At 46.9% G+C, this 144,179-nt stretch overlaps 2 protein-coding genes and 1 pseudogene across 2 annotated transcripts; all 3 read right to left on the bottom strand.

Annotated features, from left to right (window-relative positions):
• Positions 1-16,341: 16,341 nt before the first annotated feature.
• Positions 16,342-45,016, bottom strand: LOC149337367 (uncharacterized). The gene is made up of 4 exons (XM_089554407.1): positions 44,980-45,016; positions 42,592-42,770; positions 30,891-31,107; positions 16,342-16,556 (listed from the first exon to the last, which is right to left on the bottom strand). Exons 1-4 carry the CDS (start codon positions 45,014-45,016, stop codon positions 16,342-16,344), a joined length of 648 nt encoding a protein of 215 aa, XP_089410533.1.
• Positions 45,017-45,102: 86 nt separating this feature from the next.
• Positions 45,103-61,960, bottom strand: LOC149337368 (kelch domain-containing protein 3-like). Its single transcript, XM_089554408.1, has 2 exons — positions 61,578-61,960; positions 45,103-45,124 (listed from the first exon to the last, which is right to left on the bottom strand). Exons 1-2 carry the CDS (start codon positions 61,958-61,960, stop codon positions 45,103-45,105), a joined length of 405 nt encoding a protein of 134 aa, XP_089410534.1.
• A 48,391-nt stretch (positions 61,961-110,351) lies between these two features.
• LOC149337369 (uncharacterized) lies at positions 110,352-111,739 on the bottom strand (annotated as a pseudogene).
• Between the last annotated feature and the right edge of the window lie 32,440 nt (positions 111,740-144,179).

The raw sequence follows: 144,179 nt of genomic DNA on the forward strand, positions 1-144,179 counted from the left end.
GAGCGTCGTCGATGCGGGGAAGAGGGTAACTGTCCTTGTGGGTAATTTGGTTGAGGCGGCGGTAATCGACATAAAATCGAATTGAATTATCTTTCTTCCTGACAAGTACCACCAGCTCGACGGACGGATGACACCACGGTGCAGCATGTCCTCAACTTGTTCGCTAATCAGGCGGCACTCTGCCGCCGACACACGATATGGCCGCTGTAGAAAAGGCGGGTGAGAGCCGGTCTCAATGCGATGAGCGAGGGGGGAAGTCCGGCCTAGAGGAGTGTGGGCGACGTCGAAAGCGGAGCGAAACGTGTGTAGAAGAGGTAAGAGCTGCGTCCGGTAGGCGGAAGGAAGAGCGTCGTCGATGTCGGCTTGGAAGAAGGCGTCGGGCAACGAATCAGGTGCCGAATCACGATGAAGAGCATTGATGAAAGAACTGCGGGAGGTCACAGGGGCATCCTGGTTAGAGAGAAGGTGGGCAGGTTGAACTGAACCAGGAGACTCGCCACGTAGCAGGGTAAGCGGGCAGGAAGACGGACTGTAGACAATCATCGTCCCGAGACCACCGTGAACATCGAGAACAGCAGACGTCAGCGGCAGGTTTTTGAAATGGACGAAGGAAGACGACGGCGTAAATAAATCGGTGACGGCGGGTGTGGCAGGACACAAGAGGGATACAAGCGCTGAAGCCTCCGGAGCGATGTCGACGTCTTCAATTACGGTGATCTTCTGCGGACACAGGGAATGGTGGTCATCGGCCGGTTCGTCACACAATGAAGAAAATTCTACCTTAGTGCGGTCGCAATCTATCACGGCGTTATTTTTTGACAGGAAGTCCCACCCGAGGATCACGTCGTGGGAACAAGACGGCAGGACCACAAACTCAACACTGTACAAAATTTCGGCAATGACGACCCGCGCTATGCATGCGGCCAAAGGTGCGATCCTCTCTTCGGTAGCCGTCCGAAGCGACAAACCAGAAAATGATGTCGTCACTTTTTGTAACCGACGGCACAGTCTCTCATGAATCACTGACACAGCAACACCCGTATTGACAAGCGCGTACACAGACAAACCATCGACTGAAACCAATAGAATGTTCGCAGGAGAAAGTTGAAGCCTTGAGCTGTTCGAAGAGCACGCAGTTCTTGCCTCGGGAATTGCGGAATTTAGTTTCCTTCGTCAGTAGATGTAGGGCGACGGCGCATAGGTGAAAGTGAACGGGTACCTGAGGACGGGGATCGACGGGTCGTATAGGGACGATCGTCAGTGGCGCAGGCTTCCGGAGCTGGAACAGAATGGAGCAGCTGAGGTAAGCAGGCAGGAGGCGCAACCGTTGTAGGGGCGACCATGCGGCGACGACAGCGGCGGGCCACATGTCCGAGGAAGCCACATGAAAAGCATATAGGACGATTGTCCGATGTGCGCCAAGGGTTGTAATGTGGCGAAGGGGGAGGATGAAGCGGAGCCGCTGGTGGGGCCGGTGCCGGGCGCAGTACAGGCTGACGAGGTGGTAACGCCGCAAGCCGTGCAGCCACGGCGGCGTACGTCAAGGGCGCCGCCACAGGATTGGATTGGCGATAATGTGCTGCGGCGCCGCCGGACGTCAAATCAGGGACGGAAGGAACTTCTGGTAGAGGAGGAAGAGCTTCGGCCACTTGTTCGCCGATGACGCGGTGCAGCGAAGACACAAAAGAAGAGGAGGCGGCAGTACTCGGGTGGACGAGAGACAGCTGACGAGGAACTTCTTCGCGAATATACTGCTGGATCTGTGGCAGCAGTAGCGACTGATCGGAGTCAGATGTCAAAGCGGTCAGAGGCTCCGGCGGAGAGCGAGTGAGAAGACGGCGCTTAAGGAGTTCGTCGTAGCTCTCGCATTGTGCTATGACATCGACGACGGTGGCTGGATTTTTGGCGAGAAGCATCTGGAATGCGTCGTCGTCAATGCCCTTCAGGATGTGGTCGATCTTGGCGCGCTCGGGCATCGAAGCGTCCACACGTTTGCACAAATCCACCACGTCCTGAATATAACTGGTGAAATTTTCACCGAGCAGCTGCGCCCGAGCACGCAGGCGTTGCTCAGCACGCAGCTTGCGCACCGCAGGCCGGTCGAAGACGTCAGCGAAATTCCGCTTAAAGGCGGACCACGATGTGATGTCAGCCTCGTGGTTGCGGTACCAAAGATTCGCAACGTCCGTCAGATGGAAAATGACATTGTTCAGTTTTAGTGGATCGTCCCATTTGTTGTGGGTACTGACCCGATCGTACGAGGCTAACCAGTCCTCGACGTCGTGGTCTCCGGTACCGCTGAAGACAGCGGGATCGCGCTGGCGCAAACCTCTAGCGTAGACGAATGTCGGCGGCTGTGGGGCAGGAGTGTGTGGCATAAAGATTGGCGGCTGTTCAGAATCTTCAGGTATGGTGAAATTCGTAAGCGGACGGCCTTGAAGCGCCAAGAAGGCAGTAAATCTGCACCTGCACCAAGTCAAGGCGGCTTTCTGCACAAATGGTACAGGGCGTGGTGTTCACGGCGGGCGACACAAAACGGCGCGCAGAACGGCGGGCAGCGCAGGAGACGGCCAGTCCAACCCAAGCGATCTCGTGCAGCGCGGCGGCACTTCGTCTTTCATTGACGCTTCGAACTCGCCAGCGTTCCGGCAGCGTTCGGCCTAGGCGGTATCAGGCGCGGCCGTGTGGTTCGCTACAGATATTATATGCTCCAAAAGTGCTTCTTTCGTGCTGATAATCACGAAACTTTGTTGCGATTTTCGGCAGTGGTTAAAAGGTGGCCACCAAATTGGCCGCACCCTTTTCGATTGGCTGAACGTACAGTTCGAACTTGATTCTTTTGTACTTGGGAAACGGATCTAAAATATAATGTCTGTCAGTATTGTCATTTTTTCGGTTGAGAAAAGACTACAAAAGAAAAGCAGTACAAGCGACTGAAAGCTAAGAAGGATCAAGCTAGGGGTGAAATTTTTTTTTCCGCCCAAAAGTATCCTGCAGTTGAGTGCTGCTATTCAAACTGCTGATACTGGCAGCGAAAAAGCTAGCAAAAAAAAACCTCCCGACGATCACCATAGCCAAAAATATGAGGAAAAGAGAACCGGAGGGTGGGGGGCGGGGGTGGAAAGGGATAGGCGCAGGGGTGCACAGGAGAACTTTTCATAATTAGGTCATAGGGCTTCGGCATTTGGACACTGAACTGCTCATAGAACAGGAATGGGCTGAGGATTAAGCTCCCCCACGGTCTTCCCCAGAGTACAAAAAAACCGTTTGTTTTAAGGTCGTTAAAAGGCTCCCGTCTGCATCATGTACGTGTAACGCAGGCTGCCCTGCCAAGTGAACGAATGCATACAATCTTTCGTTGCATGTGTGCGAGGCGTGTTTCTGATTTGTGGGGCCCAATTTTCGGCACTGGCGAGTGAACTGGGCGTGTGAATGAGATTATGTTTTCTCTTCACATTTTCAATATTGTAAGAAAATTTTTTTCTTTTTGCTTGCTCCTATTTCAGGAAATATGCCCCACTGATATCTGGACAGCATAAGGAATCCCTTGAAACGAATGGATTTCTTTTAAAAACTTCGATGTAGGGTTTTTCCTCAGCAACCTTCCTTTCAGAAGGGCATGGACAGCAAAATGGCTCAGAAGTTAGCTGTACACCTATTCTTCCGCGAACAACGTTTCCTCGACCAAATACGCATCAGACTACAGGAGAATATCTAGGTGTAGTTTAGCGCACTCACTATGCCTATGCAGGTCTCCGCCCGCACAGTCCTCAAGCGAGGACACCGCGCTGAATACTCAGTCCTCCGTCATACAGAGAATATGTGCTTCACAGACAACGTACCGCAATGTCCATAAGTCAGTCATACGTACCCACTCTGGCTAGACGAAGCCAGCCCTGCTCTTAACTTTGCCCCAAAGTAAGCTGATGAGGCTGTTGTAAAGTGCCTGATAACGTTCACTCCTATTCGGATCCTTTTCCCGCTGGAAAAGCCTGTATTTTGTGCCCATTCCAGCCATTTTCCTTTGCGTGAGGAACACTCGAGGTTTCAAAAATATTCTCGATTTCACACGCAGCTAGAAGTATTCATAGTCGTCGCTTGGCTCTAAGGTGTCCATGCATACTCATAGACCCGTAATTGTCAAGGAAAAACTTATTGTTTCTTGAACACTTTTCAAAAACGTGTCTAAGCATTTTAGCTGCTGACGCTGAACAGGCACTTATCGCCTCAGCAGGAAGTGCGGAAACACACATGTGTAACATTGGTTCCAGAAAGATTCGTGATAAGCGAACACTTTATTCGAGCATCCAAACAGAAAATTGTCCAAAGAGACTGAATGAGCCCCGGGCGGCTCACCATGAATGGTTTGGTGAATGGTTGTGAGCGTGAGTGAGTGCTTGTCAGTGAAAGTGAGTGGTTGTGAGTGTGAGTGTCAGTGGTAATAAGTGTGAGTGAGTGGTTATGAATGCGAGTGATCATGAGTGTGAATGGTCATAAGTGTGAATGAGTGGTTGTCAGTGCGAGTGGACATTAGTGTGAATGTGAGTGAGTGGTTGCGGGTGTGAGCGGTCGTGAGTTGAGTTTGAGTGAGTGGTTGAGAGTGGAGCGACATGGGTGCGAGTGTGAGTGAGTGCTTGTGAGTGCGAGTGTTCATGAATGGGAATGTTAGTGAGTGGTTGTAAATGTGAGTGGACATCAGTGTAAGTGCGAGTGGCCGTGAATTTGAGAGTGATTGAGCCAACCCTCATGGCGCCGAGATATGCCCTCGCCGCTGTGTGCCAACAAATTTTGGATACATCGCGCGAAAATGTATGCGCTTTCGAGAAGCTTGCAGGAAAAGAAACCTCTCCAGTGCACGTCACTCGTTGAAATGGTCACAATTTATTGGGCCACTAAAGTGAAAGTAACCACGTTTTCTCAATTCTAAAAAGTAATATGGATATAAATTACGGTGGGTTACACGCTTCTCGAAAAATAGGAAGCCTAACAGTAATAGTGAAAAAGTTAAGTATTAAATATCAGTTAACCGTCCTGCTGTTAGCACGCCTGTGTTCTGATGTACTACACCGCTGGTAATGCATGGCAGAGAAAGCGCTCTGGTAACTCAAAAAGCTTTTTTTTTTAACAGCTGCATTTCCGTACCGTCGAAAGCCTGCATGCCCTGGTAGTCAATACACTAGATCAGTGAAAACCTTGTAAAATAATCAAAGCTATGACCCGTAAGAATTTTATTTAATAATACTACTGGGATCTTTCGCTCACAGCCAACGCCACCGACGACGACGCCGACACCGGCTTTTCTGCGACACGGGGCCCCTAACGCTATCGCGTTAAAATGGTGTACAGTCTAAGGTGACACACCCTGTATACTGAGGCCTTCTCCAAAAGTGTCTTTGAGGGAGCGACGTCAGCAGATTTCAGGCAAGCGTGGAAGCGGTTCACATGTTGGCGTATAACTTCTAGATTCTTAATTGGTTGGATGCCTGAGTAGGCGGGTAGGAACTGAAATCGGAGGTCTGCACATCCCTGGGTGACGTGCATGCCGCAGCCGTCAATGTATTGCTGTGCCTCGGTGCAGTGAGAAAATAAATCCATTTTCAGGAGCTTGTGTGGCAAAAAATTGCTAGTGTATAGTTGTTGCCGTTGCAGTCTGTTTCTACTGTGGGATTCAGTACACTCCACATGTCCTCAAAATATTAATCAATAACCAAATGCTAGCGCCATATCTAAACGATACAGAGCTGCTCTCAGGAAATGTTTACTCCAAGTGCACAAAGGACAGCAGACACACTAGGCCACTGATGTGAGCTATTGGCCACAGTGCAACAGATATATTACAGAAAACCATCTTTTCACTATGTCCATGACATAGTTTTATGTGAATACTGGCTTCACTTACATTAAGGCTTTTGATGTTATATGCTCCAGAAATGCTTGTTTCGTGCTGATGGTCACGAAACGTTGAGGCGATTTTCGGCAGTCGTTACAAGGCGGCCACCAAATTCGCCACACCCTTTTAGACTGGTTGAACGCACTGTTCGAACTTTCTTCTGTAGCTCATGAAAACTCGATACGGTTAGTGTAAACTCTCATATATAGTTGCCGATGTCCCATCCAGCGAAATGAGAAACCATTTAGTACGGGTAAAGCTCACGCTTGAAAAGACAAGCTACCCTAGGGTCGTTTACAAAATCCCCTGAAAAGAATGCGGTGCAGAGTACATAGGCGAAACAGGGGGCTTCAAGAGACGTTTTAAAGAACACCACCATGACGTCAGGAACGAAGAAGTGACTTCTAGCACTCCCGCTGAACACCAGAAAAACACGGGCCGCTTGATTGATTGGGATGCCGCGGGCATACTCGAAAAAGAAGTCTATCTTCTCACCTGCACAAGGGATCCCTTCACATACAAATGACAAGCCAAGCGATTAAAATGACACGGTGCAATCTACCAGTGATATACATCCGCACGAAACCGAACGCTTTTCTTACTAATGCAGCAGCCCTTCTCATTTTCATCCTGTTGTGAAGAAGGAACCCGTATTTGTCCCGTATTTGAACCCGTATAGAGCGGTTCCGGCAGCTGTGGCTACCACTTCTGCTAAATCGCTGTCTTCACTTGTTGCAGGCATGTGATAAAAAGCGGTCGTCTGCAGCAGCCCGATCATCAGGAGCTATGCGCATGCGCATCGGACACCATCGCAACGGAAGGTGTCATTGTGCTGCGGCAGTTCAGCGACCGGGGGCGTCATCTTCGCCAATATAAAGGGACTGAGCGCCAGTCAAGGGACATTCAGAGCGGTTCCGGCAGCTGTGGCTACCACTTCTGCTAAATCGCTGTCTTCACTTGTTGCAGGCATGTGATAAAAAGCGGTCGTCTGCAGCAGCCCGATCATCAGGAGCTATGCGCATGCGCATCGGACACCATCGCAACGGAAGGTGTCATTGTGCTGCGGCAGTTCAGCGACCGGGGGCGTCATCTTCGCCAATATAAAGGGACTGAGCGCCAGTCAAGGGACATTCAGAGCGGTTCCGGCAGCTGTGGCTACCACTTCTGCTAAATCGCTGTCTTCACTTGTTGCAGGCATGTGATAAAAAGCGGTCGTCTGCAGCAGCCCGATCATCAGGAGCTATGCGCATGCGCATCGGACACCATCGCAACGGAAGGTGTCATTGTGCTGCGGCAGTTCAGCGACCGGGGGCGTCATCTTCGCCAATATAAAGGGACTGAGCGCCAGTCAAGGGACATTCAGAGCGGTTCCGGCAGCTGTGGCTACCACTTCTGCTAAATCGCTGTCTTCACTTGTTGCAGGTGGGCTCACAAATCTATTATCTGTTATGTTTCTGTGGCTGCCGGGCTGCTCTGAAATTCCAAGTGTTATCGTCATTGTTTGAATTGGCCGTGAGTGATACACCCTGTTATAATGGAAGGCAAAAGCGATCCTTTAGCTGAATTTGCAAACACTTTCGCTGAAAAAACACCGAACAGTATAAAAGAAATAGTCGGAGTTCTAACAGATATGACTTCTAGGTTCGTGGAAGTCATGACTGAACTAAAGGATGAAGTAAAACAGTTGCAGTCATCAAATACTGCCATTCAAGCGGAACTTACCTCGGTCAGAACAGGGATGGACTTCATGAATGAAAACTTCGAAGAATTCAAAACTGAAGTTCAGACTCTCCGTAAAGAACTTGACGATGCGAAAAAACTGGGCCTTGAGTGTCAGAAAGAGAACCGGATTCTAAGTAAGGAACTTGCTGAAACCAAGAAGCAACTAATTGAACTAAAGCAGTACAGTAGGAAAAACAACCTCGAACTGAAGGGCATACCTGTTGCTGAAAGTGAGGACCTCAACAAGGTTGTTGAAACAGTCGCTTCATGCTTGTCTACAGAACTACCCAGCCATGCCATAGAGGTTGCACATCGTGTAGCTACTAAGGCTAAAGGACCACCAAATGTGATTGTACGGTTTGCCGCAAGGACCAACCGAGACAAATTCCTTGCTGCTGCAAAAAAGACACGACTAAACGCATCAATGCTTGGGTTTGAAGGAACTGATCCTATATTCGTCAATGAACACTTGTGTCCAGAAAATAAGATACTGCTGGGGAAAGCAATCCAAACCAAACGCGATGTCGGCTGGAAGTTTGCTTGGGTGTCTGAAGGGAAAATATTGATGAGGAAAGCAGAAAAATCGAAGGTGGTTCATGTGACCTGCGAAGCAGATCTAGAAAGAATAACTCGGGCCCATGGGACACAAGCACAAAGTGATAATCACCCTGACTTGAGCTCATAATGGCTTCCAGAGCAAACATATCTATACTTCATAGTAATGTTCGCAGTCTCAACAAAAACCTGAGCCCCCTACTTTCGTTTATCGTTGAACAGGGGGAGTCTTTTGAAATCATAGCGACTACGGAAACGTGGCTGAAAAAGAACGAAAACATAACAATTCCTGGTTACACGACATTATCACAGCCACGGAACTCGCAGTTTCGTGGTGGCGGTGTGGCGATGTTTGTTGCTGATAGCCTGCATTACACTATCTTATCATCACTTTCATCTTGTTCGCCTGAACTTGAAGCACTATTTCTGAAACTTGAATGGGGACTAGTAGTGGGCGTAGTTTACCGACCCCCGAGCTCAAGTCTTTCCATGTTTTTTGACAAATTGGAAATTATCTTGTCATCTTTAGCCAAGAACTACAAAAATGAAGTTATAATCGTTGGAGATGTTAATATTGACACACTTTCTACGAACACCATGGATTATACATATCTACTTCAGTCATACAACTTTCGCAATTTGATTAATTCTCCGACGCGCATAACCACTTTTTCGGCAACATCTATCGATCATGCACTGACAAATATTGACACAGGCGCACAAGCAGGCGTATATCAAACCCCAATTTCGGATCACTTGCCGATTTTCGTTAACGTAGACACACCACCTGCAATAAAAGAGAATAAATCGCGAACTGACGCAAAGCTAGATTATGAATCATTCCGCAAAAAGTTGTTATTCCTCAATACTGACCTAATCTATCATGAAGATGTTAATATAGAGTTCTCTAACCTGATTACCACCCTTGTGGATCTAATAAAAAACAGTAGCCGAAGTACAACAGCCACGAGGCGTTACAAGCCAATTTGTCCGTGGATGACAGAAGAAATTTTGAACGTGTTAAAGAAGAAGGACTATTGGTATCACAAATGGCTACATCATAGAACTAACCAGTATTACTTGTACCAGTTCAAATGCGAACGTAATAAATCAGTGTCGTTAATGAGAGCCCGCAAAAAGGAATATTTTGCACGCCGAATTAAAGCCGCCACTGGGAATTCAAAGGAAATGTGGCAAATTGTAAATGAGGTGACACATAACTTTAAAAAACGTTCCATACTTCCCTCCAATGTGACTGAGCAGACAGTTGAAGAATTTAATACATTTTTCACCAAGGTTGGCCCTGATCTAGCATCGAAACTTCCTGATATAAGTACTAGCAGTGATCTTCCGCGGCCAGTTTTAAATTCTTTCGTTCTGCACGAAGTTGAATTAAATGAAGTGATGTGTGTCGTTATGGATTTAGCAACAAACAAGGCGGCAGGCTACGATGGCATTCCTGTGAAGCTAATTAAAGAAAATATTGATGTTCTAGGACCCATATTATGCCATTTATTCAACCATTCAATACTCAACAGCACATACCCATCATCCCTAAAGATAGCACGTGTTACTCCTGTATTCAAGGACGGCGACTCCTCTGACCCTTCTAGTTACAGACCTATCTCTGTACTTAGTGTTATTAATACCATATTCGAAAAAATTCTTTACAAACGTATTCATCAGTTTCTTGAGAAATATAACATTATATGCCCAGAGCAGCACGGATTTCGCCCACAGTACTCCACCAGCTCAGCAGTCATCACTCTTACCCAGGCAATTAATGATGCTTTACACAATAACAGACTCGCAGCAATTATCTTTCTGGACATTAAGAAAGCCTTCGACACAGTTAACCATGACATTATGCTAAATAAACTAAAAACATATGGATTTCGCGATAAGGTGCTTGACTTTTTCTCTAGCTACCTCACAAACCGCCAACAAATTGTTTCAATGAAATCTTTCTCGTCATCCCTTCAGCGCCTACACACAGGGGTTCCCCAGGGGTCTACTCTTGGTCCGCTGCTCTTTTTACTGTACGTAAATGATCTGCCCAAGGTATTAGCTTCATCCAAAGCCATCATGTATGCTGATGACACTGCCATTGTAGTTACTGCTCATCATACGGTCGAACTTGAAAGCATAGCAAATATAGAACTGGAAAAAATCTCTGACTGGTTTCTCACAAACAAATTAACAATCAATGCTAAGAAAACTAAATACATACTGTTCCACTCAAAGAAAAAATCAATTCTTTCAACTGATATTACATTAACTATTAACCAGTCCCAGCTTGAGTCAACAAATAATTTTACATATCTTGGAGTCACACTGGATAAACATCTACACTGGCAACATCATATTGAGGCGACTTGCACTAAGATGGCTTCCGGTTGTTATGCTCTTCTCCAGACGCGCGAATACTTTGATATCAATATCCTCCGTGTCCTATACTTCACATTAATACATACTCACCTTTCATATTGCATCGAGTCGTGGGGCTGGACGTATAGCACATACCTAGAGCCTATTAAAAAGTTACAGAAGCGAGCACTTAGAATAATTTCATTTTCTAGTTACACTGTACGCAGTAAGGCACTATTTACTAAACTACGCGTATTACCCCTCAATTTACTTCGTGAGAAAAGAACTGCTGAATGTGTCCATAAAATAATAACAAACAACCTCCCGTTTGACATATCAATATTTAACATCCCGCCACTTCCAACACGGAGCCGCACGTACGGCAATTTTAACTTGCCAGTGAAAAGAAATGTATATGGAGAGCGTCTCCTAGAGTTTACGGGCGTAAAAGTTTGGAATAATCTACCACATGACCTAAAGACTGCCTACAACTTCTCCATTAGAATAAAAAATTATTACCTTAAAAAGAATGACACACTTTGAGTTCATACTTTCATTTTTTAATAGTCGTCTTAGATATTTGCCAGATATTATTTGCATGTAGCCGAATCCTGATACCTTGATTTATTTACAGATTTGTACATTTGCGTCTATTCTAAGGATGTTTGTGATTAAAAAGTGTGCACTGAAATCATTTTATCCTGTTCTTGTGTGTTGTACCCTTGTGATGCTTTGTAAATACTTAACAGCTATTTTCCCTTCGCTTTTTGTGATGCCTTAATTTTTGTATAAGTTCTACGCGTTTTGTTTGATCTAAGTTTTTAGTTTATATAATCTGTAATATATGTATTTCTTTTGTTGATGCTCTTACAAGTGTTGAGAGTGATGTATAGCATTCTTTATACTAACTTACTGTCTTTATTTTGGTACATTGTTGCCTGCATGTTTGTATACCTTTTTTTCCATTGGACCCGTTACTAGCCGTTGGCTATGGGTCCGGGCAGTGTTTGCGTACATTTTTTTATGCAACAAAGACCAATAAATAAATGAATGAATGAATGAATGAATGAATGAATGAAACGTGAATACTTTTATGTTTCTTTTCTTCTTTTATGACTTCGGCCAGTGTTTGCGTCTTGATAGGCCAAACTCTCATGTAGTTTTGAGTTCCCAGAGATTTGAAAGCACAAGCAATGACGCAGAAGTAGCTGGTAATTTTGCAGTCAGCGGCAAACCTTTGTCCCGGTCTAAACGTTTGCTTCGCTTTTGGCAGGCTCTGCAAGCCAGGGGACAGTATCAGCCGGAAAGCGGCTCGTATCTTCAACGGCTATCACCTTCGCAACTGCTTCGGGTGACTGATCTGCGCATGCGGCTCAAGAAAGCTGTTGTTTCGACATCGCAAGCCATCCTTGCCTTCATTCGCTCTGGACCTGCCAAAGATGTCCCCCTGGCGCCGATCACCGACTATTTAAAGACCGTCAACTTCGTGGACCGTTGCAGTCAGCGGCAAACCTTTGTCCCGGTCTAAACGTTTGCTTCGCTTTTGGCAGGTGAGTGTTGGTTACACCTGTTGTAATTCATCACTTTTCGTGTTTTGCCGCTGACTGCACCATGTCTTCTTTGTGTACTTCTTGCTCAAAAGCCATACCGAAAGATGGGAAATTTATGACTTGCTGTGCCTGTGAGGGCGAATTTCACTTGGGGAAAAACTGCTCGTCAGTTACTGATAACGCCTACAAGAAGATGAGTACGGTAACACGTGAAACATGGAAGTGTCCTTCATGCAAGGATGATTCGGTGGCGCAACTTGACGTAGCATCCAACCCCGATGGTGGTTCGTTCTCGCAGCAACTGTCTGCTCTGAATGTGAAGCTGGATACTTTGACTACCACTGTATCAGCACTGATGGTGAAAATGGAAGAACTGTTGTTGGTCAAGGAAGCTAGTGAAAAGGTTGCTTCAGCAGTCGAGGACATACAGTCAGCTATTGACTTCCTTTCGTCACGGTATGACTCTGTGCTTGCTGGAGTGACCACTAATCAGGCTGAGCTTGCAGATCTTCGGTCACAAGTTCAATCACTGTCTTCAACAGTAGTTTCCCAGACAGAAGTGATTGACAGGATGAGTGGAGAGATAAATGATCTCGAACAATACAGCAGACGATGTAACTTCGAGATTCACGGCCTTCCGGTCAAATCTGATGAAAACTTGCACACTTTCTTAAGTACCTTAGCAGGCAAACTAAACATTACCGATTTTCAACCAGCAGATATCTCAGCAGTCCATCGGCTACCGTCCAGAGGCGACTATATCCCACCGATCCTAGTACAGACTCAGTCGGTTTCTGTTAAGCAGAAATGGCTCGGAGCTCGGAAGGGCCTTCCTGATTTGGTGCAAGACGACCAGTCTCCTCGGCTGTTTTTTAACGATAACCTGTCTCGGGTTAATCGCGAGCTGTTCCGACTAGCAAGGTCTCGGGGCAAACAAAAGGGTTTTGAGTTCGTCTGGACCAAAAATGGGAAGGTCCTTGCAAAGCGGTCCGAAGGCGCACCTCTCATTCGCATCAACAAGTTTTCGGATCTTGAGAAACTAACATAACCATGTCTGATACAGGTTTCGTGAAGTGTTCCGATTTTTCTGAAGTCCGGAAGTTCTTTCAGTATCAAACAGGCAATTCATTTCAGTTTACTCATGTTAATATTCGCAGTATACGGAAACACTGGGACCATTTTTGTGCGTTAATTCACCCTTCTCACTTAAGTTTTGACGTCATTGCTCTCACGGAAGTGAACGCTTCGTCAGACGTGTTACTACAGTTCTCGCTGCCAGGCTACCAGTTATATTCTTACACTCGTTTACAAAGAATGGGAGGAGGAATCGCAGTTTTTGTTAAGGATTCTTGGTCCGTTTCTGAAATTAGTGTTCCTTTCACTCAAGCAGAAGTAGTTGCGCTCCGCCTAAGTACACCTTGGTTGTCGCTGGTTCTTCTCACAATTTACCGCCCTCCGTGTTGTAACGGTCGAATCTTTTTAGCTGAGCTAGATTTTGCAATATCATCGTTCTCCCGCGAAGAACACGTGTGCATTATCGGTGATATGAATATCGATATTTTACGCCCCACTGTGTCAACGGTCGCAGATTATCTGGACACTTTATCAAAGTGGGGGCTAGCGACTACAATCCACAGCCCTACACGTGAGGAATACTTAGCTGGGCAGCTGGTCGCGTCTTGCATCGACCACATCAACGTGCGTTCTCAAAACCTGTCGGTGCGGTCTGCTGTGGTTGAGGTCAAGCTTGCAGACCACTATTTCATTTGTTGCTCGTTAACAGATAGTTCCAGCCATCCTGCATCTATGCACAGCCAGCAAAAGGTCTCAGTACTTGATTATAAGCGTCTTGACGAAAGAATAGCAAAGCATGATTGGGATTCTTTTATACACAGTGTGTCCCCTGCGGACCTATATGATAGGTTCGTCGATGTTTTTCGTTCACACAAAGCAGAATCTTCCCGCATGGTGAATGTTAAACAACGAAATTTAGACAATAAGTGGATGTCTCCCGCAATATTGGCAGCCATTAAAGAGAAGGATCTGCTCTGGGCTCGATCAAGACGTGCCCCAAACTGTTCTCAGCTACGACTGCAGTTTAAACATGAACGAAACCGTGTCAACGCCATGATCCGTCTGGCCAAGCGCAACCACTTTAGGTCTCAGTTTAATGACGCACGTTTTAACAGCAAGAAAACATGGTCATTGGTGAATAGTCTGAAAGGAGGGAGTGCTGCTATCTACAATGATACATATTTCATCTCGCATTTTCATAAAGATGGACAGAGCATTGCGAATGACTTCAACAATTTTTTTTCTCTGGTCTCTGGTGCATCTCGAACCCCTCCTACCGACTGTCCTATGCCTCTCAGTGTGATGGAATCTGCTTTCCTTCCTGATATTACTGAAAGTGATTTAAGGTGTATACTTTTCAGTCTTAAACGTAGCAAATCTCCTGGTCATGACGGCCTCACGATTTCTGAATTGTGCAGAAATTTTGAAGTGATTAAAGGTGTTCTACTAGTTATCCTTAACACTATCATTTCTACTGGTATAATACCTGCTTCAATGAAAACTGCTAAAGTTATACCTTTGTACAAGGGTGGCTCCAGAAACATTATGAGTAATTACCGACCTATCTCTATTCTACCATGCATTGGCCAAATTTTTGAGAAGCACCTATTACTCACCATGACGAATTTTTTGAATACGCACAGTGTTCTATCACCTTGTCAGTACGGCTTTATAGCAGGAAAAGGAACAATGGTTCTTCTTGAAGAATTCTCTGACGTGCTAAATTCAGCTTTTGATAAGAATCAAGTCGCATGTTCTCTTTTTCTGGACGTAAGCAAGGCTTTTGATAGCATCTGCCACGTTCTTTTGCTTGATAAACTTTCTGCGCTGGGATTTCGAGGTTCGTTTTTGGAACTGCTTACTAACTTTTTACAAGATAGGCGCCAATATGTGTCGATTTCAAGATTCCATAGCAATTTCACGGCAATTGCCTCTGGAGTCCCGCAGGGTTCTATATTAAGTCCTTTATTATTCAATCTATACGGTAACGACCTTGCTAACAGTGTGCCACCTTTGCTGTTTCAGTATGCTGATGACACTGTTATTGTTGCATGTGCAAAGAAATACACTGATGCTGTTACAGCATTACAGATAGCAGCTATTAAAGCCATGGACTGGTTTAAGTTTAATCTTATTAATGTTAATACTTCTAAAACAAAACTGATCTGTTTTCATAACCCATTAAAACAAGTTGAATTAACTGACCTTGTTTATTTGCATACTTCCTCTTGTCTTAATTGCAACTGTGTACCAGTAGAATATGCGCATTCGGTCAAATATCTTGGCCTGACCTTCGACAGTGATCTCTCTTGGAAATCGCACCTTTCTTTTGTTTGCCAAAGGCTTCGTGCTGTATCGTGTGTCCTGTATAACATTAGATATTTTATGCCTTTTTCTGTCCGTAAATGTGTTGCACATGCTCTAGCCTATAGTGTACTTAGGTACGGAATTACTGTTTATGGTCACTGCACGGTTCGCTGGCAACACAGGGTGAATTCGCTTTTGCGTTTGCTTCTAAAGAATATTGCTTACGACCTGTCCATTGGTAATGACATTGATATTTTTAGAAGACTAAAGCTTCCAAGTTTTAACTCTTTATTAACAGAAACTATTGTGCTAAAACACTTCTGGTACAGTCAGTTCACCGTTCCATATGTCCCTGCTCGGGATTTAAGACCAAAATACCGCTACTGCATTCCTCGCTCCTCAACCCGGTACGGAAAGCGCACACGTCATTGCTATGTACCTGCCTGTTTCAATAGCTTGCCTCCTACTGTACTCCGCATGAAAACTAAATACACCCTGAAAAAAACTTTGCGGTATGTCTCCGTGTTGCTTCCTGCCCCGTAGTTATTTCAGCTATTTACTGTATTAATTTCAAATCACTGTAATCTTTCTTGATGTTGTAATAGTTATATATTTGTTTCACTCTGTTTGGTGACCATTTTCTTTTTTTGCAAAGTTCATTGCAACGTCTCTATTTTCCTTTGTTTTGCCAATGTTAGCTGTCTGCCAGGCGCTGCCACTCAAGCCCTTTGAGGCTTTGGTAGGCCTGATTTATGTTGTCTGGCAATTGACGTGAATAAAAGTTCTATCTATCTATCTATCTATCTATCTTATTGAACTGTGTCTCTGATTAGCAGTTATTGTAAAATATAGTCAGTTTTATAATCGCCTCATGGCTTAGCCAGTGATGTCAGTTGGTTTGATTGCGGATGTCTTGTCAGCTAATGCTCCCTTGTAGGTTGCATTGAGGGCGCGAGCGATTTCTATCACTGTTTGGGAGACAACGTTTTCCTCAAACTGCTTGATAACGTCGCTGGCGAGATCTATAGACGGGCGGAGAGGCTTCAGCTTTGCTGTCACGTCGAACAGTAATATGGCGTCCAGCTTCGTATCTGCGTTGAAGACATGTGGAGGCACGAGTCAGAGAAAAAAGTGTACGCACGTTTTATTTTGCTTTACTCGCTGCGTAGATAACTTGTAACAGAGTCTGAAGATGGGCACGCCAAAAAAAAACACCAAAAACGGCAAGGCCGTTGTTCATTTTCTGGGGAAGGAGTATGACTCTTAGCACACATCTTCTTAGCGCTGAAGGCATTGTTCTCGCCATACATGATCTCAAGAAAGATTGAAGCAGACGTTGTTCCTCTGCATGACTTGTGCGTGCAAGAGGTAGTTGTTCGAAATTACTGTTCAGAACAGTCTAAACAGAGAGATGAAAAACCGGAGTAGCTTAGGCACATAGCACGTTATAAAGTTCCTAGGGTTTACACCTGCTATGGCAAAAGGACATGGCAGTTCCATATACCCTACTAATTAAACAAACTACTTGCAAAGGTGTTTGGTTGTTGTTCTCTGAGGGGTGTGAAATCTGGACTGAAAGCGTGGATTGAAAGTTACAGTGAAAGAAAACACTGAGTTGCCTTGTAATTTGTATCCTGTTATTGAACTTTGTATTCCGTTTATTGACTGTAGACTTCCTTTCCTCTATTTTATTATCAATCGGTAGTGTGATGGCTGAACTATATGCACTGTATCGGCTTTGTGAACTGTGTGCTTTCAGTGCTTTGTGTCGACCGCGCATTGTTGTGACTGACGTACCCGCCCACAAGCGCTAGCGCTTCTGCGGGCACACGCTATTTACTGCGGATATATCTTGCAATAATTTCCCTGTGTGTGTTTGTTTGTACGTGCGTGTCTGCGTGTGTGCGTGTGGTGTGTAGGAAACTCTGGTGCCCCGGTTGAGGCCTGTTTCTTGAGCACATCTTGCAAGGCTGGAAAGCCGGGAAAACGAGGATTGTTATTTGGCTTCGCTACTGTATTGCTGAAAACATGGATGTTGCCCTTGCATCAGCAGCTGTACCGCGATATTCTCCTATGCGTGCAGCTGAAATCATTTTAATAGTGCACTTTTTACTTTTTCAATTAACTTCGCATAATTGTTAGGCTGATATAGAAACTATGAGAGCATTTCATCGATTTTGGCCATGGGAAGTGTCGTATTGCTATTGCTGAATCTACGTTCCATGCCCAAATTGCTGAACGCTACTCCATTGATGTCCTAGCCAACTCTATTGCAGAAATGTATTCGATCTGAGTAGGGCTCTGTCACTGATGCAGCTGTTCTGCTCTCGCTGCATGAAGGTACTGTAAATGGTCTTTAGGGGCTGCCGAGTGATGACGCGAAGGTAATGGAGAATACTATAGCAATTTTGATTTTTGCTGCTAAATCCCCACAAGGAACAGGTTGCAGAGCATGTTCGAGGAATTAAACGAAACAAGAAGAGCGGTGGGTCTCAATGGGTACATAATACCTCTTGGGTATTGTCCAACAGCATGGGATAGGAATAGATGTTTACAGTAGGGAGCGATTCATTGGATGTGGTAAGGAAACATGTGCTGACGACAAGTAGTCATCGCAGATGATTGTTATTTAACGGGTGCAATAGCTAGGACCATACAAAGGGGACAGAATGCATTTGGCGTGTACTGTCTTTTACAGTAGCGGCAGCATATAGAGAGCACGACGGATACTGCAGATTACTTTTCGCAGGTTGTTGGATAAGCGAGACCTGGTCTGCCGGAGCACCACCAATCGTCGCTGGTTCATCGGAGCCATCAACTTGGGAAGCAGCGGAGCCGCCAGCGCTCGACACCTTGCCAGGACAACTAACTGGACCATGCGCCTGCTATACAAGCCAGTGCAGCCGTCGATCCTTGCACTGGCAGCAGCGGCAGCATAGAGAGCACGACAGATCACCGCAGATTACTTTTCGCAGGTTGGTTCATATCGTTCCTAGCACTTTCACTTGCTGCCGCTGCTGCCCAGCATTTACCCACTATGACCTGTGATGCCTTCTGTGTGTTTTGCATGCAAAAAGCCGTGCACGCAGGGAGATATTACCATTAGTTGCAACGTATGCACCAACAGTTACCACGCAGGGACTCGTTGCGGTGGTAGTGAAAGAGCTGTGAGAACTAAAAAGAAGGCGGTCTGAAAAATAGGACATGCGCGAGCTGTCGCGAGGACTCGCAATCCTGCACACACACTGGAGAAGGCAGTCAATGGATGGATGCGACCATAGCTGGAAGCCTTGTCATGATAAATGAAAAGCTAGAGCAGCTTCTGCCTTTAATTAAAGGTTACCGTGAATGACAGAACAGTCAGTGAAGCACATGCTCCAAGAATCTGACGAAGTCATGAAACGGTTGGACGAACAAGAAAAAGACATAAAATCTCACACGAAGAGGGTAGATAAGATCGACAAGGAGGAAGGTACTGAAAAACAAGAGCAACTGCAGGAGGATTCGCACCACATTCAATAGCGCAGCAGATGCCTTAATCTTGAATTTCATGGAATTCCAGATACGTCTGGAGAAGACCTACAGCAGGTAAATGAACTTGCCCCAGTTTTAGACGTGCCGTTCCTCATGCAGAATGATATATCAGCTATACACCGACTTCCAGCAAGACAAGATAAGGTAGCTGGAATAATTGTTCGCTATCTCCGCCGGGCAGATACAGACATGTGGCTGGCCAAGCGAAAGAAACTGAAGGAAAGAAACAGCCAGGCGTTCATTCTCGAGAACATGACGAAGTACAACCATGACTTTTATTGATGTGTGAAAGACTAGGCGAAGGCAAACTGCTACCGCTTTGTGTGGCATTCAAATGACAAAATCCTTCTTCGGAAAGGTGCTGGAGATACTGCCATCGTTATAAAATCGTTCGGCCAGCTGATCGAACTTGAAGCCTAGTTGATGCCATGAAAGAAGCTCTGAGAACGCGAAATGGTTGTGATACTGGAAGCTTTTGCCCAGATCTCTGATGTGCAAAAAACACAACTTTCCTTTCTACATTTGAATTGTCGGTCTGCTAGGTCAAAAGCGGATGAGTTGAATCTCATTGGGCATACCCTAAACTTCGATTTTTAAGTGCTTATGCTTACAGAAGCTTGGTATGACCGAAATTCAGAAATGTTCATGAGGCCATCTTTTTCTCATGTTTTTGTTACACATGCGAGCAAACGTGGTGGAGGCGTGTCTGTTTTTGTGCGCAGGACATACGAGTGTTATATTGAACGCCAGTTTACTGCTGTCCCGGATAATTATGAAACCATAGCGATCCGCCATGGTATGCACATGTTTGTGGGATTGTATAGACCACCAAACGGCTGTTTAAATACCCTGTGTGCATTTCTTGAACACATGTTTAATTTCGTGATCGAAAATATGAAATTTGTTGCACGGGGTGATTTCAATGTCAGTCTGCTCGGAACCGGTGCAAAAGAATATCAGCTTTATTCACTTGTTAGTTTAAACTGTTTCGATATGATATGCACTAGTGTTGCAAGGATAACAGAAGCATCTGTCAAACTTCTAGATGTTTTGGCAACAAACCGCCAACTATCGCTTATTAAGGCCGACACCATAGCCATTGATATAAGTGACCACTTACCGGTCTATATGCTTGTTAGCGGAATAAATCAAAACAGAAAAGAAAAACGTGTTTAGGGAGACTATTCAAAACTTTCATGGGACCAAGTTTATCATGCGTGCAACCCCGATGAAGCAAATGAAAAGTTCGTAGACGTCATTTACCAAATTATAGCACTCCTACCAAAACTGCGCAGAGGACGTGATGAAGTCGTAAGCCCCAGGACGAGCAAGGAAATATTAGAAAAGATTACCCTAAAAAATCGCCTGTATCAAACGTTCATTGAAACTAAAGACTAAGATGTTTTTCACAATTTAAAGGTATGCGAAACAAACATGTCACTATACTATACTTATACTACTACTATACTAATTACACCCTTCGCGGTTCCATGATAGCACACGAATCTTCATATTGTAGGGATGGGGGATGGGAGCTTCACACCTAAGGATAGTCGTCGTCTTTCACTACCACAGTTCATCACAGTGAGAGAGCGCGGCTGCTACACCACAATTACCTCCCGGCGAAAAAGGAGGCGTCCTGCCGACTTAGGGCACACACACGGTAGGCGGGTCGTAGCACGGCTTGAGACGGTAAACGTGCACTGTTTCACGGCCACGACGGCGCGCATCTGGAGGCGGCGAACGCGGTTCAGTAATGTAGTTGACTGGAGAGGACTGGCAGACGACACGGTACAGGCCGTGGTACTTTGAGATGAGTTTAGTGGAGAGACCGGGACTGGTTGAGGGAACCCAAAGCCACACGAGCGAGTCTGGGGTATAGGACAGAAGCGGACTGGTAGGGGCGCGAAGGTACTGCTGGCGATTCTGATCTTGCGTTGTAAAAGAGCGGGCAAGCTGGCGGCATTCTTCAGCGTAGGTCGCTGCTTGAGAAAGGGTAAGAGACTCGGAAACAGCAGGACGATACGGAAGCACGGTATCCATGGTACAGGTAGGCTAGAGGCCGTAAAGAAGGAAGAATGGAGAGAAGCCAGTTGTGTTCTGTGTGGCAGTGTTGTAGGCATATGTCACGAATGGGAATTCCAGGCGAGCAACATTTCAAACGCGTCATCTGAGATGCCCTTCAAGATGTTACTAATTTTCTCGGCCTCCGGCATGGATGGATTGATGCGTTGGCACAGACCTAGAACATCTTCTATGTAACTGGTGAAGGTTTCAGTGGCGTGCTGAGCGTGAGCGCGGAGGCATTGTTCGGCGCGCAGTTTGCGCACAGCTGGGCGGCCGAATACCTACGAGAAGCTGGTCTTAAAGGACGACCAGGTAGGTAAGTCGGCCTCGTGGTTGCGGAACCACAAGTTGGCAACGTCGCTGAGATAGAATAGCACGTTACCAAGCTTGGTGGCATCGGCCCACTTGTTGTGGGCGCTGACGCGCTCGTAAGTCGCCAACCAGTCGTCAACATCGTGGTCGTCGGCACCGCTGAAGACGCGGGGATCTCGCTGCCGGAGCCCGCCAGAACAGAGGATGGTAGGCGACGGGATGGGGGCTGTCTGGCTGGTGGCTTCAGGTATAACGGACGGCAAAGGTAAGGCGCGGCTACGGAGCTCCGGGGTGAGGAAGAGAGGGGGACCTTACAGCAGCCTCCACCAAATGTAGGATGGGAGTTGTGACTCAGCAGAACCTAGGTCGCTCTGCAACGTTCAGCAAAGGTTCAGCCAAACGTTCGGGCTGCGAGCGAGCTTCACAACTAAGGATCGTCGTCGTCTTTCACTACCACAGTTCATCACAGTGAGAGAGCGCGACTTCTACACTACAATATAAATATTTAGATATTAGCCTGACACAAGATTTATCTTGCACCACCCACATAATTAACATAATCAACGAAGCTAACCGTGTTCTTGGTTATCTAGAGCGTAACTTGCGTTTGGCACCTGCTTACGTAAAACTTTCCGCCTATTCAACTCTTGACCGTCCTAAATTTCAATATTCATGATCAATTTGGGACCCCCAACAAATTTACATAGCCAAACCCTTGAGTCCATCCAAAGGCGCGAGATAAAATTCGTATATTCTCATTATTCATATCATACGAGCGTAAAAGCATTGAAAATAAAAGCTAACCTCCCCAGCCTTGAATCCCGTCGAAAAATAGCCAAACCCTGCCTTTTCCACGGGTTTTATCATTCGCATTTGAGTCATTCCGTTATCACCCCTGCACACCGCCTTTCACTTCGCATCAGTCATCCGAAAGCTGTTCATACACCTCGAGCATCCACTTCTGCGCACCTGAAATCATTCTTCGCCCAGACCGCAAGAGATTGGAACGAACTCCCCGCTGAAGCTTTCATCCATCCTGGCCTGGAATACTTCAAATCATTCATCACTGAATTTTTTCAATGATATGTATGCCCACCCCTCATGTAATGCCTCTAGTGGGCCTTTGAGGTACTAATAAATAAATAAATACTGAGGAAGGCAAGAACAGCATATTGCCATGATCTATTTTGTCGTAATATAAAGCGATCGAATATAATATGGAAAAACCTTAACTCTGTAGTTAGTCACGGACGAGAAAAAAGCGAAATGCATACAATTTCTCATGAGGTAAATTGGTAAATTGGTTTTTGAGGAAATGAAATGGCGCAGTATCTGTCTCACGTATATCGGCAGACACCTGAACCGCGCTGTAAGGGAAGGGAGGAAGGTAGGAGAGAAAGAAGGAAGAGCTAAAGAGGTGCCGCAGTGGAGGTCTCCGCAATAATTTCGACTACCTGGGGATCTTTAACGGGCACTGACATCGCACAGTACACGGGCGCCTCCTGCGTTTCGCCTCCACCGAAACGCGGCCGCCGCGATCGGGTTCGAACCCGGGTACTCCGGCTCGGTAGACGAGCGCCTTACCACTGAGCCACCGCGGCGGGTGAAAACGAGGGCGAAACGTTTTCCGGAGCTCGGCTGGCAAACCCCTTCAGTCACTTTTATATTGTTACGGGACGGCGGGCCCGCGCAGAGAAACGTAGGAGACCCAGACACAACCGGCCGCGGCAATTCTCTTTCGGTCTCTGTCTCGCGCTAGCACCGCGCTCTCCCCTCGCCCCACGCCTCTTTATTCCTATAGCGCAGCGCGCTCTTGGTCAGCGTAGGTCGTATGCCGTAACAATATAAATCAATTACCAGCTGTGCAGGAAACCAATCGTTCGAATGAGCCGCGAGTATTGACGAAAGCAAGCTCTCTCTTTTTATCTCCTGTTCACGAACACAAAATAGAGACCGCCCTTTTGAACTTGAACAATAGTAAAGCTTGCGACGCAGAAAACCTAAAGGTCAAACTAATAAAGTATGTCGCTGACCTTACAGCATCACCTTTGAAATGTATATTTTTAACTCGGCTTTATCAATGGGAATATTTCCAGAAAGGATGAAAGTCGCTGAAGTGACACTAATATATAAAGGTGGCGACAAAATTTGTTAAAAAACTACAGGCCCATTTCTATCCTCCTAGTCTTTTCTAAGCCGCTTGAAAAACTTATACACAATAGACTGACCAATTTTTTGTCGAAATATTCATTAGTAAATAGTTTCCGGCACAGTTTCCGGGGAAATTGTTCAACTGAATCCGCGCTATTAATTCAAAAAGAATGAATTCTCGACAGTTTTTCACAGAATTTCTTACCTTTAGGAATTTACATATATCTATCCAACTATCGAAAGGATTTGTTACTCTCTGCTAGACTACGTTGATCAAAAAACTTTTTTTATTACGACGTACGAGGCGTTGCACACGATCCATTCAAATTTCATTATTGCGTTAGCAATACTACTGTAGGATTCGCCTCGTCGCTTAGCCCTGGTCGGTAGGGACGGACAACCTTGAACAGCCGCTGCGCCGAGCAGGTGGTACGCCGTTGCTTCAGCTGCTCTCCGCCAGATGGCAGCGCCGTCGCCGCGCGGCATTTAAGTAAGCTAAGGTATTTAAATATTTATACACAAAGAGCGTTGACTCACAGTGGCGGAAAAAAACTAGAAAACTAACCAGTAAGTATGCAGGTCATGAGGACGAAGAAAGAAAGAGCATTAAACGACAGGTTAAAAACGCGGAAGTTAAAAATTGGATGAATTCAATGGAAAAGAAACATAGTGTAGAACTATATCGACACTGGAAAAGGCAGATCAGGAAAGAATTTTTTTATGATAACTCAAGAGGCGGTGCCCTACTTTTTGAAGCTAGGTCAGGGTGTCTTAGAACGCGCAGCTACAAAACTAATTTAACGAAGAAGATGACACATGTGCAGTGTGTGGTAGATCTGTGGAAACAATTGAACACCTCATAATAAAATGTGGTGGTATCCATCGGGATGTCGATGCAGGCGCAGCCACTTTTCCTGAGGCCCTAGGGTTTAAAGATAACAATGGTCATGTAAATAAATCTGCAGTGGAAGTTAGCAAAAAGCGATTGGAGGATTGGAGGCAATTGCCACCACCCCGTTTCAAAGGGGGCGCTCGTATCCACCCATCCATCCATCCATCCATCCATCCATCGGCAGTGGCGAGAGCATTTTGCTCTGTCTACGACAGAGGCGCCGCTTTAGTTTTCCACTTCTGGCCTTCGTAGCCGGCGTTACCATCATTGGCGCGAAATGCGAAACGCTGCTGCGCACCTTGTGTACGAACGTCAAGTGACTCTTAAACAACCCAGCTGTAACTAGCCTAATTTCTAGTCAGACCACATAAAAAAAACACCGAGTAGGAAATTGGTCGAGTTGGGAAATCGAACCAGGGCCTCCCTGACGATCACGCTAACCACTCTGCCATGCCAGCTTTTTTTATGCGAAGCATACTAAAATAGCCCAACCCAGCTCCTCGAACGCGGTGGTGTCGTTACCATTGACCTTTCGTGACCTCCATGTCATACCACGTGATGCGTGACGTCACAGCAGATGAAAAACGGGGGCCCAACTCGCGCCGTCGCGCGAGGCGTCGTGACCAAGGATGACCACGTGGTGCGTGACGTCACAGCAGATGAGCAACAAGGCCCCAGCTCGCGCCGTCGCGCGAGGCGTCGCGACCAATGTGTTTCCTGCTTCTGCCGCTAGGTGCGCTGTAGTGAACACGTGATGCTGGATTGGCGGTATACAAGGGGGTGCGATTGCCTCTGCTAGGCGTACACGGGATAGAGATGCCTCCTGGAGACAGGGCTGCTCGTTGGAATGAGAAGCAAAAGTTGCGGCGTGCTACAGAGACTGATGAAGAGCGTGAAGAACGTCTAGCCAAGCGGCGTGCTCGATATGCAACTCGGCGACAATATGCTTCGCATCTGACTAGGCTTAACCTAAGCTAAGCCTCAGCCATTTTTTTCTTAATTCCCTGGCTTTGACACATTGCATTCAACAAAACAAACAATCAACAAAACACACTAAACGCTATGTACCCCCTTTGCCAAAAGTAACCCAGCAATAGGTTTTTGCTTCTCAACCGTATAACGGAGCCTTCAAGGCACCCCTAAAGACCGAGAGGTGTCAGAACATGAGGGCAAGGGCTCATCATACTTTACAGAGAATCAGCGCTTAAGGGCTGCCATGAGTGCTTCGCTACGCGGCTGAGAAACGAACCACCTGTGCCGAGTTACTTTTGCAAAGACTGTACATACACACGGCACTGTCGTGGTGAGCCAGCATGAATCTGGCTTCGTGAGATTAAAATTCACGCAAATTGCACAGCGGCTCTATTCTCGAGAGCCGCCGCGGAGGCTCCGCAGCGGCTTTCTAGATGGCCAGAAACCAGTCCATGCTTTCCCGAAAGTAAGTTCGGGCAGGCCTTGCGTCTTTGTCACTATGGTAGCCTGCCATTCTGGAGCGCCGAATACAGTGGAGGCCCATCAGCATTATTAAGTCAAATGGTACCCCATCCTTATTTTCTACAGATAAGTACCGGATGCCATACGGGTGTAGCGGTAATTATTTCTTTACGGTTCGTTGCAGTACATCGCAAAAATAAACCGCTTCCCAACAGTGTAAAAAACGTGGTCTGATGTTTCCGCTTTCTGCAAATAAAACTATGAGATTCCAGGGCAAAAATAATTCCAATGTAATCTAATCTAATCTAATCTATTTTAATCTAATCTAATCTAGTCTAATCCAATCCAATCCAATCCAGTCCAGTCCAATCTAATTTAATCCAATCTAATGCAATCAAGGTCAAATGAAGGTCAATGGTGGTCACCGCCGCGGCACGATGGTGGTCACCGCCGCGGCACGGCAAAGGCGTGAAAGTGCAAGTAGTATTGTTTTCGCAATAAAAACGATTGACCAGCTGCAGCTAAAACAAAAGGCCCAGTCCCAACCCACCGTCCTGTACCCGTCTGAATAGGTTGGTCCGGCTGCAGCGCTCCCATTCAAACGACCAAACGAAGACTGCGAAATTCCTGTGGAGCTTTTGAATGTTTACCCTTGAACAGTGCAACACCGTCATTCTGTACTAGAGCCTGCTGATAAAGAACAAGTTGCGAACAGTGGTTCTGGCAAAACTCGACAAGGTTGTTCCTTTCCACTTATCCGCTCTCTCCCGTATCTCTTTGACCTGTCCTTTCCAATACTCTTCACTGTCTCGGTAAGAATCATGCTTAACGCCCAAGTACTTATCTGGTGTCGTCGTCCATGGCAGACTGGCGAACCGTTCAGGCGTGGATGGCCACCTTCCATGCCAAAGCCCGAGGCACTTCGACCTATTAACCCCGCTGCCGGTGGCTTGGCTGAATTCGCGCACACATTTAACAGCCTCGCTTATGTCTCCCTCGTCAACGGCAAACACAGCAATGTCATCTGCGCACGCCAAGAGCTTTACTTGGGCTGCTTGCAAACTGAATCCATTGATATTCCCGTTTTTCAGTATTTTCTAACAAAGGCTCTCGTCGTAAATACAAAATAAAAGGGGGCTGAGGGGACAGCCCTGGGGTTCCGAACGCTGCACGCGAATGGTGGCCCCCAAACTCTTGTTAACAATCAATCTCGTCATGCAGTTCAGGTATGCCAGGGCCACACCCTCACGGATAACAGAACCTACATAAACGTGGCCTAATACAGCAAACAAAAGTTCATGGGCGACGCGGTCACATCCCTTTTCAAGATCAATTTGCAGAATAGCATCCGTGCCATCACAGCATTCTTAGACACTGCGCGCTACGTGAATATTGGTAAAAATGGCCGACATTTAATCCCGCAGGTCTGATGGGGCCAACTAAGTAATGAATGACAGTCTGCAGCCTTCGCGCCAAAATCTCTATGAAAGTTTTGTACTCGACGTTTGTGAGCGCTATCGGTCGGTATGCTGTAACCATTCGTAATCTACCTATGCCTTCTGTTTTGGGAACCGCAACTGTATGGGACGACCCATAAGACGGAAGCAGTGCTTTTACTTCAAAGGCTTCATTAAAGATCACTTTCATGACCGGGGAAATAACATGTTTGAATTTTTTATGGAAAGCCGCACTGAACCCGTCCGGTACAGGCGATTTGCCGGGTTTTAAACTGTCTATTGCTTGCTCCACTTCCCCTTGCGTTATTACCAGCTCTAATCTGTCTTTTATTCGCCGTCAAGACGCGGTATGTGGGCTAGAAACACCTCCTTAAATGTGCTAGCATCAACCGGATGCGATGCGAAGAGCGCGCCATAATGCTCGAAGAAGGCTGCTTTGATGTGATCGATGTCCGTTGTTAAAACACCTTTCCATTCTATTTTGTTAATGTGGTTTCTTTCGGCACGATCTTTTTCTAACCCAAGTGCTCGTTTCGTTGGCGCTTCCCCTGCAGCTTTGTCTTCTGCCCTTGCCCTCACCAGCGCTCCCCGATAACGTTTTTCTTCAATTAGCTCTAGCTTTTGTTTGGTTGTTCTCATGTCTTCTATCAATTTACCAGGCGCTCGGCATTCCTGTTTTAGCATCTTCTCAAGCTGTGCCTTTGGCTCCGTTTCCTGTTGTTTCGCCTCATGATTTATACAGGTAGTTCTTTCTATTGCTTTCAATTTTGAAGTTGCTTTATTGAGCTCCCACTGCTGTCATATCCTCATGTTTCTACTTGGTTCTATTTTTGATACTTCCTTTACAGTTCGGTTATAAAATTTGTCCTGAAGTAGCGTGTCATTTAACTTCCACATTTCCCACGAAAAACTATCCCCCTTCCTAGTGATCTCTATGCTGCATTGAACCAAACAATGGTTAGAAAATGATACCGGCACTATTCCACAACTATTGCATTTAGGCACGGTTGCCACAGATGCATAAATGCGATCTAGCCGTGCATGACTTGAGCAAAATTTTTGTATGGGATAGTCGGTGGTTCATCTTAAGGAAGGTAATAGCAGCGCAAAAATACAGGGACACAAAAGAGACACAACCACAACAGGACTAACGCGCCTGTTGTGGTTGTGTCTCTTTTGTGCCCCATTTTTTTTTGCGCTGCTATTACCTTCCTTAAGAAGACTTGAGCCCTCGAATCGTGTGTACTTTGCAGCACGCGCTCCTTCGAGACACTCCGCCACATCCTCTAGGTTGCAGTTCTCGATCATTCGCCACAACACTTCAGTGTTTTTATCTCGAAAACCGTGTACGCTTGTCTTATCGCTCGCGCTAAGGACACAGTTGTAATCTCCAATACCAATGAGCTGTCTGTCCGTGCGAAGCCGTTTTTCGACATTTCCAAAACACGTGGCTGTGCCATCAACAGCATTAGGCGCGTACAAGCAAACAATGCGCCAGTCAGTGTTGCTCAGCGAAAAATTGATTGACACGTATTGACCCGACATGCACAAATCATGACCGTGTACCTCTAGCCCCGGCAACTTCTTAACAGAAACAACACAACAAGCCGATGTGCCGAAAACATAGCTATCGACGGCAAAATAACTAGACGCGAAGCGTGGCACCATGCTACCGGTCTCTTCTTCACCGTCAACTTTAGTCACCTTAACAGCCAGTACATCAATATCTTGCTCCGTTATAAGTCGGTACAGCTGGCTTCGTTTTGTTTTACCTGCCAGACCTCTGAAGTTTAGGGTGGCGACTCTGAACGGAGATGCAGAAGTCATTTTTACATAGGAAGAAGAGACCTAAATCACGGTGTTTACCTCCCGCGTCTTGCATGTCGCTAGACGTTGCCGTCGGCGCCGGTGTCATCCGGCGCGAGCACTTTCGTAACGAGCACTGGCACGTTCCTATACCTCGCAACAACTGCTCTCTACAGTCCTTGACATATACACTTCCATCAATACTAAATAATTTTGAATTGAAGAAAATCGATATTACCATTATGTCGAAGAAAGGCGTCATAAATATTTTGTTTGAATATAATTATGTTAGAAGTGCATGTTTCCTTTTGGCTTCATGATGATTTTTTTCCTTATGCTAAACATAATGAAGAGTTCCTTTCTCAAATATTTTATATGTGATGATTCCAATTTGTCTGCTTATATCTCTCTATATACGAGTGCTAAATCTTCATTTAATTTCTGTTAAACAATGTGTATAAGGCAACTTATATGAATTTTATGCACATGATTCTTCGAGCTGCACGTCGATGTATGTACAGCTGCTGCCATCACCTACAGGGGCAGCCATCGCGTCAAGCCACCGAGGACGCTAGAATTTTGTGGCTGCTCCCTCATTGTGATAAGGGAAATAAAATTGAATTGAACTGAATTTTAGAAGAGCAGTTTCTCAGAATTCGTCTAATCGAAAGTGCGTAATAGTTGTATCCTGGAAGTTCTTACCTGTGCGGCAGAAACTTGCAGGCTAACAAAAAAGGATTGTAATTAAATTGAAAGGCCAGCGAGATATTTTAAGCGGAACAGTAGATGTAACACTTGGAGGCAGGAAGAGAGCAGAATGGGACAGAGAAGAAAGGCTAGCAAATGACATCCTAGTCGATATCAAGAAGACAAAATGGGCATGCGATGCGATGGAAAGAAAAATTGTTATCCGTTGGTTCTTTGGGGTAATGGAGCGGACTCAAAGAGAAGGGGACATTTAGGAATAGGCGGCAGAGTGTCGGATGAGGGAACGAGCTTAGCAAGTTTGCTGTAGTAATGGAGCCGCAGATGCCAGAGGACAAGGTTAATCGTGGAGCTATAAGAAGATCTTTGTATCGGAGGGGTCGTAGGGAGGCTGATAATGATGATGTTTGCTCGTCCTTCAGCTCACGAAGGCAGTATCGGAAACTGTTCGTATTCTGCAAACCTGGTAATTAAAAATTGCGGTTTAGCTCGCGGCGACAGTAAGTGAGAGCTTGAAATGATCTTGAAGCTCAGCGTATAACATTCTTTTGTATGCTCTTAGCTACACCGGGCTGCTCGCTCGTGCTGGCTAAGGCTGCCTGAAGCAGCTCAACCTCATGAGTCAAGCTCCACCGGAAGACGACGTCCAACTCGCGTTGCGGTCCGTATTTTGGAGACCGTTGACTACTCTTGAATCATCAATAAATATGAACATATTTTAACAAGGATATCAGCCTGAAAGTATTGATATTAACCTTTCGAACAGACCACTGCTGCTTTCGCGTATTGTGTATTTGTAGAAACATGCATGTACACGCAAAATATACACGCCCTTCTCGTCATATTTTATAGCAATATTTATATCGTGGCTGGCTTGGTAAAATTTAAAATCGCATTAGACTTCGAAGAGGCGCTGTAAATGTGGAAAAGAAAACAAAACCGGATAAAAAAAGAGAAGTCTGTGCTAGAGCCCAGTCTTCGTAACGAGTATTCATACTCGATATACCGGTGAAATGCAAGCAAATATTCATACTATAGCATAGGACATGTATGCATGGATAACGTACCTTCTCCAGGGTTACCAGGATAGACAAAGAATGAGTAGAATATGTCACCCTTTTCGACGAGTACTTCAGCTACCGTGCGTGTGGACCGGCCATTGGCGATCACCTCGACGTCGTACCTAGCGACCAAGCCGTGGTGGCTTAAGTCGCAGGTCGTTAAAACAGAGCGAATTTCGGGACGATCGTGTCCATAGACGTCGCAGTCGCCTTTTCGCCGCACCTGAACAAAGAAAAGGTGATGCACATAAGAATTGTGCACATTAGAAGGCTACAAACGTTTATTAAATAAATAATTCTCAAAAATAAAAATTTTTTTAAACTCAGGTTTGTACATGGACCCGTCAACATGAATGCTGCTTAAAAGTTAGCGGCTTTAGCACTGCCATAGCAGCCAATACTTTTTTTCTTGCAAAACAAAACATTTTTTTTTCATTTCACACACTTCCTGCGTGTTATACGAGACAAAAACTCACAGGTATGTTGTTTATTCAAAAACTTTTGGACACGTTTTCCTCAAGTATACCGTAAACTTTGGACAGTACAAACTGAAATATATTGCTGAAGCCTGGCATAAAGGCTTTCGTGCCATCCCCTAGAAATACGTCACTCTCAGTGTTTATGCTCCCCCTTAACTGAAGCAACAACAGGTGTTCCCGGCATGCCATTTTTTCTTGGCCATTAGCAGTTACCTTCATTGTTGGCCGGTGACAGCGAAAAGAACGTAACTTAAATGTGATATTTTAAACTTGCGCTTTTCTGAAAACTACCCCGCAGGGGCGTCTGATTCATGCAGACGATGGTGAGTTGCGACACCAGGGGTACCTGAGCATCCGCAGGGACATCCCCGCAGGGGGATGATGGTGAGCAGTGCGCCACCACGGACCCGAGCACCCGCGCTTAGCCGTGCGTGGCATCGCCGTGTCCGGGGAAAAGGGGATCCTGGTGGTTGAGCCAATGCCGAGCGTTTGGACCCTTAAGGCCCCTCGGCGGAGGCAACACACCACTTTGGCCCCAGCTTCCTGTAGACGGCACCTCCGGCCTGACCCGACCGGGGGAAATCGGCAGTCGCCTTTTCCTATTCTCCCCTCCATCTTTCACTTTCCTATCTCTTTCTTACAACTCTCCTGTCTTCTGTTCACTTCTTAGTTTTTCCTCTTTTTCCTGGCGGCTAGGGTTAACCTTGTGTGGCCAACTACCCTGAGTTGCGTCATATTTGGTTATAGTTGAGGCGTACAGCTGGCGTGGCAGGACTTGCTTGCAAGTTCCTGTTCCGTCCCCTCGTTGGGCTCCATGGTGGGTGGCTGGCACCATGACTGAAAAACCTGAATTTTTTATGGCTCCCCCCCCTTTCAAAACCTGATCGCTCTCTGAAAAGAGGGCGGACCGATGCAGGAGACCTTTTCCAGAAAACAAAGATAACTTTCCCGAAATTCCATGTTGTACATAGCAATGCAGAATAAAAACAAGCAAGACTGATATCCCCGTTCCTTGTAGCAAAGAGCTTGACAGATACCTTGGGCCTTGGGTACAAGGTATCAAAAATGGCCAGTGGTGACTTACTGCTCGAATTGCATGACACCGTCCAGCACTCTAAACTCCCAAACCTCGTGACCATAGGGGAGATTCCTGTCTTCGTTACTTCACATCGATCTCTGAACACTGTCCGAGGTGTCATATCTCAAATCGCCTTTGTCCACCTCTCTGAAAAAGAAATGCTTCAGGGCCTTACCGATCAAGATGTCATAAATGTTCAGCGAATAAAGATCAGGAAGGACAACAAAGAAATTGACACGAAACACCTCATCCTCACTTTCAACACCAGTATACTGCCTGAAAGCATAGAAGTCGGATATCTGAAAATAAATGGAAGACCGTATATTCCCAACCCACGCAGATGTTTCAACTGCCAGAGATTTGGCCACGGCTCACAGAGTTGTGGCGACCGCAAAACAAGCGCAAAATGCTCTTCGAAGGACCACCAATCCGAAGAATGTGTTGCTAACCCACGGTGTGCAAACTGTGAAGGAGACCATGCTGCCTAGTCCAGAGCTTGTCCTTCTTGGAAAAAAGAAAAAAGAAAAAGAAATAATTACTCTCAAGACTACACAAAACATTTCTTTCAAAGAAGCAAGAAGGCAATACTCTCAGAGAAACAAATTCTCCTTCACTGCAAAAACAAACTTCGCCGATGTGGTGCGTGGGCGCGGCGAACCACACCAGGCTACGGCACCTGTCCAGGCCACACGCAGTGAGCCTGTGGCGGGGCCACCCGCGCCCCTGTGTGGAGTAGCTAGCGCTACTCCGCAAACCCCAAAGGAGGCAACGCAGACCCCCGGGTCCGCGGGCCTCAAGACCTCTTCCCATAGGTCGAGGTCAAACTCAAAAATCAACATGCCTCCTGCACGGTCGTCCAGCGCCTCCGCAGAGGCTATCGACACGACCCAGGACAGCCCCGTGCCGTCCACGTCGGACGGTCGGCGGAGCTCCCTGGATCGGTCAAAAAAAGACAGGCCCCGAGTCACGGGGCCATCGACAACTTGATCTACCTTTTCACTCTTTAGAAACACAAAATTAAGATGGCCTTCATAATACAATGGAACTGTAGAGGACTTCTAAACAACTACAGTGACATAAAAGACATACTAGGAGCGCACGCTCCTGTTGCCTTATGTCTACAAGAGACAAATTTAGGTCCCCAAAAAAATAACTTTCTTAAGAATTATACTGTTTTCCGCCGCGATCGAGAGCAGGCGAGCAGGCTGTCGGGAGGCGTAGCCATCATAGTGAAAAACGGTGTCCCAGCTCGAGAGCTTAAACTAAAAACAAGACTCGAAGCTGTCGCAGCCACTCTGCTTTCATATAAAACCATTGCAGTATGCTCTCTGTATATCGATCCACACCTTAAGGTAACACTTCATGATTTAGAGGTTCTTGTAGACCAGCTACCAGACACATACCTGATAGTTGGAGACTTTAATGCGCATTCATGCTTATGGGGAAGCGAAAAAACTGACGTTAAAGGCCATCTTATTGAGGATTTTATTCTATGCAGTAGCATCTGTTTACTTAACTCGGGTAAACCCACGTACTGCTCCCCAACCTCAGGGAAAATGAGTGTTTTAGATTTCTCTTTTAGTTCGCCGTCTGTTTTTAGCGATTTTAACTGGAGTGTTTTAGACAATCCATACGGAAGCGATCATCTCCCTGTCATAATAAGTCTCTCATCGTCACCAACAGTCGTTCCCACGAAACCACGGCGTTGGAAGCTACATTTAGCTAACTGGGAATTGTTTAGGAAAATGTCCAATTTGGAGGATATAATTTTAGAAAATCATACCGTAGATGAAATAAATGAAATGGTCACAACATGCATTCTTTCTTCCGCGCACCTATCAATTCCGAAATCCTCAGGAGTGGTCCGCCAGAACCACAAATTGTGGTACACACGAGAATGCAAAGAGGCTAAAAAACAACAAAATAAAGCATGGGGAGTATTTCGCAGATATTCCACACACGAGAACCTTATGATTTTCAAAAAGGCAAGAGCGGAAGCGCGGTGTATTCGGCGCAAGGCCGAGAATACATCATGGCAAGCTTATGTCTCTTCTATAAACAGCTCAACCGCATCAAAACAAATGTGGGAGCAGGTGCGAAAACTAAGCGGCAGGTACTCACCCTTCACAATCCCCCATTTAACAACACCTGGTACACAAACAAGTATAGATGAAAAGGCTGACATACTAGGACAACATTACTTTGACGTTTCAAGCTCTTCACACTACACACAGTCATTCTTAAAACACAAAAACACAACTGAAAAGCAGAAACCTCAAACGACTGGCAGTACAAATGAAACATACAATACATTATTTACGCCGCCGCGGTGGCTCAGTGGCTATGGTGCTCGGCTGCTGACCCAAAAGACGCGGGTTCGATCCCGGCCGCGGCGGCTAGAATTTCTTTGGAGGAGAAATTCTAGAGGCCCGTGTACTGTGCGATGTCAGTGCACGTTAAAGAACCCCAGGTGGTCGAAATTTCCGGAGCCCTTCACTACGGCGTCTCTCATAGCCTTAGTCGCTTTGGGACGTTAAACCCCACAAAACCAAAACCAAACCAAATACATTATTTACAATTCAGGAGATCCAAAACATACTGTCCTCCGGTAAACAGACAGCACCTGGCCCGGATGATGTACATTATGAAATGCTTTCCCACCTGTCGGAAGCTGCAGTAGGGGCACTTTCGCAATTTTTCAACGAAATATGGATGTCCGGAAAGATGCCGAAAGCTTGGAAAAAAGCAGTTATCGTACCGTTCTTAAAACCTGGAAAGCCGTCCACCTCCCCTAATAGTTATAGGCCCATAGCTCTTACAATTTATTTAGCAAAATCATTTGAAAGTGTGCTCAACGTCAGGCTAATGTTCATTCTTGAATCACGTGAACTCCTTGACATCCACCAGTGCGGATTTAAAAAAGGATGTTCGACAACTGACCATCTCGTCCGCTTAGAAAACACAGTCCTAGAGGCGTTCATACACCAACAACATTGTCTGTCAGTCTTCTTTGACATGGAGAAGGCGTACGATACTACACGGAGATATGGGATTCTACGCGACTTAGCAGATCTTGGCATCCGGGGAAGGATGTTGAACTGCCTGAAGGATTTCCTGTCAGACCGGATTTTTCAGGCGCGCTTGGGTGCAACCCTTTCGAAGAGCTTTGTCCAGGAGAATGGGGTACCGCAGGGCTGTATCCTAAGTACTACTCTTTTTGTCGTGAAAATGAATTCTATAGCGAAAATAATTCCCAGCTCCATTATATATTCCGTGTATGTCGACTACCTTCAGATTGCTTGCACGTGCTCCAGCCTGTCAACGTGTGAGAGGCAGGTACAACTCACATTAAACAAGCTAGCAATCTGGGCCGACAAAAATGGGTTCAAGTTCTCTCCACAGAAAACAGTAGCTGTTGCTTTTTCGCTTAAAAGAGGATTGCAGATCAATCCGAACTTACACCTAAATGTAGCCACACTACCGGTAAAACAAGAACATAAATTTTTAGGAATAACATTTGACAAAAAACTTACATTTCTGCCGCACATAAACAACTTGAAAGTAAAGGCCTCCCGTGCAATGAATATCCTTAAAGTACTCTCAAGGAAACGCTCGGGATCTGACAGAGCATGCCTTCTTCATATCTACCGTTCTCTAGCGCGCTCATGTCTAGATTATCGGAGGATAGTATACGGCTCCGCAAGGCCTTCATATCTAAAAAGATTAGATCCAGTTCATAATCTAGGTATTCGCCTTTCTTGTGGAGGATACAGAACGTCTCCGGTAATGAACCTTCATGTTGAAGCAAATGAGCCATCACTAGAAGATAGAAGAAAAGCACTTACATGCTCAAACTTTCTTAGAATTAGGTCGCGAACAAAACACGTGTGTTATTCAATCGTCACAACATGTCCTTCTCGAATAATATTTACAAATAAGCCCCAAGCAACCAGGCCTTTGCTAATTTGGTTTGAGGAGATCTGCCGAGAACTTGACTTATCAGAAACATTACCAAATGTTGCAGAAAGTTGCGACGCATTTCCCCCTTGGTACAGTTTTCCATTGGTCTGTGATATAAGTATTACACAGTTCAACAAGAGAAAAACTCCACCAGAACACACCATACAAGAGTTCCTTACACTACAGGAAAAATATGATAGCTACACCGCGTTCTACACAGACGGATCGAAAACTACAGGTTATGTTGGAAGTGCAGTAGTGGAAGGGAACTCGGAAAAAATAGTAAGGCTTCCTCAGTGTGCATCAGTTTTTACAGCCGAGTGTTATGCTGTGTTTCTTGTTACGGAGAAAATAATAAGCAACAACATCGAAAACAGTGTTATCTACACAGACACCCTCAGTGTACTGAAAGCACGACAGTCGAGAAATGCAGTCATGCCATCAATAGGTAAGGTGTTACATAACATAACAAGGATCGTAACACAAGGGCATAACATAAAATTATGTTGGGTTCCAAGCCATGTTGGAATTGATGGTAACGAGAGAGCGGACGCATGCGTTGCTCAAGCCCACAACAAGAAAATACAGAAAATAAGCATGCCACATAATGATTGCATGAAGCTAGTTCAGAGCAGACTGAGGAAAAAATGGCAGAGCACATGGAATAGTCAGATAAATAACAAGCTACACTTAATAAAACCAATATGAAACGAATGGAAATCATGCATACATCAGGAACGCTTTTTTCAAGTTCTTTTATGTCGTTTATGTATTGGACACACGCACCTTACCCACAAATTTCTACTAACAAAACAAGACAAACGTACCTGTGAAAAATGCGGAGATGAACTCACAGTAACTCATATTGTAATCTCATGCATAGAACTTGAAACACTCAGAAACAAGTTTTTTACCCCGTTTTACAACCAACACATCCCTTTTCATCCGTCATTGATTTTAGGTGAAGAAGCTCTTATTGATAAGTCAAGTGTTTTTAACTTTTTAAAAGAAGCCAATGTACTAGAAAAATTCTTAATTTTTACCCTGTGCTTTACAATTTATTGACGCACCTCAGCCACCCTCCCGTCGCGAGAAGACGGCTGAGGTCACTATTACGTCGGTTGGGGACCTCAAGATCCTTGCACAGCCAAGGATGGCTGCTGAGGTTGCCAACCCTTTTTAAAGCATTAACCATAAGTCTCTTCTAAAATTTTGTCATAGTTTTACTAGCTTGCACGAATTAAATTTTTAGGCCCTTTACACCGCCGTTCATTTAGACTTTTGTATGACATCTATCTAGAAGAAGTTTCTATACCCGGAGCTTGGCGCATGATAGCCTTAGTCGCTTATGCGCCAATAAACTCAACTCAACTCAACTTTTCTGAAAACTACAGCGCATGGAACGATTCTGCGCGAACACGGTGACTGTCACTGCCGACTCTTGCTCCCCGCTGCAAGATTTCAATGCTATAAAATTGGAGGGGTTACGTAAGCTTAGGGTATGAGGCGATAGCGTTAATGTGTTAACGCCCACCTATGCGGAATTGGTCATTCTTGACGCGCATACATGTCGGGGATTCCCCGAGTACCCCTGGCACAGTGGTGCAGCGGTTAAGCGGTGCGCCACTGACCTGCGATGGCAGATGTGGTGCGCTACCTACGTTGCACTTGCGGAGCACCATTTAGCGACCAATCATTAATTTAACTGACACCTGCCACGGTGGGCAGTTTGCCCAGATTACAGTGGGCAGGTTGTAATCTCGCAACAAAATTCACGTTCCCTAGGTTGCCCGCCTGCCCCTTAGGTGGCTGGTTCTGATCTGCGATTTTCAAATTTCAAATTTTTCGGTGATTTTTCACTCACAGTCAACGGGGTCGATGCCAACAGCAGACGGGTCAGACCAAAGTTAACATCGCTCCATCTGGTACATTTTCATACCCCCTTCAGGCAGAAGCAGCGCAGGGCATGCTGTTAGAGTGGCAAATAGCCCAACCGTAAACTGCATGACGTTGGTGTCCGGAAGAGTGTACGTATCCCTGTACAAAAACTGAGTGCGTGAGGAGTGACAAGAGTAGTACCAGACGGCTCGGTAATTGTACCAATCTCTTCAAAAAAAAAGACGAAAAAATTGCACCGTTAAGGGCACAGCATTGCTTACAGAATCATTCCTCACCCTTAATTTCACTTTTTTGGACTGTTTTACAGCCGTGTGTTTTTTAGGGTGAACATGTGCAAGATTCTTCCCTCGCCACGGAATGTCAGGATGCGTAAGGGCGCACAGGTGCTTCAAGGCGTTCCAGGCAGGTTTTCAGTTGTACATCAACTTCACATCCAACATAATGTGAGATGTTAGACCTTCCCATTATACATAATTAAAGTTTTATGCGTGGAGCAACAGCAGATACTTGCATTGAAATTCGAAATTGACTAAATTTCCATAGCACAACAGCGAAGAACCACTAACTCGTGGCGAGTGGTCTAAATTGGGTGTATAAATGAGGACAATGTCGGCGCGCAATACGCAGCTAAGGGGAGTACGGCTCTGGCGTGTCTGCCTGTTGATATCGATCGGGGGGGAAATCTGACTATGCTGCCTGCTCGTGCCCCCCCCCCCCCCCCCCCCCCGCGCTACCGGATACGGGCCGGTGTAGTTTCGGCTACTAGACTTTGTTCCGGTGCAACGCCAGCAGTGGGGATGGGACGGCCGGGACCCATCCTCTGGGGATGCAAAACCCCATGGGAGTGGCAGCCACTCCCAGGCGGCTGTGAGGGCCAGGCGCCCGCGTGAGGTCCGATGCCTGAGCGGAGGCAGGCCTGGGTTTATACTCAGGTTGGACCCACGAAATCTGGCCCGGAAGGCATGTCCAAAGAACGAAAGGTTTTCAAATACATGCTACTTCCCTTCACACGCGGAGGCGTGCAAGTCTGGCTACCGGCGCGTCGGTTTCTGGTTACGGAGAAACCAGGTCAGCGCGGGGGTTTATAGTAGCCAGGCTCTGAAACGGCGCCTCGGGGAAGCGACCTTACGGCCGGCCGCAGGGCTGTAATGGCCGTTGCGGGACGCCGGGGGATGGGGGCCTAGTACGACCTCGAAAGAGTCTGGTAAAAACCGTCGATGTTGTGGAGTACCGGTGGAGTAGGCCCTGGTTATCTCACGCTAGGCCATGTTCTTGGTTAGTTGCCCGGTCGCCCGGCCTTGAACACTCCCTCCTCAGTAGAAGAAGAGCAAACTAGAGGAGGAAATAAGTGCATGGTTGGTTGGTGGGCAGCACAGATGGGTCCCCGCGGAGGTGTTAAGTCACGACGCTGAGGGCCTGGGGGCCGTTAGGCTGACGACCTAAGCCTCTACTGGCTTAAAACCGCGAAAAGCACTCGACGGTAAGTAGCCGGCTGGTTGGAAAAGTCCCATAGTGGCGTGGAGGGGCCTCAGATAGCTGCTCACCCCGTGTTAGGTTTTCCTGTCTCCGACGGTCGGAGCCCGCTGTGTAAGGTGGGTGGTCAGACATCCCGTGAGTGGGGCCGCACCATTGGGCAATCTCGATGCTCTCCCTGCCCTGGCCAGGCAGGCCAGCAATGGAGTCGAGATATTCGAAGGATCTGAACAAAAACCTCCCTGTCTCCATTCCTAGCCTTTGTCTCCACCCACTCCCTACAACCATTCTTCCCATCCATTTGTCCATCCCTTCCGCTACTTCCCAGGGGAGATCAGGGGAGTCTCCCCGGGCCCGCTCCCCCGGCTGTGGGTCGCTATAGTAGCTTTTCCCTTTTCTTTTACTTTTCCACTTACGGCTGGTGAAATTACAAAATGCCTACAGGCCTATTCTTTTATTTTCGAATTGGGTTAAGCCTGTTGTACGTGTAAAGAAATAAAACAGCGCAAGGGAAGAGACGAAACACGAAACAACACGAAACAGACGAAACAACCTCTGCCCGTATACCCTGTGGGAAGAGATACATTGGCCAAACAGGCAGGTGCCTCAACATTAGGCTTCAAGAGCACAGGAACAATGAAGACAGTATTGCAATTTCTGGGCACCTTGGAAAGCACTGCAAAAAGTGCAAACGTAAGGATGTTGTTAAGAAGAACTTCTTGTTGGGCGAGTTGGTGCAAACTGTTGTAGGTACGAATTGCGCAGATCGGAACTCTGGCGTCAAGTGCGCAGGTTCCAAGATCTTTTGGGAACGATTTGCTATGCCCTAGACCAGGCCTGGCTAGCTAAAATCAAGCTATGTGCTGCCAGAAGATGTGCTGCTCAGTTGATTGAATTTAGGTGGGCTCAGTGCCTGCACCAGGTCCGGGCTTATGACAGAACTTCGTCCAAGTCAATCCAGGGAAGAGGTCTTCAAGTCCTGGGAGACGTTGTGATACCTGAAGAAGTTGCATGTTTGCGCTCTTTCAGTCTCCCTCGTGTTTTTCCTGTGTGTGTCTTTTGTGCGCAATTCGTACCTACAACAGCATGCACCAACTCGCCCAACAAGAAGTTCTTCTTAACTACCTGTCTAGTACAGGGGGCCCTTTCATGAATGTTCCTCCTTCACCCCTGCAAGTCAACACCTGTGTGAACCTCATCGTCAGCTCAACTTGCCGCGCCAGGTAACTTGCCTTTTGCCTGCGCAAGGGACTCATACACGAAGATGTAAGTTCTATGTTCGGCATCCTAAAACCGCGAGCGAGCCTTTTAAAACGCATATGCAGGTACCTCAGATCGGAACTCTGGCGTCAAGTGCGCAGGTTCCAAGATCTTTTGGGAACGATTTGCTATGCCCTAGACCAGGCCTGGCTAGCTGAAATCAAGCTATGTGCTGCCAGAAGATTTGCTGCTCAGTTGATTGAATTTAGTTGGGCTCAGTGCCTGCACCAGGTCCAGGCTTATGATAGATCTTCGTCCAAGTCAATCCAGGGAAGAGGTCTTCAAGTCCTGGGAGACGTTGCGATACCTGAAGAAGTTTCATGTTTGCGCTCTTTCAGTCTCCCTCGTGTTTTTCCTGTGTGTGTATTTTGTGCGCAATTCGTACCTACAACAGTAAGGATGTTGATCCGGACAAAACCTGTTCTCCAGATTTAAATCGCTGCACAATTCTTGCTAGAGGACGGGATAGGATATCCAGGGTAATCGCAGAAGCGTTCGAAATCCACAACGCAAAGGAACAATGTGTGAATACACCCTCCCTGTGCTTGTCGCAAAAAGAATTGGATTTTCTTAGAGGCAGGGTAAATGTTTAATCCTTTTCTTAAATGCCCCTCTCTGTCTTTTTTGTTAATCACCTTGTGCCGCGATTTTAGTTCCGTTTTTTCACCGTTTTTTTGCCTTTTGGCTATGTGTATATCTGTTTTCATCGGTTTCACTTTCCGTCCCGGCCTCTTACACCGTGATTTTTTTATCGCTTTTTGTCTTTTTCGGCCTTTCATCGTTTTTACCCTTGGACGGGACTACACTGTTTCGGTGATTGTGCAGGATCGCCTTGGACACACCCCCCTCTTTGTACCTTACATATGTGTCCTGCATCGTAATAAAATTTCAGTTGTCAGTCAGCGCCCGTGTCTGTGTTTTGCTCCTTCGTGTTTCGTCTCGTCCCTTGCGCTGTTTTATTTCGTTAGGCAATACCAACTAGCCCGGCATCTTGCACTTCTGTTGTACGTATGTGGTGCAGGCAGGGCGTATTATTTTTATTTCCTTTTCGGTTGCCACAACCTATTCTTTGTTGATCTCGATCGCTTCAGAATTGTTGTACCAGTTATTTCAACGATGACTTTAGCTGTTTTATCTGGCTTCTATGGCGCATCTAATTTCGTGTGCTGTGCGAGAGCGTTTCGAGGAGGTTGGTTTCCAAGCAGGAAATTTTCTTCATTTTTGCAGAAGGTAGCCCGAAAAACGCTCTTTGAACATATTTCTACTGGTTATTATTACCGGGAATCGGAACATTTACTCACGGCATTTCCAGCTTCCCTTTCGTAGTGGGCGCATCACAAAATTAGCAGGGTATTAAACAGAAGTCACTACTAGTGCAGTTGTAAGCAAACAAGACCTGCGACACTGTGAACTAATCGGCACGAAGGTGTCATTGCCATCGTCCTATCCCATCGTTCGGGCGTTGTGAAAACACTCTACAGGGTGCGAATTTGTCCACGATGTACACCATGTAGCGGAGGAATTTTTTAAACCTAGTGCACGTGGGGTAAGTACGCACCCTTCGGTGCAAATTGAGCAGGGTTCCTTTTTCCGGGTAAAACTCTACGTATCCAGAGAAGGCGCCCGCATGCTGCACGTTGAACGAGATGTCGTGCAGCGGAATTTGGTCCAAGCCGACGCTGGGCAACAACCGGTCCACGTCGAAGTTGGCGCGCCAGACACTGGCCCAGGCACAAACTGACACACAAAAGAAAGGAGTTATAGGGGTGTGAAAGGACGTAAAGTGGGGTGCTAGGGAAAATAAACTTCATGTTAGGTCGTCTTGTAGTAGTGTTCAACGTCACAACGAACACGTACTCTGTCATGTAGCAAGTTCCTCATACAAAGATAGAACGAAGTGAGCAGATGTGGCCAATGTCTAGCTCCCCGTTAAGCAGTCGGTTGGTTCCGCTGTTTGGACTACGCAAGTTATTCTGCGCAAAACGTTTGAAAATGGAATCAAAGCTGCGTGATCATTGAGTCAGGAATGTCCTCTATCCCCACGGCTGCCTCTATACTTACGCGAAGTAATCCCAGTAGCTGTATTTGAAGATAATTCCTCCAGCGGATTTTGCATCCACAAGCGCTGAAGTTCGCTTCCTTACGCATAGCTCCTCAAGTATAGCGTTTCGTTTTTCGCTCAGATTAAGGCAGCACTTTTTAAAGTCGTAAAAGCACGGAAGGTAGTGATTGCGCAATGCACTGGGCTTCGGTGCCACTGGAGCTTTGGGGCACTTATTGGCCGAGTGTCCCGATGCCTTTCACCAGCATACCGTCGGCACCCCAGCTAACTAGGCATACTTCTTTAATTTATTGTAAGATCGAGCCCACAAGGCGGAGTTAAGCTGCTTAGTTGCGCGAGAAATGTAGATTTGATAAGCTCAAACTTTCTCGTTTTGTTCTCGGCAAAGTGCGTACGCAACGGAAGTTTTTAATTGTCTCCTTTTGAATGCGTGAAACGGCTGACGTGTTTTTCGGATGTTCCTATCGTTGGCGCTCCAGCTGGACCCAACGGTCTCAGCGAGTGCGCGACGGGAGATTTAGTTTGTTTATTTCTTTTTGACGGCTACTGATTAGCAGTTTTCTCTCATATTAAAGTATCAATGACCTGTTTCTATCTACTCGTATTCCGATGGTGTTAAGTAGAGCCTGTATTTTTCATTACTTCGGACTGCACCCAAACAAATACTTGGGTATGCTGCAAACAAGATGTGCTCTCTTGCGAAGTTCGGTGAACGTGATTTTGCGGTGATTGCTGCAGCGAAGAGAATGAAAAAAAGGACTTAGAAAGACTAAGATTACTTGTTCTCAGGCTAATTAGTGGGTAGTCAGGCTTGTTTCTACCAGTGCCGCTGTTCATGCAGTAGTTCAGTAAATTGACAACAGTACTGAAGGATCAATACTCTGAACGGTAAGCGCTTGCTGCAGTTTTCCGTTCGCAGCGTACGTAGCCTTCCTCACGCTCACACCAGGCGTCACTTGAGTAATTTTTGACTTTTAGCACCTCGTGGTACCTGAAGGAAACTGCAGACTGTCTGTTCGTCGGGAGTGAAGCATGAAATACTTTACAGGACTGTACTATTGCATTGTAAGGTGGCTGGATGGCGCTAGCGAAACTTTTCAAGTGGACCTCGGCCAGTTCGTTTGGGCGCTGCACAAGCCACTCTGTTGCCCACCGTTCTTCTCCAAGCTGTGCACCGTGCTCGGTGCCCGTGTCTGCTTATTTCGACCCCTTGTTTTTGACCGCATAAAGCTACCATTGCTCACGTAAGCCATGCTTTGTTTCCACGTCCGATCCCCATCGTGTTGCCTGTCTGTACAAAAGGCGCTTCTTGCCGTAAACTCATCTGCTTGTGTTATTGGGAAATACCTCTACGCGGGAATTTTGCTTTGTGAGTGCCGTAGGCTAGGCAGACTGCTATTACACAGCATTTACTGCGCACGCAGATTGGAGCCATATGAATCAAGTGGTGTCGTACAGTTTAGTTGGTAGTGGGCGGCTAGAATGGCAATTCAGTTCAAAGCAGTTGTTCAATGATAGACTTCTTTCATGCCTTGTTGTGTTACACGGCAGCATATATTACTAGAAGACACCGATAACTTCGTTCACTTTACTAATCAGTTCTATAGACTCATTCACAGCGGCCCAGACAGCTAGTGCTGTTTTGCTGTTACATTCATGCATATATTTCACAGGGCACCCGCGTTTCCACCAAACAATAGCCTTATGCATCACATGACCCATTCATGTATGTTTGACTGGTGTGAAGTTAATGGCGCTCGTAACATCCTGGCCAGCGTTTTGACAGGAAAAGAATGTTGCGTATCTCTAAACGCAGCTTTTGTTTAAGCCTGTTTCTGTATATTAGCATCTATTGACTGCATGCCATGTAGAACTGAAACTTACCTGCAAGTAGCAGCACGGCTGCTACATGTAAGAACATTCTTGCTGTCTGAAATAACTAGAATAAGGATTTCCTTCAGTGATGACATTATATACCTAGTTGGCTGCATTACGCTCAGAAATCACCTAGCGAAGAACAAGCGTCATCCTGCAGACAGTGTAAAACAAAAACTGCGTCATATGGGGCGAGCTACTCTCCAGATCCATGGGGATCCATCCCCAACGTATGGGGCGTTCACTCCAGCGCCATGCGATGCGATCCGTCCAGCGATTGGTTAGTTATTCTAATATTTTTCATTCGCCACCGCAGCTCAGTGTTCACTACAACGCTCGTAGCGAACGCAATGAGGTATATAACATCACCGCCTCTTATCATGCAGTAGGGTTTTATTTATTTATTTATTTATGTCCTCAAAGCTCTCGGTTGAGACATTACATGAGGGAGTGGACGGTATCTGGCAAACAATGGTAAAAAAATGTTAAGATGAAAGGTTGGCGATGCTCCGCTTGAATTCTTGTGGGTTACTTTGGGGCAAAGACGATTTAATAGAACCGAAAGAAGACCATTAGACATTTCCGAAATACAGGATATATACAGCATAATTTTTTTTTGAACAGTTAGTGCGTTCTTCCTTAATCTACTTACAACCGAACAATATACGATATGAGAAGTTGACTGGCACTATAGGAACACCGCGCCCACAGCTTCTGGCTTCCATCTCGGTACGGTTGAGCTTGTCAAGCTTGTGCATCGTTTTCTATGCGTACTTTCTTGATACCGGTATAGCTGCCATGAATCTTGAGAGTGGGATTTCAAAAGGCGAGCTTCAGCTGCTGCGTTGCTTGCACTGCTCATCTTGTATCAATGTAGATACTTTCAGTAAGCGCCAGCTTACTTCTGCCGCGTCATCAGCTTCGCTGGAAGTCTGGTGCTGATGATAGCAAGAATCGGCGCTTAAAAATTGGTAGGAAAGTCGAACACTGTTTCGTTGTCGTTTTAGCGCGCGCATTAAACCACCGGTTCAAGCATCGTGCATTATCATGGCTATTTTATTTTCAGGCGGACGCGAATTCATCTGGTAGGGTAGGGAGCGATTATTTCGCGCTGAGTGCACAGATGTGTTGACAAACTTCTGTGTCAATGCGAATTTTCGTTCGCGCCGATGCCAAGAGCTTTGTGCATTTCAGTACAATTGCACAAGACCCTCGATCAGCTGCGCAATGGTATTCCTTTACTGCAATGTGCAATGTACATCCGCGGTTTTCAACGAACACTGTTTGAGAGCCCGGCGCCGGTTGATTTTCGCCACAATTCGTTCAAACCGCGGCTTGCTTAAGACGCAGTCGAAGCCAGTATTTGCAATGTTATCAGTCGGTATTAACAAGAGGAAATTAGGCACACGTAATTGACAATATTGTAAGCGAAGACGCAGTTTCTTTTTTTTTCGTACTTGCGATATTGAATCCAACTATATCCTTATTTTGCGAGAAGATGTTGCGAGAAAAGCCAGGAAAACAGTTGCGTAAAGAAGAAATGACGATCTCTCAACCGGTCTAAATAACAGCACTGAAGGTAGCGCGGATCTTTATTCCCCGCTGCCATGAAGCGCGCGCTTGATTATGTGGTTTGGTTTATGGGATTAACGTTCCAAAGCGACTCAGGCTATGAGGGTCGCCTTTATGAAAGGCTCCCTAAATTTCGACCGCCTGGGGTTCTTTAACGTGCTCTGGCATCACACAGTACACGGCCATCCGACACTTAATTGTCGGTGGAGTCGGTTGCTTCCGACACTTAATTCGCTTGCTCTCAAAGCTGGACAAATGGCTTTGCTGCGAAGCAAGCTGTTGGAGCTTGACTCAACAATAATAAGATCAGACGGCCTGAAGCGTTTTCAGAACACTGTCGCACGTACTTACTGGTTTGGAAAGACGTCCGTCCTTCACAATAAAGTTGCTCATTATCCAATTTTTTTTTTCGCAGACTTTCATCGCCGCAGATCTCCAATGTAGGAATCTTCAAAAAATAAAGCATTAGCACCTCATTTTTATACGTACGGTGTATTGCTTCACAAAGCCGAATAAACGTACACAGGATATGAGCGGGCGCGATCGCACAACATAAACAGTGCTTGGGATCTTGTAACAACTGCATCATCCAGAGAGCTTGCTAGCCCTTCTATAACTAATTGAACACAGGAAAAACTTAAAGGCCTACTTGACCGAAAGTTTACTTCGGCTAATTTTGTGCCTGATATAGTGCGCATGTTATAAACAATATTTATATTGAATATTAGGGCTGTGAAGCGTCTAGAATTGCAGTTAAAAGCGCTCAAATACCTCTGTAGCAGACGACGCAGTCCCCTAGCGGTGTGCTGGACAACTAAAAAACATGACCGGAAATGACGCACAATTGAGACACCGGCATCGTCGGCTCGCCAGTTTCAGGTGTTCTGAAGTGAATGCGCACCCCTTGTAAGCTCCTTCTGGCGCGTTTCTGGCTGTTTTCAGCCCGACGCTCGATGGTCTCCGAGAAAAATTAACTTAACAATACTGCAGATTGGGCGAGTTGGTTAACATACATCTTGAAAAATTTAGCGCGACACACAAGGACAGAAGAAGTAGACGACACGAGCGCTGACTAACAACTGGAAGTTTATTCGAAAACACGTAGAATTATAAAGGAAGAAAGTGCGATAAAATCGTTGGTCAAAAACCAAAAGAAGAAAACTAAACACAACAGTCACCGCCAGCTCCTGCTATCAAGACGCAAAGCACTTGTCCAGATAAGCTACCTCTTTTTCCCGTATAGTAACGGACGGTTTGGCCACGCACGTGTTAAGAGCCTTGGCGATACTATATGCCTCGTAAATTTCCCTACACAACACGTTGTCATTCTTGTACACAATCGTAGTGTTGTCAAGGTTCGGCGAGCACTTGCTGGTCCCGAGATCCTTGCACTCACGGCAGTGCAAAACAAGGTTCGAAGACACTTTCTTCCTTTATAATTCTACGTGTTTTCGAATAAACTTCCAGTTGTTAGTCAGCGCTCGTGTCGTCTACTTCTTCTGTCCTTGTGTGTCGCGCTAAATTTTTCAAGAAAAATTAACTGCTGGCATCATGTCGACGAAGTGCGTGGCCGCGGAAAGGAATACGAGGAATGCAGAAAGCACCATGTACGAGGGGGTACCCAAAAGAAACCGGACTTATTTTTGTTTGAACTTATTTGTTCACATTTTAAGCACAGACCTTCAATCTCCTTCAAAGTATTCCCCACTTGCAATGATACGCTTGTCGAATCTTTCATTCCATTTTTCAAAACATTGTTTAAATTCTTCTTTTGTGATGCTTGACAGTGCCTCCGTCGTTTTTTTCTTCACCTCAGCAACATCAGCGAAACGCTTTTCATTCACCTATTTTTTCATTCCAGAAAACAAAGAAAGTAGCACGGGGCAAGATCGGGAGAGTATGAGGGTTGAGGAATAGGGGTCGTGCCATTTTTGGTCCAAAATTGTCGTAGAGACAGGACTGTGTGAGCAGGGCCATTGCCACGATGGAAAAACCAGTCACCCGACTGCTGCAAATCTGGCAGCTTCCACCGCACACTGTTGCCCAATCATTTCAAAACATCCAAGTAGAAAGCCTGGCTAACTGTCTCACCCTGCGGAACAAATTCTCAATGGACGACTCCTCTCACGTCGACAAAACAAATCAGCATTGTTTCGAGGTTTGGTTTCACCTGACGAGCTTTCTTGAGGCGAGGTGAATTTGAAGTTTTCCATTGGCATGATTGTTGCTTTGATTCAGGATTCGATACAGGAACACTTGAGTTGTCCCCATAGCATCGTCCTTGTACGTCTTTCTTAATATTTCAGGAGTTTCCATTCAACTTTTTCCGAGCAAAAATCAAAATTTCACCGGCGCACGCTGTTCACGAAAATCAGCCATTGCAAAAACGACATTCACACAAAACAGTCGTCACTCTAAAACTCTGCCTAAACTGGTCTGACCTCCTTCAATGACGGCACTCGGCTTACTGACTCTGGAATGTTCGTTCTATGCGCTCCTAGTGGCAAAACGCGGTACCCTAGAAGCTTTGCCGACCAAAAAATTTAGTCCGGTTTCTTTTGGGTACCCCCTCGTATACCTCTCGGCCACTGCCCTTCATCCCCGATCTCGAAAGATGGTGTCAGCTGTCTGGAGCTCAGGCTTTAACTTGAATTCCCCTCTCTTCTTCAAGTAAGATAATGGTGGGTGACTGACGCTCCTGCCTCGCGCTAACCCCTTTTGTGGGTTGGGCTTTCCCGGTCTACATCATGCAGCAAAGCACGTACGCGTTTCTGGCCCTGTCGGCAAAGCAGGCTACGAACCGCGAGGGTTATAATTCGGAGAACGCTTCGAGGCGTTTCTAATGGGGAGAATAAAAAGGACGGGGGACCACTCGCACAAGCTAGCTTAGCCGGTTCGGAAGCTAAAGTGGACGGCTTTGCACATCGGGCAACGCCCTTTTGACGGCACGTTGTTTACACCAGGCAGAAGTCTAAGGAGGTCTGCTCGTCTGAAAAGGAATCCACATATGCACGCGTTTATTGCAGGTACAACTCTGCCCAGTGCGCAATAATGCCGTCGTTCGCCGAGTGTATCTGCTGCCTCGAAGATTCGCAGGCCGGGCTGAGAATCCTGGAAGGCCACATGAGCGTTACTGAAAACGTCGAATTTCTTACTGCCTCACGCCATTCATACTTGAGGTCGATTACAGGAAGCTTCAACGCTACCATTCAAGGCGCGTCTGCAAGACCTCATAAAAATGAACGCATGTTATTTTAATGATAATATTTTCAAAGGAAGACAACACGTTTTTGATTATATGTTCTGCGTTCTTACTCAGTCGATACAGACACACTGCCTACGGTAATTTGCGTGGTGGGCGTATACGGTCGACCGGGGTCCGGCAACCACGCCGTTCTGCCCAGCTGTGTGGTTTGAAAAGATTAGAAAAAACTTTTCCGCCGTACTTTTGCGCACTACACGGGCTTTAAGTGGTTCTAGGTAAATACAGTAATGAACCCACCGCATAATTTTTGTTAATTTGAATCGGCATGTATTTCGCAACGCGCAGTGGCTTGCCCGACCGAGGCGCGCAAAACAGCCCACCATCGGCACCGCATTGATGCCACGGTCCTAGAAGAAAAAAAAAATATATATGTATTTATTTTGCAGCACAAATTTTGCTTCTCGCCCATTCTTGCGCTTATCGCAACGCTTAATTTTCCTGAGCTCTCTTTGTAGACGTCCAGCTGTTTTTATTGATTTACCTCGCGTTCACGGCACTTGTTCCAAATTTCTATACACAGGCAGGAATACCTTTCGACGGGGGAGGAAAATGAGAAAGAAAAGGAGAAGGCAGGTCATTTTTTTTTATCAAGACAACAACCGTATTGCACGCAGAGCAGAGCGCACATGTGCTGTTGGCACGCGCGTGCCCGCTCAAAAAAGCCGACTTGATAATACAAGCACATCTACTTGGCCTCCATTTGAATGTGCTTCCTTCCTCCGCTATGTCCGAACTTTGCACAAGCTCTAATCGAATACTGCCAGGCAAAAAACGCTCATTAGCATTGGGGCGCGATCAACTTCGCTGAGGTTGAGCCAGGAGTTTTCTAGTCTACTACAGCAAATAAAACACGTTTAAAACTTTTTCTACGGCGCTTCATCTGTTTTAAGCTGTGTGTTTTCACATATAACCAGTATTTATTGCACAAAGCGCTGCACACGCTACCGGTACCAGCGCTTTGCTCGAGCCGCAACTAGCAGACGGTCCGAACCTATCCGGACTCTAGCCTCAAACACGCGTCACTTCCGGCGGGCGGCAATGGCGCCCGTTTTTCCAGTTTTGGTATTCAAAACTCCGATTTTTGCGTGCCTTTGGCACCGTAACTGCTTGGAACTGGAGCGTAATGTTTTGTGGGTAGCATAATAGGGGGGGTGTATTATGAAAAACAACCTTTTTACGGTTTGAAAAATTTCGGTCAAGTAGGCCTTTAACTGAACACGTAGCAAACTAAGCAGTAATCGGCGTGTGGTTCTTCGAGTGCACTTCGCCACGGCACGAGATACCGAGGTTTGTAGATGGAGCGTACGGCCCGTGACCACGATTCCACGTTTTGCCTGCACATTAAAGAACGCGCTTTTTCGCGACTGGAATACACGCTTGATGATAGGCCTGCTAAAAAGTTTGTTTTTCGATTACGTTGTTCAAGTATGCGCCTATATAAATTCTCGTCCGACCGACCATGCGCCATCGGAGAGTTAATAAAAGCACGAAATCGGCTTCTAATTTTGATCAGAGACAACAAAGGCTGTGGTCCCTATTTTAATTTAAATGCAGATCACCTAGAAAGCTTTCTGAAAAACCAGCTCAGAAAGCGAAACCTGTGCACCGATCGGCGTGCTGACTCACGATACCTCGATCGCATGGCATTTGGTGAACTTGAGGACCGAGTAAAAAAAATAGAAAAGCAGCTGGAACGCACCTGGTTCTGGAACGCATCGCAGTCTTTGCATAGTGGACCGCGTAGCGCAAGAGTGCATCGGCATTTAACTTTTGAAACGAAGAGCAGCCGCTTTAACCCAGCCCTGGGCCACGGTTTCATTTTCTGTCCCGAACCAACATGGAGGACTTGGTTCCCGGAGCGCCGAGAGATGCCGCTTCGCATTTCGCATATCGTCTATTGCTTGCGCAAGGCAAGCCCCTGGAAGGCGGCCTGCTCGTGTTATCCACCACACTCATCCCCTTCAGTTGTAGGTACGAATTGCGCACAAAAGACACACACAGGAAAAAAACACACGAGGGAGGCCCGCCGCGGTGGCTCAGTGGTAAGGCGCTCGTCTACCGAGCCGGAGTACCCGGGTTCGAACCCGACCGCGGCGGCCGCGTTTCGATGGAGGCGAAACGCAAGAGGCGCCCGTGTGCTGTGCGATGTCAGTGCACGTTAAAGATGCCCAGGTGGTCGAAATCATTCCGGAGACCTCCACTACGGCACCTCTTTCTCTCTTCTTTCACTCCTACCTTCCTCCCTTCCCTCACGGCGCGGTCCAGGTGTCCGCCGATATATGCGAGACAGACACTGCGCCATTTCCTTTCCTCAAAAAACCAATTTACAAATTTACAATTTACAATTACTGAAAGAGCGCAATTTTGCGCTCTTTCAGCCTCCCTCGTGTGTTTTTTTTTCCTGTGTGTGTCTTTTGTGCGCAATTCGTACCTACAACAGTAGGCATCAACTCCCCCAGCAAGAAGTTCTTCTTAATCATCCCCTTCATTCCGTCGTTGTTTACACAGATGCTCCACGAGCTAAGGTCGGATTAGCTGCTTACTCCTTTGCGTGTGACAGCCTGACTGTGACATATGCCCTCTGTCCTTACATTGACCCGCCACCTAAAGCTACCCTATAGACCCTCCCGATAATTCCCAGTATTAAAGACGTCTTCCCGCCAGCGCGGTGGCTCAGTGGTTATGGTGTTTGGCTGCTGCTTGACTGCTGAAGACCCGGGTTTGATTACGGCCTCCGCGGTCGCATTTCGATGGAAGCTAAATGCTGGAGACCCGTGGGCTGTGCGATGTTAGTGCACGTTAAAGAACCCCAGGTGATCGAAATTATCCGGAGCTCTTCATTACGGCGTCCCTCATAGCCTGAGTCGCTTCGGGACGTCAAACCCCATAAAACCAGAAGCAATGAAGATATGTTCCAAGCATCCCTCAACCCGTCCGTCTTAACGATATACATCGATTCGATGCAAGGTATACGCGTAAATTACATGGTGACGGCCGCTTTTGATGGCCTCTGAGTTGTGCTGGAATGTTACCCAAACTTCATCCCCGCAAAGTCACATTTAGCTCGATTCCTGGTCACACTGGGATCCCAGGCCACGAGGCGGTGCATTGGCTCACCTGCAAACTTCAACACCGGGACCTGGGATCCCTCGGCCTTTCGCACCAATGTGGGACACCACTCTCTATTGCAAACATGAAATAAATTTTCACTGTGACAACATAAGAGCTCTTGCTAGTCTCCAGTTCCTGACAAGTTTCACCCCACCCCTTAACCACCAGTTTTTTGTAGCATTAACTAAATTACACTCCTCGCTCCTGTCCGTTCTTTCCTTCACAGTCTCTGACCCTCCGCTGCATGCCCAAGTCGCTCCGAACTCTAAGTGAATCTGTAACCTTCCCCGTTGTCCTGTCCCATTGCCGTTGAATCCAACATGGCGGGCCTGGCTACCATTGGACCAGCTAATGCATCAGCTGGTCTTGGTGACTGCGGCAAAATACGTTCTCGACGCATAATTCTTTGCCGAAAAATGTGGTAGGGCTTTAACACAGTTAAACCAAGCACGCGGGCGAAAGCATCCCTTAATTCTTCGCCTCTTTTTTTTTCCTCCCGCTGGCTACAGCTGGCCCTACGCTCCTCCGAACTTTCCCGAGCTTCCTCTCATTGGGTACAGCTTCCGCAACGCTAACTCGAGCTTAACCCTTCTTCTCCTCAAATTGGCTACAGCTGTCGCGATGCTCCTCCAAACTTTCCTAGCTTCCTCTCATTGGCTGCACATTCGCAACGCCCCTCCGAACTAACTCGAGCTTCCTCCCATTGTCTACAGCTGGCACGACGTTCCTCCGAACTTTCCAGAGCTTCCTCCCATTGGCTAAAGCTGGTGCGGCGCTCCTCCGAACTTTCCCGAGCTTCCTCCCATTGGCTACAGCTGGCGCGACGCTGCTCCGAACTTTCCCGAGCTTCCTCCTATCGGCTACAGCTGGCGCGACGTTCCTCCGAACTTTTCCGAGCTTCCTCTCATTGGCTACAGCTGGCGCGACGCTGCTCCGAACTAACCCGAGCTTCCTCCCATTCGCTACAGCTGGCGCGACATCCCTCTGAACTTTTCCGGGCTTGTCTGAGTGACTCCATCACACAAGACATGATTCTCACTCGGGTTTAGTACGTCTGCAGTAGTGCTTTCGCGCTATAAAGCTTTTTCTCCGTGTCCCTCATTTTCATTTACCTTTGTAGTACTTATGAACTCCGCCTGATTATCCGTTAGTCTCATTACATTCCGAGAAATATCTTATGCAATCTCAGGCTCACAGAACTGAGGTTTAAAAGGAAGTTATGTGCAAAAAATGTGCACGCCATACTTATTTCCTTGATTACAAACACTTTGAGAGCAGATTCTCTTATAAAAGCGTGTATTCTACACAAGAAAAGAATGAGCGGCCGTTATATCATAGATTAATGCATGGATTTATCAGCATTGCTTGTGAGTGAGGGCGATAGCAGTTGTCACCTTGTCTTTTAAATTTAACTGCTGCTGAATTACGCACTCAACGCCAACGTGCACGGGGCACGCTAGACAACACGGGAGACTCTATCCGATCCCGAGTCATTTTTGCTACTTGTAGAGGGATGTGCTCTGTGAATAAGGGAAAGTCAGAAGCTGGATGAGTCATGTCTTTAATGCCTCAGTGTTCGGTGCAAACTCGACTTCGCAAAATGAAACTCTGAGCCTAAATGCTGATAAGAGTGTGCGGTTGGTTTAGAGTGTTTATATGCTGTAACCATCCACTGTGAATCATACCCCAGAGAAGCTCTCGCACTGAAAACTGCAGTATGATAGCGTTCATTTCATAGAACTGGCTTTCATTAGTACATTGCAAACTGCCCCTCAACGCTGTGCGGGCAAATGCGCTTAGGGCAGGAAGCTTGGGTACAAGTGCGTGAATTCTGAAAAAGATATGCATTGTCAGGCTGTTTTATCCCATTTCTACAAACTGTTTGATACAGTTAATCGCTAGAAAAAAAAATAAGCTGAATACGCACAAGGGAGATTTAGAACCACTCGTAAAATTGTTAACAAAGCCAGGTGCAGTGCAATCAATATAAAGGCCATGCAATATGCTTACGAAAGCGATAAATTCAGTGGCACCTTACCTGATGGTTACGGTAGACTGGCAGAGCGGCATTCACTGGCAGCTTGCTTACTCTAGGCACTTATATTTGGCCCTAGAGACTGGTATCCACTGGTACTGAGACGCCCACAATGCGTTCAGGAGACGTCACCAAGCTGATAGCATTAGCGTTGTGTGTGTCTACTCGTTCTTGGTCCCTTGTCGCGTTTGCGCTATTGCTCCGAAGCATTATATTTGGTACCCGTACAAATATGGCAACGGGTGACTGAAAATAACTTTATTAGCACTGTTAAGCGATTTATGTGCGCTCCGCCTCTGGAGGACCTATTGTGCCCAGTGATGTGTGATCGGGCCTGATTTCTTGCAGCTCGGAGAAAAAACTGACCCATATTGATAGCGGCGTTTGAGCGTTTTTTTCTTGTCATTGTCGCAATACACGGCGTTATCAGACATCCGTTCCCGGGAAAAATAACGAACTTGCAGGTTTATTAATGTTCAGAAAAGGTATCTTTCTCAAATCAGATTGATTTTTGTCACATTGCCCATAGAATTTTCCGGGTTGTACGTGCTAACCATTGGTCTGCCCTGTGAGCAATAGTGCAATGAATTTTTCGGGCTAAAAGCATTGCACTCGGTGAAGGAAGAGCTATATTGTCAGCGACAATATAGCTATAGTCCGGTGTACTAGGTGCCATTGTTTCATTCGCTGAACTTGCTATGCCTTCAGGCGATGTCACCACAGAGTATCCGGGATTCAAGTTTAGCCGCCCCTAAAGCAAAAAAAGGTTTTCGCTGCTCGCATCTCTTGCCTGAAGGTAGTGGCGAAAGTGGCCCGGTAGTGAAGTAGCGTCAAAGCTGGACTGGTGCACTCCCCTTTTGGCGCCGACGGCACACATCAGCTGTGGGCTTCAGCTATAAAAAATGCGTAAGTTGTGATTATCCATCTGTTCCTACAAGCAATAACCAACTAAAAGCCCTCTGTACCCGGCGAAAGATGGCGAGGATAGAATTTTTGCACTTCTAAATTAATGGAAAGCTCAACATCTACACAGCACCTTATGTCACACCACCATTAACTGGCAAAATACGACACGCATAACTCTATAGCTTGACTTCTCACTTTCACAGAAATAAACTCCCACTAAATCAAATTTTTTTTCCAAACACAGTCTGTCACTGGACCATACTGCCTGAAGAATTTTTCCCGTGTCAAAGCTTCAAACATAGCATTAGAGCTACTTTTTATTTGGTTTATTGTTTTCATTTTGACAGTACACAGACTGAAAATCGAGGGTGAGCAAGGTAAAGGCGTCTAAAAGCGCCTGACAGAGGCCTGCGCTCCCAATGTAAAATAAAAGAAACTTGCACTTTGCAATGGAACTAAACTTTTTTAAGTAATACAAAGTACAATGCAGCGGACATAGGGAATAAGAAACGATGAGATCAATCATTCATATTGCAAAGCACCACACAACTAAGCTGGATTAGGTGGAGAAGACACCACAATTATCTATAACAAAAATATTCGGTGGCAGTTTTCCTATATCTGGCCTATTTTGTAGCGACAATTCAGTTAAATAAGGTTAGGTGTTTAGTGTATTAGGAATTACGTTATTTTTTGGGTCAGTAGTTTGTACTAGATTTCGAAGCATGGTATGGAGGGTACCCAAGACTGCATGCTGTTTGGGCAATTAAATATGTGGTTTCCAAAGTCGGTCTGTTTTCATTCATGGCGTTTCTGGAATAAATATCAAGTTTATTAGGGTAAGCGGCTATGATGGCAAGCAATCTATGATTGAGAAAGGATGGTCCCGTGGCCTCACTGTAATGTAAATTATCAATCAACTTTAATTCAATGTAATTCTTTCTTAATACACCACAACCCGCGAGAATCCACCTTAGTCCTACGTAATCCACCATTAATCCATTGCAAGCCGCCAGAATGCGCAAATAATCCACCACAATCTACCGTAATCCAACAGATTCCTATTTAATCCACCGTTTTTCTACAGAAATACAGCATAATACACTGTAATCTAACTTTAGTTTCATGATAGTGTATTCATTGCCGATGATGGCACCCTCTGTTTGCATTATCTCCGTACACATAGAGACGCCACCGTCTTTGCTCGTAGTGGGGCAAGGAAGGCATTAAAAAGGAACGAAAAAAACTTAAAGCTCAGTTTCGGCAAAACTATACATGCGAAGCGCAATTAGAGCAGACAGACAAATTTTATTAGCTGAGTGGGAGGGGCGGATCACTTGATAACGCACCCGGTCAAATCCGCCCTGATGCCCATGAGCTTACACGCACCTCGTCAACGGAGTCAGCCTTTCGGACAAGCCAAGTCTGAAGCCTGGGCCACGAGATCCGCAGTGCGGTTTCCCTCTGCTCTTCGGTAGTGATTAAGCCGAAGGGGACGTTAAGGCAGCCCACGTGGTGTGCACAGGGATAGGGTAGCATGCCCAGCGCAAAATCTGCAGTTTAAAGAAGAGAAACAAGGCCTCGCCACTGCAATGCGTCGTATCTTATCACTCCGCGACCCTAGACTTGGTGCAACGGCACGGCAAGAGGGCATGGCAAAGCTGAAGCACCTTGCCATGAAAGTAGTTTTTCGCGGTGCGATGCACGCACGTCGAGCTCCCGAAACGGCGCACGGAGACCCGCGAACATCCACGTGCCTTCGTTAGCAGCGAGTACCAGCGGCAAAACCGAGGAACGCTGCACATTAGAGTTGGATGCATAGATAGAAGCAGAAAAACTTTACTTGCCACTTATTTCAGATCTTCGTGACCCTTACAGGTCACTGGAGCCGTGGTCGACTCTTGGTGCAGGATACCGCATTTGTGTGGTGTCATCGTGGCTCGGCGTGCGAAAAATCGTTGCCCTTCTTCGTCCTCGCTGGCCAGCAAGTGCACCCAATGCGTCCCACTTTGGTTGTCTACGCTTGGGTCTAAGTCTGCCTATTGCTGGTCCATGTAGCATGCTCTAAGGTCGGTTTACCCTTACACCACGGACATTCGTCCAATTATTGTGTAGGGACAATCTGTAGAGCTCATCAGGCGTGTTACAAGACAGCGCGAGAGCGAAGGAGAAAGCATTCGTAACAGGAGGCGCACGAGCCACTCTCGCAGCGAGCGCCCGACGCAGATGGCAGCGCCACGGTGCAGAAAAGCAGCCGCTCGGCGCTTTAAAACGATAGGCCATGTATTTTAGAGCGAAAGCCTTTAATGGTTGGCGTCCGTCCGTTAACAAAGCGTGTCACACGCGTCTAACTCGGGAACTGAAAAGATAGAAGAAAACCAATGGTTGCTTCAGATAGAGGAAAAGATGAACCTAGAAGCCAAGTTTGATGACTGTAAAGTAATTAGTTAATTATAGGCAAAAATCTCAAATAGCGCGGACGTCGATATAGCCACGGGAGGGATGTGACGTCGCATCCACCTGAAGTTATCACGGCGTAGTGAATATTGTCACAGAATATCCGGAAAAACGTAGGATTTGTGGCAAATTAGATGGAAAATTAGCATTTAAGAGTAAAAAACACTTAAGATCCCAGAATGATGTATAATTTGTGTATCGATATAGCCACGGGAACGGTGTGACGTCACATCCACCGGAAGTCGTCAAGGCATAGTGTCCTCGGCTTTCGCCTCTGAACACTTTAGTTGTCAAAGTGTCCTCGCAATGTTTTGAAAATGACTACGTCCGTACGTATGCCTGAATTCGGAAAATGCGCCTAGAAGTGCTACTGCGCAAAAAAAAAAGGAATTGCTCTGAACTTACGCCAACCGAGAAGATTTGAACGTAGGGATTGCACACGTTCCAGCTCGTATCACCCCCACCGCTCAGGGAATATCACATGTGTGCACATCTTTACATAATGCGCACTCAAGAAGCGCCGTGCAGTGCGTTGCCACTGTGCCACACACACTGGACGCTAGCCGCCCGGCTGCTTCCCTGCGGATCGACCTGACACGGCACGGCTACCGTGGGACGAGCAAACTGGAGTTCAAGCTCGTCTGCTCGGTGCAGGCTCCTTGTTGTTTGTTCCCAGGAGGGCGCACTGCTACACGCCGAAAGAAACACCGTAGGGTAGTCCGGGATAAGCTTCATCCGCAAGTATGCGTACAGTATGTCGCGACACCGCTTGGTAAAACTAGTGGAGGGAACTAAATAGTGTTGTGATGTCTCAACTAGAGAGCAATAACTACTTTCGTTTGACGAGTTGGTTCATTTTGCATTAAAGGATTACACTTATGCAAAACAAAGGCAGGGAGAAAAAGACGTAACGACAGGACAGAGTACTAACATCCATATTGTTTTATTTCTTAAACAGCTGGTTTTATCTCCAAGAAAAATCATCGTCATTGATGGTATCCGGAATACATGCGTGCCTACTCAGTCAGCAAAACCGCCGCCTATTAAGAAATGAAAGGGCCACGTTTCAACTTATGTAAGAAGATAAAAACAAAGGTTTCTTACGGCTCTCAAGAAGGTCGCAGGTGAGGATGATGCACTTACGAAGTGATGTGCAGCAAGCGTGCATATCACTGAGTGAAAGTGAGACGTTACGTTGTCACTAGTCAGCCCTAGTCAACGGCCCAATGATACGTCGTCTGAATCCATCTTTACCGCTCTCCACCGGTGTGCATGCGTAGACAGTACCGACGCGGTATACGTGTCCCTACAGGTGGCTGACAGGGTCCGTCTGGCGCCCTCAGAGCCAATTGTCCAAATATAGTGCAAAAGTTATTTACCTATCAATTTATTTATTTGTATGTTCAGTCATTTATTTATTGTTTACGGTTAATGGGGCTTGACGTTCCAAAGCGACTCAGGCTAAGAGGGACGCCGTAGTGGAGGGCTGCGGATAATTTCGACCACCTGGAGTTCTTTCATGTGCAGCGAAATCGCAAAGTACACGAGCCTCTAGCACTAAGCCTCCATCGAAACCGCGTATTTCGGGTCAGCATCCGAGCACCATAAAAGCTGAGCCACCGCACCGGCTGGTGGGCTGGGTGTGATGACGCCACAAGGTTACGTGACCTAGGTGGCTCACCTAAGTTTCTTCTCCGGCGGACGGCCACCTCTGCCACCCTACGCCACCGGACTTTGCACGCGCAACGTCGACTTTCTTTGTAACGCTGGGTTTAACGCTGTCGCGTTAAAAGTATCTCTGTGAATGCAACTGAATATCCTAGGCAGAAGCCGCGTCAATCATAAAAACATGCACAATCATGGTGCGCAATACATGCAAGAATTAAAAGCAGCAGATCGTGCATGTCCAACTAAAAGGGTTAATTATTTGTTCAGGCAAGCACACGATTTTTCGCTTGTCTTAAGCCCGTAACGGCACGGCACAACTCTGGGCTACACACAACAAATGCGGACTCGGAAACCGGCGCTCATTGCGAAATGGCGGCGCGTCAGGGGGGGGGGGGGGGGGGGGGGGTGCGCCGACAATGAACACACGCTATTTTTTTGTGATGCCTATGTTCAGGCGTCTACCGAGGCGAGGAACTAGAGGGAGGATTAGAACGCGCACTTCCTGCAGTGCAAGTGGAGGTCCCTTGGAGGTAGGTGATCTGAAGCGCAGACCCGTTCGTTGCTGGCCACACCGCAGTGACCGGGCAGCCCCTTCGAGCGAACAAAACATCAGCGTTGCGCGAAGCGCTCGATGTGCTCGCAGACAACATACAAAAGCTCGAAGCCACGTTCACTGCTCTCTAGGCTTGTGAGGTCGTCCAGAGCGGCGCAATGGAGGTTCACATATGGGCGGTTGCAACGTGCGCCGTGTTCCCTAGGGGGAAAAAAAGTACTTACTGCTGGCCTAAATAGAGAAAATAAAGTCTTCATCCCCCGCACCGCCAAACGACGTTCCGTCCGAGGCGCCCAGTTAGCTTGGCACGCAACACCAATCCCGCGATTAAGATGGCCGTGATATGATAGTGCTGATCTCGTTTCTAATGACTTTTGGTAAGCCGCCTAAATCGAGACCTGCATCAATGACAGCAAGCATACACAAGTTCTGAAGCGTCGGTGCTAAGTGCAACACGTGCTGGTCCGTCATCTCCTCTTCCTCCTCAGAAATGTCCTCGATATGCTCTCCGTCCTCGAGAATTCTTTGAGGCCCGAAGCCGCCGAAGACCAGCACCCTCTCTCCAAGCACACAGCAGCCGAGCGAGTGCCTCGCAGACGGGCCTGATCCACTTGGCATCACTTTAGTCCAGCACGACTTCTCAATATCATACTTCTGCATGTCTGCAAAGTAGGTGTCCAGCAGTTCGTTGTAGCCGCCGAAGATATACAGCTCTCCATCGTACACGAACGCAGTGACACTCGCGTCCCTCCGGGGCCAAGCCTTGCACTTGTGGGCGCACCCACGTCGCAGTGGTCGTTTCCAGATAGTATAAGGAATTGTCATAACGCTCGTCGGGTCGTGAGCCTTCTAGGTTGCCACCCAAAATGTACATGCGGGTTCCAATGGCGGTCGCCGTGTGGCAGTAGCGCCCGAGGGGGGCCTCTCCGCTGGTCGGGACACGATGCCACTCTAAGGTTTCGAGGTCCAGAAAACGTACAAAGTTCGATGAATCTGTGAGCAATCCCCCAAAAATGTACATCCGGTGACCAAGCACGCACGCTGAGTGGCCGATGTTCGCTTCCGGGATTTCACCGCTGACGTCCGGACAGCTCCATGTCATGGCTTGGGTATCGAAGCGGCACGGACCGTTAATTTCTGGGCTGATGTGCCACCCGCCCCAAACGTAGGCGCAGTGGCCGTAGGCTACAACGCTGCGGCCCATGATGTTAATCGGCTCATCTTCGGGAAGAGACCGAGTCTGTATCCTATGCCACCGGTACGCGACGGGGTCCAAGGTGTACACGTCGTTGAGGCACCCTAAGATTTCATCACCACCCGGGAACCAGGTGTCGTAATAGTCGAACGAGTAGATCTTGCCTTCGATGGTCACAGCCTTGTCTTTGAGGCGTCCTGGAATGCCATTCAACCTCGCCGTCCACATTTTGCAATGACAATCAGTTCTTAAGAAAGATGAATCGGACCTGCTTTCTTTACAGCTATCGGGAGCACGCTGAAATCAAACCGGGTAGGCGTTGTTCGTTTTTTTTTTTTTTCAGGTCTTCGTTTCACAGAGCGAGCTGCTCGGGCGCCGTCTGCCGGAATCACGGTGTGGTCGGCTGTGTTCATACCTGCACGGGGAAAAAGTGAGGAGGAAGACGTGATAGGAGGCTGTCTTCGGGAGAGTGCTAGGCGAGGGGAAACGGTCTGCACACTGGGTGGTGCATGCGCATGCGCGTGCGAGCGCGACGCTTATCGTATTCCTGTCCACCTCTCTTGAGCGCATGGTTCGGCGTGATGACGTGACGCGTGAGAAATATTTAGCCACTTGACTAATGAACATCTTGTCTGATTGATTTGCATGCAACAGGTATTCGGGCCCTGTGCGCGTGCAATATTTCAGGCGGGCAGGACATTTCGAACGGAAGAGAGCAGAGTCCGCGACGACCAATAGCTGTACGTGGGACTAAGGCCAGAAGAAAATACAAACACCACAGCTAGGCTTCCATAGCTGGAACCGTGAAGTTGCGTGAAAAATGTATGCGAAAATCTAGCTGCAAACTCAAAGCGCACCGAAGTCGACCATATCACGTGATTCAAGGGCACGCATCGCCGCTATCTTAGAAAAAACACGAGCCTTAAGCCATACGTGCCGCGAATTTGGTCGCTGCAGTTTCCGTTACAAAGGTGGTAACCATGCTGTCCGTTTGAGTGCAGAATGTAAAGATTTATACTAGACTAAAAGGAGCACAAACAAGATGTTAGAAGAAGAAGGGCCGATTTAATGTTAATGTTTCTTTTTATCCCAAATAAACACTGAAAAATGGTTTATGGATTTATTGGGGTTTAATGTCCCAAAGCGACTCTAGCTACGAGGGACATGGTAGTGAAGGGCTCGGGAAATCTTCCGCAGGCTCCGAAGGCTTTTCTGTAAAGTGCTTCACCCGGCAGTTGAAAGCAGCGGGGCATCTGATTTATTTAAAGCATTGGGGTTTAAGGACAATGAAAGAAAAAAAAATGGATTTTAAGGGAGCAGAAATAACCAAGCGCAGGTTACCTGATTGGCGGCTATAATCGGGACAAAAGTGAGATTTCGCGAGCCATGATTAGGTGGCGTGAGCCACCGCCCCATTTAAAGAATTCAGCCTTATCCAGCCATCCATCCGGAAGGGAAGGAAATAATCGCGGGGCTATCGGCCCGGGTGGGAGCGCTTTAGTATTCGCCAGCACCCAGCAGATAGCACACCGCGTCTGCCATCGAATTCGTTTTTCTTTGCGGCGATAGCGACCAAGTCTGCCTGTCGCTGCCTTCGCTACCAGCGCCGTCAACGGGTCGGCTCGATGCCCGACCCAGCAAACGGAAGGCTGCTGCGGCTGAGCTCTGGACGCGTTGGCGGTGTCATCACGGGCAGCTAGTCGTGCACACCAGCTCGGGCGGCCAATATCAGACCCGGCTGTGCTACGACACGTACGCGCAGGCATGGCAGAGGAATTAGCTCCCGCTACTGTGCCTTTCGTGACACTCCCAGACGGCACCCAAAGCAAAACCGCGTCCGATATCTGCACGATCTTTGCAAGTCACTTCTCGAACCTCTTCTCTACGGACAGTTGGCTAAATCTTCAAGATGGTTATGACGGGCTTCTACAAAGCTTTTTTCGAAACTTGCCACGAGTAGCTGAAGAGCTGCATGAAAACCTTTGCGCACCAGCCACAAGCCAAGAGCTGCACGCCATCCTGCAGAGTATGAATGCAGCCTCTGCCCCCGGTCCAGACGGCATTCCAACAAGTTTTTATTCAAACTTTTTTTTACGAGATCCAAGGAGCGCTCCTGAAGATGGTCAACGGCTTCCTCGCGGATGGGTTACGTCCAAACTCTTTCCGCGAATGTCGCATCATACTCATTCCGAAAGCGGGCGGTGACCCCACCGACCCGCAAGCATGGCGGCCCATAAGCCTCTTAAACGCAGACTACAAAATAGTCACATCTTTACTGAACACAAGAATGCGGACGATCCTACCTCACCTAATCCACCGGGCTCAAACCAGCAGCGTGTCTGACCGCTCTGTGTTTGATTCATTGGCACTCACTAGAGACTTGTTCACATTTGCCAGCAGGACGAGCTTCAGCGGGTGCTTTGTTTCGCTTGACCAGGCGAAAGCATTCGATCGGGTGGAACACTCGTATCTGTTCGGAGTCCTTGAAGCCTTCGGATTCCCTCCGCAAATTGTCAGCAGGCTGCGCTTACTTTACGCAGACCTGAATGCTCGTCTCTCCGTAAACGGCCACCAGAGCGCTCCCTTCTCAGTCACCAGGGGCATAAGGCAAGGATGCCCTCTCTCCCCAACATTCTTCGTGTTATGCCTGGATCCACTCATCCGGCTCATTAACGACAGCCCATCCATACGCGGCTTCCCTCTGCCTGGCCAGGGCCAAATCAAGGTATCGGCCTACGCCGATGACGTGTCGCTTTTCCTCAAGGACGAGGATAGCTACGCCGCTTTTTCGCGGCTGTTTCTCGAGTACAACGAGATATCTGGGGCCCTATTGAACAGGGCAAAAAGCAAGGCACTAAGGTTTGGCACCTTCACACCGAACCTTGCGGGTGAGGTGGAGTGGGTGCAGGGAGTGAAAGTCCTGGGAGTAGTATTCCTCGCCAGCGGAGAAGTAGCCCGCGAAACCTGGACTAACCTCCGCACGAACGCTGAGAAACGCCTCTCGGTGGCGTCAACTTTCCGCCTTTCAATGGGAGAGCGCTGCTATATAGTTAAGTCTACAATCCTAGCCGCGTGTTTTTTTGTCGCCCGCGTCGCAAACCCACCGCGCACGTTTGCTCGCAGGCTAACCTCGGCCTGTGGCTCTTTCGTTTGGGCGGGCAAAACCGAACTTGTGTCACGAATGTTCATGCGCCTTCCATCGTACATGGGTGGGTTTGGTATACCTTGTATCCGCACCATGTGCAATGTGCTCGCCTTGCGTGGAGTACGAGATCTTGTACGCAACCCAGACTATCCCGAGAGAACACTCCTCACATACTTTCTGGGTACAGCGCGTAACGTGTTTTTTTCACAACACGTGGTTGGCCCTACAGCCGAGCAGCCACCGGCATTTTTCGTTAACGTGCGTCGCACACTGACGTCGTTGACTGCCAGCGTGCCCGATCTGGATGTTGATGAAACCCCGCCCTCCAGGATGTGTGAAGCACTAACGGTCGCTGCGCTGACCCGCGAACAACTCCAGAAAACATGACGGGCACGCTGGCGCCAACTGACCTCAGCTACGCTTCCTGCAGATGTCAGGGACTTCGGCTGGCTGCGAGGCTGGCGGGTCCTGCCCACAAGAGACCGCCTCGCGGCGTGGGGCGTGGCGCCCTCCGCCCGATGCCCGCAGTGCGGTCTGCTTGAAACTTTGCAGCACGCAATGTTTGAGTGTGTAGTGGCGCGCACCTTTTGGACATTACTGTCACGCATGTTTTTAACCCGCCTGGAAGCACCCACTAGTTCTCCCGAAGTGTTTCAAAATATGCTATTGTGTGTCGGCATGTTCGTTTTGTGGCGGCAGCGTGGAGTGGCATCCTTAAATGGGCGTCCGCAAAGAACAATGTTCCCAATGTTGCAGCGCCTGCGCACGCGCCTCTTTGAACAAGCATGCGTGGACGCTCTGCCAATGAGCGAGGCTGAGTTCTTGCGCAAATGGTCGACATACTTTATCGTCCTGCGCGGCGGTCGAGTATCGGCATTTTTACTGCATTACTGACGTGCTCAGTGCTGCGTCACTGCGCATGTGCTTGACTCATCAGAGCATTAAGTTCATCTGTTTTGTTTTGTATTTTCTATGTTAAAACAGAAAAAATAAACTTCTCTTTCTACACCGCGTCTGCCATCGAATTCGTTTTTCTTTGCGGCGATAGCGACCAAGTCTGCCTGTCGCGGCCTTCGCTACCGGCGCCGTCAACGGGTCGGCTCGATGCCCGACCCAGCAAATGGAAGGCTGCTGCGGCTGGGCGCTGGATGCATTGGCGGTGTCAAATGGCGGAAGACCCGGTTTGTACAGGACCCCATTCATCGGAACGCGTTGTTCGCTGTGCAGGGTGACTTCCTGAAGCACACTGCTGCTGCATTGCACGCACGCGTTGTGCGTGACCTGCAAGACCGCCATCTGTGAAGATGACGTAGGAGGCGTTTGTCCTCTGGACCGGAAAGCCTTCGACGGTGAAGAGTATTCCTTTCAACGAAAAGAAGATTGGGAGTCTTCAAGTAAGTGTGCTGTGCCTCATTAGCAGTTTCATTAACTGTTAGTTTACCAAAGCTGTCGTGAAGCGGAAAAATTTTGGCGCACACGCGCCTATATTCTTTTAGCATTTATGCCCGTAGCTTGAAGCCATAACACAAGATACCTATGAAGCGATATCTCATTAATTTTTTTACACCCCGCCGCGGTGGCTGAGTGGTTGCGGAGCTCGGCTGCTGGCCCGAAAGACGCGGGTTCGATGCCGGCCGCAGCCGCTGAATTTCGATGCAGGCGGAATTCCAGAGGCCCGTGTACTGCACGATGTCAGTGCACGTTAAAGAATCCCTTGGTGGTCGAAATTTCCGGAACCCTTCACTGCGGCGTCCCTGATAGCCTGAGTTGCTTTGGGGCGATAAACCCCATTAAACAAAACAAAACTTAATTCTAAAGGGTTAGCGCTACTGGTCGCGTTTCGAGCCTCCCAGTTATTATGATTCCACGGATAGAACGCAAGATGGCGGCCTCAGCAACGACACTGTATAGGAGCTTCAAGCTCTACTTCTCGTGTTTCTGGTTTCATCGTTATGCGTTATAAGGCAAATCGTAACCCAGTGGTTGCCATGGTCACTGAGGCGGTTACATCATAGAATAAAATATTAACAGGCGGCTGCTTAATGTCCGAGCACCACAACCGGAAAGTTAAGTATGTAAATCCGGTTTATATATATATATATATATATATATATATCCCTCACGAGGGTGCGTTTGCGGGCTAGTTAGTTAAACATTGCTAAAAGAGCTCCCTCTAATTTTATAGCTCTTATAGCTTTTAATATTTTGTCACTTTTATCCGGCCCTGTAAACCGACCTTGACGTCGACTCCGCTAACAGCTTGCCTCGTGTCTAATGTGCGTGCACCTTTCGAATCAACATCAGTTGTAAGTCAGCGCCGGTCTTGTACGTTCCTCTGCCCTATATTTGCGCTCTTCCCCTTTGGCAATATAATATCCGTGTGTGGCGGGCATCAAATTTTGTCCACTAAGCCCCGACATTCGTGCAAAAGCTGTGGGCCAACTTTTTGCCGCAGATTGTTCCGGATGGGGCCATACACTACAGCGTTTTGTGCAGCATAGCGTTACTAGTTAAGTTAGAGCCTAGCTCCCGGCAGGGATTCGAACCGGCACAATACGTACCCCAATTCCGCGTCTTTACGAATCTTCACATGAACATTGAGGCTTAACCGTTCGCCACAGTGTTCAGGGTGGTGGCATACGATTTCGCGTTTCGTGCAGCATAAACTTACTATTTATTTTAGTCTAGCTCGTGGTAGGGGCTCGAACCGGCTACCTATGTTAGGTGTGTTAAATCTCCATTTTCGATCGCTGCCTGAGCGTCGGCTCATTTTTTTTTTCATTCCAATCGGTCAGATGGAGGAAAAGGCGCTAGCTTTGGGTTGCAGCAGTGTTCCTACAAGTGGGTGGCTTTGCACCGATGTTATTCGGGCCAGCATCTAAGCGAATAGGATCACAGTGAAAGGCAGCGCGCTCACCTCGTTCGCTTATCGCCGGGGCTTCAATGTTCACTTCTGAAGCTCAGCGTGTTCAGCAGCATTGCACACGTGACATCTAGTGCAGTCCATCTGTGCATCGGTTTATTAATTTACTCTAATTTTCTGTCTGCAGGCCCCACCCGGTGTATAGACCATAGGCACCAATTCTGGCTGGAAAAAAAATGTTTACTTGATTGCCTACCCCTGGTAGATAAAACAGTTCAGCTTTTTGGGCTATCGTGAGCAATATTGAAAAAAATGTAAAGCTGCATAGTGCGCAATTTATATCGCACCTAAAAACGCAAATTTGCATTTGCGTTAAAGCAGCCAACGTGCTGTATAGCGGAATTGCCTGTAATGTGTTGACTAACGCCTAAGGTCTCTGGTGCGCCACACGCAGCTGATTAATTCACGGAATCCTCGTTGCTACCGCTTTTATATTGCTTTTAGTTCCACACCCACTTTTGAGCACGTTTTTAAAACTTATACCTTTACATTTACGTTTTTACGTTTTTTTATATTTTTATGCATAATTTTCATCTGTACATTTTTCACCTGTATAATTTAAATCTGTGTCCGTCATAGTTTTTACCTTTCCCCGCCCTTTTGGGTACTTTTTCACAACTTTTGTTAATGTTACCTACCTAAACACCGTTACGCGGCCCTTTACACCATCTTTTTATCGCTTATAACTTTCTCTTGTTCCCTGTTGTGTTTTTGTGTCATATTGTGACGCGACCGCGCTGATTGCCGGTTATCGCTGGAGCAGCCCTGTTAACAACCCCCTTATGTTTTCTATTTAAGGGTCTTTCCCCCAGAATAAACTTTCAGTTGTGAGTCAGCGCTCGTGTGTGTGTCGTTTCTTCGTGTGTCCATGTTTGGTGGCGCTGTTCCTTTTTTTAAACGTTTTAATCAATGTGGACACAACTACCATGTTTTTAAGTTATTCATTCTGCAATCAGCCTTCTAATCTGGGCGGGATAGAAAATACAAGTAAGCATTCCTTATGCACAAACTTAAAAGCTCACGCGGCAGAAATCAACATATCTAGAGCATGTACCAGAGAATATCTCTGGTAAATGCTGCCACTGTCTTAATTCTTTAAAAAAGTCTTGCGTGTGTTCTGAGAAAAATAACGGGTTTTTTCATTGCTGCATATCTCTTGCTTATCGGTTCTTCCACCTTACTGCCCTCCATTTTCTTATCGGTTATTCTTATCTATTCTCGCCTTTAGCTCGGCACCACCTGCTACATTTCTCAGGAACCCTGTGCTTTCCCACTCCCTCCACCTGCTGTTTCGCTCGTTCATTGAACCCCTCCCTCTTTTTTTCTTTCCTTCCGGGTATTTCGTTCGGGCTTACTGCTCAACTTTGGTCCACTCTGTCAGTCATACCGTGCCACCTGTCGCAGCTCCCTATGTGGGGATGCACAGCCATCGAGACCATTTTCCCTATTTTTCCGCCCTCCCACCCACGGAATTTCTTTTTACGGAGTTCCCGTATTTCATTTCACAGTTTTGCAGGTATATTTTCTTTAGCTGTCAAAATGCCTGGACAAGGTTCACACTCTGCATCCTGGCACCCTTGCAAGGTCACGCCCTGCTCCCCCTCACCAGGCACTCCTCCTCGAATTGTGTGCAATCCATCTGCCTGCTCTGTCTACCAGGACCACTAACTGAGGGCACTAACAGGATGTGACGTCACAAGTAGACAAAAAAGGTGCTGTTGATCATTGCGCAACTAACTTAACGAACCGTCACGGGCCAATGTACAAGTCCAGCTACAAGTCCAGCTACAAGTCCAATATCTGATTATGGTCTGGCAGGTGGAATCTACATTTGTTCTTCATACATCAATACTTGGCGATGTGCAATTGCCATCGGTGTTGCTTATCACGGTTCCTGAAATCAAAATATACAAAAACGATTGCATGGGATGATTGAAATATTCTCGCTAACAGTCTTCTACAGGGTCTGTAAAAAACATCTGCGGAATCTATTACCTTAGGCAGCAAGATTTCTGGTGAGCTGAGAAAAATATTCTTTGCCTCTCCCGTAACTGAGACCAAAGTAAGCATGAAATGTTTACGGGCATAACACATTGGTAGTAGAAGGTACTAGTCAAAATATTGAAATGGGTCTAGTGTTCACCACACCACAGGCACGACGAGATGCAGCCCTGAGAAGAATGTATATGCAGCGCGTTCGAAACTATCTAAAGTGCATAGAGGCGAAAGGTTTTTCCTATGTGACACTGGTGACGTCACCACTGGATTACGCAACCAATAATTGTTGAAGTAATGACAAATTATTAATTAGTACCTAATTACTGATTAAGGACAAATACTAATTACCTGTTATTTAATGACGCTTAAGCTGGGCCTTTAGGAGTGGAATGTGACAGCGTGTAGTAGCGCTGCCAAGCACTCCACGGAACGCCACCACCCGTTCGGCGCGAAGCTACCGGCGCTTGCATGCCGGTCCTATAGGACGGCTTAGAGAGTCTCGTTAAATCTCGTACGGTGCCCGGATGCACGTTTCAGTGCCCAGATGAGTGGAATTCAGTGCCCGGATGTATGCTCTCTGTCTCGGCGAGACGTCACCACACTGCCGACAACGGGAGCTAAAAGCATTTCATGCTTAAAATGGGGCGTTTAAAATTCAGTGTTCGCCCTCATTCCGCAACCTATCCGGATATCTTGTAGATTGCTGCACAAAAGCTGAGAGCTGCAATCCTAGATCCTCACCTACAATGTTCATTAGGCATTTTTACGCTTAAGTAGCCTTCCGCTGGACAAGTCGGAGATCTCAAACTTGCGAAAGTGTCGAAGTGCGAAGTAACTCGAATTTGTACTTTTTGTGTACAGAGATCGCCGCATTTTTGTCAAGGATTTGAATTATGTTCCACGCCTGATGCTTAAATCCAACCGCGACACGATGCCATCTGTTCTTCCACGCATGAAAGTAGAGGTGTTTGAGATGTGCCAGGAGGAGCTGGAAACAGGTTTATCGGTAGCCAAACCGTCTCTCGTATGGTTTTGTGTGAGAGGCTACCTGGAATTTGAAATTTTGTCTGGAGGCGAGTTTTCATGAAAGCGGCAGTTTTAGTGCATTCAATTTCTCGTGCATGACACTCGTGACAATGCGAGCAATGTTCTGGAATAACCGGTCGCGATAATCCGCCAGACCGGGCCAAGAATCTGTGTCAGACTGCATGATGGGAAGCCGGACCTGTTTGCTACCTGCGCTGGCCGCAGTCGCCCGGCTGCCAGCTACAACGGGACCAGCACTCAATACGACGGCAGTCGTCAGAACCGCGGTAAAAGAGCAGGGGGAAAAATATCCCGGAAAAAAAAAACTGCGGCAAATACAATGCGACGCTGCACCGCATGGTGCAGTGCCGCTTAAAAACGTTTATTTCCACTCCCTACTCTGTGCAGGCTACAGTGATAATAGTCCAGTTGTGTACAGCGACAGTCGTTGCCTACCTGAGTAAACATCGCATATACCCACGCGAGGGGATTAATGGCCGAAGTACGGAAAGACCTATCTCGCTGTTAAAAGATCGGTGGCGAGTATTTTTTGGTCAAGATTTATTCATGATTTACATGAGTCAAAATCATTGCCTAATTGTGTCGCCCCTAAAGAAATTAGCAGAGCTTAAATGCGCACTGCAATCAATGGTTGCTACTTTGTATTTTTGATTTGCTGTTACCATACGAGGTAGTCAGACGCCCCATTGTACGCGAACTAGGCATGTCTGTCCTATAGTCGTATAAAACCACAGAACCAAGCGAAAAATGCCCCTCAAGCCGATACCTTCTACGGATTATCTCCCTTGACCGATTCTCTCACTCTCCTCCTTGAGCAATCATTTTGGGCCTGCTAGCGTGAAATCGCAGTGTGTGCGACATAAATGGGGAATACCAAGGGTTTAATCGGATTAGCCACGGTGTCATGGAAATCGGCCGACGCCATTGGCTGGGAAGCCTCCCTCGGAGGCCATCTACTGCTTCGTTCTCGAGTGGTATCAGACAAAGCGCGCCTGAGTATACACTGCGAGACCATGAAGTACTAGTGGCCGCGAGTACGAGTGAATCGGGCAGAAGTCGAGAAATTAATTAGGGTCATTTCCTGCTGCCCTTTGCGGTGCGGTCATAACTGCTTCAGTACGTGTAGCATCTGACGCTTCGCGCCGTCATTAACCCAAAGCCAGCCCCGCTTGCGTCCTGTGGTTTCTATCCCGCCTGCAATTTCGGCTGACGGAGAGCTTGTATACGCTGGCTGACAGTACCGTACTTATATTCGCGCCAGTGTGGACAACATGGCATGCATCGGAATCTTCTTCGCATAACGAAGCACATTGGCAGAAATATTATAACGCAGTTTCAGGGAGAGTCGCCCAGCACAACACAAGGCGAGCGAGCCTGACGGATGATCTCATGGGCAGCCGTTTAAAAGGCGTGGAACTGAATCCTAGGGAAACCAACACTTTTCGGCGTGGTTTGGACCGATGAAGGAACAAAAATGTGCATACAAAGAGCTATAAATGACACAAAATGTGCATTCCGGCATTAAAATATTTAGTCTGGCACTCTCTGGCTATGCTGTTAATTGTCCGCCGGCCAAAAAAGAAAATACGCATGTATAGCCGAGAAACTTTGTTAAAAAATCATACCGGCAGTGGTTGGAACTTTTCACGTCCGTGCCGAAAAGGAAGGCTTGACACCGTTTTACACGCAACGTCATGTGCAGCCTATGTTCTTATTTTCGCGCCTTAAACTTAGTGTCAGCGCCAGCATTTTACTTGGGAAAGAATTTGGCGGTGTCCACACCTGTATTTTATTTCTAGTTTTTTTTCTGGCTTATTAAATGTCCGCTTTGGGTTAGAGTGAGGTCTTCCACAACAAAACACGGAACCTTACCAACTCAGGCCAGCTTGTACTCGTTGTGTGTCCTCGGTCCCGGAAAAAACACTCGCCTGGATAGAACGCCCGCATATTCCAAGTAGAAAAATAATGCTCTCAAGCGGATGCCACCAAACGTCCCGTACGTAACCCCTTCAAAGCCCGGTGATTTGACCACCCGCCTCGCATAAGGGGGGTTCACAACCGCGAAATGATGGGGTCACCTATTCTAAAGGTATATAAATCCACGCCGCTGGCATACCTCCCATATTTATGAAAAACTTTTGGAACCTTGCACTCAACTCCTAAACATGGACAACGCCTTCTGTTGCATTTCTTAATAACAAAAAATACATTTGGTTGTTTGGTAGAAGCAGTGCAACGACTACAACGTAAAAACTCGAAGTATACGTAGCAATGCTACACGCAAATCACATTCCTACGCTTATGTCTGTGAAGTTCAAATACTGGAAGCGCAGTTCAAGAGAACAAAGTCTGAGCGGAGAATTTGGACGCAGAGACGACGCCAGGACAGCTCCTGCTAGCAACTTCTGTTTTGCAAAAAATAGCGCAAACACATTAAAAACATACATGCTGCCTGTAGCGCTAGGTCCGCTGCCCAGTTCAGCGAAATAATCAAAATGATCCTGCCATATGCCAACTTTCTAGGTCATTTACAAACAACGACTGCCGAAGTGCTAACAGCCACTGCTGTAAAGACACTGCGGCCGTATTTCATGGAGAAAAAAAAACATCTGCGAAAACCACAAGTCGACGAGTGAGAGGAAACGGGGATATGGATGGGGCGTGCGAAGCTCTGCCAATGCATCACGTGGGTGGCCCTGACAAGGGCCGTTGTCTTGCTACGTAGGGATGGAGGGCTAAACGTCGTGTGAAGAAGTCGGGGCCACAGGGTACTTCATCAGGCTTTTCTGTAAGGACTGAATTTGTGGGTTTCGAGTCCTTGAACCGCAGGCTCTTGCGACTTTGATTCTGCCTTCAGGACGCGTATCCTATTGAGCACCGTATTCAGCAGCACGAGGCGATGCAGTTTGATGCGCGCCGGGCCCTTCTTCACCTTTCGGCGCTTCTTCTTTGTTAGGTACAACAACTTGGAAAGCGGGGGAGCCATTCTTGCCACTGCACTCACCAGAAAGCACTGGAGTGAATCTTCTGTGACTCCGGCCCCTTTTATAGGCCTAATCCTTTAACCTCGCACGCAGGCTGCGGTCGCGCCCCTACTCTCGTCACCAGTCGCAATCTATCGGTGGTGCAGGCAGATGGACTGCGGGTCGCCCCGGCGTTTCGCGTAGAACGCGTGTTTAGGCACTCGCTTCTGTCGTTAGAGAGTTATAGCATATCGATACTGTGTTTACGTTAAAATTTACCGGGCTCGGCTCCCGTCTTGTGTGATTGCGCGCCCATTATCAGGGCGCTAGCACTTTGTGGAATCTATTTCAGTGTTGCGCAGATAGTTAGCGTTCGCTTGTAAACAAACATGGCGGAGCCCTGCACGGACACAGCATCGCCGCCGCAATCTATGGCGCCATTTACAGCTCTAAATGGAGGCATTCGCTCTTAATTCGCATACTCTCACTGATACGTTGGGGTTTAAGTGACAACTAGCCCATGTTTTTGAGATAATTGAGCGATTTTCGAGCAGGTAAGCCTTACTATATGCCGTGTAGTTTGCCAAAATAGCAACGACGAAACTGTAGTTCTTTTACCAGCTTTAACATTTTCCTCCATTTCCACAGTTTTCTTCTTTGAAAAACCGAAATATATTGCTAATTCTTCTCATATTCATCTCTAAAAGCAGAAAAAACGGTTCTTCAGCCCAGAGTATGTGCGCTTTAACTTTCTGTCACTAGATGGCGCCACTGCGCTTCCAACTAAACTCTAAATGCAAGCATCGATAGAAGCGACAAGGCACAGCGCAAAGAGAAGTTGCCGTAGATGGGTTTTTAAAGCATTTGAAACACAGTGAGCAAGTTCCCAAGCCGCCAAAGCTTTTTGTGTTGTGTGTATTAAAATTGTCTACTGGCCAGGGTAATTCAAAGGCCGCTGAGCAGGCCGCTTGCATAAAAGTAAAAGTGAGTGAAGGTCATGTAGCATCTCCCTGCAAGGAAATGCTTGCAAAGCATGCGCATTTTTGTTTCTAGTAAATGCTGGTGAATATGCCGTCATTCGTTTTCGCCTTACGGTAACTTATTAGGGGAGAGACGGTATGTTAAAACATCTTCTGGGATGCGCCGCGCTAACCGGGAAGCGCGAGGTCCGGTAATAGAAAGTTATAGCATACGAGGTCTTTTAGAAAAGTATCCGACTTTATTTTTTTTTGGAAACACCTGATGGATATGAGACAAGCGCGCTTGCATCAGGCGACCTTGAACCTTCATGCGCATGCATGAATTTTTTTCCCGCCTGCCGATAGCGTCAGTCGCTGGGAAGCAGCGTTTGAGTGAGGCAGTGCGCAGTGCTCTCGTCGGTTTTTTATTGCAAGGAAAATGGCGGAGTGAAAGGAGCAGCGCTACTGCAACAAATTTTGCCATAAACTTGGCGACAGCCGAGTGGAAACCATTCGAAATATTCAGACGGCTTTCGGTGAAGATGCTATGAGCAGCACACAGTTTAAGCAGTGTTACAATTGTTTTAAAGATGGCCGCACATCGGTGTAGAACGAGCCACGCTCCAATCGGCCATCAACATGCCAAAATGACCAGGTCATTGCCGAACTGAACGCTATGGTGATGCGGGACTGTCGCGTGACTATCCGAGAAATTGAGGAAGAGGTGGACATGAGCAATTTCTCTGCACATTCCATTATCACCGAAGATTTGGCCATGGAGAGAGTTGCGGCGAAATTCGTGCCGAAGCTGCTCACGGTGGAGCAAAAGCAGCTTCGTGTTGAAGTCTCACAGGACATGCTGGATTCCGCAAACAGTGACCCCGACTTCATCAACATCATAACCACTAGTGACGAGTCTTGGGTGTACAGGTACGACCCGGAAACCAGATCCCAGTCGTCAGAGTGGAAGCATTCCACGTCACTAAGACTTAAGAAGGCCCGCCAATTGCGCAGCAATGTGAAAGTGATGCTGTCTGCTTTCCTTGACACCCTATGTGTGGCAGACCACGAGTACGCACTCTACAGGGTCAAACAATGACGAAAAGAGTACTACGGGGATGTCCTCCGTTGCCTCCGTGATGCTGTGCGGCGCAAGAACCAGGAGCTGAGGTCAACAGGAAATTGGCGCACCCATCGCGCCAATGCTCCTGCACATTCCTCGCACTCGAATCAGATTTTTTGCTGAAAAACCAGACTCCTGTAGTTCAACAGACTCCTTACTGAACTGATATGGCCCCTGCGATTTCTGGCTGGTTCCCAAAATCAAAGGGCCATTGAAAGGAGTGCGATTTCAGACAAGGAAGAACATTATGGCTGCAACGACAGCTGAGATAAACTCCATTCCGAAAAGGGCCTTTTCGGAATACTTCCCACAATGGCAGCACCGCTGCGAGAAGTGTGTGGAGTCCCAAGTAGACTACTTTAAAGATGACTAGGTTTGCAACGCTCCAGTTATGCAAGTTTTTTTTCAACGGACAAAGGTCGGATACTTTTCTAACAGACCTCGTATATAGCATATCATTACCGTGTTTACGTTACCGTTTACCGTGCTCGGCTGGCGACATCTGCGCATGCGCGCCCGTTACCGTGCCGGTAACACTTTACGGCATCTCGTTAGCGTTGCGGAGAGAGTTAGCGTTCGATTGTAAACAAACATGGCGGCGCCCTGTACGGCTGCTTCGGAATAAATACATGTACCGCTAGATTCTTTGATGCGATAGCTCACTCAAATGGTAGCGATTCGCTTTTATTTGGCATACTCTCACCCATACGTCGAGGTTTAAGTGACAACTAGCCCATGTTGTTAAGATAATTCAGCGACTTTCGAGACGATAAGCCTAGCTATCCGCGTACGTAGCCAAAGTAGCAACGACAACACTGTTCTTTTTGTGCCAGCTTTAACATTATCCTCTTTTTTCATAGTTTTCTTCCTTCAAAAACAAAAAAATCCTGTAATGCTTTTCATATTCACTACTAAATTTAGAAAAGAAAAACGCTTTTGCAATCCAGAATTGAAGCGCTTCGACACACTGTCACCAGCTGGCGCCACCACGTTTACATCCAAATCATACATCCAAACATCCAAAGAAGCGACGCTTGCGCGGCAAGCAGATGTTGTAGCTGCATTTTTTTACAGCGTTCGCAACATGGTAAGCGCAGCGTACGCAAGGCCAGTGCGTGCTGTGTATTAGACTTGTCTACTGGTCAGCGTATCTTTAAAGCCGCTGAGCCGGCCGGTAGCAGAAAAGTAGTGTGCACGACTTTACACGCAGAGAAAAAGATTATTAAAGAGCATGTAGTATCTCACTGTAAAGAAATGCTTGCAATGCATACGTATTTTTGTTTGCAATTAATGCTGGGGCGTCTGAAATCATCATCATTCGTTTTAGCCTTACGGCAATCTGTTACGGCAGAGACGGTATGCTAAAACGCCTTCTAGCGTGCGCAGTGCTAACCGGAAATTCCGGCGTTCAGTAACACGGCAAGCGGTAACGTAAACACAGTAACGATACGCTATCTCTCTCTATATCATATCATTATCGTGTTTACGTTACCGTTTACCGGGCACGGCTAGTGACGTCTGCGCATGCGTGGCCATTACCGGGCTGCTAGCAGTTTGCGGAATCTCTTTTAGCATTGAGTAGAGAGTTAGCGCTCGCTCGTAAACAAACATGGCGGCACCCTGTACGGCCGCTTCGGACCAAATACAGCATCGCTGCCGCATTCGTCAGCGCCGTTTTTCGCTCTAAATGAAAGCATTCGCTCTTAATACGCGTACTCTCACTCATAGGTCGAGGTTTAAGTGGTGACTAGCCCATGTTGTTGAGATAATTCAGCAATTTTCGAGCAGCTAAGCCTAACTATCCACGTACGGAGCCAGCGTAGGAACAACACTATTTTTATGCGAAGCATACTACTTTAGCTACCACTTCAGCCCTTCACCGTGGTTATGCGCCTCCAAATCACGTGATACATGGCGTCACACCACGTGACACGATGACGTCACGACAGTGGAGAAACGGGGGCCCACCTCGCGCCGTCGCCGTGCTTGTGCGGCTCCAAATCACGTGATACTTGACGTCACACCACGTGACACGATGACGTCACGACAGTGGAGAAACGGGGGCCCACCTCGCGCCGTCGCTGTGGTTGTGCGCCTCCAAAATTACGCGACACGATGATGCTTCGCATTCTCCAGGCTTAACCAACTTAAGCCTCAGCCCTTTTTGTGCCAGATTTAACATTTTCCTCTATTTTCATAGTTTTCTTCGTTGAAAAACAAAAACAATCGGGCAATGCTTGTTATATTCACCAATAAATTAAAAAAAAAATTTCTCCAGACCAGTTCAAGCGCTTTGACTGACTGTCACCAGATGGCGACACTATGTTTACATCCAAATTCATCCAACATTTAAAGAAGCGACGCTGAGCGCGGAAAACAGCAGGATCCGCTTGCACAAAACTCTTTAGTCCAGTCGTAGGCTAATCTTCAGGCTCAATTTAATCTCATTGACGTCTTAATCTTCCCTAGCCGAAAAGTCACTTGCGCGAAACGAAATATCTAGAACGAGACAGAAAATGAAGTTTTCAATAAGCCTCGAACCGCGGCTGCTTCAGGCAGTCTCTAGGAAATCTCCAGTCGTCTCCAACATGGCTACCGTGCGGTTCATCCGTCTCGAGTTGCTCGCCGATCACCTGTTGCGCCGCTAACGCGTATTTCGTGACAGGAGAAATCCGCTTGACACCTTAAGCGAGGAGCAGCTGCAGCGCCGTTTACCATTCGGGCGGGAAGGCCGAATTGCAAACTGCAGGATCCGCTGATTTCTCGTAGCAGATTTCTCGCCGACGTAGCTCCGAGATCGAGGCGCCGACGCGTCGAAGCGGCGCTTTGAGCACCGAGCTGCAGGACATGCTGGCACACAAGTTTTTTGGCTACGGCGGTTTCCTGATTACTGCCGGAGACATGATCGGTGCCCACGAATCGAATGCAAGCCGCACAGTGCGCCGAGTTGCTGTTGCCCTCGTCCCCCGCAGCAGAGATCCGATCTGGTAAGCCAATCCCTGGCCTTCAATCTTTTCCCCCGTGGTGTTACTGCCACTTGGTTTCTTTGGCTCTTCGTGTTCACGCATGCAGTTTGGCCAGTTGCGCGGCTGGAACATCAGCTGCCGTGCGTACGGTGTCTCAAATGTGTACCTGTATTTGCGCGTGCAGGACTGCACGCGAAAGTATCGCAAGTAGTGCGTTGCTCGCTCGCCCTGAATGTTTCGCTGCTCAAGCGCGCTTTCCTTCATTTTATGGCGGCCGCGGTGGCTCAGTGGTTATTGTGCTCGGCTGCTGACCCAAAAGACGCGGGTTCGATCCCGGCTGCGGCGGCTGGAATTTCTTTGGATTAGAAATTCTAGAGGCCCGTGCACTGTGCGATGTCAGTGCACGTTAATGAACTCCAGGTGGTCGAAATTTCCGGAGCCCTTCACTACGGCGTCTCTCATAGCCTTTGTCGCTTGGGACGTTAAACCAAATAAACCAAAACCTTCATTTTATTCTTTGAAGTCGTCGTCGTGCGAGGTTTGTGTGAGGGTCAGCATGAGATTAATGTTTTATATGAATGTGCCCCCCTTAATACGTGCGCGTGAGACTGGATGCAAGGCCGCGCAAGACATTGGCGTGAAATTAGACATGACCACCCCCGTTTTCATTCCAGCTGGCCGTCGCCTAGCCAGTTGCGGGAAGCCCAAAGCGGCTTCTACGCTGTCGCCTGTTTTCCGCGCGTCGTCGGTGCAGTCAACGGCACCCATGTACAAATAAAGGATCGCGAAGAGCATGAAGAAGCCTATATCAACCGCCACTTTCATCATTCGATCAACGTGCAGCTGGTGGTTGATAGGCACTGCCGCATCATCGATGTGGCCGCACGGTGGCCGGGCGGCACACACGACGCGCGGATGCTGTAGAACAGCAGCGTGGCCCAACGGTTCGACGATGGTGTGTACACCGGCGGGCCACTCGGAGACAGCGGATATCCATGCAGGCCATGATTGATGACGCCGTTCCCTACAGCGGACACTTCTGGGAAAAGGCGCTACAACTCTCCGCATGGCACAACGAGGGCGATTGTGGAGAGGTGAGCCTTGATGCTTCGGAGGAAAGCAAATACAGGTGCCCTGAGGAACACTCGAAAAGAACGCACACAGCTCTATGTAAGCGACTGCGCTCTGATGACAGCACGTGAATACTCGGTCACGTCACTGCGGAAAAGTGTGGCAAAATGTGCATTATTCGTCAGTTTTTTTTACATTCTGAGTGTGCTGTTCAGATACTACAGAGTTAAAACAAGCTGAGTGAACCTGTCCCTTAGCTCACGGACTATGGTTCTCTGCACCACCCTTAGTTTGGGCATGGTATGGTATTAAACTTCTTTAAACCAGCAATAATTTCACTAGCGGGTGTGCTGATTAGTGCACTGCACATTTCGAATTTCGGCGGAAGGAATTCTGCCAAGTGATTATTTACATTACTCAGTACAAACGTAATTAACTTTCAGAATGTTAATGCATGGTATACAGTTCACACATAGCAGCCTGCAAGACACACATCCTGAAGTAGGCACATTGTAAGGGTTCGGTAGCGTTCGCGGGGGTCATCGGAACGCGGCTGGGGGTGCTCAAAGCGAAGCGTCTCCTTTCTTGGAACGCGGCCGCTCGCGAACGCGCCGGCAGGTATACGGGTGTCCCCCCACCCGCAGTACTGATTCGCACACGTGCTGGTACGGATGTCTATTTGTGTTTGTTTTTATTTTGTGGTGGAGAGAGTGCTCTACTTTACGGCAGCTGGAGGGCTGGCCAGGCTCTTGAAGAAGCAATCATGTTGAGAGCACAATATGATTGGAAGCTACGAAATGTGGGCCGGTCCTTTAGGGCTTTAAAACCGGGCCCCGGAGCTGGAAGCAGGGGTTCTGCGCTAAGGTCAGATGCAACGCATCTTCGGAAACGCCGAGTAGGGGCCTCCCCTAGTATTAGCCAGATCCACCTTTTTGTTGTTTGTCTTTTGCCGTTTAATTTGTCTCGAGTGTCTAAACTTCTGTACGCTGTAAATATCTGTACATAAACCTCAGTTATTGCCCTTTTTTTATCCCTGCGTGTCAACTGATCACAAGAGCGTCTCTGACGTGGCACCCCTGGTGCGAAGAGCTTCAGTTCGAGTTACCAACCGTCTCTGGCGGTGCACCTGTGGTGCAAAGAAGAAGAAGAAGAACCTGAAATTTACTGGCGCAGTCGACAGGATCCTGCGGCCATCGGAAGACGGCGCAGGAAGAAGACAAGGCAGGGAGAAAGGTGACGACAAGGCGACAGGTCAGCGTTCGTGAACGGACCTACGGAGACACGGCGGCAAGGACGCAAGGACCACGGCAGTAGTCCAGCGACGCGGGACTGCGTCCGGTCAAGGAAGCAGCGCGTCGGGAACTTGACGGTCACCGGCGGCGGACCAGCGGCGTGCGAGAGCTCATCGCAGCGTCCGGGGAAAGTGGCGGTGGACTCCGACGCCAAGGAGCTGGCAATGCGGATCGACGCATCGAAACCGTGAGTTTCCTTGGTCGCATTGTTCACGTCCCTGTGTTCGAGCGGGTAGGACAGTTGAGGAGTACAGACGGCGGTATGGAGGGCTATCCATGCCGGCCCTCACTCGATGTGAGGTACCAGGTTGAGTTAGCGAAGGCGCGCTTAGCGGACCTTCAGGCTCAACTCGCGAAAGTGAATGGCGGAAAGGCGGTGCTTCGCGAGGAAGAACCTCAGGATGTAAAGTATGTCTTGAAGGTTATAGAAGCAAGACGCCAGCAGGTGGCAGGAAGTGCCTCGTAGCGTCAGTGATGGCAGGAGCGTTCCATCCGAGGCAGAGATCGGAGGTGGGCCTGTTGCGCCTACCGGGCGGAGCGCCGCGCTATTGTCGAACGCACCGGATGAGCGTTCGACCAGGTCCTTCGAGGAGAAGGAAATGTGTGAGGACTTGACTCAAGGCCAATTCGGATCAAATGACTACGAGTCACCTCATACAGCCTCAGAGTTAGACGACGCCGCGAAATCGGCAAGCGCCGATCAAGCAGGGAGCGGCAATTTCAAGGTTTGCCCCTGCAGTAAAGGTGAAAATGGCTCGAAGAGAGGCAAAGTAGAGAGAGGCAGGTGCATGGCTTTCACGCTGAAAGTCGACGCGAGGAACAGTATGTTCCGTGCTAGAGGTCGGCATATCAAGTGTAGCGAGACTGACTGTACTGCCATATTTGGACGGGCCAGGGGCTATGCTCTTTACGCACCACGCGTGTCGTACTGGTGCGCCGGAGAGAGAGTGCTCTCAAGTGCGTCGCATGGTCAGACATTTTCACCTATCGATGACCAGGACGTTTTTGATCCTGGAGGGCACCGTCTTTTCAGTTCACGCCCCGTTGTGGCGCCAGCCTAATGAGTGAGTTACCGTTTAGGCGTTAATTGTGTTACTGACAACACGTGGTGGCTCAAATGGACACAGGGACGCTCGGTGCGACTAAGGAGGCTCACGTGGGCATTGGGCGAGTGCTGTGAACGCTCCAGTCGCGAGTGTCTGTGTCTACGTATGTGTGCTCATTCGCGAGCAGGACGACGGCGTGCATGCAGGTGAACTGGGTGCAACCCACCAATTTGGACGTCGTGTTACGGCGCACGGTAGGCATGCCACCGTGTGTATTTGTGGAATTTGCTTATGTTGTGTGTGCATTTTGCATTTGTTTTTGGTTTTGTTGGTGCCAGTGCTGGTGTAGCTGCGGCATGTCACCCACAGGGTGGTTTTGTGACCCGTACCGATCCCTTTGTTATAATTCTAAAAGTGGCATTTGAGCCCTTTGTAGAATCTTGGGAAGGGCGTGTAAGGGTTCGGTAGCGTTCGCGGGGGTCATCGGAACGCGGCTGGGGGTGCTCAAAGCGAAGCGTCTCCTTTCTTGGAACGCGGCCGCTCGCGAACGCGCCGGCTGGTATACGGGTGTCCCCCCACCCGCAGTACTGATTCGCACACGTGCTGGTACGGATGTCTATTTGTGTTTGTTTTTATTTTGTGGTGGAGAGAGTGCTCTACTTTACGGCAGCTGGAGGGCTGGCCAGGCTCTTGAAGAACCAATCATGTTGAGAGCACAATATGATTGGAAGCTACGAAATGTGGGCCGGTCCTTTAGGGCTTTAAAACCGGGCCCCGGAGCTGGAAGCAGGGGTTCTGCGCTAAGGTCAGATGCAACGCATCTTCGGCAACGCCGAGTAGGGGCCTCCCCTAGTATTAGCCAGATCCACCTTTTTGTTGTTTGTCTTTTGCCGTTTAATTTGTCTCGAGTGTCTAAACTTCTGTACGCTGTAAATATCTGTACATAAACCTCAGTTATTGCCCTTTTTTTTATCCCTGCGTGTCAACTGATCACAAGAGCGTCTCTGACGTGGCACCCCTGGTGCGAAGAGCTTCAGTTCGAGTTACCAACCGTCTCTGGCGGTGCACCTGTGGTGCAAAGAAGAAGAAGAAGAAGAACCTGAAATTTACTATAATTTCACTAGCGGGTGTGCTGATTAGTGCACTGCACATTTCGAATTTCGGCGGAAGGAATTCTGCCAAGTGATTATTTACATTACTCAGTACAAACGTAATTAACTTTCAGAATGTTAATGCATGGTATACAGTTCACACATAGCAGCCTGCAAGACACACATCCTGAAGTAGGCACATGTATCAATATTTGCATGCTACTGCCATGTTTGAGGGCGATTGAGACAATTACGAGTGACACTCCGCTTTTGCAGCACGATCGGGCAGCTGAAGCTACGCCTTCATCGTCTGCGTGGGGAGCTCCGAATAGCACCTCACCGGTTCTCAACAATCATCTTCGCCTGCTGTGTGCTGCACAACGTTGCGAAGCAGTACGCATGCAGTAGCGGTGAAGAATGTGTGCTACCAGCGGAGGTGTCAGCTCCTTCCAGTGCCATGGCTGATGATGGCAACACAGTGCGAAATGCACTTGTGCAGCAACACTTTTCTTACTTTAAGTAGACAGAGCCATATCTCGTAGTCGGCGATTTTAATTCTCACTCCGGTTTTTGGTGAAGTACACAAACAGATACTAGGGGTCGTATTTTAGAAGATTTTATTCGATCAAATAATGTCTGCCTGCTCAATACATGCAAAAACAAGTACTGTTCTCCACGCTCGGGGAAAATGAGCTGTATAGACTTGTCTTTTAGTTCAGCGTCTGTTTTTATGGTTTTTAAATGGGTTCTTCTTGAAAACCTTTGTGGAAACGATCATCTGCTTGTAGTAATAAGATTTGCGTCATTACCATCAATCATCCCTAGCAAACCGCGTCGTTGGAAACTTCACATAGCTGACTGGGAGCTGATTTGGGAAAAGGCCTCTCTGGAAAAAATATTTGCGGATCACCTTAATGCAGATGAACTAACTAAAATGGTCACATTCTGCATAATTTCTGCTGCTCGCCTGGCTATCCCTCAGTCCTCTGGGGTGGTTCGACATAACCACAAGATGTGGTGTGGCAAAGAAAGTATAGAAGCAAAAGAGGTGCAAAATAAAGCCTGGGGAATTTTTAGAAGATACCCCACACACGAGAACCTTATAAACTTCAAAAAGGCGAGAGCTAATGCACGGCGTATCCGTCGCAATGCGGAGATAGCTTCCTGGAAAAATTACATGTCAACCATAAACAGTTCAATCACATCCAAAAAATGTGGAAGCAAGTTCGTAGACTAAATGGCAACTTCTCCCTTTTAACAATTCCTTTTCTTACATCCCCTGATACACAAACAAGTATAAAAGAACTAGCAGACATCCTGGGTGAACATTTTTCAAGTGTTTCCAGTTCCACACACTACACAGAATCATTTTTAAGATACAAAAGCACAGCTGAGAAAAATAGACTTCCAACAACTGGTTGCACAACTGAACCTTTCAATAGAGTAATCACAATCCAGGATATAAGCACAGTTTTATCTGCCGGCAAACAAACTGCCCCAGGCCCCGATGAAATACACTATGAAATGCTAGCAAGCACTTTAGAAATTTTTCAACAAAATTTGGACACTAGGAAAAATTCCAGAAGCTTGGAGAAAAGCCATTATAGTGTCATTCCTGAAACCTGGCAAGCAGCCAACATCCCCTGGCAGTTATCGACCAATAGCTCTTTCCAGCTGCCTCACCAAGTCTTTTGAAAGCATATTAAATATCCGGCTAAACTTTGTGCTTGAAACTCATGAACTCCTTGACATTCATCAGCGTGGGATTAAAAAGGCATGTTCGACAACACACCATTCAGTTCGCCTAGAAAATACTGTTCGAGAGGCTTTCATACATCGACAACAATGTCTCGCTGTCTTCTTCGACCTTGAAAAGGCATACCACACCACTTGAAGGTTCGGTATATTGTGCGATTTAGCAGAGCTTGGCATCCGGGGAAGGATGTTGAACTGCATAAAAGACTTCCTATCCAACCGTTCCTTTCACGTACGCCTAGGCTCAACCATCTCAAAGAAGTTTGTTCAGGAGAATGAAGTACCACAGGGGTGCATTTTAAGCAGTCCAGTCTTTGTCGTAAAAATGAATTCGTTAGCCCAAATCATCCCAAAATCAGTTATGTACTCAGTTTATGTTGACGATCTCCAGATCGCTTGCACATCCACCAACACATCAACGTGCGAGATACAAGTACAATTGCAATAAATAAACTAGCGGCATGGGCAGACAGAAACGGATTCCAGTTCTCTCCTCAAAAAATAGTGGCCGTCATGTTCTCTCTCAAACGCGGCCTATAGAACAATCCCGCCCTCCACCTAAGGGAAGCAGAATTAGCAGTAAATGAACTGCACAAATTTCTAGGTATAATTTTTGACAAAAAGCTCACATTCCTTCCACACATTAACAACCTTAAAAAGAAATCTTCCCGATCCTTAAATGTCCTAAAGGTGCTTTCACATAAACGATGGGGGTCCGACAGGGCATACCTTTTGCACATTTATCGTGCTCTAGTACGATCCTGCCTAGATTACGGGTGCATCGTATATGGGTCTGCGAGACCATCATGCTTGAAATGACTGGACCCTGTGCATAACCTTGGTTTACGTCTCTGAACTGGGGCTTACAGAACATCCCCCATAAACAGCCTCTATGTCGTAACTAATGAACCTTCCCCCACAGACAGAAGAACAATGCTGACATCCGCATAGGTACTAACAGCCCGTTCACTACCAAAACATCTCTGCTACCTCATAGTTACAAAATACCAATCCAAACAACTGTTTAACAAGCCCCAAGCAATAATACCACACCTCCCCCGCTTTGAAGAACTATGCGAAGAATTAGGTATACTGAATACACTGCCCAATATTGCCCCGAGATCCCACCCACTGCCACCTTGGTACAGCTTTCTCTCAGTATGCGATTTTGCGTTGACGCACATCCATAAAAAGCAAACTCCACAAGAATATATACTGCAGGAGTTTTTGGCAGTTAAGGAAAAGTACAATAATTACACACATTTTTACACAGATGGCTCGAAAACCGCGCACTGCGTTGGGAGTGCAGTAATAAAAGAAAAAGAAGAAAAAATAGTCAGGCTACCTTTGTGAGCACCAGTTTTCACAGCAGAAAGTTACGCCATTGCGTCGTTGTTCAAGAAATATTTAAGAAAAATATACAAACATCTGTCGTCTACGCCGACTCCCTCAGCGTAATTACAGCACTAATCTTCAGAAATTAAGATCATTTAACCCATAATAGTAGACATAATACATATCATAATTGAAGCTGAAACAAAGACATAATAAAGTTTTGCTTGATCCCTACTCACGTGGGAATAAGGGGAAACGAGAGCGCTGACGCATGTGCCCGTAACGTACAAATAAAACAAGTATATATACCTTATAAAGACTGCATGAAACTTGTCAAAAATAAACTTAGAGGGAAATGGCAGGCTTCATGGGACAACGAAGTTAACAACAAGCTACATTTAGTAAAGCCTGTCCTTGGTGTATGGAAGAGCTGCGTGCACCAGGAACGTTTTATGGAAGTAATTTTGTGTCGTCTGCGCTGCGCATTGGACACGCACACATTACACACATACTCCTGCTTGCAAAACAAGAGAAACCAGTGTGTGAAAAATATGGAGATGAACATACAATTAATCACATTTTATTCTCATGCTTGAAACTTGAAAAAATAAGGAGAAATAACTTCACTTCATTTCACAACGAACACATTCCTTTTCACCCTCACTTGTCTTAAGCGACAATGCATTTGTTGACATATCTTGTGTTTTTTGTTTTTTAAGAGAAGCAGGTTTTCTCAATAGACTCTAAATTGTGATCCACAGCTTTGCTGTACTTTTTATACACCTCAGCTGCCTTCTCATTCCCGAAAAGAATGCTGAGGCTTTTTACTTGATTGGTTGGGAGCCTCGGGATCCTTGCGCAGCCAAGGATTGCCACTTAGGTTGCTCAACCTTCTTTAAGGGTTTTAATACTAACATTTCCAAAATTTTTATCCCCGAATTACACTGTAGCAGCAACTAAAGTTTTAGGCTCTTTACACCACACATTTGTTTTCGCTTTTTAGTGAAATTCTACAGAAATCAATTTTTATACCCCTTGAGCTTGGCGCATGATAGCCTTATATGCTTATGCGCCACTAAACCCAACACAACACAACACAACACAAACTTGCTGTAAGTATGAGAGCTTTTGTTTAATTTATGAAACCAATAAAGGGTAAATATGTTATCCCCTGTGTAACTGTTCTGACATATCTTGCCCTGGACTACACGAATATTCCTGCTGAATTGTCGTGCTTTTGTCACAAGGGTTGACAGACAGACAATGACTAGGAACATGTTTTATTTTGTTGGTGTACACAACGAAAAACTGACAATTCAAAAGGTGAACAAATTTAAAAACACACACAAACCGCATATCAGAACAGCAAAAAGCAGATAATAGCATATAGCATATCAGTACACATACTGCCACTTAGCATTTGATGTATGTTAACCTTGGGTGCAAAAGATGATGCATATTCGAACCTTGCTCTTTATGCCCCGTTTGCTGCATGCCCCGAGAACGGCACAAGTTGAGATGAGGGATCATGGCACATAAAAATATATGTATTCATGGAAGTCTAGACACTTGAGTATTGCGTGGTACTACAAAAAACGGTCGTAAATAGACAACACATCACCTAGAAATATGCTACTGCGTTAATGTGAAAACCATGCAACCATGTCACACTTCAGAGAACAATTAACGATATCATTTTGAAAGTAAATGCAGGGGATGGGTGGTACCACTGACGTTAATGCTCCGACATGCATGTATCTTGCCTGCAACAGCGCCAATTTTCCTTTTGATTATGCAATGTTCTTGTCACGATTGATGACAAGAACCTAAAAAGTGGATACATACTGTTTTTATTACGCACACAGGAAAACCTCATTTTAAAGATGCAAAGAAGGACAATGAATACAAAAAGAAATGTAAATATTATTCAAGAACCTTGCTATTTCTTAGCATGTAATATAATTATTCTAAATGAGTGTAGAGAAGATGGTTGTTCTTCAAACACTGCTGCTAAGACTCAGAATGACGCATGTAGCGAGAAAAGTGCAAGTTAGAATAAGGAATTCAGTCAGACCAATCGCATCATAAACAAAGTAACCGCCCATTCACTTGAGCAGCACATACTGCTTCAAGAAATGATTGAAGAACTACTACACACACACTACATACAGGTGTGCTTTTCACTGTGAAAACTATCTAATAAAATCACATGTACGTACTGTGCAATATCAGTGCATGTTAAAGAACCGAAGTTGGTCGAAATTATCTGATGCCTCCACTACAGAGTCTCTCATAGCCTGACATGCTTTGGGTCGTTACCCCACAAAAGCAAATCACAGCTCAGAAAAAGAAAGGGCACAAAATGCAATGGGGCTCCAGAAATAACTAATCTGCATCCACAAACCTTGCGGATTCTTTTGACACATGCTGTGCGCAACCTTTGCCCCATTAAAAACATCATTATGTTTCATTTGGTTTTGATGGTGTAAAGTTCCGAAGCAACTGAGGCTATGAGGGATGCCGTAGGGAGGGCTCTGGATAATTCTGGCCACCTGGAGTTCTTTAACATGAACCAAAATCGCACAGTACATGAACCTTGAATTCGGGAAGATGGGATCTCTAAGAATGAAATGACAGATAATCTTTGCTATAAAGTTGACTGAACTTTAAAAGAAATGTGGGGCCACTCAGATTCTTTCTCCATTTCCTCCTGTCTCATCCTTGCCTTCTTTCAGTTCCAGCTATAGCTTCTTTATCCCAAGTCTACGTCGCTTTTTTTCAAGATGAAGTATTTCCCTCTCTAATTCAGATTTTCGGACTTCTGTACTCAATTGTGCTTGTGCTGCTGCTAAGAGCGCATCAACAACAGCTTCATACTTCTTGATGACAGCAACAACAGCATTGTCGACTGCCTTTCAGTCTTCTGCCACATCTGTCACTTTTGCCCCTGCTTCTGCTGCACTCAATTCAATATGAGCACCTCTTTTTTTTCTTCACTTCCAGGACATCATGTTCCACCTTAACATTTCTTTTGTTCAGCTGGATAGCCTCTTGGAGGCTCTGGTTCTGCGGGGCTGACCGTGGAGGTCTCACTGTTGCTGGAGGTCTCACTGTTGCTACTGATGCCTGCGCTGGGGTGGCAACTACTGCTGCTTCCACCACCACCAGATCTACGAGATTGTCATCGTGTAGACATGTGTCAAATTGTCATGGTGGGCTCCCTCGGTTGCCAGCTTCTGAGCCGACAATGTCCTCATCTGCTTTCACAGGAACAAATGAGCAGAACTTTGCCTCGTCAACCGCATCCACTGGTGCTTGGTAGTCCGTGTAGACTTCGGTCACGCTGCTATCACGTCTCTGGTGTTGCTGCCCATGCTCATTAGCAGTGCCCGGCAAAGGCAGGCTACCGCCGTCTTCATGGAGCCTGTATGAATTATTTGCACTTTTATTGATCTTGTACATCAAAAGGAGAATTTGCAGAAGGAGTAACCCACTGGCAGGATTGCATTTGTTTTTGTACCAATAAGGCTGCTGTGTACAGACTCGATTAGTCTCTTGATGTTAAAGTGTTATTTGTGCAAGAAGTTCTTCTGCAAGATAGGCTTACATTGAATCAATCGCTTTTCGCGGACTGCACACAATGTTGAATCTGTAAAAATTTTAAATAATTTCTCGTAAGCAAATACATTTCATTATGCAAGATAGCAGCTTAAAAGTGATGCTTCACAATGTACGCGCAGAAATCGACATTTGTTACTGTCGTGTGTGTGTGCGTATGCTCGTATTCTCTAATTCCTGTAGTTTATCTTCATTGAGCAGCAACTGAGCATCGTATATTGCACAATTTCCACCCCACAACTCTTTCTTCTAGTGGCTGACAATATGAACTGAGTGACAGCGGTTCCTTGCACTCGGGGAGCCGTTATACTTACTCATCTTGGTTTACAGCCTCAGGTATGCCCTCCAACATTGGTGTGTCCGCTCCGATGACGTCCCTCACAGCCTCTAGCAGGGCAGACAGCTCATACTCATTACGACTACCACCTGCACACATTAACAAATATTGCATTACGAATTTGCATAAGCATTGCTTAAGATTACTTCACAATAAAATGCAGCACTCACCAGCCATACCTAGCAGCAAAATTTCTGTACCATACACTGTATATCTGTGCAGGACATGCTATTAAGCTAATGCTTTATTTTTTTTTACCCAAGAGCTTGTGGAAATGGCTATTGTCTCTTCGAAACCTGTCGCTCCCAGAAAACACTGTTCGGCCAAGTGTTGCATGCTACTTCCTTACTTCACTTCTTTCGTTACTTTTGTGCATAAATATTCACTGCTTGTATTTTATGAATGTGTGTGAAATAAACTTTCTTGTGTGTTGCTACCAGTGCCGGTGGCTCGTATCCTGCCGCATGTGCTCTAGCGAACTGTAGTGCGTGTCTGGATTATGAGCTCCTGATTATGAACTATAACTGATGCACGAATGTGAATTTCAACAAACGAGACATCATTGAGCCTAATTGAGTGGATGTTTCAAGTGAGAGAGCAGCACAAAGACAAAACCGAAAGCTGAAAGACAATCACATTTTCCTTGATAAACTCGAACGACATGCACTCGGCTTTGTCCTTTTGAGCTTTTGTGAAGAGCAATTTAGAGTCCAATTTTCTTGCTGGGTTCTAGCTTCACTTCTAGCCATTTATCACACTGGCAGTCCTTGCAGTAACTATAACCTGATGTGGGGTGTACTTAACGGTCTTTTGAATGATATTCATTCAAAATGATATTAGTTTGCTAAAACACGAGAAAATATAATGTCATTCGATGAAAACGACATTAGGTACAGAATGAGTTCACTGAACACATTCGCCTGCGACCTCCGAGCAGATGTATTATCTCGAAACAGAGACTCGGTGAGGATATCGACTCAAAATTAAGTACAAAAGTTTCTGAAGCTTCTTAATAATATTTTTCTCGCTTAACTTTGTAGTTATTTATTTATTTGTGCAAACATTCCGAATAGCGTAGCAAAAATAAACATACTACTCTCGTTAACAACCAGCCAAGTTGAAGGGCGTCCATGTTTGTAGTTTTGGTAATCGCTCTGGCCGTTTGCGCATGCTTGCTGCAACGACAGTTTATCATAACGGTGCCCAGCAGCTGTCCGTGCACTTGTCTATTTTGTTTCAATTGGGGCGATGGCCGAAGCCGAAGTCAGGAATCGGGCCCAGTGGGCGGAGTCCGAGACATTCGCGCTCACAAGAGTGTGGCAGGATCACCTGTGCGACCTGCGCCGCACAAAGCGCAATGCAAAAGTTTTTGCGGCCATGCAAGAAGCCCTCTGTGCTGAGGACATCGACAAGCCGCTGAAGGCCGTCAAAGCAAAAATAGAAAATCTGGGCAACAAATACAGGTAAGCATTCTCTCTTTGTCGAGGTATTTTGGCAGGTACTGCCGCACAAGCCTCGAAATTTTTATCACAATCATCTCGTTGTGGACGTGCACTGAAGCAGCATTTTTTGTCAACGTAACCGACCGCGCCGCCTTTATTGCGCCTGTCCGCCACGCCGCGGTGGTTAAGTGATTTGGGCGCTGGACTGCTGAGCCTGAGGACTCGGGTTTGATCCCGGCCGGGGCAGCCACGTTTCGATGTAGGCGAAACGCAAGGCGCCCGCTGTGCGATATCAGTGCGTGTTAAAGAACCCCTGGAAGACAAAAAAAAAAAACCGGAGCTCTTGACTACGGTGACCCTCATAGGCCATGTTGGTTTGGGATGGTAAAATTCAAATATCAAATATAGACTTTCCTCTCAAGGCGTCGGCAGGCGAGTTTAAATGCGAAATGTTAAACTTGTGTAATCGCAGTCACACTGCCTTTTTCGTGCGTTTACTCACGTGGCTGTGTGCGAACTTAAGTTTTTCGTTTGTCAGGGAAGCTTATGCTTTTAGGGCGCGCTACTTATTTTCTTCAAAATTATGCCATTCTACGCCACTTTGCTAGTGACTTCCTCGTAAGAGAAATCAGCATGCGGAGGATAGTAAACGTTTAGGCAGTGCTGTTTTACAAAGCTTGAAAACTTTCTTTTCTTCCAGGGAGCTGAGCAAGAAGACGACAGCGCAGGGCGGAATAGCCTGGAAATATTACTGGGATTTGCACAAGTTCCCAAGAACGCTGCCTGCTGACGGCGTCAGCCTGGCAGAAGAAAAATACCGTTACATTTACAAGGAATATTGTGAATAGTTACCATGTGTTCATGCAATTGAGATAAGACTGGTGCTGCAGATGGACACATTTTAGTTTCGTTTTGCAAAGAAAGATGGTGACGGCTATATATCTGTTCTTTTGTGATACATCCCAGCGGCTAAAAAGACAGGGACGAAGGTAGACGAGACAGGACGAACGACGGACTTCAACTGAGGTTTATTTCACAAACAGCGATAATATACAAAAGGGGGCGCAAGGAAAAGTAATCCGTGACAAGATTAACCCATAATCAAAAAAAAAATGCAGAAGGCTCCTTTGCGATGCCACTCATGTTCTCCACATCGGCGCACCTACTATTTATCGCCTACCTGGCTGAATCCACCCGTTTGCCTTCAGGTAATCTATTTCTTTTTTGTGTAGTGCCACAGAAGGGCTGCTGACGCAGTTTTCTTTATCATTGGAAATACTGAACGCTTCAAAAATTTCTCGGCTCTTTTGAGTTTTAAATCTGCGCATCACACTTGTCCTTTCTAGAAACGCCTTGCATGCTGGCTTGTGTGAGCCACGGCGAATGTGGTCAGCTAGTGACCTCCGCCAGATAACGAATGAGCTGTCCGGCGATGCTCTAGCAAGCGTTCGTTGAGACAGCGTCCCGTCTGTCCGATATACCGTCTGCCACAGGCGAGGGGGATGCTGTATACAACACCAACTTCACATTGAACAAGAGGTTTGATGTGCTTTATTTTGCACATAGGCCTCTTTTTGGCGTCATTCACCAGGCGGCACATGCGTCCCAGCTTTTCCGGGGCCGAAAATACTACACGCACGCCACACTTGTCGCCGACCTTCTTGAGGCGGTGTGAGACCTGATGCCAGTAGGGCACAACGACAGGTCGCTGTTTGGTACGTGCATTTTCCCTAGGCTTGCACCGCCCACCAGATTTCACCTCGCGAATCTGGGTTTCCACCACAGATGCCAAAATTTCTCCTGGATACCCAGCCTTATTCAATCGCCTTAGTTGGGCATGGACGCTGTCACGCACTTGATGTTCGTACGACTTGAAAAGAGCAGACCGGACGCAATTTTTTGCTATAGCTCTTTTCACGAGCTTGGAATGGGCCGAATCATAGTTCAGAATTTGTTTCTTCGACCGTGGCTTATACTGCCAGCACACACGCGTTTCTTCAAAAATAAGGCACACATCAAGGAACTGGATGCGACCTTCCTGCGGTAATTCGTGAGTGAACTTCATTCCGAATGCATTACAAGCAAATATTTCCAGAATGTTGTTCACATCGATACCTCTATCCTGAGCATCAATCACATTTACTACCACCAGGTAGTCGTCAATATACCTAAACACTTTCTGCACGTTGGCGTTGTAAAGGGACGCCTGAATACGCTTGTCAATACTAGATAAAAAAAAAAAAACAGCCGCCGCGGTGGCTCAGCGGTTATGGTGCTCGGCTGCTGACCCAAAAGACGCGGGTTCGATCCCGGCCGCGGCGGCTAGAATTTCTTTGGAGGAGAAATTGTAGAGGCCCGTGTACTGTGCGATGTCAGTGCACGTTAAAGAACCCCAGGTGGTCGAAATTTCCGGAGCCCTCCACTACGGCGTCTCTCATAGCCTTAGTCGCTTTGGGACGTTAAACCCCATAAACCAAACCAAACCAATACTAGATAAAAATATATCACTTAAAAGTGGTGCTAGGCAGGAGCCTATGCACACTCCTTCTTTTTGGATGAAATGGCGCTCATTAAAGGTGACAAAGGTCGATGACAAGTAAAACTTCAAAAGCTCTAAAAAGTTGTCAGTGGATAACCCTGTCCTGTTCTGAAAGGCCACCGGCGGAAGAAATCTGCAGCTAACAAAGTGACCTGCATCGGTGAGTGTTCCTTGCCTGAAAAGGTCTAAGCAGTGCTAAGCCAAGGCCCAAAGATTTGTGTTGAGCCTAAAGAAGATGCCGTGCGGTTCCTGTCCACTGTCAGAGATGTGGCGGCAGCAGCAAGCCCAGATGACCAGGATCGATGTATTGCAGAAGGAGTAGATTCCTTAAGACATAGGGGCGTCGCGCTTGCCGCCAATCTCCCCGTTAGATCTACCGTTAATTACCTGAAGAGCAAAGATATTTCTCTCTTGGTTGCGGACAAAGAGGGTGGTTTTGTTGTAATGCCAAAAACATTGTTTACACAAAAAGCAAATGAGGCAATGTGTAAAAATTTCGTTCCCAGAACAGTGTCGCTAGCTAAAGCGAAGAATATGGCTACTGCTTTATGTGAAGAACTCAACCTGGATTCACTAAGAAAGAGCATCAACGCTGCAGATGAAAAATCACTGAGTGTTTTCTTTTCGGCAAAAACACATAAAGAATGTGTACCGTTTAGGGCTATTGTGACAGAAAAAGGGTCTTGGCAGGGCAACCTGTCCAGGTTCCTGCAGAAGCACCTTAGAGATATTCCGCTAGAAGATCCGTTTCTGGTTAAGAATTCTAACAATGTTATTATTTCTCTCGATCTGAAGCTTCAGGCAAAGAAATGTTCGCGTTTTCTATTGACGTTGAAGAATTGTTCTATTCTATACCTCATCCTGAACTTTTCCGAGCTATCGGAAATCCCACCCAGAACCATACCGGAAATGTAGTGGATGGTTAGTGGCTATAGCGGAAGAATAGTGGTTTCTTGGTAGCTAGAGTGGAAAAGAAGTGGATTCTTGGTGTCTATAGCGGCAAAATAGTGGTATGGTCGTGGATACTGGCATGCTGTATATACCATCATGATGGTGGTTCGGCGGCCATGGCGGTTTCTAGCATAAGCTGGGGGTCAACATAATGGATTTTAAGTGGAATATTCTGGCTTCGTGCCAACCGTGATGGCAGCAGCTGCTGCAGAAACTTCATTCATGGCGGATGGTGGCACAATACTGGGAGTGTCGACGGCTAGGTGTGAGCTATGGTGTCATGTGTTCGTCGATTGCAAGGTATACACCTGCGCGGTTAGCGGAGGGCTGACGGCTAGGCTGAGTTTTTCCATATTTTTTAAGGATTGGGCACTGCATAAAATTGTGCTTGACCCCCACTGTCAATATCAACTTTTTGAGGGGATCCGTCAGGGCTGACGAGCCCGGACGGAGTGCGCGTGGGAGCGGCACCCCACACGCGAAACGCGTTGCACTCGGTTACCTCGAGAAGCGCAATTTCAACGAGCACGGCAGGCACACGCTGGTCGAGAGGACCGCTGGCCGGCCTGTCTTGGCACAGAGCGAAGAGCCAAGGACTGCGAACATCTTGCGCTGGAAAGCATTCGCGCCGTCATACAATGGCGACCGGCCGACCAATCCCTGGAGGCCTCGAGCGTGGTTGGCGTGGTCTCCAGGCATTACTAGCACGTTTCAAACGCCCTAGGCGGTGAGAGTGCGAGCGGACTCATGTATCACACTACCGCAGCGACGGCTAAGTCCAGGAGTTCGGCGGGTGTGCCACGCGCGGCTGTCAGCCGCGCGGCTGGCGCTAATTTTGCGGCGAAAACGAAACAAGAACTTTCAATTTTAGTTCAATAAATTAAGTTACGATTGTTTTATAGCGACATGAAGACACACACACACGTACTCCTTGTACATGTCGTATGTGTGCCTTCATTTTTGTCCTGTTTTTTGGAGCAAGTACATACCTTCACTAATGGTATTTGTGAGGAATTTACCGCGGATATCTTGATAACGTTCAATTCGCGTATCAATGCTGTTTACTTCAGTGCTAGCGAAGGGGAACCCGAACCAAGGTGTGGTTTCGGTTCCGAATGCCGCACGCAGCCATTAGGAGACGCAGCCGTAGCCACGCCGTAGCCGAATAACAACAACGCACCGAACATGGCGCCGAATGTCGCTGTACCTCGTCGCCGTCATCGCTTTGTCAGTTTTGTGCATCCATCGCTTCAAAGGCAACGGCAGCAGCAGTCGAACCGCGTACCACCTGTGCGCGTGCTTTTTCTGTCATGATTCTTGCGTTTGTGAGATATGAAGACCGATTTAAAACAATACTGCCGGTCCGGCGAATCAAAGGTTTTTCGCCGAGTAGTGAACAAGATTTCGACAGCAGAAAGAAGCTGCAAGCATTCTGGTCGAGCGAGGAGGGAGAAGTAGAAGGATACTACCCAGCGTTCGTTCTCGCGCTCCGAGGTAAGCCTGCCTTTGTGTTATTTTCTAAATCGCGTCTAAAGAGCGCTTAGCCTGCGCCAGGCTTGTGTAGCGCGCGCGAGCTGTTTGCTCCGGCCCTGAGCAGCATTCGCCGTTGGCTGCAAATGTGCCTCGAGTGTGTCTGGCACCTGCCCGGCCTGTGGTTGTCTGTGTGCGCTTTGCTGGTGTTGGCCGTACAGACCCAATCAGAGGTACTGACATTGACTTAAAACATTTGCGTTCGAGCGCAGTCGAGTAGACAGTTTGTAAATTTTAATTTGTGGGGTTAAACGTACCGAAGCGACATATGGACCATGAGGGATATAGGTAGGGCTGCGGATTGATTCAGACCTTCCGGGGTTCTTTTACATGCGCTGGCATCGCACAGCACAAGGCTGTTTTTGTACCTAGTCTCCTTCGCAATTCGGCCGCCACGGCCGGGATTAAACCCCCGGCTCTTTCCTCGTTGGCGTTGCATAACCCTCCTCGCAGCGCCGACCTTCCTCCGCCGCTCTAGCAGTGTGTTCGTTGTATTTTCCCGTTTTCGGTTGTTTACTGGAGGTTTCTATTGCACTGATCTGTGCACCGCGTTTGAATTATTCGTAGCGGCGACTTGGGTTTTCGCGCGTTGAACTTACACTGATACCGCGAAAATGTTATCACGTTCAGGAATTGCCAGATAAGTGTTGTATTTGGCATTCGAGGGAAAAGGCAAGAAATTAATTTATGCTTTGAGCAAATGCAGCGGGAATGAAACAAACTACATGCAGCATCATTATTCTCTCTGTAGACATTTTGAGAGCTGGATGCATTCCTTCTAGGAATGTGGCAAGCAGTAGGTCAACTGCACACATATTTCTCTCTGGTGCAAAGTAAGGAGTGCAGACATTACAACAGACCCCAAGTCGCCGTTACGAATAATTCAAACAAGGTGCACAGATCAGTGCAACAGAAACATCCAGTAAACAATTGAAAACGGGAAAATACGATGAACACACTCTTTGAGCGGAGGAGGAGGGGCACCACTGCGAGGAGGGTTATGCAACGCCAACGAGGAAAGAGCTGAACCCTCGACATTCGGATCAGCAGCGGAAAGCCAAAGCCACCGAGCCCACCGCGGAGGTCCGAATAGACATGCGAACCGCACAGGCACAATTTGGCCCTAGCAGAGCAGCTACGCTAACATTTTGCTTCGTTTGCTTCTAAGCACACTGCTCGAGCGTTCTTCACAAGTGTATTGTGATCGGTTCTGTTGCTCGAGCGCGGTGCCAGGCTTCAAGGCTAATAGGGCTGTAGCGATGCAGTACCACTACAGTTGGGTTCGCCTAGCGGCCGTGAGCACACGGCTGCCTTCAAGTGTGTTTAGTTATTGGTCCGCTGCTTAGAGCACGACGACCAGGCGAAGTGCAAGCAGTAAGTTATGCGCTTGTGTCTCCACTCTTGGCTGCACATACAATACCAATACCTACAGTGTAGTGTCTTACATGTTCTCGACCGCATTAACCAATACCACCGTAACGATGGTCGATGTGCAGATACACAGTGGAATATTGTGACGTTTTGATTAAGACACATTTGCTGTTAGCAAGCGCAACGTTTAGCTGATGGCAGCTTGATCAGCAACATCATAGCAACGCAAAGTTCCATCTAATACTTGTAATAAAGCTGGAAAGTTGCCACATTTTAACCAATGAATGCAACCAATTCAAATCTGGACAACGTTCTCTTTTCAGATACTGTTGATTAATTGAGGAAAAAAATAAAAATGATGCGAAACCACTGCCACGTATCATTACCACCGAAGAAGAAGATGAAAGGGTGGCAAGTGAAAAGCGGGTGAGTATGCAGCCTGATGTGTATTCTTTGTATTCTGTAGGCTTGTACTCTACCAACAATTCAAGTCACTGTATTTTCTATAGCAATGCTTGCCACAATGAAAAGAAGCTCTGAAGAGACAAAAAGCTGCGTAAGGTAGCCTTCATACCGAAATTTTCAAGGAGCATGACCAAAATGGTAAATTTATTGAAGGATTTTTTTTTACTTTACGAGCAGCATCACTCGTGACAACATAGTGGTGGGCATTATTTCTCTTGTCAAAATTATTATTTTTGGGCATTCTAGTTTTTAGACTTTTTCCTAGCTCGGAAGCAAAAAGAAAACTGGAGGCTGCAAAAAGAATTGCAGACTGCCAATGACTTAAATTGGCAGCTTACTAGCACCCTGCTAGGGAAAATTGCTAAGCTCCTTTGGTTTTATTTTTGCAAGCCATTTGGCGTAATACTTAAAACTTCAATGACATACACAATTCATGTTATACTCAGATATGTCTCTTAGCACATACTGGGCCTCTTCAGGTGCGGAAGGCCAAGGGTACAGCCACAAAGCCTGCCCTTATGGAAAAATGGGTCGTTTCCTCTTAAGATGATCACAATAACACATGCCTTGGAAGAAGAGGAAGTAGAAGTTGTTTGCCTTTCAGCTTTCTCGGACAGACGCAGTATTTCTTTCCTACCTGAGTACTCTGTTTGTCATATACATAACAGTATTCATGAGGCCCTGCAGGCGTAAATGTAAAGTGCTGCAAATTTCTGGCATTTCATGGCCTTATGATTGCTTCAATATTCCTTGGAATGCTCAAACTATGCTCCCCTCTTTATTGACCTCAATCTTGCTTCGTGCAAATAAACATTCGGATATATTGAGTGACATATTTGAAGAGACATTGAGGACAACTTGAAGTTGACCTCTATCAATAGATTGCTGAATTCTATTGACAAAGATGCACTTTCAGTGTAAAAGGAGCTTTTATGAGCTACAAAGGAATAAATTGAAGCCATTTGCCGACACGGTTGTACCTTTTATGTAACAGGGGGGTCTTTCCCTGGCATACTGTACTGTCGTTCCCCAGTGTATATTTTTATGTATTTCATTAAACACTGATAAAATAGCCAGCTGCATTCAAAGGGGCCAGCAGCATGGTGAGGTCATCGCAGAATATATCATGCCTCCCTCTTTGGCCTCGGGTAACACTTGTGATATTCCCGAATATCTTGTCAGACTAGAGCAAACTGCCATCTGTGTTTCGCTTGATACATTTGCAGGCTCAAAGCTTCCTGAAGAAATGTCGACGGCCATGACAAGTGCTACAGGCATTACAGGTACATTTTTAACTCCTAATTTATATTTCCAGCTCCCTAAAACATTGCAGGTACAGGCATATGAGGACAGAAGGTGAATTAGCTGAGGGCAGTCCTTAAGGCTAGTAATATAACTTCCTAACTTCACTTGCATCACGACGCAAAATTGCACGCTTGTGTTTTTTTCACAAAGTATTTCATCATGAGTCCATTCGCTGCGAGTTACTTCTTCCCCCTTCATATATTTCCCGCCGCACAGATCACATACATAAGGTAGGCATTTGTACATGCAAAACTAAAACATTCAAGGATTCTTTTATTCCTCACACGTCATGTGACTGGAACCACCTTCCTTCTTCAGTCGCCACAATTCCTGACCCTGTATTGTTTCGGACTGTTGTTACCGCTTCTGTTGAATGATATATTGTGTTTATCACTTATTCTAACTTATCCATGTTTTGACAATTTATTCTTCTCTGCTGTTGTTTGTATTTTCAGTGTTATGTATTACCCACTCCCCTCTGTAATTCTTTGCCCTGAGGGTAAAATAAATAAATAAAATAAATATTACTTTATCCCTTGTGCAGTGGATCCCTCAAAGCATTCACTAATTTTATGAAGCAGTATAAGCGGGTGTTGTGCTCGTAAAGCAAAGCATTTTTATACCAGCTGTGAAGATTGTGAAGGGGTCATTTAGGCAACTTTTCTGGGAAAAAGGTGTGCATTAGTATCAAGTAAATATGATAATTGGGCAACATTTCAAGTCCTGTTAGAGGACTGGTTCTTTGAGAGGTGAAAGTAAGAACAGAAACCCAGGTAACGATTACCTTTGGAAAAAAAAACTAATTTCTGAATGGTTATATGAAGCCGCTTTACACCGTGGAGTATAACAGCAAATGAAAGAACACTCACCAAATTAGAAAAAAGGAAATGGCTGATGTTTATGGGCCTGCATGGGTTCCCTGCTCACCTATAGGGCATGGTTGGCCAAAAAAATAAATTTTGAGTGACTAACTAGAGTGTTTTGGGAGCCATCGCCAATCTCTAAGAGGCAATACGATGACTTATCTGTAGTAGTCACTGTATGGTATGGAGGAAGGAAAGCTTGGGAGAGGCCCTTGCTATCTGAATTGCGTGACAGAAAGTGTGCTGGAAGTCTCATGTTTTCGCAGCGACTACTGGGAGTCGTTGGCCGATGGCACAGGCAATAATGTTGAGCGCAGCATTGTCTGCAAGAGTATTTGCTGCGCATACACACTGAAATGATGGCCAATAAGTAATGAGGAGCCCTCATGTTTGGCTTAAAAAAATGTGACTTAACGGCCTTTCCATAATTCTTTTCTTCCTCCATATTGTGTGTTAAGGCCCGATATGGCAATAAAGGCATTCATGCTTGCATTGAACAAGAGACACATGCGGGCCCCAAGGCATCAGTTCTTTTCCTTGTCTTTAATTTGGAGAGTTCATCTATTTGCTGTTGTTTTCCCCCCTCAACAGATGGGGTTTAGTCAAACTTTCAAGGAGAGTTGGAACATGCAGCAACATCATAGTGGCTGCCATTTTGTTGTACATGGAGCATGATGAAAGGCTGCACACATCTAATCATCCTATGCCTGCCTGCTCCGGTCTGCACTGTTGAAGCTGTGTGCGGTACAGTGAAGCGAACATCCTGTGTAAAAGGGTAATGATACAGGCACGAGGCATTAACTTTATTCTGAAACCTTGCACTGCAGTTCTTATGTGCTCAGGAAACATTCTGTACTGATGCAGGACAATGCACAGGTCAATGGGACATTTGTATTTGAAGTTTTAATTGGAAGCCACAGAGGTTGTTTGCGTAATCTGTTATTTTCATTAGCCATAAATGCAGCGAAGTGCTGTACAGTATTTTTCAAAATGGTTTTGTTTGTTTGTTTAGATGGTGACTCTGCCCTGGCTGGCACACCTCCAGCGGAAGCTGATATACATTGCGGTGAGTGTTGGGTTTTCTCAAACCATTAGCGGCCAGTTGTGACATTGGTTTTGTTTGTTCACATGGTGATTCAGCCCTGCCTTTTACATTTCCAGATGAAGTTGCTGTACCCTATGGTGGGTCTAGTGTTTTGTTTATCCGTTAGAGACCAGCTTTGTTTCCTTTTTGATGAAAGTGTACTGTCCGCATCCTGCAAAATGGGCGAATTGCAGAAACCTTGAAGTCTGCTATCGTGCACAGTGAAAACTCCTCAATCATGGTGGCTACACCTGTTTTGCCCAAAGAAACTGGTTGCAGCACTGGATACTTTGGGCGTCATAGAAACACTGCACATCTTTTCTGCACGCTCGTGCTGTATGTTGTGATAAAAGGATTAAGCACACCTTTGCTGAGCCACTGCTTGCGATGGGAGATGAAGCAGAGCTGTTCCTAGCTGCTGCTTGCCACATGCATGTAGGGCCTGAGGTCATAATCTCCATCACTGCACCCAACTTCTGTGTGCAGGTCAGCCCGTGCCATGATGGAGTCCTAGCTTTGATCGGTAGTGGACTTCCAGGTTTCCGCAGCCTGTCTGTCGACTTGTGGTCATGATTTCTGGGTCGGCCAAACCGCATTTCATGCCAAAAGTGGACGTTTTCTGACCTCAGTATGTGCAGAGGACACCACTGTGTCTACTGCTGAAGCAAAGGCTGCTGCTTCCGTGCCACTAAACACACTTGATGCTCTGAATAGACAAGTGAGCATGTACACGTTTATTTTAGTAGCAAGAGTTTGCAAGTTACATATTGTACTAAACGCCTTTTGTAATACTTCATTAAGACTGTTTTATCTAGAGCAGGGCATAAAGGTTTACCTGTTGGTATGGCATGTTAAAGAAGAAATGTACCTGCCAAAAAAAGACGAAAACGCAACGAGAGAACAACACAGGAGAAAGGTTAGACTAACAACTGAATTCTTGATTGAGCCCAGACTGCCAGGGAATCTCTACGCATGCGCCATGGCAAGACAGACGCTCAAACATGGTCATTCAAATAATCACATTCTTTTGTCGTCAGCGCTACAGTCGGCGCTTTCAAGTAGCTAAACATGGTGATGCTTGCGTCAGTTTGCCATCGATAGCACTAACGACAAAAGAATTTGATTATTTGAATGACCATGTTTGAGTGTCTGTCTTGCTTTGGAGCATGCATAGAGTTTACCTGGCAGTCTGTGCTCAATAAAGAATTCAGTTGTTAGTCCAGCCTATGTCCTGTGTTGTTCTCTCCTTGTGTTTTTCGTCTTTTTTTGGCTGGTATATATCTTCTTTAACATGCGTTGTCTTTTTCCATGGTGTATAAAAAAATTAGCTGCGGTTCAACTGCTGCTGAACCTGGTTAGAGAGTGAAAGCTGTGGCTTATCGGGCAACTATGCGTTGCTTGCCGTCTGTAAACGTTCAGGGCATTCCGCACACTCGATGGGCAGTGTGCCCACCCTGGGATGTAGCATTTAATGGTTGATCACGAGAGTTTGCTCACCCAATGAACGCCGTGACCTATTGCTGCAGTGCCGAGTGTCTGCCACAATGTTGTTAGCGCTAAAGCATGCAGCCCATATCTTGCTCTCACCACCCCACATGCCTCAAAGCGCGATTCAGGCATCCAGGGAGCCAGTTAGGCGCACTTCCTTTCCTTAAAGTCAGTGGAGTCTAAAACGTTGCCAACACCAATGAACACGATGATCGCCTGCGGCCTATGGCTTCAGTGCCGCGTTTCTGCCACAATGTTGTCAATTTCAACGCATACAGCGCATATATGTCACTACTGCCACATAGTTTAAAGCACGACTGATGTGCCGACTATTCCAAGGGGGCAGTTATGCACTTTCCTTTGCTTTCCAAAGTCCCGCTCCACTGGTTTCTTAGCTTAAAGCACGACTAAGGTGCCCACTGTCCCAAGAGGCCTGTTATGTGCCTTCCCTTTGCTTTCAAAGCTGCAGCTCTTCATCGGTTACGTAGCTTTAATCGCGAGTAAAGTGTCCACTGTCCCAGGGGGCCAGTTATCCGCCTTTCCTTTGCTTTCCAAGCTCAAGGTCATTTGGAGGTGGAACTTGGGGCCACCACGAAACCGACTTTGCCTAGCGTAGTGAAGCTTTTGCTTCAAAAATTAGCTTTCTTTCCTGGAAGCACAGCTAGCTATTCTGTTGGGTCTTGCATCTTTTGCATGATGGCATGCTGGGCTAGCTACTGTCACTTGCACTGTCATTCCGTGATGAGAAAAAAGACGCACATTGTCTGGCATGTCCGTTGCAGTACCCACAGGATAGCTTGCCATGGGGCGAGCACCTTGATTACGGCCGAGGTGGCCATTACATGGCATTTTGGCTGCCAGAGATGCACAGGAGGGACAGTTGCTGTTTCACTGAAACTTTTTTCTGGGCGAGTTGGTGCATTCTGAACCTAAGAAATATGACGGCCTTAACACATGCATCCACAGAACAAGAGGAAAAATATGAGACAGAAACGCTGACTGGCAGCTGAAATTTTATTGATGGAAGGCGGGCACCTTATAAAGGCAAGGAATAGCTGGTAAAAAAATGGGGCATACAACTGGGGATGATAACAGCATCGATGAATGCGCAAGCAAGCAACATGAAAATCAATACATACCAAAACACCGACAAAAATGAAAATTCAATTGTTGGCCACTTCTCAAAAGTTGACTTCTGCGGCAAAGAACGGTAAAGACTGGTGCCAGTGTACCTACTGCCATATTTTTTTATATGGTATGCTTCCAAACTGACATGCCGTCGGCACTTTTATAGAGATTCTTGGTTTCTCCCAGCTGAGCCATGCACCCTTTGCACTTTTTAACGTGCGCAACCAAATGCGCGCACTTGTCCTTTAAATCACTTCAATTCTGGGCACGCTCCCTCAAATGTTCATCAATGCACCGGCCAGTTTGGCTGACATGAAGCTTTCCACATGTCAAGGGAATAGCATAGACCACTGATGAGGAACACTTGATGAACTGAGTGTCGTGTTTTATCTGACATCCATGTTTTTTGGAACTGAAGTGATTTAAAGGGGCAAGTACGCAGATTTGGTTGCGCACATTAGAAAGTGCAAAGGATGCATGGTTTGGTTGGGAGAAATCAAGATTCTCAGTCAGAGTGCCGACAAGATGGCATGTCAGCTTGGAAGCGTACCGTGTAGGGTGATAGGTGCATTAGCACCGTCTTTATCGCTCTTTGCCGCAGAAGTTGACCTTTTAGAAGTGGCCAACAACTGAGTTTTTTTCTGTGTTTTGTTATGTATTGATCTTCTTATGTTGCTTGCGTGCGCTTACGTTCGTCAATGCTGTTGTTATAAACCCCAATTGTATTGCTCCCATCCTTTTCCCATCTGTTCCTCGCTGTTAAAAGGTGTCTGCCTTCCATCAATAAAATTTCAGTTGACAGCCAGTGCTTGTGTCTCATATTTCTCTCGTTCTGTGGATGCACGTGACAGCATTGTTATATTTCTTACACAGTTGCTGTGATTGGTCCGGCAGAAAGGTCAAATCTGCATGTTGCAGGCACATAACGAGGATTGTTAACGTTTGTGCATGTAATTTGTGTCTTTAATTAAGATTTTGTCATCTCCAGCCACATGCTAACTTGCATTGTGTAGAAAATTTTCCATGAGCGCAAGAAAGACTTGCAGAAACACTAGATGGTGACCTCCTGACTTGGTTAAGGCAACTATGGAGAGTCCATAGCCCACTTGTTATGAAGGGGAAAGTTGTGAGGAAGCGACTGAGGTCAAGTTTCCTGCTTGGACCTTGATCATTACGGAAGCACAGCTTTTCACTGGCTGCATTGCTGGTTTTTCATGGCTGTGTTACTCAATTGGAACATGTTTTCAGGATCAATATTGCCTTCTGTTCCCTCTTTCTTGGTCTGGTGATCTCTAATTTGGTGTCCCTGAATGTAGCATGTGTAGAAAAGACTGATAAGGTAGACGAGGATTTGGAGTATGGAAGATGGGTGAACATCCTAGTGTTAGGTATGCCCCAATGATCTTGGCAGGACTTCTGTACTATGTTTCCTCACATTATTCCGTGTCGCCACGGATATAACTGCCGGTGAACTGCTTCCATGGAAAGATGCGTACACGTCGGCACAGATAGCATTTTTTCACTCTCACTTTGTGCTTCGTCTTCTCAATCGATGTCTATTTGTTTCTGTCATTTGTGTTTTATTCAGACTTTGCCATCACCTGTTAGCATTGACAATATACACTGGCAGACTGCCTCATTGCCCTCGCAATGTGCATGTCATTTGTCAGAGGTATGAAAACCTCTGTATCATTGTTATAAAGTACTGTATGGAGAAAAGCGATTGATTGTTCTTTGGTGACTCCAGGTACACCCAGAAATCTCTATCTCTGAGGCAGTTGCAAGAAAGCACACTTATGAAGTTGAAGTCCTACTGTGGGCACTATTATTCTTTCCTTTTCTAGTCCATCCTAACATATGTATATTTCTAAGTTGACTCCAAATTTAGGTTCACCCCCGTTCCCAACCCGCAGGGCTGACTAGCTGACATTGGCTGACATTGGCGGTCAATATAAGTCAGTACCTTACACCTCTTCCCTTTGTAGCTCTCTAGTCTTTAATTCTCAGAATCGCCTGCCACTTATGTGCAGTAGTGCCTAGCTTGCTATAACAAGTTTGGATGTGACTGCTTTGGGTTCCGCCCGCTCTGCGGTGTGTAATGACTGCTCATTCTAGCGCCCATGCCATAATTCGAATTTCGCTTAGTTCGGACATTTTCCAGGTCCTGTTTGATTTCGAATGAACGAGTTTTACTGTATTTCACTCCAATCGCATTATCATATGATGACACATTTATTTGTGCTGAGCACTGTAAGTTTTGGTGCCCTTTACTGTAATTTTGCTGTGTTTGCTGATCAGTTCATAGGCCACATTTTCTGGAGAAGATGAAGTTGAGACCTAATTTGTGTTATCTGCATTGCTCTTTCAGATTGTTTGCAGAAATACATTGAGCTGCATCCTGCCGCGGAGCCATCTGTTCATACCAGGGTTGGGGCAGTGCGGAAATATCTTCTGAGCTTCTTCACTGAAGCTGGTCGGCAGCGAAAGTGGGGCAAAGCGGCGAAAACAGAATCCTCACCTGCAGATGTCGAAGCTGTGCTGCCTTCCACCACATCCGTATGATAGCGCTTGGGTGGATTATATTGCATTAATTTAAAATAAACTTGTTGTGAGCCTTGGACCTGCATACTGGTGTACTTCCTGTATTGTGCCTTCATGTCACCTCAGAAACAATCACATCCAATGACTGAAGTGCGCTGGCCAATCCGTCACTATTCCAATATGCAGCTTGCCATTATACTAGCATAGTGGTTTACCATTATGGCGGCAACCAGCTTGGTATTATGCTAGCATAGTGGCTTGCCATTATGCCGCCATAGTGGCATGCCGTTATGCCGGCATAGTGGCTTGCCATTATGCTGGCATAATGGTTTGCCATTATGCCAGCATCCAGCATTTGCCATCACCATAATCCACCAAGATGGTGGTTTCCACTTCAGCCACCATTGGCCAGATTTCTGACAGGAATTTTATTGAAGACACTGCGCCTGTGGCCTTTCAGAACAGGACAGGGTTATCCACCGACAACTTTTTAGAGCTTTTAAAGTTTTACTTGTCATCTACCTTTGTCACCTTTAATGAGCGCCATTTCATCCAAAAAGAAGGGGTGTGCATAAGCTCCTGCCTAGCACCACTTTTAAGTGATATATTTTTATCTAGTATTGACAAGCGTATTCAGGCGTCCCTTTACAACGCCAACGTGCAGAAAATGTTTAGGTATGTTGACGACTACCTGGTGGTAGTAAATGTGATTGATGCTCAGGATAGAGGTATCGATGTGAACAACATTCTGGAAATATTTGCTAGTAATGCATTCGGAATGAAGTTCACTCACGAATTACCGCAGGAAAGTCGCATCCAGTTCCTTGATGTGTGCCTTATTTTTGAAGAAACGCGTGTGTGCTGGCAGTATAAGCCGCGGTCGAAGAAACAAATTCTGAACTATGATTCGGTCCATTCCAAGCTCGTGAAAAGAGCTATAGCAAAAAATTGCGTCCGGTCTGCTCTTGCCAAGTCGTGCGAACATCAAGTGCGTGACAGCGTCCATGCCCAACTAAGGCGATTGGATAAGGCTGGGTATCCAGGAGAAATTGTGGCATCTGTGGTGGAAACCCAGATTCGCGAGGTGAAATCTGGTGGGCGGTGCAAGCCAAGGGAAAATGCACGTACCAAACAGCGACCTGTCGTTGTGCCCTACTGGCATCAGGTCTCACACCGCCTCAAGAAGGTCGGCGACAAGTGTGGCGTGCGTGTAGCATTTTCGGCCCCGGAAAAGCTGGGACGCATGTGCCGCCTGGTGAATGACGCCAAAAAGAGGCCTATGTGCAAAATAAAGCACATCAAACCTCTTGTTCAATGCGAAGTTGGTGTTGTATACAGCATCCCCCTCGCCTGTGGCAGACGGTATATCGGACAGACGGGACGCTGTCTCAACGAACGCTTGCTAGAGCATCGCCGGACAGCTCATTCGTTATCTGGCGGAGGTCACCTAGCTGACCACATTCGCCGTTGCTCACACAAGCCAGCATGCAAGGCGTTTCTAGAAAGGACAAGTGTGATGCGCAGATTTAAAACTCAAAAGAGCCGAGAAATTTTTGAAGCGTTCAGTATTTTTAATGATAAAGAAAACTGCGTCAGCAGCCCTTCTGTGTCGCTACACAAAAGAGAAATAGATTACCTGAAGGCAAACGGGTGGATTCAGCCAGGTAGGCGATAAATAGTAGGTGCGCCGATGTGGAAAACATGAGTGGCATGGCATAGGAGCCTTCTGCATTTTTTTTTCGTTGCCTTCTGCATTTTTTTTGGTTATGGGTTAATCTTGTCACGGATTACTTTTCCTTGCGCCCCCTTTTGTATATTATCGCTGTTTGTGAAATAAACCTCAGTTGAAGTCCTGCGTTCGTCCTGTCTCGTCTACCTTCGTCCCTGTCTTTTTAGCCGCTGGAATGTATCACAATAGTACTACCAACCAACTAGCCCAACTTTCTACGCTTAATGATATATATCTGTTCCCTGGATGAACATACTTATGAAGCTGTGCTTTTCTTTGCTTGTCTTTTTATTTTAGGATGCCACACATTAAGTTAAAATCACTTAATACAGACGAAACAATTAATTACACTCCATGATCAATAAACATCAGTACAGTCTGCTTTCATTGTACATGTGTTGCATCATTATACATGGTTCATCACAGTATGTTACACAAGTTACTAGATATATGCCTGGTAATCAAGACTGGCCTCATACTGTAGCGGTTATGCTGTCTTTTACATGATGTGTACAGTACAAGTGTGCCATCCACACTTAGTATCGTGCGTCTCGGCTCGCACATACTACTCTATACTGCGCATACTGATGTATGATGCTTGTGTTATTGTTCAAGCTTTTTCATAGTATGGTGCACGGCCGCCAAGAAGCCTTGGAAGACGAGCCGGAGTCGAGCAGACCATCACAGCTGCAGCTGTCTGGCTCTGGGAGCCTTGTTCCTGAAATTGACACGGCGAGTTCCTCGTCACGGCCACCCGCTCCGAGTGCCCAGGGCAGTCGCTCTCCACGTTGCCATCGGCCTGGAAATGCACGGCCAAGAAGGCCTCAAGATATATTTCTTGGCCAACTAATTGAGAAGCAAAGAAAGTTGCGCATAGCATACGAGACATCCAAACAGAAAGAGTTTGAGCTCAGACAGCGAGAAACTAAGGTTCAAGAAGCAGCCAACGCAAGAGAGGACAGAGCTGCTGAAAGGGAGGAACGCCTCATTTCTGTGCTTGCCGAACTATATAAAAAACAAACTGTGCAGTGCCTTGTTTATTTTCATGTTGCATGATGGTTTCATACATACAGTCAAAAGTAGTAGTAGTAGTGGTTTTATTGAACATTGTATATGGAAGAGAAAAGATTTTTGCTAGACCCGGCATTTGCTATCGCTGCTGGAAGCACCTGAGCTGGGGCAGAGGAAATAAAGGATAGCAGGCAGTGTGTAGAAGTGAAAGGAGAGAGGTAAGGGGATAGTAGAAAGGACAGGGGGAGGGGTACACTGGGCAATAAATCTATCTATATGTTAACATAATGCATATATATAGGTTGTACGCATGTGAAGGTCTGGTAGGACGCAGGACCAACACGCGCACGACATGAAGCAGAATACAGCTGGAGTGGGGGCGTCCAGCTGTTCATCGTCCAAGGTAGCAACAGTGACAACTGGAGAGTTCCTTATTAGTGTACACAGTATTCTTGCACACACACCACACCGCACACATTTCACCTCTGCTGCTTGTGCAACCCTCACTGAGCATGCTGGCTCCCCTTTGTGAAATAGGCGGCAAAAGCTGCCCTTATTTCATGTACGTGGCCACTGGCTGCATGAGTGCCATGCACAGGCTGTGCGTACAGCGCATTAACCTGATGTGCATCTTGCACCCACTGCTGCTCCACGGGGTCATTCAGAGCCTCGCAAACGTTGCGGAGAACACATGCGGCTCTGACTGCCCGCTTCGCTGTTGGCAGTTTGCATTCCATGCGCTTCATTGTATATCTCAAGCAGGCTTTCAGTCGGCCGAATGCGTTCTCCACAATCCTCCTTGTTTTTGATAGGTTGTAGTTGAACGCCGCTTGATGGGGCCCCGAGGAGTTTGCATATGGCTTCAACAAGTTTGCCGAAAATGGGAATGCTTGGTCACAAAGAACCACCGGCGGCACTTTTGTTCCCTCGATCACCGCCACCGGTGACTGGAAGCTGTCGCTCCCGATGTGTCTGCACAGTTCTGAGCGGCCATACACAAAGGCGTCGTGATATCTTCCCGGGCTCCCGAAGTTTATATACCTGAAGAGGTATCGATGGTCTACGATGGCCGCGAGTATGATGCTGTGCCTGCATGTCAAAGAAAAATTGAAGCACTATCCAACGGTAATTTTTTCAATGCTTAGACAGCGGCAATACCCAAAGTTATTTACACTTCAATGAAACAAGGTGATCTCTACATGCCTATTTGAGCACTGGAAAACTTTTTACATTGCAAATTGAAAAATCAGGATGTCAGCAGGGCTCAGGAAAACTGTTCATGGTATATGAGGGTTTAACGTCCCAAAGTGACTCGGGCTACGAGAGACGCCGTATTGAAGGACTCCGGAAATTTCGACCACCTGGGGTTCTTTAGCGTGCACTAAAATCGCACAGTACATAGGCCTCTAGGATTTCGCCTCCATAGATACTCGACCACAGCGGCCGGGATCGAATGCGAGTCTTCTGGTCAGCAGCCGAGCGCCATAACTACTGAGCCACAGCAGCGGGCTGGATGTTTCCCGCTTAGATGAATTCTGAAATTAACAACAGCCGGAAGACACTTACCATCTTTATAGTTGTAATAGTCAGCAGCGTGTTATTGTGGCGGCGAGATCGGGGTGCGGCATCCATCGAAGGCACCGAGTGCCTGCGGGAAGCCGCTTATGGCGTAAAACTCGCAGATATGATCTGCCATTTCTTCATCACTGACCGTGCGGATCCACCGTGCCTCTAATATTTCAATAACTGCAGCAAAAAACTGCTTGCTAATGATGTTCACAGTGTAACGCCCCACACCGAACAGATAAGCGATTGTTTGCTCCTCGGCGCTCGACCGTAGCCGGTAAAGGCCAATCGCCACTCGTTTTTCCACCGCAATGGCCCCGCGCATGTTCGTGGTCGTACGTTCAAACACACACCGCAGCGCGTCGACAACATAGCGGAATGTGGCACGGGTGACGCGGAGCGCTGACGAAAATGAAATTCGCCCAGGCTCGGTAACGTCTCCTCAAACCACCTTTCGTTGCGCTGCAAGGCCCATCGCTCTCTATGCACAACTGGAAAGCTTGCGCCAGTCGCAGCACAAATCGCGGAGGCGTGTGCACGGAGTTGCTGCTCGAAGTCGCTTGTAGGAGCCTCTTGGGAGCGTATGGCCGACCTTAGCTACGCTAGCCTGGCGCGGCGCTGTGCTCGCAAGCACAGAAGAGCAGCAATAACCATCTGCTTTTGCCATCACAAGTTAACTTCCTCTGCAGGTGCGCTGTTCATCATGTGGTCCGCCATTTGCATCTCCGAGTGCTGGCCTTGTTTTGGCTTGGATGAAACGCGTTATGGTTAGCCGTGATTGACAAGTCAGTGCAAGTGCAAATGTGCATAAAAAGGCATTGAAAAGCGAAGGAAGGTTGGTTGGTTGGTTTGGTTTATGGGGTTTATCGTCCCAAAGCGACTGAGGCTATAAGAGACGCCGCAGTGCACAGCACCGGAAATTTCGACCACCTGGGGTTCTTTAACGTGCACTGACATCGCACAGTACACGGGCCTCTAAAATTTCTCCTCCAAAGAAATTCTAGCCGCCGCGGCCGGCATCGAACCCGCGTCTTTTGGGTCAGCAGCCGAGCACCATAACCACTGTGCCACCGCGGCGGCGGCGAAATAAGGATATTAAACCTGTTTGTTACTGAACTTTCGCAACATAATGAAACATATACTGAAATATTTTCTCGGCGCCAGTGTTTGTCCATCACAACTGCCATCAATTGAAATTGACATAAGTTCTGGGCGTGTAGCAGCGTGCAAAATCTAATGACATTAGGTCGAACGAATGACATTCGATGGGAATGACATTAAATTTGCCGTGTAGCAGGGGTATTACTCGCAGCTAGTTACAATAAATGGTAGTGATAGGTGCCTAATTGTCAGACTACATTGTTGGACGCTGTAAAATTCTACTGAACAAATAAAAAAGTAAATGCCGCACTGGACGCTGCATGCCCGAACATAAATTGTACTTGCCGAAATCCATGACCAGAAATTGAACAGGAAGAATGTGGCGTTTCCCACCTTCGTCGAGCTGCTGTTCCTAAACCGGTTTGGTGTATGGGGGTTTAACGTCCCAAAGCGACTCAGGTTATGCGGGATGCCTTAGTGAAGAGCTCCGGAAAGTACGACCACCTGGGGTACGCCTCCATCGAAATTCGACCGCCGAGGCCGGGACCGAACCGGCGTTTTCGGGCCGGCAGGCGAGCGCCACAAGCACTGAGCCACCGCTGCGGCCACTGTTATTCATAGCTGTCACACGTGCATGATGCAACCTTTCTGAGCTTTCTTAGACAGCGTCAATTTCTCGCGCTCCTCTGGACGGCGGTGTCCGTAGTATCACGCTCGACTGATAGGAGCGGGCCATATTCCAGTCGGCTGCGGTCGCATGGAGTAGGCCTGCACAAGTTCACTCCGCGACAAAGTTTAGAGCAACGTTACTAGACTAGGTTCCTAGTCTAGTAACGTTGGTCTAGAGTGGGCTTGAAGAAAAATAAATAACAAAAACGTAGCCCTGCCCGCACCGTTTTGCGGCACACGAAAAATGAAAAGAAAAGGGGGTGCACCATCAGCGAAACCACCGCCAAGGGGCCGGGCCGGGCAGGTTCAGAGGCGTTTATTATATTTTGCTAGTTGTCTTGACTCACATGACATTTTCTTTTCTTGACGTACAATGGTACATTTTGCTGTGTTAGTGGTACACATTTCTTTATGTTGAGTCTTCGCTTGTGCTATTCTCTCCATTCTTTTTCTTTTCTTGTCTTGCTTTGTGGTGCCTGGTTACCCATTCAGTTCTTGACTCTCTTGCTGTCTCCGGCTGGAAAACTCAACTCAAAAGTTCTGTTACTATAGTTCGCCGTTTATCTCCTTTTCAGTTAATTCGAATAACTGGTGGTTCTAATTTTCCTCTTTTATTGCCTCCCTTTGTTGAATGAGGATGCTGGGAGGTATTTCCACTAAGGCCATGTATGATTTTTCGCAATTCACCGTCCTTGTCCCCCCTTTGTCTCAATCACGAGTATTCCCTCCCACTTTGAACTTGTATTAAACATACTGTCCGATAATTCTTTGTTATTTAATTTTCTTTTCCCGATTGGGGCGGCCGTCGTTTAATATGTTACGCTTTAGTTTTCTATATTCCTTATTCAACCTGATGTGTTGTTCACGATCAAGCAACTAGCCAGAATTATTTATTGCTGTTGCTATTCTTGCGTTTTTTCACAATATATTCCCACTCCTATTGTTTTATTATAACAGCACAACATAATTCCACTTCTACATGATGATGATATCTAATTAATTACCGCTAACTGCAGAACATGCCTCCTCGGAGTTTAGGGAATCGAACTTGAGATTGCCATGGTGGTGCCATTTTTTTATCTTCCTTTCGTGATTGCCCTTGAGAGGATCAGAGAGAACGAAACAGCGTGTTCCAAGCACCACGACAAATATAGCATCGTGCGAAACCGTTCTGCTCAACAGATCATTTGAAAGCCGCGTGCCCGTATGCTAGCCTCGGCCTGAATGCAGGCTGCCTCAAACTGGAGCCCTTCAGAAAAATTATAAACATCGCCAAGACTCGTAAGACGTTTCAGTTATACAAACTGAACCGTAATGATCAGTGCCACAGCGAAAGTTTTACTACAAAGAGAAGGGGTAGTAAATCACTTACCGGTTTGTCTTTCGTGCTGGCGTACGCGCTGAATGGCCGCCTTCAGCTGCTGCTTTAAGTTTCGCCATTGCTTTTTTTATTTGTTTCACTTCTTTCCTCCTAGTGTCGTGTGGATTTAGTTTTATGACGACTTCTGCACAGGCCTGATCTCGTTTTTTCCTTGTCACAGACGAATTGAACTTGCTGAATAATGGCATAGATTTTTAGTTTTTACTATGTACCAAGTCCATTACCTCATCTTTGTTCCAATGCTGACACTTGAATCGCTTGGCGGGCGGTTGCGAGGCCATGCTTGAAGGTCGGGCATGCACTATGCCCTAGTTCAATACCGGGTCCGCTGCTTCTTCAGGGCTGACAGAGGGCAGTTTGGTTTGCAGCCGAAGTTGAAATGCTCGGTTGGGAGGAAAGGAAGCTTGTCGACGGACAGCCTACGGCTGTCAGTCAATGTGCGGGTTTCCGCGGACTATGGGGGATGACTGCAACGTATGCTCTTGTTGCTTTTGGTTCTGCGAAATGCAGAGCGAAGTCGCTGCGCACAGGTTGCCCTCTGAGCGTTTTGCATCGTTCTCGCTTCAAAGACTGGTTAGGGAGTATTAGCTCGCCGTGAAATACGATATCAGAGACGGAAATAACCTTTTTTATGCTGTTATAAATTGAGGCCGATTATTTTGTTATTCTAACCAAAGTGACTGCATCTTTTTTCCGCATATGCTAGTTTTTGCTGTTATGTTTTAATGATTTTTGTGTTTGTTTTCAAGGTTATGTTTTAGTTCTAACCCTGCTTTTGTTACGAGCGTTTGACTCTGCTTTTGATACGATCTCTTTCTTCAGCAAATACATCCCGACTGTGGCGGTTCGGCCTTGGCTTCTTGTGTGTATAGTACAGTGGCATGTGCGCGTGCGCATCTCGTGGTTTCTTTTGACCACGTCAAGTTTCATGCTGTTAGAGGATGCGCGGTCGGGTTTTGCATTCCCGCGTCTGCTGACGCGATGTTCTTACCTTGTATCGATTCCGGTCTGTTTGCTCCAATAAACCAGACATTACTGTCAGCGCTGCTCCTATCGTCTGTTTCTTCGTCGCTCTTTTTCAGGGTGAATTACCGACTAGGCCACAAGAAGATATTAAAACATCTTGAGATAACACAATCGTTCTTTCTCGCTAATGGTGGCTGTGGTGAGGAGCTTTATAGGCGAGGACCAGGTAAAGAAACTCATGGAACGCCCGAGAAGTGCAGCTCCGTTGTGGCCAAGTGAGTTTGGCGAACTGCTGCTGACTGGTCACGGGTTCCATCGAGGATGCATCGACCATACATCGACGGAGGTGAAGTAAAAATGCGCCTGTTTCCTGAGTGATGTCTGCACACGTAATTAATCCCAGAGGGTCTAAATGTATCCGGTGCCACTGCTACGGCTTCTCTCAAAGCCAATGAGTCTCTCCTGGAAGATAAACGCCACAATTTACAACAGTACAAAAGAAACCACACTTTAAAGCACGCATATGAAATCAAATCCTGCGATGCCTAACTGCCTCCTGTGCTGACATCATTTTCAACTTACTTTACTGTTTTTTAGGCACCTATATAGTGGTGCATAACCATGAAAACTTCCATGAAATCAGGTTCCAGCTGCAAGCTTTTGATCGAGGCTGTAAGGTTACATAACTTTATCTACGATAATAGCTTTCAAAGCCCAAGCAGATGACAAACAGATTACTCCTGCTGCTTCCGCGTATGCTGCAGTCGCGCCTTGTACCGACAAAAAGAAACCGTGACTCAAGCTCACGGGATACCAAAACGAATGGTTACGCTGGTTCAACGGCTGCACGGGCAGCCGGTCACGGCCGTGTTGATCGCAGGCGTTCATATCATGGCTAGACAAATGCGATTGTTCCAGACTGATAAGCTAATCCACCAGGTGCATTGATAATGTTTTTGGTAATGAACGATTCCAGCAAAATTTTATAACCGTGACCGTCTTGCTTTTCAGGTTAGTAAAGAAGTAACGGCCTATTACAAATAGGTCCTTCCGGGCATAAGAGGCGCCAAAATAGCTTTCATATGGGACATGAATTGGCACGTACACGATTTTGGCGGGCGATTACTACGAATACCATGAGCTCTGTCTTGAGTTGAATAAAAACGGCTTCCGTGCTTTCAGAACTTTGGTGCGGAATCACTGAGCTCTTTATGACTTACACTGTTTTAAATAAGAGTGGCGCAACAACCTGGAGGGGCGCTATCTTTTGGTAATTTTACGGTTGTGTAGCCAGCAATGTAGGGGAACTCACCTCACTTTATCCAGGATTACGTTCCAACAGTAAGATCGTGTTGTAGAGAGGAAGGGTAGAAACTGCTCATAAGAAAGAGGACAGGAGGTGAAGAAACCAATATGACAGCATAGGCGCAGCAATATTTCTCTTTACCTTGTGGGGTTACTGGCACGGTTCGGACCCTGAACTCAGGGCCAACGCCACTCCGCTAGCTCGACCACACCTGTGGCCGCGAAGAACACACCTCCGAGGAATAAGCCCGCAGGCAGAACCTTTAATTGGGATCTCCCAATGTCTTTCCTCGGTCGCGCGCAGGCAGCAGCAGCAGGCAACAGGCACAGGTCACAGGCACGGGATACAGGCACATAACAGTTCGGGTCACCTGGGCCGCCGCTGGCGTCGCGTCCGCTCTCTCTCAAGGCTCGCTGTCAACTCTCGATCCGACTGTCCCGTGGGCGCGGCCCGCGCGGCCGCCGAAACCGAGAGTGGTGGGTAAGGAGGGCTGCCCACGTGACGACGCGTAGTCGCGGGCGCCTCCCCTCCGCTCCCTCCACCGCTGCGCCTAGTCGGGGGCCATGTCGGGGGCCGCCAACGGAAGAGCCGCGGTAGGCCACGAGAGAGAGAAGGGTGCATCCGGCGGGCAAGGGGCAACATGGATCCCCACAACCTCCTCGTCCAAAATGAATAAGCCAGCCCGCAAGAATGTTCTTCTAAATGGAAGCATTGTTGCCATAAATGTACACGTGCACTAAGCTCTAAATTTTCATTTATGGATTAAACATTGCAATGAAAAACGGAAAGGTTATCGCTTTCCTCCCACTGGACGTCATTCCTTCAACTGATGAAAGTCGTGATTCTCGATCAGCTGAGCGAAATCAACGTCACTGATAACACGCAGCACACGGGAGTGTTCTGTCTTTCGCATCAAGGTTTCGCTATCTGATTGCCTCGTTTACTTTTGGTGTTTTTTTTCCTTTTTGAATGTCAACGCTTTACACAGTCGGACTTTGCAATAGTGACAGCAACCACGTAGGCAGTTACTGATACCGAACCCTTCACTCTGCCATGCAATGTACCATGTCGGACCCGGAAACAGGAACGCTGCTGCGGCTTAGTGCCGGAGATTTCATCGGCGTGAAATGGAGACCAACCCGATCAACCAAGCAAACATGCATCCTTACGTGTGCTCCTTGTACGGTCTGATTTCCAAAAGCACCGTGCTACTACCTTGCTGCCAAGGCCTTTGCGAAACCTGAAAGAGGGGCAGTGTCCAAGATGGCGTCGGCGGCGTCTGTACTCTGGACCAGGAACGCTTCGACGAAAACGTGTGCCCGAACGTTCTTTTGCCGACGAATGAAGTCCAGAAGCTGATGGTGAGTGTGCTGTGCCTAATCATTTCTTTCCTTATGATTAAACGTTTAATTTACGAAGAACTTATTCATACAACCATTTGTGGGAAGGTGTGTTTGTGCGCGCGCGTAAGATCTTTTACTCTAAAGTGTACGATGCCTTCAGCCGTAACGTTGAATACCTCCGAAGCCATTTCTTAATATTTCGGATTTCACGTCGGTTAATTAAGCACTGGTCGAGGTACGAGCTTCGGTAAACAGCGCTGTTGCGCAGTACTGGTGGCTTGAACCCCCGTTATAGCGGCCGCAATGTTGGCGAACAGGTCCACTGTGAAAGGGTGCGTGGTTCAGCATAGTGGCGCTCGTAATGTCCTGTGGAATTCATCTATTGATCGATTCATTCATCTATTCTGTTTCTCGTGCAAATCCGGGGCATCTAATGTGTGTGCAACAGAAAGCCATAGAAAGACAATGAAAGGTACTTGGGTAGGACTTTTCTGTTTCTACTGTTTTAAAATATTGTCACGGCTTTTTCGGTGCTTATTTTCGAGCCCGATTTTGGTTCTTTTTCGGTTCCCCAGTAGCACAAACGGGGCTCGGAATTGCGGGCCCTCGTGGGCCCCACGCGGGCAGCCCATGGGGGCCCGATGTGGGATATGTGTGGGATTTGCAACTCGGCATCGCGCGGGACCCACAGGGGCAGCCCAGTGGGCTTCCTACTTGGGACCAGCAGGGGACCCCTATGGTCTGCATGCATAAAAACGACACAGGGGGCTTTCCTCGGTCCTTTGTGGGACCCATAGGGGCAGTAACGGGCTTCTTAGAGGGGACCTCCAGGGGGGCTTAGGCGGCAGTGCAGCGGGTACCCGCACGGGCTAGCCCAAGTCCGGCCCACATGGGCAAGCCCAAGTCCGGCCCACATTGGCTAGCCCAAGTCCGGCCCACATTGGCTAGCCCAAGTCCGGCCCACATTGGCTAGCCCAAGTCCGGCCAACGTGGGCTAGCCCAAGTTCGGCCCACAGGCAAACACACATAGACCAAGAAAGAGACAGGACACACACCAGCGCTGAATTCAGCGTTGGTGTGTGTGTCCTCTCTCTTTCTTGGACTTGGTGTGTTCGCGCTGTTGAACCATCATTATGAATATACACTAATTAGCCCAATCTGGACCTCATCCGCAGGCAAAACAGTCCACTTTTGCTTCTCAACCGGTTTTCCTTGGGTGATGGCTCCCTCTCCCAATTTCTTCTCCTTGTTAGAGACACCTCGGTGCGCGCTATCTTTTTCCCATTGAACATGAAACGCGAGCTGTGATGCATTCCGGGAAATGTCTAGTATTGGACAGTCGCAGGTATTAAGCGACAGCAGAAGGAGCTCGTTCAGGTGAAATCCCGGCTCCGCCCGTTGGAAAAGACCCCGAATTCCTGTATATAGATAAAGAAAATAGCCCCACTGCGCCAGGTGGGCAAGTAACGCGTATGCCACGAAGGTTTTTGTTTGTTCTTTATTCCCGTAGGCAACGAAGGGTAATTGCTTCAGGCGTGTTTGAGCGACACCCATTGAACGCGTGGTCGGGTGTATGGCTTAGTAACCTGTGTTTGGGATGTGTTCTGGTCTGACAGTAGTGAAAAAAATATTGGTGTCGTGCATGGGGGCTTAACGTCCCAAAGCGACTCAGGCTATGAGGGGCCGCCGCGGTGGCTCAGCGGTTATGGTGCTCGGCTGCTGACCCAAAAGACGCGGGTTCGATCCCGGCCGCGGCGGCTAGAATTTCTTTGGAGGAGAAATTCTAGAGGCCCGTGTACTGTGCGATGTCAGTGCACGTTAAAGAACCCCAGGTGGTCGAAATTTCCAGAGCCCTCCACTACGGCGTCTCTCATAGCCTTAGTCGCTTTGGGACGTTAAACCCCATAAACCAAACCATCAGGCTATGAGGGACGATGTAGTGAAGGGCTTCGGAAATTTCGATCACCTGGGGTTCTTTAACGTGCAAAGACATCGCACAGTACACGGGCCTCTAGAATTTCGCCTTCATCGAAATTTGTCCGCCGCGGCCGGGATCGAACCCGCGTCTTTGGGTCAGCAGCCGAGAGCCGTAGCCATTGAGCCACCGCGCAGCCAGACAAATATTAATATGCAAATTACGCGTCAGAAATTTGACGGAATGAAAAGGGGTGTTATGGTGCTTCAGTGTACTGGAACAAATGGTGTGTATGTGTAAAAGTGGCGTAGTATGCCGTGCTCTGTAAGCTAGATAAGGATTGATCATAGGTAATCAATAATTGGGATTGTAATCGACGATCGTTATCGGTAAAGTGATTGTGGATTGGTAATCGCTAAGAAATAAGAAAAAGAAAAAAAGACGAAAAGAAGCTACCAAGAATCTCACGCAGCGGAAGGTGTACGTCACATTACTTAAAAAGAGATAATGTGTCCAGAAGAAGACAGGACGAAAGAGAAGGCACGGACAAGCCAGGCGTCTCATGACGCCTGGCCCTGACGATTGGCAATGCTCAGTATCGTGAATGCACCTCACGCCTTTCGTATTTGAATCAATATTGTGTTTCAAATGTGTGTCGTAACATTGTTGGTGTGTAAACAGGTTGCTCGGACGATTCCGATGCTTGCTTGGTCATCCTCCTTTATTTACGGCACATTCCGCAGCATCGATGCGATGCGTGATGTGTGTTGAGGGCCTTGAGCCGCTCCCCCTCAGGACGCTCGTCGCTGATTGCGCTCGCACGTATGCACCATATGCCTGTGTAAAGAAAGAATACACACCACAAAACTAATTTTAGTCTTGTTACCATGATGGACAAGAAATTTCGGTATGTAACAGAGAAAAATTTTCGGTATTTTGTCTCTCTACGCTGTGCAATCTAGAACTGGCTGGTTCAAAAAAGGCACTGAACAACTAGAAAGTTTCTGTTGACGCCGAGCATATAACTGAGACGGCGGCAGTACTCAGACAACAGAGTGATTTCAAATGCGTACTTACGTCCTAGCAGCACGACGTCGCCGTCATAAAATCCGCCTTCTCCGCCGTGGCCTCCACCGCTCAAATGTCAGTAAATGTCACTGTTCACCACTCACGTCTTACGGAGCGAAGTTATTCAACACTGAGACAAGGATGACAGGGTTCCACCATACTTGCACTAGACGTATGCATGGAAGGCGATGTCATCTTCGATCGTGGATTGATCAAGCAACATGAGGAAAGGCACAAAAAACTGTATAACACAAATTCAACGAGGACTAGCGAGTGCCAGCGTGTTTTTTTTTCTTTATTGTGTCACGGATTCTCTCCGTGTAGGGGGCAGAGGTAAAGGCAAAATGCCTGACAGAGCCTCTGCGCCCCCACAGTTCAAGGCAGCATAACGTGTCATTTACACACATATTTGCTAAACATTTTTAGCACACAACAGAAAGCAAAAAAAATTCAGTTATTTAGATCACATGACTTCACAGCATTAGTTTTTCTTGAACATGGTATATTTTAAAGAGGAAGAAAAGGCATATGCAACAGTTTTTATGTAATAACAAAATTGGCTTGCATCAGAAGCCAATCAAAGAAAAGAAAAACCACAATTCATTGGTCCGAAAAATAAATCGCATATGCAGTAAATAGATCAGTACACACAAGCATTTCCAGAAAAAACAAGGTTTAGACTGATGTGTAGGGTACATGCTGAAACAATGGCAAATATATTGTACAACCGAACAGAGAAATAAATTCGCAGCTACCTTCATCCCTTGGCACTCAACCCAACCGCAGGAAAGAAAAACCTGTTCCAATCAAACGCAGGAAAGGCGGGGGTGCAGCGACCGGACACAGTGAACAAATAGAATCGGAGCCCCCTCTCCACTTCATGGAGCGTCGCGGGGAGCGAGGTCGGGAGGGCGGCTTAAAATGTTCCGTAGTGGGCTGTAGAGTGAGTGCCTCCGCGCCATTTCGGGGAAGGGGGCTGGGAGGGACACGACAGACACAGAGGAGCCCTCGGGGAAGGAACAAAGGCAGACAGAAATGCCAGGGTTGAGCAGGGTTTCTTTTTTTGAGAGTTGACCCAGGAAAAGCAGGGAAGGCGGTGGTGAGAGGAGAAAAAAATTGAAAAAAAAGTGCGCAAAGACAGGTTACTCGTGTGAAGTTTCTACAGGAGTTTGTTTTTATTTTGTTCTCTCTAGCACTGTACATTTTCGCTAGCTAACCTTTTCTTGTTCGTCGATAGAAATGTTCTCGGCGATTTGTGATTAGTATCTCTTCCTGATAGGGTGAAGGGTGGGGCAGCTCGCGATGGCGCTTGGCCAAGTTGCGTTATCAATGTGCGATCACTAGACGAAGAAGACGCGTAAAGAATGCCTGCACAAAAACCAAGAATTTTGTGTCTTGATCGATGCGTCGCTACAGACTGCTGCTAGCGGACATTAAGAAAGTTGCTGCAATTAACGCGACAGTAACAATCCTTTTGCAGCCTCTGGCGCAGTCGCCGGAGGCTCGCTATGTTCATCAACTAGTCATGAATTCCATGCGCCAGATGTTGCATGGAGACGACGAAAGCGCTTGAAGTGCTGGCGTAATTGAAGTGCGTTGAAACAAGCAAGAAAGCTTATCCTGGCAGCTTTCTCCGCGGCGACCGCAGCACACCAGAAAAAAAATACAATGCTGCGATAAACGCAAAAGAAGCCCCAACAAATCTCAGAAGCTGGTTCTTTTATTATTACGACGTTCAAAGAGCAGCTCTTCGTCAGAGTGAAACGTGCGAGGTCTTGCTATTTGGTCACGCTTAACCCTTTTACCTCTGATGTAGGATATGCAGGCAGACTAAATGCAAGAATGTCAACTCTTCCCGTGTACAACTAGTGTACGTGTGACTAGAGATGTGAAGGCCTGAAAAAAACACTGCAATTTTGGAAAAAAAAACGTTTTTTTTTTCGTTTGTTTCAGACGACAAAAAATGGAAAAAAACATCGAAAATTTCACAATACAATTTTAAGGTTATATGATTTCTTGCTTTCAGTTTAGGTTTTTGTTTTTGCTTTGAAAACAATAACAGTTTGCATCGTTGAACGATTGGAGAGCAGTCGTCATCGCCGGTGCCGTGTAGTGCTTTTATAACGTTCGTGCTGCGAGTACGCGGGTTGGAGGCCAGGTGACATATTAGATCCAGGCTTGACTTAAAAACACATTAATACTTGAATTCACGGCTGAAGTAGAACAAAATGACTGCAAATTCTACAGCGCGACACACACGGAATAAATAACATGGGATGCTGTGCACGTAAGCGGTTCTAGCCAAATACAAGCCTAGCTTCTTGATATCCAACGTAGGAGAGTGCAGGACATCTGCAGGAATTTGATCCAGGACAGGGGTCTGGGACTCAGCGAAGCACTTGGCCCCAATCTACCTGGTGGCAAGGCCTTTGCAACAACCAGTCGCTAATTCCTCTGGCTTGCCGACTGCTGCAGATACCATAATCAACCAGCAGCTGCGAACGAAACTGGTCCCGTTTCGGAAACTTCCATACAAGGATTCTTAACAGGCTTTCAGGGGAACGCGTTCGAAAGCTCGTGTATGTGCAGTCGAACCTAACTGTGGACACAACTTCAATCCATGCTGCTGCGCGTAGTGCCGCATCCAGCGGCAGTGACTCTGAATCCAATATGGAGTGACTTATAGATCAGTTTTAATGTTCCCTTTGTCGGTGCAATAGAACAAGAAGTTCGTTCTACAAATACGATATTTATATCTCCATATTCGCCTGGAGGGCAAATCATCCTTTATCTTCTCGGTGCAATAGAACAAGAAGTTCGTTTCAGAATATGACATCTATAACTGCATATTCGACTGAACTTCAGAGCATTATTATTGATCGTTGTGCTGTTGCAAATAAATCTGATTTTAACACGTTTTGCAAAATTTCCAATTATTCATGAAAAAAACCCTGAAAAAATTTTTTTTCATGCCATTCAAAATTTCTTGAAATTTTACATCTCTACGTGTGACTGTCATAGGTTTTGCCAGGAAACTCGCTAATGGCGCATGTTGTTTCTGCACTTTGAAGCCCAGAGTAGTCTGCGCTGGATTTACAAAGGCTGCTGGCGGATGTAATACTAGCTGTTTGCCCGCACACACTGTATGTCTTGCTACTGCGCAGCTCACACATAGGCCTTTTCTACCAGATATATACGATACAGGCGGGGAAGATGTTGGAATCGCAATTGTGCCCATACCTAGCCCATATATTTTCCATTTAGGACCAATTTAGGCTACAGGCGGGAATACTGGTGTTAGCCCACCTACAGCCCAATTGGTTCCGTTAGGGCGCGGCACGGGCAGCCCCTGTTGGATGTGCCCGCATTTCACCGTCATATAGCCCCATCTTTTATGCACACGAACTGCACGCAGCCCATGCTTACCCCTTTCATACCCGATTTAGAATACAGGCGGTGAAGACGTCGGAATGTGTGCCCATGCCCAGCCCACGCGGGATCTTCGCCGGTGTTGCTAAGACAGCCCAAACTGCATGCCTGAAACGCTTCGCCACTTTGAAGCCCATAGTTTAGCCCCTGTATTTCCTACGCGGGACCCATGTCGGCTGAAGGCGGGAATACTAGCTCTTTACCCACACAAAAACACTGCGGCTCCCTCATGGTGGTGTGCGGGCAGCCCCTTTTGGGGTTGCCCGCGCTTCACCATAATAGAGCCCGCATCCTAGCCAGCATGTATCTGCGGTGGGACCTAGGTGGGCTGCCCAGTCTGTTTAAGCCTATGCCTAGCCGAGGAGGGTCCCATTCGGGCACGAAGTGGGCAGCCCCAGCGTTTTGTGCCAGCACTGCACCCACGGGGGACCCCTGTGGGTTTACTGCGGGCAGCCACCAGCCCTCATTGCCCATGTCGGACCCGCATGGGCCCGCCACCTTGTGGTACTGGGGTTATTGTTATTTCTGACGGATGAATTACTGCTATCCTTTAGTGCTATAACTGTTGTATCCCTGCGCGGTGAACAGTAATGACAATGTTTTTCTTTGTGTTAGCCGTTGCTTTCTCGGTAATTAAATCAGAAATAGTGGTACTTAGTGAGGTGCAGCGGATAGTCCACATTACCGCTCCCACAAAATGAAACAATGGGGTAATAAATTATCATACCTTCCCACAAGAACGTCACTAGTAGTTCAGTTCTAGAAAGTGGTTTTTGATGTTCAATCTGCGCTCTAGGTCAAGTGCAACGTGAACAAAATCTGCCTGCTCACGAAAGTGACGCAACTGCCTTTGACCTTCGCGGAAGCTAGAAATTTTCAATTGTTCTCGAAGCTTATACATCAATTGCATCGCCCCGATCTACTTTTATCCACTTCAAAAACCCGGTAACTAAGCAGCAGCCCACAGCGGGTGATGCGAATGAGCGATAGTCGCATGCAGTGACTCAGCTATTTATCTCGGCGACGTAGAGATGACGGTTGGGAACAGGAATTGCACATCCATGGCCTTGCAGTGCTGTCATTGGAACAGTGCAACACCGGCCACCATGTCCGCTGCTGTTGGTGCAAATTTCAGCATGGGCTGATGGGTCTAAATGTAATACAACGAGTAGTGTGCGGCGTTTTCAGCTACGCGATGAGTGATGTGAAACTTTCTAGCTGGGCAAGCCTAGGTAAAAACATCGGCACTTTATTGTAACGTTTACTTACGGCGCGAACTTTCTGGCGTTTGCATTTCAGAGAATTCGGCGCCTTTCAGCTAATCTTACAGTGCAAACACTAAAAGCGGTGTTTGTGGCTGTAAAAAGTTTGCGAACTTAGCAAAGACGCATGAATCATTTTTATCTGATGGCTACACACGCTTTGCCCACTGGATGCAGTAGTAGGGGAGTTGAACTTGCTGACTAGGGTTAGCATGCTTGTGTTTATGGCAACGAATGTCAAAAACGCTTGTTCAACTTTAGTGATTGCGATGATAAAAGGCATTCGGAACAGAGCGGGCTAGTTGCATTCGCGTAGTTTCCAAAACAACGAAGCGATAACTGTAGCATTCGCCCCAAAGAATGGAAAGTTTGTGCCTCTATGTTAAGCTTCATCAGGTTGCACTCGTTCCGCACTGCGAGTCTGTAGGTCTTCTGAAAGTACGCGCGCGAATTTCTCTGGCAACTCAGTTTTCTACAAGGCTCAACAATTTTTACATTCTTTTAGGGTAACAGAACGACTTTACTTTCAGAAATATTGGGGTCACGAGAAAGGTGGTCCTCCCTCTTCATGGTGGTCCTCTTTATAGTCAAGAACGGTTTTCTGGCGGGCTAGTTGGTGCTTGTCGTTCATGATTAAACTCTGTCCGTGTTTTTTTCGTGCATTTGCCTTGGTATGGATTTGTTTGTCTAGGCTCAAGAAAATAGGTAAATAATCACTGATGTCTACTGCGATACTGCAAGAAAAAAGTGCATTATGATTATCTGTTAGGATAAGGTCTAGCCTGGAAGAAGAGGTCGCAGTGATGCGTGTTTGACTACTGATAGTGTTGTGAAAACCAGTCACCTCTATAATTGTTATGTTTTTGCTGTGCTGAGCTGACTGTGCTTATATCTGTGGAAATGTCCTGCTATAAGAAAAAAAAAAGTTTCTGTTTTAAAAAAGAATAATTCGCGCTCGAGGTGGTAAAAGAACATTGCTAGGTTGCCCTGGTGGGGCCGGTAAAGAACAGAAAAAGTTTGGCAGGCCGACTTCACTCTGAGCATTTCGATGTCACTATTGCAGAAGCAGTGATCAGATAAGAGTTCACAGGTATGCTTTTTTCACTAGTAGCGCAACGCCTCCGCCACGTTTCGTTGTGCGGTCAACATAAAAAGAGTTATACCCTTGTGTTCACAGAACATCAATGTCGTGACAATACCATATTCCGCTTGAACAGATGACATCAAATGATATCGTTAAGCCTGTCAAAAAATGAGTCAGTTGATCAACATTGTTCAGAGCAGATTGCATGTTGAAATGGATTCACATGAATTGCTTGTTGCCGACATGAATAGCTAACATGAATTGCTAAGATAAATAGAGCAGTGCGGCTCTTGTGCTGTCCAGTGCACTCCTGTCTGCCCTTAAAAATCCGAGTGAGGGAGTGCGGTTTTCATGCCGGACCATACCCATATCTGCAGCAGGTCTCCACGGTGAACAGCCTCTAGTCTCTAAACCAATGTAGGTAAGGGAAGTCGGCAAAACGGATCCGTAACCTTGGCAAAAGGATTGGCTCTGGCGGCTAAGACGGTCCGGCTGGGATCCAGAAGCAGGAGTGGCACGGCACCAGGACTGGGCTAGGCTCGCCGCCGTCAAAAGCGGTGCGGCCAAGCCCGGACCGCCATCGGGACCTTCCTGTGGAAAGCCACAGCTGTGCTTGTTCCGGTGGCTTCATGCCTGAGGTTCTTGCTTCAGCCAGCAGAAAACAGCTGACTCAGAACTGGCACGGACCAGGGGAATACGACGGTCTAATTAAAACAAAGTATTGTGAGAGCTGTAAGGAGGCTGACGCAATGTAATTTCTGCCCAGTGCACTAAATGTCAACGTAAATAAATTCAAAACAGCGCCGGTAAGTGGCGGAAGTAACTATGACAACGCGAAGCAATTGTTCTTGATGTAGCTATCGTTTGGGACGCCAATGAGGGCGTGCTACTTTCCAAATGCACCGAAAAATCGAAAAAGTATGCGTGTCTGGAGCAGACATTTTCCAAACAAAAAATTCCAGTCTTTAGCTGCTGCGTTGGCGTGCTCAGCATATTTTGCACTCAGACAGTTGCTTCCTGCCAGCGCCTGGCCGTTTTCCAAAAGGACGTCGCCTGGCTTAGTGCCAGAATTTTGATGGGCAGCCTCATCTGTGTTGACTGCTTCTCGATGCGCGTTGTGGCGTGAATATGCGATAACTGCTCATATCTCAACACTGCGGGGCTATTTTTATTTTCATGTTTCCAACTTTTTATTTTCTCGCGTTGGGGTCATCACTTTCCATCTTCAAAGGCGTCTTATATACACTCTCCAATACCCTCCTAGGCCAGCTCGGTTAACGGCAACCTGGGAGGCCAGTGCAGGCGAAGCAAACCAAAAGCGGTGGGGCTTCGTCCCTGCCTGCTCTGGCCAGCCAATGCCGCATTTTAGCAGAACCGAAAACTGGGCGAGTTGGTGAACGTTCAACATTATGTACAGTGCGAAAAACTAAGACAGGAGAAGAAACACGCAAACAAACAAGCGCTGACTATCAACTGAAAATTTGATTAGGAAAGTAATTTTATTACGAAATTTAAGGAATAAAACTGAACTGAAACTCGTGGTTATAAAGGCTTCAACCCAGCACGCGCACGCACACAAAGCATGAAACAACAAAACAACGGAAACAGCAAAACAGAAACAAGGAAGTCGGCCTCATTTTGTCCACTTTTGGATGACCCCCTTTTTACACCCCAAAAATTCGTGGGGAAATTCATGTTCTTAGCCAAATGCCTCTTCATCTAATTAGTGACGCGCATGATTGGTTTGGTTGGTTTGGTTTATGGGGTTTAACGTCCCAAAGCGACTAAGGCTATGAGAGACGCCGTAGTGGAGGGCTCCGGAAATTTCGACCACCTGGGGTTCTTTAACGTGCACTGACATCGCACAGTACACGGGCCTCGAATTTCTCCTCCAAAGAAATTCAACCGCCGCGGCCGGGATCGAACCCGCGTCTTTCGGGACAGCAGCCGAGCACCATAGCCACTGAGCCACCGCGGCGGCAGAAATTCAGCCGCCGCGACCGGGATCGAACCCGCGTCTTTCGGGCCAGCAGCCGAGCACCATAGCCACTGAGCCACCGCGGCGGCTGACGCGCATGAATAGGTTAACAAGATTCCCTCTGTCCCTATCTACTATCTATCGAAACCACAACCAAGGGTGGGCAAAATCAGCTGGTAAAGAAGACCCTGTTGAGCTTGACTGTATTCCAAAAAATAACAAAAAATGAGGGTGTGGGAAGGGTGCAGCGATGAGCTCTACACCTTTAAGGGTGCAAATTTTTGTTACTGTGTACAGGCGGTCCCTACAGCCCACGAAATTTTAAAAGGCTTGGAGATGAGTCCCACGAAAACCAATACCTCTCGGTGTGGTTTGGAACGACCACGGTACAAAAATGTGCCGAAAGAGAGCTAAAAATGATTTAAAAAGCATTCCTGCATAAGATATTTTGCCTGGCACTCTCTGGATAAGCTGATGACGGTCCACAAGCAAAAAAAAGACGCGTGTATAGCCGAGAAAATCCGGTTAGAAAATCACTCCGAAATGTGGTTCGAACGTTTCACGTCCGTGCCGAAAAGGACGGGTTGATACCGTTTTTCACGCAATGGCATTTGTAGCATAGCGTCTTAGATCCGCTCTTTAACATTGGTGTCTAAACCCGCATTTTACTTTGGAAATAAATCGGTGGTGGCGGGACCTGTATTTCATTTCTCCATATTTTTTTCTGGTTTTTAAAGTATCGGCTTTAGTTTAGAGTATGCTCTTTGAGATTAGAACACAGCACCCTACAGACTCAGGCCAGCTTGTACTCCCTGTCTGTCCTCAGTTGCAGAAAAACGACCCCTGAAAAGATGTCCCCACTTTCGAAGTAAAAAAAAATGTTCTCAAAGGCAAGCCTCTAAAATTCTTTTGTAACCGCTTTAACCCTACGTGCTTCGGCCACGCGCCTCGAATGAGGAGGGTTGGGTCCCCCTAACCGATGGGGTCACACTACTCTAAAATCCCCAACAACCACGCCACTGGCGTAAATAATTTATTTTTGAAAAACTATTCCAACCTTCCACTCCACTCTTACACATGCACAGAGCTTTTTTGGCGTATTTCTTGTAGCCACAACTGGGTTGGGTTTTTATGTAGAAGGGCGGCAACCACTGTAACGTAGAACTCGAAAATGTATTGGTAGTAATGCTTCCGGCGACTACCATTCCGATGCTTTCGTCTGCGAAGTTTAAATATTAGAAGCGCCTATGAAAGGAATAAATTCTCCGCTAAGCATTGACCCTTTAGAAAAATCAGTCTGGCAACTTGGCAGGCATCATCATCAGCAACTTCCATCGGCGCCGTGCGCTATATTTTGGGCACCTTTGGCTAGAGGACGCTCAGCTCTGCACTGCCTTTGCACCAGTTTCCACCTTGTGGCATGCCTAGTTGCGCTGGTGAAAGCGATGGCAGAAAATTTGTATTGGTCGAGGGACCTGATGACTATCATCCCGGTCGGATTTTCGGAAAGGGGTTTTGGACTCCTATTGTGATGCCCACAGTGTGCGCGGTCCATCCAGCCCCACGTCTCAGCGAAGCTACGCGTTGCCGTCAGGTCGAATCTGCTGTCGATAAAGGAGGGCTAACAACACTCGCACCGGACTCGGCTACGAACAGGTGCACTGCAAAGCGAGTCGATCCGGATGCGGGAGCTCGATAATCAGGCCTTCGGTGCAAAATCAGTCGCGTTTTATCTGTTCACATGCATTGTTTGACCCGCCGCGGCGGCTCAGTGGTTACGGCGCTCGGTCGCTGACCCGAAATACGCGGGTTCAATCCTAGTCGCGGCGGCTGAATTTCGATGAAGGCGAAATTCTAGAGGCCCGTGTACTGTGCGATGTCAGCGCACGTGAAAGAACCCCAGATGGTGGAAATTTCCGGAGCCCTTCACTACGGCGTCCCTGATAGCCTGAGTTGCTTTGGGACACTAAACCCCAATAAACCACACATGCATGGTTTCCTCACTTCAGATCAAGGTGACCGATTACCGGAGTACTTGCTAAGCAGGAGGCACTGACTCAAAGAAAGCACACCGCTGGTGCTGCTCCACTCCGCCTATGTTGCCGTCGTTTGCTGCAGCTTCACAATGGAGAGAGTGACGGCGCTCCTAGCAGCGCCACATCGTCGTGCTCTTTTTCGCGCACACGCCTCACTATAAATGGTTGATAGGCGGATGCTAGCAAATCCGAAACAAACGCGCATGAGTAACATTTTGATTTTGTGATGCTCCGAAACAGTCGCCAGCATTGGAAACAATGCATGTCTTTGAGTGCACCAAAGGTGGTATCTTTATATTTGGCCTCACTACACAGGGGGAGGGCTACACGGTGGAATGAACTTTTCGCTGCTCTCGCATTACTTATATCATTTATTTTAATGCGAAAACGAACAGGTCACGGCCGAGAAGTAAGAAACATGCAGCTACTTCATGCTAGATACACACCTGGCTGCAGAAAGGCACACAGCAGCATGCCGGCATCGCGACTATAGCTTGTAGCAGAGAGCCAATGTCAAGGAAGATGGCTAGGACACAGAAAGAAGAAAACGGCGCTTGTTGTGGCTTCTCCGGACGGCGTACCTTTCAATCCGGCCCAGCGCTGTCCGGCAGGCTTAAGCCCAAGAACTGGCGGATGCACCGCGGTTCGCGCGCCATACACCTGATGGCGCTGAATTTTCTAAAGGGTCTATTTTCCCTTACAGAAAGCTCCTACAAGCAACTTCACCCTTAGCGAAAAAGAGGATGTACTAAAAATGCATTTCAAACGTATTGTATTAATTTCATATTTATTTAGCATTTTTTGTCCATATGCTTAAACTGCAATACGAATGCTTTCTAAGTATACTAGGAATAATAATTTAAACGTTCTTAAAAATACTTGAAAAGTACATTTTTGCCCACTTAGCATATCTATAATGCATTCAAAATATTATAAAAATATACATTAGAAATATACTAAAAATCTACATTTAATGCATTAAAATATGTTTACTGGGGCTTAAAAAGGTGTACTGGGCGGCTCCATGGAATGACACGGGTTAGTGCTTCAACTGCAGAACAAATTGTACACGGGTATTCCATCAATCAACAGGAGTCTCAGATTATAAGGTCACGTGACTGAATGGGACCGGCAGATACCTACACACAGCATACCAAGAAGACAGTGACACAGCAAACAACAAATCCTACGACAAGCGCTATACTTGGCTTGCCGTATATATACCCACCAAGTGCGACGCACTATTTTGCCCGGTGAGGCCTTTTTTTGCGCAAAGACTGTGGGCTGCCAAATTATCACAGAAGTACCCTACTGGTGGCGTTCGAATCGGGAGGCGATCGAGAACAGAATTGCTAGTTGAAACTTGCGTCAGGCACAGGTCAGGAGTCCAACTGTCAACCAACAGATACACGGGCGTGTAAGGGAGCCGGTCTGCCCTGCCAGACAGGGTCCTCTCCGCTGGCTTATTCGGGCCCAGAAGTACCCAAGGCGCTTTTGCTGGTATAATTCTATCACGTTTTCGCACGGAAATGTTCGAATGACATTGAGTCGAATGACATTCGAGAATAGGAATGACATTCGGACTCGACGGACTGCCGCGGTGCTGCATGACACTTTCCAAACGCATTCGAAAGCCTCAGCTCGTTTTCAGTGTACAGCGACGATGACGACGGCGGTCACACTAGTCCGACAACAACAGTATATATCACGCTAAACAACAGCATGTAATTATAGTGAAATATCTAGTTTACTATAATATGATTCCAGAGGGAAACGTTTTTCAGGCCAACGACGCCGACGAATCCGGTCGCCGGACGGTCAGCCTTGTCGGCGGCTTAGCGAGAGCACGGTGATGAGGCGGCGGTGTGAATATGCTCGCGCTTCTAAATGAGCGAAACGAACGGCTATATTTCATACGTGCACACCTGAACACTCACCAGCGATAAACGCTTGCCAAATCAATTTCAGACCTAGCGGGCAGGATGCTGAGCTGTTTGAGCGACTTCCTGACCAATCGCACGTTCAGAGTCCGCCTAGGCGCAACCTTCTCCAAGACTTTTTTCCAAGAAACTGGTGTACCCCAAGGGTGCATCCTCAGCACGACCTTATTTGTCATCAAAATGAACTCCATAGGAAAAGTAATCCCAAAATCCATCATGTACTCAGTTTACGTAGACGACCTCCAAATAGCATGCACGTCTTCCAGCATACCTACCTGTGAGCGGCAAATACAAATAACAATAAATAAACTGGCTACCTGGGCAGATAGAAACGTATTTAGATTTTCCTCTCAGAAAACAGTAGCGGTTCTGTTCTCTTTGAGACGAGGCCTACAGGGCGACCCCACACTATATTTAAACCAAACCCCATTACCGTTCAAACAAGAGCACAAATTTCTAGGGATAACTTTCGATAAAAAACTCACTTTCTTGCCACATATAAACAGCTTAAAGAAAAAAGCTTCCCAAGCCCCTAATGCGCTGAAAATACTATCAAGAAAACGCTGGGGGTCTGATAGAGCTTCCCTTTTACATATATATCGTTCTCTGGTCCGCTCTAAGTTAGATTATGGGTCCATAGTATATGGCTCAGCAAGACCGTCCTACATAAAACGACTCGATCCTGTCCACAATCTTAGTTTAAGGCTGTCTTCCGGTGCTTACAGAACTTCACCAATAGCAAGTCTGTATGTGGAAACTAATGAACCTTCCTTAGAAGATCGAAGAACTGCACTAACTTGTACATACATCCTCAAAATCCTTTCTCAACCCAAACATCTCTGTTACCCAATTGTCACGAAATGCCCATCCCGAATACTTTTCAACAACAAGCCCCATGCGATTAAGCCGTTGCTCTTGCGCTTTGAAGAAAAATGTCAAACTCTGAACGCACTAAAGGAAATCAAAAATATTGCCCCAAGACACGAAGCGCTAGCACCATGGTACACTCTCCCCACAGTGTGTGACGTCACACTAACACGCCTCAGTAAAACCTGTACGCCACACGACCATATAATACAAGAATATCTAGCACTACAAGAAAAATACAGAAATTACACTGCATTTTATACTGACGGGTCAAAAACTCATGCTCATGTAGGAAGCGCAGTAATACAAGGAAAAAATGAAAATGCAGTACGACTGCCCTCATTTGCTACAGTTTTCACCGCGGAGTGTTATGCCATTTGTGTTGCGGTACAGAAAATAACAAATGAAAACATCAAAAAGAGCATCATCTACACAGATTCACTGAGCGTCCTTACAGCATTAAACTCCAAAAATTCCACGGAGCCACTGATTGGAAGCATCATACACAATATAGTAAAGGTCACAGCACAAAAACATGTTATAAAATTCTGCTGGGTTCCCAGTCACGTTGGCATTAGGGATAATGAGAGAGCCGACACGTGTGCTGCACAAGCCAGAGCCATGGAGGTGAAACATGTGGGTTTGCCTCCGAGGGAATGCATGAAGTTAGTGCATAGCAAACTAAGAGCCAAATGGCAAGCTTCTTGGGAAAATGAAAGAAAAAACAAGCTGCATACTGTAAAGCCTATTTTAAAAGAATGGAAATCATGCCGTCATAAAGAACGTTTTATCGAAGTAATTTTATGTCGTTTACGCATAGGCCACACACACATCACACATCACCCATAACTTCTTATTAACAAAAAAAGACAAACCTGTGTGTGAAATGTGCGGTGAGGAGCTCACAGTGAATCACATTTTAATTTCTTGTTCGCATCTCGAAGAACTTCGGAAAAAATATTTTACGGTATTTTACAATGAACACATTCCATTTCATCCCGCATTGCTTTTAGGCGAGCAAACACTCGTTGAGTTTTCACTTGTTTGTAAGTTTCTAAAAAAAGCCAATGTTTTAAATTTAATATAATGTAACTCCTATACACTTAACATAACATCATCTAACCTTGTGTTTGGCGCATGATAGCCATAGTTGCTTATGCGCCATAAAACCCCATATAACTAACTAACTGACTAATCAATTTCAGTCGACGACGGCTCCGTTCCCTTCCGCGACGACTAGGCCCGGCGAGTTCGCCGGGTTGGGTCTGTGATTGCGGCGGTTGTGAAGAGCGAATCACAAGCTTTAGCGAATGCAAATGGTCACCGGGTGTAGTTTTGGCAACAGTGACCTTAAATCAACTATTGCTTACACCGCAGGGCACGCGTACGATGAACGGGAATCGCCGGTGTGACCCAGACTGCCGAGCCGTGCTTTACGGCCAGCAGCAGTCGTCGCCGTCGCTAGCTTGTGGATAACGAGTTAGGCCGTTTCAGTTAAGGCTTACAGTCGCCAGACATACTTCTGTATAAAGTAGTCTAAAAAAAGTACTGGTCACGTCGGAGAAAGCCGGGACAAGAAGCGAGAAGCGCCAGTCCTGCGCGATGCGAACAACCCGGCTGCCAAGTGTTTCTCAGGCGTGGAAAGAGAAGTTTATTTTGTTCTGTGTTAACATAAAAAATACAAAACAAAACAGCTTAACTGAATGCTCTGATCAGTCAAGCACATGCGCAGTGACGCAGCACTGAGCACGTCAGTAAGGCAGTAAGAAAGCCGACACTCGACCGCCGCGCAGGACGATAAAGTATGTCGACCATTTTCGCTAAAACTCAGCCTCGCTCATTGACAGAGGCGTGCGATCGCATCATCGTTTCCCACACATTGTCGCACTGCGTAAACAAGCACGAGTACAACCAGCAAAAAGAAAACAGATTGTTTAATAGAACGAAAGCGCAGATTGCGTTTTATGTTATGTAAACAAGCGATGCAAACAGCAGTATGAGTGCAGTCGTCCTCATCGGCGCACTCCCGGGGAAATTTCATGCTGACGCTGTTAATACTTATTGGCGTAACATTATCTTCAAGCACTCCCTTAGACAGAACACGTGTAGCATCGTTAGATGACATTCGGTTGGAAGGCATTCGAAGCGCCCGTGTAGCAGGAGTATAAGTGGTGATCACCTTCCTGCTAGATGTTACCATAAACGAAAGGATGACAAGAAAGAGAAAGTTTTCACTCTTCGCTGAAACGTCATTTCGAGCCCTAGATTGTTCCACGGTAGCTGAAGTGTAATACATATATGTTTACGCGGACAACCCATTTGTTAGAATTTAAGTATACGTCAGACAGATTAATTGCGTATTTACGAGAGTACACTTTAAATACATGGCCAGCAACAAAATGCGATTTCCCGAAACTCGATTTTGAGCATTAGATTGTTCAACGACAGCTTGTAGTGCGCTGCAAACACGCTAATGCGGACTGACAATTTGCTAGAACTTCAGTGTTCTTTGGACGAATTAATTACGTATTTACGGAAGTACACTTCAAATACATTGACGACACGCAAATTTCATTTCCCGAAACGCGATTTCGAGCACTCGACTGTTCAACGGCAGCTAGAAGTGTGCTGCAAACACGTTTAAAAGTACTGCCCGTTTGTTAGAATTGAAGTATATTTCGGATGAATTAATTTCATATTTACGAAAGTTCACTTTTAATACATTGACAAGATGCTAAAACTGCATACCTATATGTTTACAAGGACTGGCCGTTTTTTAGAATTGAAGCATACTTTCGATGAATTAATTTAATATTCCAAAAATACACTTTTAATACAGTGACAAGATGCTAAAACTGCATACATATTTTTTCACGTATTTGAAAAGTGCTCGAAGTATGCTTTAAGTGAGGTATTTTTGGCATATTTTAAAAATATATTTCGAATAACAAGCATGAAATTTCAGGAACGTATTTCCTACGTATTTTTAGTGCATTCATGAATACAAAATATGTTTAAAATACAAATTAAATACCCCACCGTATATTCCAAAGGTATTAGTTTTTGCTAAGGGCATCGTTGCGTAAAATAATAGCGCTAATGGTGGCCGTTGTTAATAAGTAAAACATACATGCTGCCGGTTGCACTACGTGCGCTGTACCGTTCACTGAAAAAAAAAAACGATTCTGTCAAATGCAAACTTTCTAGGCCATTTACAAAGAACGACTGCCGAAGCTCTTACAGTAACTACTGTAAAGACACTCTGGGCGTATTTCGTGAACATTCATCTAGTAAAACCAGAAGTCAATGAGTGGGAGGGAACGGGGCTATGGATGGGGCGTGCGAAGCGCTGCCAATGCATCACATAAGTAGCCCTGACGAAGGTCGCTGTCCCCGCAGGGGTGTCTGATTCATGCAGACGATGGTGAGTGTCGACACCACGGGTACCTGAGCACTATAACAATCAGTATATACGCAGATCTCTTGTCGGCAGGCTTGCATTTTTTGCTATTAACGTTTTTCTATCATCAAAATCGCCCACCATTGGTCTTTTACGGCAGTCTTATCTGCTTGATATGTGCGATGGAAACATTTTGGTACATGTCCAAAAAGAATGGACTATTACCTTCAATATCTCTATACCAGTACCTTAGAGTTTTTCAATATTTTGTATTTGTATCCAAGAATGTTGGACAATGCACTAACGATGTGTGGACGCAAACACTGGAGGAGAACATGCAAAGTTGCAAGAATTTATGTACTACGATAAGAGTGAAAAAAAGGCCGAAAAAAATTTAGAACATATTCCTGGCCAACGCAGATAATTACAGCATATGCCGTTGCAATATGATCTCGATAGACTGAAAGAAAGATAATTTTTTGGTACTAGCATGCCTCAGAAACAAGGAAGAGAGAGAGAGAGAAAACTTTTATTTGAATTGAGGAAGGTGTGTCGAGCAACTTGGGTGGCACCCCTAGTCGAAGGCGCCACTGGCTTTAGCTGGCTGACGGCTTTGCTGAACCAACTTTAGTTGCTGATCCAGGGTCTCGCTGGTCAGGGCCACCCCCACTGCTCATATGTCGGGTTGGATACAGTTAAGTGTTTTGGTTTCGTTGTGCATTCCCACGATATGTGGTAGAGCGTAGGGCAAGCTCCACACCAAGGGCATGTATTCTGATATTGGGTGGGGCTAATCTTGTGTAGGATGAACAAGTTAGGGAAAGTGTTGGTCTGAATTTTCCTCCAGTTTATGGCTGCGGAGGAGTCTAGTTTTATGTGAGGGGGTGGGTATTTTCTGCGCTCCAGCCGAATATGTTCTAATCTGTCACCATAGGTGCTAGGCATGGGCGGGGGTTAGGGATGAGTATCCGCCCGGTTGGTTAAATCTCGGGCTAGATCGTTGGCTACCTCATTTCCAGCTAGTCCTTCGTGACCAGGTGTCCATGTTAGTCTGTGTGTTTGGCTGAGATTGGCAAGTAGCTGTGTTGCTCTCGAGGGAAGTCTGTCATTAAGAAAGTCTCGGCAGGCTTGTTGGGAGTCTGTTATAACGTGGGAGGACTCGCCTCTTTGGCCTTGTTTGATGGCGATAGCTATTGCCAGAGCCTCTGCAGAGGAGGGGTTTTCTGCATACATGGAAGCTTGGAGAGCCGGTTTTAGTTGGTGGTCAATCGCAGCGACTGAGAACTTTCCCGGCGTGGGGTAGGCCCCAATGTCTACGTAAACGGCTGCACGGTCGCTTTCTAGGTGTTTTGAAGTGCCTTTGCTCTCGCTTGTCGTCTGCCTTGCTGATGAGCATGATGCATGTGCCGTGGGATTGGGCTAACGGTGATCTTTTCTCAGGCTTGGAGTGGAAGAGAGGTTGTAAAGCCTCTTGTCTCCAGCCCCGGCCATGTCCCTAATTTAGTCAGGATCGTCCTTTTCGCATTGGTTGTTAGAAGGCGTTCTTTTTGGCTTTCCAAGAGGGTTTCATGGAGCTCGGTAAAAGTGTTGTGCAGACCAAGCTCTAGGAGTCGTTCTGTAGAAGTGGCGATTGCAAGATTGAGGGTAGTTTTGTAAGCCGCTCTTATGATTGTATCGATAGCCCTGATGTCCACAGTGCCCAGTTTTTGGTAAGGCAGGCCGTATGTTATCCTGCTCAGAACTATGGCCTGGATGAGTCTAAGGGTGTCCTCTTCTCTCATACCCTTGCGGGTATGAGATTTGATTAACTGTTGTTTTGATGGTTCTGATCATATGGTCGGATCTGAGGTTACTTTGAAGCCAGAGCCCCAGTATCCGGATCTTGTCCACTTCATTAATCTTGCGTCCTCCCAGGAAAAGGTCAACTTCTCCTGGGGATGTGTAAGAGAGTTTGTGGAGCCTAATGACCTCAGACTTCTCCGGGGCACATTCCAGACCACTTTCCGCAGCAAATTCTTCAACCCTGTGTATGGCTTCTTGTAGGTCTTCTTCTTTTTGGGCTAAGGAGCCGTGTGTGGCCCATAGAGTTATATCATCGGCATAGACCGTGTAGCCTATGTCGGGCTGCGTTTGAAGCTTTCTTGCTAGCTTTAGCATGGCAATATTGAAGAGGAGGGGGGATATTATAGCCCCTTGAGGAGTACCCTTGTTAGGCATGGGGAAGGGGTGAGAATGGACTTCACCAATGCCTATGGTGGCGGTTCTGTTGGAGAGCAAAGCCTTGATATAGTTAAAGATCCTCTCTCCACAGTTTATACCACTCAGCTCCTCTAGGATAGACTGATGGGAGGCGTTGTCAAAGGCTCCTTTTAAATCCAAGGCTAAAAGAAGGTTTTCTCCGTGGGTGGGTATTGTATTAATCACTTCTTCGCTAATCCTTTGGAAGGCATCTTGTGTACAGAGACCTTTTCGGAATCCCACCATAGTGTAGGGGTAAAAGTTGTTATCTTCTATATAGTTCTGGAGTCTGGTGTGTATGATTCTTTGATACAGTTTGCCCAGACAGGAGGTTAAGGAGATTGGGCGGAGGGACTCTACTGCTGGGGGTTTCCCGGCCTTTGGAATCGTAATGATGTCCGCATGGCGCCACTCAGCTGGTACCTGGCCTTTCTCCCATAATTCCTTGTTAATGTATTCTGTTAGGTATTTCAAATGGTCGTTGCTGAGGTTTCGAATTATAGCGTTGGTAAACTTGTCTCCGCCCAGTGCTGTGTTCCGCTGAGCTACTCTTGCTGGAGCATAAACTTCAGATACCGTTATAGAGGCGTCTAAGCTTGGATTTTGTTGTCCTTCATAGGTCAGGGTGCATCGAGGGGTGTGGTATCCTATGTACTTGCGATGCATGGCTGTTATCAGGTCTTGGTCTGTGCCTTGAAACTTATAGGCAACTGTTTGGAGAGTTCGGCTGGTAACTGATTTGGCCTTATTCGGGTCGAGCATGCATCTTAAGATGGTCCATGTCTGGGCTGTGCTTAGGGTGCCTTTCAGGGAAGCACAAAACTCAGACCAGTTTTGTCTACATAGTTGTATAGCATACGCTTGCGCTTGCTGTGTAATCTTAGCAATTCATAGTCGTAGTTTTCTATTGAGACGCTGCTTTTTCCAGTGTTTCGTGAGGCCTTTTTGAGCCTCCCATAGATGCAATAGGTGGCGATCTACTTCTGGTGCTTCTACGGTCCGTTGGATGGTTCGAGTGTTGCTTGAGTGGGCATCTTTGATTAGTTGAGTCCGCTCTTGAATATTTTTAGCAAGGAAACGCAGCCGTACCTGTAAAGACTGAGCATAGTGGTCCCTACCGGCGAAGTGGATTTGGAGGCGAGCGAACGTGTGTTTCCGCTGATACTCGTACGGGATGACTGCGTACGCACGGAGCAGCTCGCTGTGCATTTCGTGTTCAAATACCCTGACCACTTCGTGGACCTGCATTTTCACGTCCACCAGGATGTCTTCGAAACACAACACGCAGTCTTTAGCGTCTGTGTTCAGGAGAGGTGTTATGTTGACCATGGTGAGCATCACGTCGTGATAGGGTTGGTCGTATGCATAGGTGCTCACAGTTGCCGCGCCACCGTACAGATCCGAGCTATGCATCGTCACTGCGAAGGTGACGAACACCATGGTCAGATTTGCGCGGATTGATGGGGTGATTGAGACCTCGACGAAGTACGAAACCATGTTGGGGTGCTCGGCCGATATGACGGAATTAAGGGGAAACTACTCAATGAGGAAAAACATGGCGAAGGCTCCGAGGTAACACCGGGATGTCCCGCGGGCTTTTTCCTGGAAGACAAGAAGATATGATTGGTATATTGTAGCTTATGTCAACTATAGTCAGATCAAAGCGAGAAAGAAACGACAAATACCCCTCTAACTATGAACTCCAGACAAAGACGCCGACTGTCAACCATTATTAGCACGATATCGCAGGCAGACGGAAGATGTCTCCTTGTAATAGGGTTAACTGCGAAGTAATGACAAACGGTCGACGCCATTGGCTGGAAGACTTCTGGACAAGGCCCACCGATGGTTGTGCTTGAAAAAAATTTGCGATGACACTTTGGCAACTAAAGTGTTGCGAGGCGAAGGCCGAGGACACTATGTCGTGACGACTTCCGGTTGATTCGACGTCACACCGTTCCCGTGGCTTTACAGATGCCTAAATTATACATCTTTCGGGGATGTTAAGTGTTAATTACGCTTAATTACAGATCTTTCCCGCCTAATTTGACACAAATCCGACGTTTTTCCGACGATTGTGTGACAATTTTCACTATGCCGTGGTGACTTCTGGTGGATGTGACGTCACATCATTCCCGTGGCTATATCGACATCCGCGCTATTTCGGCGCAATTCAACATTTTTTCCTATAATTAATTAACTAATTAATCTACTGTCCGCAAACTTGGCTTCTTGGTTCCTTTTTCCCTTCCATCTGAAGCAACCATTGGTTTTCTTCTATTTTTTTAGTTCCCGAGTTAAACGCGTATGACACGACTTTTAAACGGATGACAGTACGAGCCATTAAAGGCTTTCGCCTTAATCCGCTAGTAGTGTTATGAGGACGCGTTGTACTCTGATGGGTATGTTAAGCGTCGTGCAAGTTTCTTTTTTCGTTTGCATTGAGTGTCCCGCAGATTTTTTATTATTCACGTACTCTAAATGACCTTTAGAGGCATTACATAGGGTTTGAAAAATAAAGCATAAAAAACCGCAATGAACAACACAGTGCATCATCAAACAAAATAATTAACATGCGCAAAACATACTCTGGTAGTCGAAAACAAAACCGGATAAAAGAGGTTTAAGAGCACACTCATAAAAGTAGGCAACAATGCTGGGGCCAACTATCGCAAATGCAGTTCTGGGAAGAATCTGCTAAAAGCCAGCACGCAGCAAGCTGTCCATTTTACTCTGAACAGTAAGCATCTCAGTTTGATGAATAAAGTCGTAATTGTTCTCGAAAACCATTTCTCAAGGCAGCGCATTCAAATGATAAATGGTCAGGTACTTAGGCGAATTCCGCGTAAGTTGGGTACAAAGAATCTTGGGTTGAACTTTGAAAGGGTGGTCTAATCAGGGAAAGATGAGTTTAGCTGGGAGTGAACCTGGATGATGTCATTTAAATCGCCTTTGTCCCCTGACCTACTTTGATCTCTTTCCGTCTCTAAAGTTCCACGTTTTCCTCTTCGTAGCTCGCTGCTGTTTCCTCAGTAGACCTGTATCCAACAACGATCTGCGCATGCGCCAAGCCTCCCTGTCCGCCATTTTTGTCGCTATGGAAGGCGCAAGTGGGGAGGAGTTCGCTGCCCAAGTTCATCCACGAACGATGATTACGCGGTGAACAGACTCCTTTAACACACCGTCTTACCGTTACCGGGAGACCGCCCACCGCCGCTACACAGGCGCTGATTGGTCCATATATCCAGCAGATAAGTCGACTTGCGCGTGCGCACTCACGGCAAGCGGGATCCCGTAACGGTGTCAACGTTACGAATTGCGAGAAAACAAAGGTAACGTCATTCGCGCGGAGCGCCTATGCCGGCAGTCATGGCGCACAGCAAGATAGTGGTTGCATCGCACGCGCACGAAGGAGGCAATGCTATAGTTCAGAAAATCCGTTAATGGCCCCCACACCAAGGCGCAGCGCGGGGACATTTGTCAGCGCCGTTTCGACACGCCTAATAGAAAAGTGTTGCGTGCTACCCTCTCACCATCTTCTTTTGTGCAGCTTTCGAATCTTGCAAAAGTATGGGGAATGAGGGGCCACAGGTATGCCAGGCAGGAGCTAAAGGATGAGCCTCCTGCTATTCGCCAAATCTTATAGTGAGTAGGGTTTATACTCGGGGACAACTTTTCATGGCAGTGCTGCAGAGGCTAGGCAGGAAGGGAAGGAGCCAGACTTTTGCCTTGTTTTTAGTACTGGGGCTACCGAAAGATGAAAGGGGAGAAGATGGAAAGGGTACAGGGTCGGTAGCACAGAGCAGCCCGCTCCCCATGGCACAATCTTCTCCCCGTTCTACCCTAGCCTGTGTTGCACTGCGAAAAAAAAAATTCACTGAATATTAAACAGGTCTAGTGTAGGTGGACCCCTGCCTCCTGCGGCTAGGCGAAGCCAGCGCAGCTCAGAACTATTGCCCGCAAAATAAGGCCTCCACAGCAGGGAATCTGGAACTTCTCTTCTGAGTTGGGGTGGGGGGGGGGGGGGGGGGGGTTTGCTATTTATTTACCGCACGTTTATAAACATTAAAGTTACACTTTTGTTTACATTTGCCATTATTTTGCACGTTTGAAAAACCTATCTGTTAATGTATATAAAACTTGAAATGAAATCAGCGGCTTCATAAGATGCACACGCACACACAGTGACTGATTGTACTAAAAAATATTGTGCATAATCGGTGTCAATTCTGCGAATCATGCTCATGAGCAGGGGTCAGACAACCAACGACTTCTGTGGGGACATGATTTGTACACAGCATTTGGAGACTGGCGTAGCGCTTACCCCTCTGGAGAAATGCTGGATATCCCCCCCCCCCCCCCCCCAGTTCCGGGTCGCCTCCACCACGCCCTATTTTTATGGAATTTTCACAGAGATGGTGCGGGGAAGCTTTGGCTTCCCAAGCCAGCAAGAAAGGTCCGTTGAAGGTGGAGACATTTCGTTAGCCTCCATGTTTCTCCCCGCGGGCTACCGATAAAGGCAGATCCACATGACGAACCGCCCGCCCGCGAACCAGGCGTTACTTGACGTTCCGCTTCTGCTCCGTAAGACTCAGGACCGCCTGCCTACGGAACAAAGGAAAACGCGTCTAATCCGCTTATCGCCACACTTCGGACCTTCACCCTCGCGCGTAGGGGCGAACTGGTTAGCTATAGTCGCGGTCATTCGCAACGTTAGTTGACCGACATTGTTGTCCAGGAGTGAACCATACCGACCACAGGTAAGACGTCACGTGACGTCCT

This window comes from Amblyomma mixtum, chromosome 7 (assembly GCF_055824585.1).
Source record: "Amblyomma mixtum isolate Tamu chromosome 7, ASM5582458v1, whole genome shotgun sequence".
NCBI lineage: Eukaryota > Metazoa > Arthropoda > Arachnida > Ixodida > Ixodidae > Amblyomma > Amblyomma mixtum.

Excerpts from the sequence above, each read along its gene's own strand:
- LOC149337368 (XM_089554408.1), bottom strand. The coding sequence starts at position 61,960 with ATGTGGACGGCGAGGTTGAATGGCATTCCAGGACGCCTCAAAGACAAG. Across the intron at positions 45,125-61,577 it reads GCGAACATCGGCCACTCAGC|GATGACGCTTGTTCTTCGCT; the intron begins GTGCGTGCTTGG and ends CACTGTCTGCAG.
- LOC149337367 (XM_089554407.1), bottom strand. The coding sequence starts at position 45,016 with ATGTTCTTACATGTAGCAGCCGTGCTGCTACTTGCAG. Across the intron at positions 42,771-44,979 it reads AGCCGTGCTGCTACTTGCAG|TTTGTGCCTGGGCCAGTGTC; the intron begins GTAAGTTTCAGT and ends TTTGTGTGTCAG. Across the intron at positions 16,557-30,890 it reads TCCTGGTAACCCTGGAGAAG|ATACGAAGCTGGACGCCATA; the intron begins GTACGTTATCCA and ends TCTTCAACGCAG.